The 124,468-nt window shown below is 31.9% G+C and overlaps 13 protein-coding genes and 1 pseudogene across 19 annotated transcripts in view; 7 read left to right on the top strand and 7 right to left on the bottom strand.

Moving 5' to 3' along the window:
- Nucleotides 1-9,651: 9,651 nt before the first annotated feature.
- On the bottom strand, nt 9,652-14,878 carry LOC25500721 (histone H3-like centromeric protein HTR12). Its single transcript, XM_013589207.3, has 5 exons — nt 14,707-14,878; nt 14,501-14,622; nt 12,592-12,666; nt 10,986-11,061; nt 9,652-10,030 (listed from the first exon to the last, which is right to left on the bottom strand). Exons 1-5 carry the CDS (start codon nt 14,768-14,770, stop codon nt 9,975-9,977), a joined length of 393 nt encoding a protein of 130 aa, XP_013444661.1. The 5' UTR covers nt 14,771-14,878; the 3' UTR covers nt 9,652-9,974.
- Nucleotides 14,879-15,733: 855 nt separating this feature from the next.
- LOC25500720 (rhodanese-like domain-containing protein 4, chloroplastic) lies at nt 15,734-20,543 on the bottom strand. Of its 3 annotated transcripts, none has more exons than XM_039828835.1 (9): nt 19,705-20,543; nt 18,711-18,813; nt 18,534-18,620; nt 18,206-18,277; nt 18,032-18,106; nt 17,180-17,260; nt 16,834-17,004; nt 16,660-16,785; nt 15,734-16,154 (listed from the first exon to the last, which is right to left on the bottom strand). In XM_039828835.1, the coding sequence occupies exons 1-9, from the start codon at nt 20,340-20,342 to the stop codon at nt 16,107-16,109; spliced, it is 1,401 nt and encodes a 466-aa protein (XP_039684769.1). In that variant the 5' UTR covers nt 20,343-20,543; the 3' UTR covers nt 15,734-16,106. The 3 variants fall into 3 exon arrangements, with proteins under 3 accessions (XP_039684769.1, XP_039684768.1, XP_013444660.1); XM_039828834.1 differs by having other exon boundaries at nt 16,660-16,833; nt 16,882-17,004; XM_013589206.3 differs by having other exon boundaries at nt 16,660-17,004; nt 19,705-20,542.
- Nucleotides 20,544-22,616: 2,073 nt separating this feature from the next.
- Nucleotides 22,617-23,274, bottom strand: LOC25500717 (uncharacterized). Its single transcript, XM_024773582.2, has one exon. The coding sequence runs from the start codon at nt 23,026-23,028 to the stop codon at nt 22,819-22,821; it is 210 nt and encodes a 69-aa protein (XP_024629350.1). The 5' UTR covers nt 23,029-23,274; the 3' UTR covers nt 22,617-22,818.
- A 2,618-nt stretch (nt 23,275-25,892) lies between these two features.
- Nucleotides 25,893-29,515, top strand: LOC25500716 (pentatricopeptide repeat-containing protein At4g01030, mitochondrial). The gene has a single exon (XM_024772559.2). It carries the CDS (start codon nt 26,110-26,112, stop codon nt 28,921-28,923), a length of 2,814 nt encoding a protein of 937 aa, XP_024628327.1. The 5' UTR covers nt 25,893-26,109; the 3' UTR covers nt 28,924-29,515.
- Nucleotides 29,516-30,467: 952 nt separating this feature from the next.
- LOC25500715 (abscisic acid receptor PYL9) lies at nt 30,468-32,674 on the bottom strand. The gene is made up of 3 exons (XM_013589201.3): nt 32,375-32,674; nt 31,676-31,891; nt 30,468-31,239 (listed from the first exon to the last, which is right to left on the bottom strand). Exons 1-3 carry the CDS (start codon nt 32,672-32,674, stop codon nt 31,018-31,020), a joined length of 738 nt encoding a protein of 245 aa, XP_013444655.2. The 3' UTR covers nt 30,468-31,017.
- A 15,382-nt stretch (nt 32,675-48,056) lies between these two features.
- On the top strand, nt 48,057-56,858 carry LOC25500713 (uncharacterized). Of its 5 annotated transcripts, XM_024772244.2 has the most exons (10): nt 48,060-49,125; nt 49,541-49,735; nt 51,213-51,305; nt 51,414-51,596; nt 51,677-51,779; nt 51,890-52,075; nt 53,144-54,733; nt 55,019-55,569; nt 55,687-56,279; nt 56,544-56,858. In XM_024772244.2, exons 1-10 carry the CDS (start codon nt 48,892-48,894, stop codon nt 56,566-56,568), a joined length of 3,753 nt encoding a protein of 1,250 aa, XP_024628012.1. In that variant the 5' UTR covers nt 48,060-48,891; the 3' UTR covers nt 56,569-56,858. The 5 variants fall into 5 exon arrangements, with proteins under 5 accessions (XP_039684762.1, XP_024628012.1, XP_024628011.1 ...); XM_024772243.2 differs by having other exon boundaries at nt 53,144-55,569; nt 55,690-56,279; XM_024772242.2 differs by having other exon boundaries at nt 48,061-49,125; nt 53,144-55,569.
- Nucleotides 56,859-60,221: 3,363 nt separating this feature from the next.
- Nucleotides 60,222-67,620, bottom strand: LOC25500712 (DEAD-box ATP-dependent RNA helicase 31). Its single transcript, XM_013589196.3, has 10 exons — nt 67,217-67,620; nt 65,308-65,414; nt 65,071-65,126; nt 64,064-64,288; nt 62,342-62,548; nt 62,152-62,238; nt 61,728-61,823; nt 61,300-61,515; nt 60,895-61,077; nt 60,222-60,724 (listed from the first exon to the last, which is right to left on the bottom strand). Exons 1-10 carry the CDS (start codon nt 67,531-67,533, stop codon nt 60,497-60,499), a joined length of 1,722 nt encoding a protein of 573 aa, XP_013444650.1. The 5' UTR covers nt 67,534-67,620; the 3' UTR covers nt 60,222-60,496.
- Nucleotides 65,488-66,481, top strand: LOC112417152 (thymocyte nuclear protein 1-like; annotated as a pseudogene).
- Nucleotides 67,621-68,716: 1,096 nt separating the features above from the next.
- Nucleotides 68,717-74,069, bottom strand: LOC25500711 (DEAD-box ATP-dependent RNA helicase 31). The gene is made up of 10 exons (XM_013589195.3): nt 73,690-74,069; nt 72,537-72,643; nt 72,305-72,360; nt 71,535-71,759; nt 70,952-71,158; nt 70,762-70,848; nt 70,197-70,292; nt 69,758-69,973; nt 69,353-69,535; nt 68,717-69,212 (listed from the first exon to the last, which is right to left on the bottom strand). The coding sequence occupies exons 1-10, from the start codon at nt 73,992-73,994 to the stop codon at nt 68,985-68,987; spliced, it is 1,710 nt and encodes a 569-aa protein (XP_013444649.1). The 5' UTR covers nt 73,995-74,069; the 3' UTR covers nt 68,717-68,984.
- A 1,749-nt stretch (nt 74,070-75,818) lies between these two features.
- LOC25500710 (DEAD-box ATP-dependent RNA helicase 31) lies at nt 75,819-81,833 on the top strand. Its single transcript, XM_013589194.3, has 10 exons — nt 75,819-76,535; nt 77,199-77,305; nt 77,510-77,565; nt 78,040-78,264; nt 79,419-79,625; nt 79,731-79,817; nt 79,961-80,056; nt 80,408-80,623; nt 81,033-81,215; nt 81,436-81,833. Exons 1-10 carry the CDS (start codon nt 75,934-75,936, stop codon nt 81,661-81,663), a joined length of 2,007 nt encoding a protein of 668 aa, XP_013444648.1. The 5' UTR covers nt 75,819-75,933; the 3' UTR covers nt 81,664-81,833.
- A 1,088-nt stretch (nt 81,834-82,921) lies between these two features.
- LOC25500709 (probable trehalose-phosphate phosphatase 2) lies at nt 82,922-90,239 on the bottom strand. Its single transcript, XM_024771668.2, has 10 exons — nt 90,104-90,239; nt 87,343-87,462; nt 86,955-87,095; nt 85,270-85,341; nt 85,025-85,150; nt 84,509-84,565; nt 84,289-84,393; nt 84,119-84,196; nt 83,740-83,880; nt 82,922-83,422 (listed from the first exon to the last, which is right to left on the bottom strand). The coding sequence occupies exons 2-10, from the start codon at nt 87,418-87,420 to the stop codon at nt 83,261-83,263; spliced, it is 960 nt and encodes a 319-aa protein (XP_024627436.1). The 5' UTR covers nt 87,421-87,462; nt 90,104-90,239; the 3' UTR covers nt 82,922-83,260.
- A 14,623-nt stretch (nt 90,240-104,862) lies between these two features.
- LOC25500708 (uncharacterized) lies at nt 104,863-112,661 on the top strand. The gene is made up of 9 exons (XM_013589191.3): nt 104,863-105,271; nt 106,131-106,266; nt 107,790-107,945; nt 108,086-108,191; nt 108,756-108,938; nt 109,894-110,053; nt 110,628-110,941; nt 111,620-111,709; nt 112,236-112,661. The coding sequence occupies exons 2-9, from the start codon at nt 106,252-106,254 to the stop codon at nt 112,301-112,303; spliced, it is 1,092 nt and encodes a 363-aa protein (XP_013444645.1). The 5' UTR covers nt 104,863-105,271; nt 106,131-106,251; the 3' UTR covers nt 112,304-112,661.
- A 5,217-nt stretch (nt 112,662-117,878) lies between these two features.
- LOC25500707 (putative cyclic nucleotide-gated ion channel 13) lies at nt 117,879-122,930 on the top strand. Its single transcript, XM_024771614.2, has 9 exons — nt 117,879-118,046; nt 118,434-118,512; nt 119,111-119,609; nt 119,916-120,128; nt 120,237-120,541; nt 120,954-121,065; nt 121,436-121,672; nt 121,756-122,153; nt 122,431-122,930. Exons 2-9 carry the CDS (start codon nt 118,484-118,486, stop codon nt 122,729-122,731), a joined length of 2,094 nt encoding a protein of 697 aa, XP_024627382.1. The 5' UTR covers nt 117,879-118,046; nt 118,434-118,483; the 3' UTR covers nt 122,732-122,930.
- Nucleotides 122,931-124,139: 1,209 nt separating this feature from the next.
- LOC25500706 (GDP-Man:Man(3)GlcNAc(2)-PP-Dol alpha-1,2-mannosyltransferase) overlaps nt 124,140-124,468 on the top strand; it is a 4,598-nt gene continuing 4,269 nt past the window's right edge. The window contains exon 1 of the mRNA XM_013589189.3: nt 124,140-124,468. This exon is cut by the window's right edge and continues 101 nt beyond it. Within this exon, the coding sequence (XP_013444643.1) occupies nt 124,270-124,468 (199 nt within the window). The 5' untranslated portion in view covers nt 124,140-124,269.

Below are 124,468 nucleotides of genomic sequence, written 5' to 3'. Positions count from 1 at the left end.
CAACAAAACTCTCATTTTTCCCAAAACCTGTGTATTTGAAATCAAAGAAAAATATCCATTAGAGAATACGAAATATTATAGAAATAGAAACACACACACACAAAGCTTGAAGAGAAAAGCAAAACTATCAAAAAAATGAAATGGAAGAGGAAATGAAAAGGATAACATAAGCAACACATAATAAGCTTGGAAAAAAATGAGGAGCTTTATAGTAAACTTGTGTGTGTAAGAGGATTGATTAAGAATATGAACAATTTTAAAACGTAACCCCTCAATATTAATAAAATGGATTATAATGCATTCATTGTGTAACTTGCAAGAAGTGAGGTAAATGAAATGTTTTTGCAACTGATAGGAAATGAAAGATAGATAGTAAGGAATGACTAGTAAAGAATCAAGAACAAAAGAGAGTCACTTGGCATAAGTAAGAGATATTAGTTAGAAAGGGGGGCATTGGTAAGGTGACACATAGGCGAAATGTAGCTTAGAATACATGTATATATAGATAGATAGATAGATAGATAGATATAGAAGATATAGATAGATAGATAGATAGATAGATAGATATAGATAGATTCATGTGTAATTAATTCTTAATATATCCCTTCCATTACTCTTTAATCTTATTAGGTTTGCAACAATTAAACCTAAAAAATTCCCTCCCAATGATCCGCATTAATTGCTAAGTGCTAACCCTAATTATATATTTCCTTCCGACACTTCTTCAATTTGAAATTCAAAATTTTTTGTTAGAAACCATGAATTGCTATACCCCTTGGAAAATACACAACTCTTCAACCAAGCACACATCTTCAAAATAATTAATACAATTCTATGATATATGCAGATATGATATTTAATTTAATTGGAAAAATATATTATTACTTTTAATAAATATCAAAGTGTAATTATTCTTTTTAGAGCTGTACGTGTAATGTAGAAATTCTATTAATTGAAGTGACTTTGTATTTCATGTAAGTGAAAATTTAAAACAATTATTACAAATCAATTTTTGATGTTTAACTATAAAAGTAATAAATAAAATTGACCCGTACAACAATATAATATTGTATTTTTTTTATCTTTTTTCTTTATAATTTTTAAAAAAAAAAATTAGAAGATAATGCCCCAATAATATATTGTGATAAAATAAAATAACAGTCTTTAATTGATTAGTTTTTCAAAACTAAAATGTAAAATTTAATAAGATTCAAGTGTCATTGAAGGACATAGTAAAACAAATTTGATTGTTATATTGTATCTCTAATAATCTAATTTGTGTTTATTGATCGACCCATAATCTTACGGGTTAAAGATTATTCATTGGTCTCTATTATAATCGACATGACCCGTGCGTCGCACGGGTCAAAAGTCCAGTACTATATAAATTTAATTGCACTTTTAGTCTTCATATTTTTACACACTCATCAAAAATAGTTCCCTCGTTATAAAATCGAAATTTTTGATCCTTTGACTATCACATATATTGCAATTTTGATCTTAATCTAGATTTTTTACTCTTGAAATGATGATTTTTGCTCCAAAAGCGGTACTATATCAATCGAATTATAAATTTGCAGAGGTAATACAACTTTAGAGGAAAAAAACACCATTTTTGGAGTAAAAAATATCAGTTGCAATCAAAATTGCAACAAATATGATAATTATGGGATCAAAATAATTCAACTTTAAAATTTGGAGACTATTTTTATGAATGTGATAAAATAGGAAGATCAAAAGTGTAATAAAACCTATACAATTATAGAATTCAATCAAAGTTTTTTTTTTTAATAATCTTAATGGGAAGTGTGGTATGTGATTCTCAGAGACAATTACGCGCAAAATTAGATGGTAGGACAATGCATTATTATATGTAGGGACTGAGGTTCGAACTCCGGACACTCCATTTATTCACCTTATAAGGTGAATTCTAGCCATTAGACTACCTGACTAAAAAAATAAAATAAATAAATAATACACTTTTCAGGCATATTAGACTAACAAGCATGCATTATAGATGTATTGTGAATACTTCCTCCGATCATATTTATAAGAAAAAATCGACTTTTTAGATTCATTGAATAATTGATGTATATGATCCAGAATATAGACCAAATACATCATTTATACAATGAATAAAAAAAGTCAAATATTAATTAATAAATAGGACTGGAGTAATCTATTTCTTTGCGAGGAAATTGGAAATAATCTCTTTGATGATTAATGTTTTCGGCAGTTAGTTATATATTTGTTGTGACTTGTCATTGTGGTTGTTAAGAAACACAATCTTCTTTTTTTAAGGGCGTGCGGCAACTTGTAATAAGTGATTGTCCAAAGTTAAAGTTAAAGTTTTGTTAGATTGGTGTTAAGATCCAGTGAAGTGCTTTTGTCCATGTAAATTACAACCGTTGATGTTACGAGTTGGAGTATCACATCAACTCCATTTAATTTAGTTTTGACTATTATTAAAATAAAATAAAAAACCGATGAGTTTTAATTAGATTATGAAAGGTGTTGATACCTTTATCTTATGAGAAATGATATTTGTATATCTATTTTGCAATAATTTTTTGATAATTTTCTCTCTCATACTCACATTATGTTTTTATTTTCTCTTCATTTTTCTCTCTCTATTATTTTTGACCAATAAAAATAGAGAAAATTGAAGTTGTCATGGAAGTTGTCACCAATGATTGTTCATATATCATTGATCTTATCTTATTGTATACGATTGATAGCAATCACGCACCAAATGCAAAAACAAATTGAGAGAAAAATAGTGTGGATCATCTCAAACAAACTTAATTTAATAGCTCTTAATTTTTGTATGTTTAGATCACAAAATAAAGTAACAGAAAAGAAAATGAAAGGAAAGAAAGTATAAGAAAAGAAAGAGAGTGACAAATGATTAATTTGTTAGTTAAGAGAACGTGAAAGGAAAGAAAGGTAATAAAAAATTATGTTCTCTAGTTTGATTAGATAGAAAACATGAGGAAACAAAGCTCAGAAATATATTAAATATATATTGTTTTTTTGGAGATTAAAATGGAATATATTACCAAAATAATATTCTTTCTAGCACAAAGTATACCAAGCAAGAACAAAAGAGTCATAACAATATTTACAAGTTAAAACCTAAAAATTGCAAAAAAAAAAAAAAAAAAGCAAAGAAAGAAAAAACTACTAGCCAATACCCAACATAGTAAATGGACTAAGCCACCATCCATTATAGTTTAAGGGAAAAGAGGCAAATTTCGCCTTTAACCACATGAAGGAAAGAGACTTAAACATATATTGTTTATTTGCAAAGAGTAGGGGTGTTCAAATTCAAACCGATCCAAAATAAAACTGCAAATCGACCCAACAAACCTAAAAACCGCAAAAAAATCAAATATTTTTGGATGTGTTTGGATGTTGTTTCCTAAAAACTGTTAAGATTGGATCGGATTTCGAATCGATTTTTCAAAATGAATCAAACCAAACCTAACCACAAAAGTAAATATTAATACTTATTTATTCTTTTCTTAGTATTATATATTGAATTATTCTGTATCTTGTTGGTTTTTAATCTTATATATATATATATATATATATATATATATATATATATATATATATATATTGCACTAATTTATTATATTTATTATTACTTTATATGTTTCAAAAATAATTGATAATCTTTCATACCGTAATTTATTTATTTTAATATATTTTGCATTAAACCTATTATTTTCTTTAAAAAAAAGTAAAAAATAAATAAAATATTTTGCATTTTGGATATCCAAAAACCGATCCAAATTAAACCGCATATATTTGAATCGGTTCGGTTCAAATTTTTTTAAAATAGTCATCCAAACCGAACCGAACCGCATGTGATTTTTATTTTGGATCGGATGACGTTTTGCCTTAAAACCGCATCGCGTACACCCTAACAAAGAGAATATGTAGCTCTAAAATATTATCATTTTAATTTTAATTTAAAATAGAATGCATTGACCTTGCTAATATTATATGTTTTCTAATTTATTTCTATAATAATTTTTAATATAAATACATGTGCTTCTTGATTGTCATACGATTTGATTGTTGTTATTATTTTACACCTTCTTCCACTCCAATCCAACCCCTCAATTTATAAGATGTAGTCGGTAAGGGTGGTGGTGCGACGAGTGACACCAGTCTTCTGCACCACCTCTAAATGCCAGATCTGTCAGCGTCGGCGTTAAGGTTGTTCTCCGATGGTCTCGTGTGTTTTGGTTGTTTTTGTTCCACTTCGAAACGACGGCGATTTTTCCATTTTAAATTGTTGTGTGTTCTATTTTCTGTTGGTGTGTTGTGGTGGAGTAGGTCACGGTTTTGGCGGTGATAGGAGGTGAAGGTGGTGATGACGTGGTGGTTTTGCAGTGGTGGCGACGATGCTTTTTGGTGGATCGGTGGAGAGAAGAGTCCGACTTGTGGTGGTGTGGTCGTGGATCTGGGATATGTGGTTGCGGATCTGCTCTATGGTGGTGGATTTGTGAGGTGGTGGTGATGAAGTTATTTTCATTCGTCTTCGTGGTAGGTTATGTGGTGGCTAGGGGTTTGTGGTGGTGGCTGATGGGAAGGCCAGTGGGGTTTATTGGTTTTCGTGGTGGCTGGTGCTGGTTTTTAGGGAGGATTAATGGTGGTTAATGGTAGTTTTGGTGGTGGTGGTGGTTGTGCTTGTGGTGGTTATGCTTTTTGTGGATTTTCTTCTATGAGTTTGTTGTTGATGGGGTTTTCAAATACACGGATGTTATATGGTGTGACTTGTTTAAGGTGCGGTTACATGGATTTTTGGTAGGTTTGATGGCTATTTTGGAGAGGTTTTTTAACGGTTTGGCACATGATTTGTTTATGCTATTTCCCAGTCGTTTGGTCTTTAATTTTTGGAGATGACTTCTTGGTTTGAAGTTTAGTTTTTATTGGTTTTGAGGGCCCTCGGTGGAGGGTGTTTTTGGTTTGCTTGTAGAAGTTTGTTTTTGATACATATGTGTTTGTTTTGGATGTTCCGCATATATACAGACACTTCTCCTTTGTATGTTGCTTTTAAGTCTCTTAGCTTAACATTTCTTATACTTGTTAGGATTCTTTGTGTTTTCAATAAATTTCATTTTAGCTTCTTAAAAAAATATATGAATGAAGATATAATAAGTAAAAATGATTGAATTCCAATGGGTCACCCCGTATTTTGCAAACGTTTCTACACTAGCATTATTAATTATTAACAAACAAAAAAACTAGCATTATTAATATTAAGAGCTTTGTCCTTTTTGAGCAAAAAAAACTGGTCTTATCTTCTTTCTTGTTTCCGTTCAATCCAATGCGGAAAAGAATTTTTGTGGGTTCTAGCTGAAATTTTCTTTCCTCTATTTTTTTTTTCTTCTTCTCTCTTTGAGTGGTACTAATCAATGGAAAGTTGATTTGTCTAGCATAGTGCTATAATGGCATCTCTTTAAAGACCAAAACCTTTTATCATGACTTATCAATATCATATACTCAAATGTTTGACATCAATACACACCAACATGGACATAACATTAATTTATCCTTTTGTAAATGTTTCCTTGGAAATTATTACTCCTTCCCGTTGACAGTACTTGTTACTTTTGAAGAATTTATACATATTAAATAATTAAATAAATTTTGTTATTTTTTATAAAATTACGTTTGTTTTTTTATAATACCGTTAACCATTTATTATTTCATTCTATCATTTCTCTCTTAAGTAAGGGTATTATTGACAAATTCATAACTAATGTTGCATTGAAACTTGAAAGTGACAAGTAATGTGAAACAAAATTGTTCTCCAAAAGTGATAAGTATTGTGACCCAGAGAGAGGGAGTATTAATAATAGTGATAACAATGATATTTTTATAATTGTTTTTGGGAGATTTTTTTATCAAATAGTTTAGTGACTAGACTTATAAGTGTGGAAAAATGGAAAGACGGAAGTTTGAACTTTCACCCCTCCATTTCAATGTCATAAAGCTACCAAGTGAGTAGTATTTACAAGACATTATTTCTTATCAAATTTAAACGATGTAAATTGAGATTATAAAGTCAAACTTTTACCACTAAGTTACTACATCCGTTTCTTTTTAATTGTCATATTTTGACATTTTACATAAATCAAGATAGTCAATGATTGTTACTACTTTTGATGCAATAAGTTGTACTTTTACTATAATGACCTTATTCATTTAATATCTCATTTCATATATTTCTTTCTCCGCAATAAATAACTAAAGATAATATTGGTAAAATAACGTTTAATGTTGCATTAAACTTTGAAAGTGACAATTAAATAGGAACAAAAAATTTCTTCAAAAGAGACACTTAAAAAGGAATGGAGGAAGTAACGTCTATCAACAAATAATACAAATATTATCTCTATAAATATAAACCTCGTTTATTTTTATTTTTTTAAACATAACTTTAATTAATACTGCTATTTTTTCTAAATTATAAAAAGTCAATATTAAAATGCATTATGTATGTAATTTATTAATTGTAATACACGAAACGAATATGCTTTATACTCCATCCGCCTCATAATAATTGTCTCTTCAACACTTTTTCTTAAAATAATTGTCACTTTAGAATACCAATGCAACATTTATTATTATTTTCTATTATTATACACTTATTAATTGAATTTCATTCAACTTAACTACTCCACTAACTACAATTAATAAGTGTATTTTAGTAAATTATACTAATTTTACCATTGAAATCAATACAACTACTCATTTTCTTAATAATCGTGCACAAACCTTAAACGACTATTTTTTAGAGACGGAGGGAGTACTAAATTAGAAAGAGCGATGAAAATAAAGTGTTTATAACACTTACACCATCTGATCATTATTACAAAAAAATATTTTTTAAATTCATTTCATAAATGATATACATAGTTTATAATATAGATCACATATATCTTTTATTGAATATAAACCTAAATGTGAATTTTTGTTTAAAATAATCAAAAAGTATATATTTCTTGATTTTTTTTTTGAGAGAGTATATATTTCTTGATATATATATATATGAAATATGACGAGTGTGAAACGAAAGGACCATATGTCAATTTAATTGACAATAGTACTGATTAATATCAAACAAGATCGGAAATATAGGACTGGGAATTTTCCAATGAAACTACCACGTTATAAGCTTTTTCAAGAAAGTGATAGAGATCAAATTATCTCTTTTTCGTTAATTTTATGATTCATGAATGAGATAAATCTTACATTATATATATATAAATTAATTCTTATCATTTGATCAAGACATTTTATCATTAAATTAAATGATATAAAATTTCATTTATAAATACATTGCTGAAAAATTCCCTCAAAAAAAGAAAATACATTGGTGAAAAATGAAACACGTATGTATAGTGAAAAATCATTTTACTTCTGCATGTTTGACAAAACCTTTCTTTTCCTCTTTAATGAAACCGCGTATCCTTCAGACATTTTGTCTGTGGTAGCTTTCATTCATTTTTCAGTCAATATAACCTTTTTTTTTCCTTCTTTTGTATAGATTTTGTTTCACTTATTTCTTATCTGGTTGTATAGTTTGTAGGGTAAAATCAGTGGGGAGGGAAAGCTATGGGAATTGAAATCTTTAGTAAAGAAAGGGTTAGGTATGTAGAGACCCACACAAGTAGCCACGCGTGGACATGTACATGTGACATTGGTCCCTCCCAATTACTTGGAAATTTCAAGAAGTGAATAAGGGACTTAGATTAATTTTCCCTCTTTTCTTTGCATTTTCTAAATATTGACAAACAAATAGTTAACAGCGGGAGCAGATTCCCTAATACTATATTCCTAATCCTCTCAATCACTAAATTCCATAGTGGCAATCTTTAAGTGTTATTACCAATAGGTAGAACCATATAGGTAAAAGGTAATTTATTATCTAATTTACAATTAAGCAATGTGGCTACACCTTCTAACCAACTAGCTCTTATGAAAATCTATCTTAAGGCTTGATACCAACTCAAACAATAATAGATTAGCCTTAATATCTCAAATATTACCTCATGAAAAGTTGTACCATTCAGATATCCACTTCCTCCATCTATCCTTTGTACTATGGCACAAAGGATGATAAAAAAGTTGCTTCAAATGAAAAGTGGGTTTTAGTAACTTCTTTTAAAAATTATTTTCTATAACCAAAAATTAAAAAAAATATATTGTAGGAAACAAACACAGCATCTTCTTTTCTTTTTGGTGGATAACTTCAGCTCTTTTTAATAATCTCTAAATTATTGAACTCGAAATAACTTTTTTAATAATTTGTAACAAATGAGCCATATTCATATTGAATTTTAAAGAAAATATACCATCACATATGGCTAAACATAAGTAAGTGGGTTTGTGTTGCCGGTGAGAGCGACAAGATGCGCCCCATTGTTCACTAACCTTTTCATTTAACAAAAAGGAAACTTCTAGATATTCTTTTCCCAAATGATGTTGACTACAATTTTAAACGTTTTAAGTTTTGGATATTTAGAGAACTTCTCAACTACGCGTTACCAAATTCTTACATTAGTACATTAAATTAGTGTAGTACTCGATGTAAAATAATTATAAACATAATGAACAAGTAACTTGACTAAATTCTTTTTTAAAAAAAATAAGTATTTTAACTAAAATAATGTTTTAAATTGAGTTTCCATCCAATCAGAACGGTAAGCATGCATGAGAATGGGATCTCTAGGGAGAGGATAAGAAACAAGAATTGCTTGGGACATGTTTCTAGCGTAGGACATAGGGTAAGTTTTGGAATGGAGTATGTTGATGTCTTAACGTGTGGAAAGTGATGCTGGTGATGTTGTAGTGAAGGGAATCTACACCAATGTTCGAGACAGGTTCATTATCAATCAAAAAAGTGAAGCATATAGCAAGATTCTAAGGCAAGTTATTATCAAGATTATGATGTAGCTCCACTCATAAAAATAAATAAATAAATGTTGCTAGCTACTTAGAAATTATAATCGAAGGGGGCATAGAATTGTTGCCAACCATTCACTGTAAAGAAGATTGTATAATGCTCGTCCTTAAATAGGAAGACGAAAACTTTTAATCCTTGTGTATTTGTGGTCACACCCTAAAAATATTTCATGAATTTCAATGTTTGCATTTTAGAATTAAATCCATGTGTAATTGGTATGCTCTTGTCAAAATAATTTTGGTTGAGGCCAACAAAGCTACAATGATAAGAACTCGTTCCAAAGATTTTACTTTCACAAGAGACCAAACCAGTTACCTAATCCTTATTATTACAATACATTTTGAAGAAAAAAAAACCAAAAATCCTTATTATTACACATAGATATGATCTAAATAGAGTTTATATAGACAATATTTACCTTTCAACATGAATTTATGTGATTTTGACCAAAAACCTAACATTCATGCTGGGCCACCGGTATATTGTTAACACAACCAAGAAAATTGCTCTTCTCCCTTTCAACGTGAGTTAACTCACGTTGAGCATTTTTCAACGCGAGTTAACTCCGTAGGCATGTGAATGAGCAAAAACAAAAGGAGAAGAGCAATTTCTCACAACCAATATCAAAGTTTTGCATGATTGAATTAGGAGTAAAATATCTTCTATTTAGATGCTTAAACAACATGAATTCTTTCTAACCACAACAAGTAAATACATGAATGACAATAATCTTGAAATATTTCCCTGCTACAATTTAAATAAGTTACTCATTCATTCTCACTCAGACTCAGTAGTAAATCCTTTTTCTACAATGATGGTTTATTCTACAACAGATTTTTCACCTACAAAAGATTGCTATTGACAATATGCGAGTTAGCCTAGTACCTAATTTTAATTTGAAATTGGGGTATACAAACAGCAATGGCATCATCGAAGAATGTCAAGTTTATATATAGCAACAACAATTTTCACTGCCCGTGTCGTGCTCTCACCGAGCGCATCCTATTCCTGTAAGCCTACGGGTCAACTCAAGATCCTTTTTCACTGAGACAGCCAAAATATCAAATAACAGATGTAAGGGAAAGTTATAATCAACTTATACAGCAGAAATAAAATTATATCTGGAAAATATCCGCTATACTAGCTAAAAAAAGTTCAGTTTTGGTATAAAACTCTGTTAACTCTTTAGCTCATAAAAAACAATATTTGTCAACATGAGTTCATTGATGACAATATGAAACTAGCTCCCACCAGAAAACAACACAAATATCTCTGCCTAAGAGTGACTTAACTTTTCCGGTTAATGTTAATGAAAATTGTTGATCTTAGTAATGTAGTCATCCAAGCACATCTTCTGCAACTCGTATGAATAGAGATAGCTAATAGGGGTCCGGCTCCTTGCAGTCTCTGGTGCCACACATACACACATTTGGGACATTGGTGTCCATTCAATCAAGACCAGACTTATTAAGATTCAATCTCGGTATTTTGAATTATAAAATTAAATTAAAATCTGCAATTTTTTGAACCATCCAGTCTTGATTGTACGGTCACCAATCTTCCGAATGAATGAATGGGAGATCCCCGTGACTGCAGGGAATCCGAATTCGCAAACTGCATTACCCTCTCTTTACACGGTAAAGGCAATAGTGGCATTTTTTTTTAAAATGTGATACCAAATTAAAAGGATGGGAGTTAATGGACATGACAAGTTAAAACTCCAAGTGCTTTGCTTAAAACAATGAGAGATGTTCCCAACAACTACGCTACTGCAGTTTTCCTCTTTAACTAGTATACAGATTATTGACTGTAGAATATTGTTTGAAGTCTAATTGATATTAGTAACGGAAGATTCTTATCCGTATGAATGTAACCAAGATAAAGGTTCATTCATCATCAAAATAAGAAGGAGTATATTTTATATATGATAAGTTTGAGAATAATATATGATCGATGAAAATAAAAACAGGGGAAAGACATAAAAATTAAATCAACTTACTAAGGGTAACACGCTTTGCATGAAGTGCACAGAGCATCCCACCTTCAAACATACGAACCAGATGCTCCTCAGCTGCCTACAAGATTTTCAACAAAAAAAAATTAACGAAAGAAGGATCATGTTCCATACGAAATGTAATATCAAAACAGGTGAAAAAATATTTTATCTGTTCCTTTTTAATAGCTATTTAAGATGATTGCACACAAGTTAAGAATTACAACTAATATAAAATCGTTGATTAAATTATTACTATGCCCTTCACTTATACACTTACTACAAACACTTGATTAAATTAAACTTGAATTCAAAACCAGTAAGATACACAATTTATAAGTCACAAACTTAAGCAAGATTCTTAACAAGAACATAACAACTGCGACTGTGCAAAATCGAAAACACAGTTTTGAACAAGCACCGAGACATAAACACTAAAATTTAGTTAAATCTGTTAAGACTTTATATTATGGCAGTTACATTTTAACTATTTACCCTTTATGTTATTTATTTGCAGTAATAAATAGAGAAAGGAAAAGGGAAAGGGGAACTGGTTATGGGATAGTTATTGAGTGGTTATGGAATGTGCGACCAAGCTGTCAAATTTCTTGGATAGGCATTGCCTTGTGACAATATTCTATCTCTTAGTTTATGTGTGAATTCTGAATTCTTTGTAATGTCTGTAATCAGGTTTTTGTTGCAAACATATTCTACCATCAATAAAAGTCAGTTTCTACAATTACTTGATCCTATTAAAGCACTTGTTAATCCCACCAATCTTAAAAGCAATATCGCTAATCCCACGATATCCTACCAGATTGGGATTCCTCCTATGATTAAGATCATCTGGATTGCCAAAGGTCGTAAGATCACAAATTTTACTATCTCGCCTGTCAGCCATATCGTTTCTCTAATCTTTGATATCTTCCCTGAAATATCATCTCAGCTACCGTTAACCTTGTCCAAATGAGCATGCACTAGAAAATATTCTCACTGCCACTATGAGCTATAAAATGTACTCCCACAAACAACCCCAAACAGGAGTATCCTCTAACAAGACACTCCAAGTCAAAAGACACCTTCATATATAGCAATGGCATACTATCTTAACTATCTCATGCAACTGGCATCTACAGTGAGACTGGTAACAAGATTCTCGTTTGTATACACATGGCTATATTTTTCCATAGGAAAGAGAAAATAAATCAATACCAACAGATATTGAAAATGATAAGAGTTGCGCAGCAAAGCTCGCGTGGAAGAAGCTTTCAGACAATGAGGAAAAGAAACAAAGGAAAATGTTTGAACAGATGGAGAATTCCTTCTTGGATAAAATTTGATTACAAATTTAAAAGTGTTGTATTACACTCTTACTCTCAGACTGTAAAGTGGCCTTTTCACATACAAGGTAAGTTAAGGGTGTAACGCATTTTACAATCATGAGACGGCCATGACTGAACATCGACTAACCAGAACTGTGTTGACCAATCTATTTTTTTTAATTAGTACTATGCCCCTCACTTATACACTTACTACAAACACCTTCATAATTTAAATCGTAATGTAATACATATTAAAAATATAATAGAACCATATGAAAAAAGTAACACACCTCCTGAAGTGCTAATAAGGCTTCAGCCGTCCAACGTGATACCTCCATAGATAGTTGGTTTGTAATCTGTTTGACCTACAGCCACAAGTTAAAGAAAAAAGCATTGCAGCAACAGTGAGAACAAACATCCAATAAGATCCAATTCAGCCAAATACTTGACTGGATGCCATTCCAACAAATCATAGGGCCAAGTTTAAATTATCTTCTAGATTATTGAAGCTTCTCAACAGGTATAAGGACCAGTTTCAATTATTTTCCAAGTAATAACTTATGGGAGCTTTTCAATCAAAAGTGCATGGTGCTTCGCTTTCAAAAATTACATTATAAGCTTGATATGTTTATAGAGAAGTTAAATAAGACATTCTAAAAAAAAATGCAAAAGCTAATTTCAACTTAACACAAAGAGGAATAGTTTAAAAAACTCAAAATCATCATAAGATTCTTTCAATATTTCATTTTTACATAAGTGATTATGGAGAAGTCCAAACTAACCTAAGTAACTAACATTAACATAAGAAAAGTTCTTCTAATTTCATGTGGTTATAGAGAAATTAGATGAGAAAAAACTCCAAATATAAAATTAAGATGAAGAAATTAATTTCAACTAACGTGCGAGTTTATAATGTTGTCAATCGCGAATTGTTCAAATTCTGTTATGTTAAAGTGTCATACCGCCGCTATAGCTGCTATTTGAAAACATTGGAATTTACTATTGATAGACTTGCAGTCATTGCAATATTATTTCGACTTATCTTTTCCAATAAGTGCTTGTTGAAAAATTTATTCAAATCATCTCTTAATTAATAACAAGCCATTAATTCCATATAGAGCATGCTCATTAAACAAACCACATAAAAAGTGATACAGGTCACACAAAAAAGTTCAATGAAAAATAAACAAAATAGCAACTAAACTTGATAATAAAAATGCAAACACTCCAAAAACAAGTTTTCCTTTTCCTCCTAAGTTCATACCAGCTACAAACTAATAACAAAAATCATCTGTATAAAAAAATGTCATTGTTTAGACTTAGTGGTTATGTACCACTCACACTTCAAATCGAAGAAATGTCTAGCGTCTCACAAATGTAACGAAGTCTGACATGTGTAGGTGTCTGACACAAACACATGTAGTGTATGTTTGGTTTCATTTTCAGATGAGCCAAAATTGATTCCAGAGATATAGAATCAATTTTTGACATGTTTGATTCCTCTCGAGTAAAACTAATTGTACACTCAAGTTTATCATTCAACTCACTTTTACATAAACACATCACTTCATTTTCAACATAGATCACTTCATTTTCAACTCACTTTCGGAAAAAATCAATTTTAAGTAATCAATCCATTCAATTTCTCCAAAAAAAAAAAAGTAATCAATCCATTCATAATCAATTTTTTTCACCATAAAACCAAACACACATGTAGTTGACACTAGCCCATATAGTTACACCCAATTACTTATATTCCTTAAATTATCACTAGTATCAATGTTGTGTCTCTGGTGTTCGTGTCAGTGTTTAAAAGCTCAGCAGTTGACATTGGCACATGTAGTTACATCCAATTATTTATATCTCTTAAAGAGTTTAATTAGTACGCTCTGTCGGTGTACAATTATTTTACACATGCATCAAATGATGCGTTGTCACGTCAATTAGTGAATATGACAACTCATATGTTTTCACATTCATTAATTGACGTAACAACACATTATCGGATGTATGTGTAAAGTAACCATACACTAAGAAAGTATACTAGTTTGACTACCTGTCAATCAATGTTGTGTCTGGTGTCTGTGTGAGAGTTTAATAGCTTCGTAGTACTACTAAAACCTAATTAACAGCACATTAAAAACACAAATCTAATTTCAATTTACTACTTATATAAGAGTTTGGAGTAAAAAAACTTACGCATCTAACAAACGGAGCACAAGGTATAAGCAAGTTAACAGCCTTTTGAAATTTACGAATCTCGCGAAGCGCAACTGTTCCTGGTCTATTCCTTCTTTTCTTCTTTTCCTCAGACTCATTTGCTGAAAAATAATTTTGAAATGAGTAAATACAGAAAAAAAAAATGTGAAATTGTGAAAACGAGGGTTTTAGAAATTGGAACTTACCATTACTACTACTACTGCGACGAGTGCGTTTACCAGGACGTGGAATGTGCTTGACTCTTGCCATGGAACCGCGAATTTCAGATTATGATTTTCGCTTTTTTGTGCTTTTAAGTGCTTTTACTATTAAGTGATTTTACGCATGAACAAAGAGAAAGGGTAGCGCGTTTAATTTAGAAGTAAAAAAGGACAGTATCATAACGGTCGTTTTGAAGGGGTGGTTTGGTCATTTTGTATTGAGGAAAAGGAGGCAAAAAGTGAAGAACAATGAAAATGTAAGGCCAAAACCAATAAGCGCCATTTATTCTTTAAAAACAAAATAATAAGCGCCATTATAGTATTTTACAAAAAATTTGAAGAAAATTATTAACTGAGATTCACATTTAATAATAAAATCACTTATCTCTCCTTAGTTCAGTTGATATGGACAATGCATAAAGGTCCGGGGTTCAAACCCCGACCACCATAAAAAAATAAAAAAATCACTTATCTATGAATTTCTTTAGGGTAAATACCGCTTTTCGTCCCTGTAATATTAGCGAATTCCGGTTTTAGTCCCTGTAAAAAAAACTATTTAGATTTTGTCCCTGTAATTTTAGATTCTTTCACTTTTGGTCCCTCATTCCATCATGTCAGCAGAATCTTGCTAAATGGGTTTTTCTATCTATCCAAAACCATTCTAAAAATTCAGTAGTATCTTGCTAAATGTATGTTTTACCTATTTTATAAATTGAAACACAATGTAAAGAATTTGGTGTTCATAAAAGAAAAAAAAATCAATTACAATGCTATTCATACTAAGCTGCTTTATCACTAAGCTCAAATAATGAGTTAAAAGAACACATTTGTAAAAGATCAATACTTGAATATCATTCATATTAAGTGTCTAATCAGAATTAGGGTTTTCAACTCAACAAAATGATCAGAACTAAACAAGCCTAACATAAGTTCTATACTAGACAATCACAAAGTCAAACCACACAAATACACAACCAGAAGTTCAATGCTTTACTAAATCCAAACTTTGATGAATCAACATAGACATAATTGCATACTTTGAAACCTTATTGCTTATTCAAAACTGAATGAATGTAATGTGACACTAAATCACAACATAACAACTAACAGTACAATGTTATTAAGACAGCTACCTCCACAACACAATGTTCACAATCACAAAAAAGGTTTAGTGAGTGGCACAAATGTATGGATGATAATAATAAAAAGACTAATAAATTATACAGCAAGTGACATGATTTTATCTTCAACCTAAGTTTCATGTATGTTGAAGATGTTCTGGCAGGATTATAGATTGTAGGATTATCAGCTAGCTCTTGATACATACTGAGTATTTTGGACAACTATTTTGCCTGCTATAGAATTCTCTTCATACAAGTGAAACTCTAGGGCTTTGAAGGTGATGGAGATGAAGGAGGTTTGAAATCTGGATACTGCAAGTCAAAAAAAAGAGGCAAAGTATGTGTTAGGAACATGAATATAAAACAAAATTGGCTTTCATACATTAACGCAACATTGAAACACTTTCACAGACACCGGACACGATATAGACATTGGCACGTCAACACCAATAATAATTTGAGAAAATAAATTAATTGAATGTAACTACATGGGTTGTGTTGGTGTCTGATACCGTCAGACACCGGACATTGTCTCCTATTTCATTCAGCATTTCATCCTTTTCTTGCAAAGATGGGCCTCAGAAATGAGAACTATGTGTAATTGCAAAATGCACGAAGACATGAGAGAATGACAATACAATTATTTGTCTTCTAGTTTAATATAGAGATTTTACTTCACATACTTAGGCACGGACGGATCCCCAAATGTATCAAATATGGCTGGAAAAGTTATATGCAATTTTTTTTGTTGCAAAAAGCATGTATAATCAGGCATCAAAATGAAAAATTCAAAAGAGCGATGAAATTATGACATTACATATGGGTATGGTGAAAGTGGTTTAGGTTGCACAGGAATTGACTCTGCCTCCGTTTCAGTTTTCGGCACGGAGTTTATTTCAGGAGCAGGTTCTGCTGATGCTTCTACTTTTGTCTCGGAGACAATTTCAGGAGTAGCTTCTGCTGCTGCTTCAACTTTCGTCTCGGGGACAATTTCAGGAGTAGCTTCTGCTGCTGCTTCTACTTTCGTCTCGGGGACAATTTCAGGAGTAGCTTCTGCTTTCAATACAGTTCCGCCAGCTGTAGCAAGCTCTGGAATATTTTCTGTTGGTGCAGGAAGAGCCTTATCGTTGGTGGAGGTTGGTAGAAGAGCCTTTCCGATGTCCTAATTTTCCCGGAAATTCCATTCACAGAGAACAATGTTAAAAAGGAAGGGAAAAACAAGAAGAGTCATAAATTTATATAATACACTGACAATTGTGATATATATACTCTACACTGTAACACATCATAATTGCAACTAATTTATAAGGATATTGACTAAGATAAATCTGAAGTACCTTTATTTCATCAACAAGCTCCTTAGGAGCAACCTTGGTGTTCAAAAACTCATTAACTTGTTTTAGTGTTTTCTTCCGGTCCTGCCATCAAATTAAAAATTTAATGAAAAAAGGAAAAACAAATTAATAATAGTTTACATTGTACTTAAGATAAATAAAAACAATGTTCTTCACTACCATTAAGAATATCATTGCATATGAGAGAGTAGAGGAAAACATTTTGCTTCAAAGTAAACATAAGCAAACACAGTTTATGAATCATGAAACTTATTGCTTTTCTAATGGCGCAAAGTCAAGGTCTCTCAATTTACTCATCAAATTCAACTAACTCTTCTTGTTTATGTAATTCTATTTATTATATATTATTTTGGTATTCGATTATCCTTTTCATTTATTATTATTGTTAAATACTCACAATTTCATATAAGATCGTATCTTTTTCAGGTTCAGATATGCTACCTCCCCTCCAACAACACTTCAACCGTTAGATTAATCCAATAATAGAGGTATTGTTGGTGAGGCAGATGGTGCTGTAGTGGATCCATTTTGAATTTCTTTTACCTATTTGGCACAAAATTAACTTTCCTGTTTACCTATTTGACTTAATCTTAGCCACCGACACAAACATAATAATTTATTAAAATTCAAACACAACCCCTTACAAAACTAACTCATATATTATAATTTACACTCTTGTGTTATGGTTATGTTAACATCTAGTAGTTATTCTAAAATTAATGCATAAACATACAGCAGAAAAACGTTGGCTTTCTGGATTCAACAGTGTCTTGTTCAACAGAATTGATGATAATAAACAACATAAATCCATCCTGCATAGAAAAACAAACTTACCTCAGCAAATAGAAGCTTCTTACTTGCAAACTGAACAATTGCAGCTGATCCTACAAGTTGGAGAATTGTTTCTACCTAAAAAAATAGAGTAACGTCACGAAAAATATGTCAGAAGAGTCGTACGATAATGTATTATTGCATGTTGAGAAAAAGGTAATAACTCATTGGATCAACCTCAGAAAAAGCTAATACACCCAATCCAGTAGCTGCAGCAATCCCAAGAGTAACAGCCAAGCCATCAGATTCCTACAATAAACCGACATAAATTATAAACACTCAAAAAGCTAAGATTTAACGATTTCCTATGTTCCCTTTCTTGCTCGCAAAAATCTTTAATTTGAGAAAGCTCAAATTTTGTTTTCTCCATCATTCCATCATATTCTTTAATTTAACAGAAGGGTTTTTCCAACTATTTTGCAGTCTGAAAACTTAATAGTTGTATCTTGCATGTGCTTCAACATTGTATATTACAATAACAAATAGAGAAATCCAAGATACATACTCCGATTGCATCATTGATAGTGTCTGTCAAACTGCCAAAATCCAAGCTCAATGCTTTCTTCGGTTCAACCCAAGGAAGACCACTATTCTGCAGAATTCCAGAATATGTTATGTGAGTGTATTGGCGAAGATAGAAAATTTTGGAATTAGAATTATAATAAATATGAAAAATCAATACCTGCCATCCTTGCGGTCCTTCCGCACCATCTTTAATTGCATAAGCGGACTTAAATCCGTTAAGGGTAACCAACTCTGCAACCAGTTCAGAGTTCCCATCAAATCTGGCTTCCATCACAAGTTCACTCAATCAGCTTCAAGTATATTCTTTTGCAAAGAGCAAGAAGAAACAATAAACTTACATGATTAATTTTCCAGATGTATCGGCTTTGACTAATTTTATTTTATTTTGGGTTAATTAAGTTTTTAGTCCCTATAAATATTTAGAATTTTGTTTTTAGTCCCTAAAAAATAAAATCACACTTTTTAGTCCTTATAAAATTTTCCATCAACATTTTTAGTCCTTATAAAATTTTTCATAAACTTTTTTAGTCCCTATAAAATTTTTCCATCAGCATTTTTAGTCCCTAAAAAGTGTGATTTTATTTTGTAGGGACTAAAAACAAAACTGTGAATATTTATAGGGACTAAAAACTTAATTAACCCTTTTATTTTTACCAATGTTCCTCAAAGAACATAGCCTATGTACCCTATGTGGTGACTGGTAAAACTAAACATTTTTCGCCAAACAGAAAATTGTGGTCATTGTTTGATCATTACTTCAGCTTTTGGTTGCATTCTCAGTACTAAAGTTTCCCCTACACTCATTTGGACTATGAATCACCGAGACAGACACTGGAAACAACACTGACATTGATACGTCGCCACTGGTAATAATTTAAGAAAATTTAATTGAATGTAATCACATATGTTGGTATCATGTCGGACACTAACACATGTCGGACATTAGAATTATTTACTAAAAATGCATTCTTCCTAACTTATCTTCCAATTTTTCTCTATCTCAGTTATTTACTACAGTCTATCATCTCTTTGTTAGTAATTCAGAAAATATTTTTAGAAAGTAAACAGATTCTAATTCTATGTCATAATTCATAAGCATGGATCAAAATATACAAAATGCTGCAAATAAAATTGATCTTTGTTATCCTTACTTGTCAAGAATGAACAATGTAGTATTCTCAGGCTCCTTAAACTTCAAAGAAAGCTTCTTCAAAAACACTGGCTTATCATCACCTTTATAAGTTACTGCCACTGCTTTCTTCTTCAAACCACCAACATTTGGTCCACCAACTTGTCTAATCTCAGCCAAACCTCTTATATCAAGCAACTGAGCATTCCCATCAGCACCTAATTTTGCATAAGCATTTTTAGCAGATTCAACACCCCAAGCCTTAGGTTTCTTCAAAATCTGAGACAAAACCAATGGCACTGCCAATATAGCTACACCACCAGCAAGAATTACAGGGTTCTCAGTTGCAAAGCCTATAACACTATCTACAAAACCATTAACATCAATGTCACCACCACCAGAAGCACTAGGAGATTGTCCTAATGCTTCTTCATATGTTAAAGCATTTGCAAATTCACCATTGTTAACATTCACAACTGAAGCTGCAAGAAAAAGACCCTTTTGAAAATTCTTTGATAAAAACTCTCTTAAGTTCTGTTTTTTGTTGATTGAAGTTGAAAAGTTTGAAGCTTTGCATGAAAATTTTGTGGGGTGTTTGTGTTTTGTTCTGTCAGATAGCACAGAAAGGGGGGTTAAAATAGTAGAATTGAGGGCCTCCATAGCATAATTTTGTACAACAGAAACTTTGTGAGGCTCTCAAAGTTTGGAACTTAAGGAACTATCATGAAATTTAGAATCTGAAAGGGTTGGTATATTGATATCTTGATGATGATGATGAGTTTGTTTCTTTGTGGAATGAGTGGCAAAATGGGAGAAGATAGAAAGAGAGGTGTAAAAGTAAAAGAATGTGTTGTTTTGGTGGGTTTGGTGTGTAATGCAGTGGGTGACACTGAGGACACTGAGGTGATGATGTGTCAAGGGATATATAAACAAGGCCAATGGTTGGTTGACATGTGGAAAATGAAGATGAGATGTAGCTGATGAGGATTGAGGTGAGGTTTCATGGTATGAGATTGTGTGGCTCAGAAAATGTCTTAGATTAGAGATAACTAGAACACTATGTGGAAGAAGAGAAGTAGTACTAGTACTACTACTACTCTAGAGAATGCAGTACAAGCATCTAGATGACAAAATGGATCTTGATTTCAATCATTTATGCATGGTAAACAAATTTGAATATGAATTAGTTTGGAGAATTGATTTTAGTTAAAAGTAATTTGATAGTTGATAGATTAGAGTTCGTGTATACCTTTTAAATATATTGAATAATAAATTTGAGTATAAAGTTATGTTTGAACTTTTCACATCGTTCACATTTATTAGAATTCAATCGTGAGGGGGTGCGTTGAAAATTTTAACTTCACTGCAGTCAACTCGTAGCCACTTAATTGTGGCATTAGGGTTGGCCTTCATTGCAAACCCCAACATCTTCTTTGTGTTATGTGTGAAACTCTCAACTTCATTGCCGTCAACTCGCAGTCTCCTAATTGTGGCATTAGGGTTGGCCTTCATTGCAACGCCAACATCTTCTTTGTATTGGTGTGAATGGGTGAATTTGCTCTCAAATTATACGAATATATGGTTTATGCAATGCTTATAAAGCTTGTCCTAAATCCATAAACTCTAATACAAATGTTAGGATTTTGGTCGGATCTAACTTAATCTTGCAAAATCAATTTTTAAGGTGAATATTGTTCAAATTTTATGTGTTACATAGGTCACACATCTAAACCATGTGAGACTAAATTCACCATTCAACTCACACGGTAAAGGTGTTAGAGATTGCAATGAAAATAACTCAAATACCGTAATTAAACTGCTAGGGACAGACAACAAGTAAGATGGAATTTCCAACAATAGTTATTGGTCATGTTTATGGTATCAGTCTAAAGCCAAGTTGGTAGCCTTTTTTACTTTTCTGGTTTGCATCAGGGTCATATATAAAGTCCACTATTAGATTGTATATTCTTCTATTTTTATGCAATAATGAAATCAGGTATTCTAATCCAAATTATCCAATATGGTATCAAAAATAATGATGATCATCCAGTACATCAAAACTGCATCAATATTGGGATTTTTTTTTCTTCACATGATCATAAGTATAAGGCATTCAACAATGAGATTCGGCCACCTGCCCATAAACAAGAAGATCATTAACAGCTTGCTGCATTTTTCTTTGTTCACCATTGATTTCTTGGAAATCCAAAAGGCAAAATAAAGTTTCACATTTGTCCTCTGAAGCCGAAGATAGAGTTCTCGCATTTACAAGGAGTGAGCTTCAATAATTAGCTTTGTTGTGCGATAGTAGTATGCTCGTCATATTGCATCAAATACAATGTTTCACGAGCATATACTACTATCAGACAACTTATGATTATTGAAGCTTTGTTCCACAAAAAGGTAATCTTACGTTTAATGCCAATCTTCCCTCAATTTATGACTCTCTTGAGTTTGGTACTTTGGTGGTTTCTCACTCTCTCTCTTTTTTTTTTTTTTTTTTTTGTTTATCATTCATTTTTTGCTTTCAGCATTTGTTTTCTATTTCACTTATATGCATGCACCTATGATAAAGTTACCATTTTTATGCAAATAAATCATCTTGCTTTCCTATATTCATGTGTGCCCATCATCATTCAAGAACAAAATTTGCATTTTGCTCTTCCTTATTTCACAAGAAATTGCAATCATTTATCAGCAAATAGCCAATATTTCATAAGTACTAATCAAGGAATCAAAAGTATGCCTCCAAAGGTGTAGTCGAGTGCAATAGGTTGGGATGTTGAACAAGTATTGAGAGAGAGGTTTAAGGTTCGATTCCTACTGCTTACAAATTCTTCGTTCACCAACAAACTAACCAGTAACATTTGTTTATAAAAGAATCAAAAATATTAGAAAGAGCTTTGAAATTGTTACTACATTGAATGCTATATATAATCTTTAATAAAAAACTTTCATTTCATGAATTAACCAGTACATTAAGAGTTGTGACCAAAGACTACTAGTTAATTACAATTACAAGACCTAACATAAACAAAAACAATCCCCACAATTCAAAGTTCATCAAACCATAAGATATAAAGCAATGCATAATCTTTGTATACATAATTAAATATGTATATAGTGAGATAATCATTTACCCCATGTACATGTGGATTCTAATAGCTAAAAAGAAAATACAAACTAGAGCAAAATACAAGATGGAATGAATGAGTATGGATAATCCACTAGTTTGAAAGTTGCCAAACTCAACCATCTTGCCTTTACCAGGTATTTGGACAAGCAAACCAGGAGTCAAGAGAATGAAGAGCACCACTGACACAAAAACTGGCCCCCAATCTGACATCTTCACTCACTCTTTGTGTGTGTGTGTGTCTTGATCTCTTTCAATGGCTCTATGGTTTGTGGTTTTTGCAAATATATAGATGCACATGGATAATGGAGCTAATTATAATAGGAAAAGGAGGTGTATAGAAAGGTAAGGTTGGTTACTTTGGAAAAAGGGACAAGAAATTGATGACTAGAAAGTGGTAAAGCTTAGATTACAGAATCAAGCAATTCTGATTCATTATTCATATTTTACAACTCATACCAACACATAGACCACCAATGGCCGGTGGTAACTTAGCAACTAATTAACGTCTGTACCTTTTTTTTACTAGTAATTAAAATTTATATATATAAAATCATTAAAAAAACCAATGTCCTTTTTATTTATTGTTTTTATGGTCAAGTTTTTCTTAGGTTCAAGTGTAAATGGCACCTATGAATGGTGGATGGTCCAAAAATATTTGTCAGTGGGGCGAAAAAGATCGTCTATAATATATTCATATTCATATATAAAAGAATATACAATTTTATAAACAAAACCATCCAAAATAATATATATAATATGTAGGACAATATTTTCTTTTGAAAAAATGGTATATTTTTTATTTCGGTGTGTGTTTAGCACCAATTTATTCTATTTTAACTCTTACATAGTTGAATCTAAATATGATTTATGATAAAAACACTACTTAGTGGTTGTTTGTTTCTGCGGTGGAAACTTACGATAGAATAGAAGCTAAGAATTGAAGCTTCTTAAAATCACGGTGAATTGTGCATTGGAAATCGTTTTCATCTTAAAAAAGCTAAATCAAACATAGTTTTAGTGTGATAAGACTTGGTTGTTGTTGTATTGTTGTCTCAGTTTGTTTTCTTAAAAACCTTTTTAATATGAGCAACAACTATTTTATTACGGGAACTAATAAAAAGTAGATCAAATGCATTTAGAGGTCCTTTAAGTTTTTCGTTTTTCCCAAAGTGGTCCTTTAAATTACAAAAGTCTCAAACAAGTCATTTTAGCTTAAAGAAATTTTAGATGCATTTGACCTAAAAAGTATAAGACATTTTTAAGCAATATGATAAAATATTGGATATATAATGTATCTCATATTGTTTTAAGATATTTTATGGGGAGGTTGCGTCTCCTTTAAATTTTCATCAGCTTCCCAAATCAATTCCACTTCAATTTTGCTCCCAGAGGGAGGAGTCGAACCAGGCGCGTATGGGTCATTGCCATTTTGTGTTGCCACTAAGCCAGTGTACATTTGATGTTAATTTTCGCATCCAATAATATATATATATATATATATATATATATATATATATATATATATATATATATATATATATATATATATATATATATATATATATATACCATTTTTAAAACCAAATTCACACACCATGAGGCATGAACCATCCAACTTTTTCATTTTTGTTTTTTTATTGGATAATTTAGGATCTCCGACGAAATATATTTTGATAAAATATCCAACGAATATATATATTCAAAATAAAATCTAGATTTTGTTCATATTCTAGTAATTTTTCAAACTAAAATCTAGAATCCAATTAAAATTATAAAATCTCCTATATTTATTTATTTTTTATTTTTTTTGTCAAGTAACCTAGTGGCTAGAGAAATTCACCTTAAAATGAATAAGTGAGGTGCCCGTGCCCGGGGTTCGAACCCCAACCCCTGCACATATTGTGCATTATCCCTTACCAGATGAGCTAAGCTCATGGGGACCCTATATTTAGTTTTATTATAAGACTTATATTAAAAAAACAAAAATGAATTTTTTTTTAGGGAACAAAAATGAAAAATTAGATGATTCATGCCTCATGGTGTGTGAATCTGGTTTTAAAATTGGTATATATATTATTGGATGCGAAAATTAACATCAAATGTACACTGACTTAGTGGCAAAACAGAATAGCAATGTCTCATAGGCGCCTGGTTTGACTCCTCTGGGAGCAAAATTAAAATTTTTTCTCAATTTTCTGAATACACTACAGGACAAAACAAAAAACGACCGGCCTTGACACGTGTCAAAATCTGCCATTCCCACCATTTCAATTCGACTCCCTCTGGGAGCAAAATTGAAATTTTTTTCTCAATTTTCTGAATACACTACATGACAAAACAAAAAACGACTGGCCTTGGCACGTGTCAAAATCTGCCATTCCCGCCATTTCAATTGGCGGTAATGGCCCACTACAGGACAAAAAAAAATTAAAAAATGTGAAAGTGGGTCATTTATGTCATTAATTCTCATATGGGGTCAAAAGTGGAATTGATTTGGGAAACAGGGTCAAAAAAGAAAAAAAATCGATTTTCTGGGTAGATTGGGGGCTTGGAGTGGCGAAAGTCTTTTTTGTTTGCTTGAGACTCCTTCGAAGATGTCGTCTTTTTCATTGGCAGATGATGTGGGAATGGTGTTTTTGCGCATTTATTTTTGCTTTTCCCGCTTGTTAACCCAAGGTCACATTATTTTATTTTACATTATTTGCATGAACTTTCTTCATCACATCATTGATCAAGTAAAAATGTTTAAGCGCCCACATATATATTTAAAAAATAAATAAAATAAAATAAAAAACAAATTTGTCTCCTCCCATATGTGTTTTTTAACACGCACGAGTCGGAGATCAAACAATCTTACAATCAATTATTTTAAGGTCTTGTTAACGAATATCATGGAAGAACTCTTTAAACATTTTTAAAGAAGAAATTATCTTTAAAAAAAAAGTGAAGAATTCAATTTCCAATATAATAAATATTCTACAAATTTTCATAATTTGTGCCGGAAACACTCATTAATAATATATCCATTGCGAGAGTTAGACCAATAGCACATTTGGTATATAGAGATTATTACAACTAAATTACGGTTAGATTGACCCAACCACTTTAACTTCTTTTGTTCCACTCACAAGGATAACCTTATCCCAAAATCTCAAATCCTTGCACCTCACAAGTCTAACACAATTTCTAACATCCCCATAATTTTAGTGATGATGAAATTAGGAAATTGATGATTGGATTAACTGTTAGTATAATTCTTCTTCCCATTTCATCACTAATCCATTCATTCCAATGACATTATGCGTCTTCTCTAAACACCAAATCTTCATGAATAACCTATCACCGTTTCATCATCTTAATCCTCATTCTCTTCACAACCCAAAAACCCAAATGCTACCTAGAAGCCTTTCACCAATTTCAATTTCATTTTCATCGCCCAAATTTTCTCCATTTTTCCACACTTTTCATGAGTTGAATGAGTTAAGAACTTTGAATTCTGTTATGGAATTGCATGCCCAGATTATTAAAACACCTAAAAATTATAACTTTGCTACAATTGATGGAACCATGATGAGAAATTATTTGGAATTTGGTGATTTTTTGTCAGCAATAAAGATATTCTTTGTGGGTTTTGCAAGAAATTATCTTTTGTGGAACTCTTTTCTTGAGGAATTTGAAAGTTTTGGAGGTGACCCATTTGAGATTTTGGTAGTTTTCAATGAAATGTATAGTAAAGGAGTTGAATTTGATAGCAAAGCTTTCACCTTTGTTCTGAAAATTTGCTTGGCTTTAAGGGAATTTTTGTTTGGTTTGGAAGTTCATGCTTGTTTGATCAAGAAAGGGTTTCATGTTGATGTACACTTGAGTTGTGCATTGATCAATTTCTATGGGAAGTGTTGGAGTATAGATAAAGCTAATCAAGTATTTCATGAGACTCCTTATAAAGAAGATTTTTTGTGGAATACTATAGTTATGGCAAATTTGAGGAGTGAGAGGTGGAAGAATGCATTAGAATTGTTCTGTGACATGCAGAGAGATTCTGCTAAAGCCACTGTTGGCACCACTGTCAAGATGTTGCAAGCATGTGGAAAATTAAAAGCTTTGAATGAAGGGAAACAGCTTCATGGGTATGCTTTAAGATTTGGACTAGTTTCAAATACTTTAGTTTGCAATTCCATTATTAGCATGTACTCTAGAAACAGTAGATTCAAACTTGCTAGAGCGGTTTTCGATTCGATGGAGGATCATAGTCGTAACTTATCATCTTGGAACTCGGTAATTTTTAGTTATGCTGTCGATGGCTGTTTAAATGATGCATTGGATACTATCCGCAATGGAATGGAGTGTTCCGGAATTAAACCGGACATTATAACTTGGAATTCAATTTTGTCGGGTTATCTTCTTCGGGGATCATTTGAAATGGTTCTCACTAGTTTTCGGAGTCTACATAGTTTAGGCTTCAAGCCGGATTCATGCTCAGTAACTAGTGCTCTACAAGCGGTTATTGAATTAGGTTTCTTTAAATTAGGGAAAGAAATTCATGGTTACATAATGAGAAGTAATCTTAACTATGATGTCTATGTTTGTACATCACTGGTGGATATGTATGTTAAGAATGATTGCTTAGAAAAAGCTCAGGCAGTGCTCCATCGTGCGAAAAACAAAAACGTTTGCGCTTGGAATTCGTTGATATCAGGCTACTCCTTCAAGGGACAGTTTGGTGAAGCCGTAAAACTATTGAACCAAATGGTGGAAGAAGGGATAACACCTGATTTAGTGACATGGAACGGTTTGGTTTCTGGTTATTCAATGCAAGGCCGTATCGATGAAGCTTTGACTATCATCAATCGGATCAAGAGTTCCGGAATCACTCCTAATGTGGTGTCTTGGACTGCTTTGATATCTGGGTGTTCTCAAAACGAGAAGTACATGGACGCCCTAAAGATTTTCAGTCAAATGCAAGCCGAGAATGTAAAACCTAACTCAACCACGATTTGCAGCTTACTTTGTGCATGTGCAGGTCCATCTCTGTTGAAGAAAGGTGAAGAGTTACATTGCTTTAGTATGAAACTAGGGTTTGTGGATGATATATACGTTGCAACAGCACTCATTGACATGTATAGTGAAGCAGGAAAACTAAAAGTAGCATACAATGTTTTCAACAAAATTCAAGAGAAAACACTTCCATGTTGGAATTGCATGATGATGGGATATGCCATTCATAGCCATGGAGAAGAAGTAATGATTCTTTATGACAAGATGCGTGAAAGACATATTAGACCTGACGCGATAACGTTCACGGCTCTTCTATCTGCCTGCAAGAATTCGGGTTTAGTTGATGAAGGATGGAAGTATTTTGACAGTATGCAAGAAGATTACAATATCGTCCCAACAATTGAGCACTACTGTTGCATGGTAGACCTTCTAGGAAAATCCGGTTTTCTCGACGAAGCTTCGCATTTCATCGAAACTATGCCAATTAAGCCAGATGCTAGTATTTGGGGTGCTCTTCTTGCATCATGCAAAATTCACAAAAATATTAAGCTAGCTGAGATTGCAGCAAGGAAGCTTTTCAAGATGGAACCAAATAATTCTGCTAACTATGTTTTGATGATGAATTTGTATTCGAGTTTAAACCGATGGGTTGCCGTTGAGCGTCTGAAACACTCGATGACTGTGTTGGCGATGAAAATTCCACCAGTTTGGAGCTGGACACAAGTTAATCAAAGTATTCATGTGTTCTCTACAGAAGGAAGACCACATCCAGAAGAAGGGGAAATATATTTCGAGTTATATCAATTAATCTCCGAAATTCGTAAGCTCGGTTATGCACCTGATCTCAATTGTGTATGTCAGAACATTGATGACAATGAGAAAGAGAAAATTCTTATGAGTCACACTGAGAAGTTGGCAATGGTATATGGAGTGATGAAAATGAAAGGTGGATCACCAATTAGGATCGTTAAGAACACCAGAATTTGTTTTGACTGTCATACAGTAGCGAAATACATTTCTTTGGTTCGAAAACGCGAGATTTTACTCCGAGATGGTGGCCGTTTTCACCATTTTAAAAATGGAAAGTGTGCTTGTAATGATCGTTGGTAATGAGAGATGCTGGGAAAAACTTGAAGCATTTCTTGCTTCTGTTGAGGGCGAATTCCGGTGCAACAGTAAGGTCGATACCTTGGGACGGAAGGTTAATGAGTTTCAATCTTGAAAGCGACCTCTTCGCTAGTGGAATGTAATGATGTGTGCCTTATTCTCCAGACTCCATCTGGTGCGAGCCGCACTGAGCCGCTCATTTTATTATTCTATGTTGTTACATGAATGGAGGGTGTGTTCGTGAAGAGAGCATAATATTATATCAAGTATTGACTATGTTAATTGTTAGGGAGTCACGATCTTCCATTTTAGTATATTGAAATACTCTTCTCCTTAAATTGCAATCTTCACCTTAAATAGTTTACTTTTTCTGCAAGTCACAAAATCAAAAACTTGGAACAGATACGTTACTTGGGGGTCAACATCATCACCATTTACATGGTTTAGCTCCCACTGTAAAGCTTTACACTCAATCTCCTGAAGAAGGATACCATGCAAGTTAAGTTACCAACATCTACCACTCTACAATTTGTGACTTGGATGTAGACATGTAGTCTTTTCCAACAGCTGATATAAAAGATTTGGTTCAGTAGAATATTAAATTCTTAGTATGCTATATGGTTGCCGCCGTGTCTGATCTTTGTAAATCATAAAAAAAAAAATTAAAATGATTTGGTTCGATAGAATATTAAATTCTTAGTATGCTATGTGGTTGCGCCTTATCTGATCTTTGTACGTCATAACAAAAAAAAAAAATGATAATGATGTAAACGTATTGTTTTAGAATACATTTTTCTTCTGATTATTAGATCATTTTTCCACATCTTCTTTCTCATTTTCATATTAAATTGATGTCAGATATACTATATTTTATTAGCATGCACATGTAAAATAAAATACAGGCTATGATACAAATTATTCAGACAGTATAAGCTGGTTGGCTAATGGTGCACATGGAAACTGAAAATTGAGTGGTCAGTTGAATCACCAAAACAAATTATTCACTGATTGTGCTAATTAATGTGCAGAACTGCATGAGTTTAACTTATGTTTGAAAACATGGCATGAAAGATTGGAAGTGGTATGAATAAGTAATTGTACCAAATCATATTTGCAAGATGGATTTATTTTCATTTCATACATTACCAACTACCAATGAGTTAATCACCTTCTGTCTGCAAAGGAATTTGATTATTATCTTTATGTGTCTGTGTATATTTAATTTCCTTTTCCTCACCTTAGTTACCCTCTAATGTTAGAACCTTCTAGGATACAAAGGATTCGCTATTAACATTTTTTTATTTTTTTTCTGAAATAACATATTAACATTTTTCTTATGAGATGCATATCTTTATCATAAAAGGGAAAAAAAGACAAGTTGAATTTGAAGGCACTTACAATACTTAAAAAAGAACTAGTAGCAAATTTTTTTATTTATTTTTTTGTTCTAAACAAAGTCCTAAACAAGGAAAAAGAGAAATAGATAACCTACACTACTTATAAGAAAAGTAACTAATTCTCCCTAGTTTGCTAGTAAACAAAAAACATAAAAAGACTCCATAAATAGTCTTTTTCCCAACAAAAGTATTTACAAATAACTGTAATAACACAACTTCATCCACAAGATCCAAGAAGAATTTAACAAGAGGAAAAAAAACAACTTTCCCACTCCCAGTCCAACAAGTGCTTATGAAGCCTAGATTCTCATTTTAAAAAAACTAGACGTGAGATCCTTTTTGGTGACGGAAAAATTCTAGTCAAAGAGAAAAACTCGGTAAATAAGATTATATTATTTTATTCACAAAGTCTTTTTCTCTCCTACTAGAATTTTTCAGTGCCATAGAGGAGGATCCCAGCCCAAAATCTTTAGAAGAGAAACTTCATTTTTCAAAAGGGGAATACACAACTAAATAAATTGGAGGACTTGGGGAATGTATCCATGATAAGAGGAAGAAAATAAACATCCAAAACTTTTGAGGAACACAGGAAGGAAAATTCATATTCCAACCATTCTCCACACTTGGACTTGGGATCAGAAATCAAAGGTTCATATAATTTGCATGATGAAACTCAACTTCTTTCTCCCTTTATACATTCTTATGGGTTGATATTGATAGGATCGGTTCGACCCTGCACGGCCATCCTCTCCGAGACATCAGCTAAAGAACTTAGATTGCACCTAATCAACGCCTCCACAAAGTAACAAGTTTCGTCCTTCGTGTTCCCTTCAGGCACGTCCACGACGAATGATTCAATCACCATTGTACCTGGTCTTCCATCAATAACCTCCGGATGGACTGTGATTATGGAGGAATAGTTCTGCAAATTAGAGAAAAACACGATTTAGTATCCGTTCAACTTACAACTGATGCTAGTAAATACACCTATGAACATAAACATAAGAACAAATGAACACGATTAGTAGAGTAGCCAAGATTATAAGATAATCTCTCCATTCACACATTCAGTGCATTGGTGACCATGGACAATTTACAAAATATGCAGATTTTGAATTATTTTTGGAAAATCCAAAATACCGAACTTGAAATTTGGACCGTCCGATCTTGATTTAATGGTTACCAATGTGCCGACCGCGTGAATTTGTAATCATAGTAATATTAATCTCTCATGATTAGAAATACCATATTATGCAATTTCTTTATTTGTATAGAAAGAAAATTATCAGTTAACAATACTTGATATAGAAAAATAATTTGAATTTGGAAAAACAAAGGATTATTAATAATAATCATACCCTCAGTCTATGATCACCACCAACAATTCTGATACCAAGAATATGTTCCTCATCATCAAGTTGTTCCAACCTCTCAGTACTTGTTGTAGCTGGAAGACCAGATTTAACATTCACTTCTCTTACACTTCCAATACTAAGGTCCCCTTGCATAATACACCTGCTAATAAATGGTTTATATTTCTGTGGCTGATCAAATCTTCTAACTAGAGACCAAACCTGAAAGAGACAAAATATATAAACTAATCAGACCAATCAACTTCTTTTAATTTTCTCTTTTGGCACAAAACTCACCAAATAGTTAAACATGTTCATTTTAATGAAACTAAACATTAATTAAATGTCTCACAAACAATAAAAGTGGAATATAGTATAGTAAAAATTCACAAATCCAAATCCAGCCTTAAAAATTTTCCAAAAATTGATTTCACAACCATGAACCAATCAAAACTAGCATCTTATGAGCTGAAAAATTCAATTTTTACCATACCCTCATAAAACACAAATCTAGAATAACCATACATCTCAAAGAAATGGACTAAGACAATCAAGATCTTGAAAGAATGAAAGAAAAAAAAGTTTATTTTTTTATTCCACCATATAAATCAGACACAAAAACTTGACAGAACACAATTTAGAACAAACAAAAAAACATTATATTATTAAAAGAAAGAATCTCAAAAAGAGAACAAAAGTACTAACTAGATGAACTGGTGCTTTGATGTGTTTGACAAGAGCAGAGGAACACTGATTGTCCCTTAAATCATGTTTGTGATGTCTTCTTATGTACTGTGTCTCAATAACACTGTACTGTTGTTGTTCACAACCGTTGTTCATCTTCTTCTTCTTTTTTCTTGTAACTGAAACTTTCTTAGTTGTGTTTTGGATATAACAAAAAAAGAGAAGAAAGAACAAGTGGTGGAGAGGGATAAGCTTGAGAGAGAAAAGAAAGTAGTTGGTGTAAAAAAGTGTCAACCTTACTTGGCTTAGCTTGCAGTTCATCAAAAATTCATGAATCCACCGACAATCATTTATTTTATTTGCTTCTTTTTTGTTTTTTAATATTTAGGTCAACATCAATATTTTTCTTCATTTTATAGGGTTGCATATTTTGAATAAAAAAAACTAATATATCTCTTCCTATATGGAATGGAAGTCATTGATGTTCCAAACACTAATACTTGTATTAGTTTTTATCTTGCGTGATCGAGATGAGTAGGTCAAGATGGAACAACTATTATTGAGATTGATGTAGGGGAGTGGTGCATGCGAGCTTGTAACGCTCAAGTCAATATGAGAGTAAAGAGTCTGAGATATATAATAAAGATAGAAATTGTGTGTCTTGCATTTGTTGTGACAAAAGTGTTTTATAGGCACTCATAAAGAGTGGTTGGGGATTGATGAAGCGTCAGCTATGGACGATGATCGTCAATGTTTAACTTTGACGATCATTACTAGCCATTGAGACATTACGGATAGTGAGAATCCAGATTGGTGGGTTTAGGCATGTTTTTGGCCTTACATAGTAAGAATTTCTAAATCTTAGGTCATTTTAGAACAAATTTTTATTTATTTGTTTGAGATTTGTTATTCAAAGTTAGATTAAGAATTTAGTTGCCTTAAGTTTGTGGGGGACTCTTGAAAATATAAAAGTTAGTTAGAGTTTGTTAGGAGATAGTTAGTTAAATTTGTTGACCGATAATTTGTTAATTTTCTATTAGCGCTCTCTATATATAAGGTTTTGGGAGGAACGTGAGAGTAACGTGCGATTCAAGTCATTGATCTCGTATGAGAGAGAGAGAGAGAGAGAGAAATAAAAATTTGAGAGAATTTGAAAGAAAAAAATATATATAAATGGATTTAACGGTGAAAATATCTCCAATTGAGAAAACATGATAAATAAGACTTATAATCTCCTCCCTTCATAGGGCATTCTTTGTGCTAATTGATTATTTTTTTATCAATCAATTTGAATTTCAAGAAATCTTCTTCTCTATCAAAACTATTGGCAAGTACTCTTTTTATGTGATAAATCTTTTCGTCAATGTTACTTCTCTTGATCGAAATTAGAACATTAATTTATCACAATAATCTGAGAGTCACGTTATTCTATTTGACCCAATCTTTGCACCAGACCCAACCTCTTGATTATAGATCAAAGTTCTAGTTATATATTTATGAAGAATTTTTTTTTTTTGAAGAGATATATTTATGAAGATTTGATTATATATTAAGTGTGCCACATGATATTGGTTAACATTCCCTCAAAAAAAAAAAGATATTGGTTAACACATACCCCATGTCAACATCAAAACGGAGCATATTATGGGTGGTAGCTTTATTTTATCTATTTCATGTTCGGCTTGCTCTTTCTCTTTATTAGAGCCCATTATTATTGGCTCGTTGAATATGGAAGAGACAAAAGGGATCATCACTCACCACAATATTGCGAAATTATTCGATTATAATATATGTTTAGGTATTAAAATTTTAACAAAGATAATGTGTTTTTTTTTGAGGTGGCCGGAGTTCGAACCTCAAACCTTGCATATTTTATACATTGTCTATACCAACTGAGCTAAGCTCACGAGGATATCGTTTAATTGAGTTTATAAGTTCTTTAAAAAGTTTATAAAGGATAATAGCTGAGAAAATCAATGGCCATTTTTCCCCTTTGTTTGGTTTAAAAATGGAAAAACACAAATGAAAGCACAAGTAAAGTGATTGAGGTTGCTTTGGGGTCACAGATGAATAAGTGATCTTTAGGATTGACTTAACCTTCAAACACTTCCAAAAAATTGACACAAAAAGTAGTTCTTTTTCTAGTAAAAGGTATTTTAAATAAGAATTTTGTTGAGATTAAAAAACCTTTGTATTAGTCGGTCCTAAATTATTCTAAAAAAATCATATATTAATTTCAATTTTTACAAATTCAATTAATTATTTGATATCTACGCCGAATATCCAAAGACATCGAGTAATTTTTTCTAAAAGAATTTATTGATATTTTCGATTTTAATGTCCAGCCTACCTCTTAAAAACACTATAAATGCTCAAGCCCAGAACTCCCTAAGTTCAAGGCATGCAATTAAGAATATCGCATACCAGATTTTGACGTATAACTAATTTTTGCGATTGGCGGTGTCCACTGTATATCCACTTTGTCTTTTTTGACAAAGCAATAAATGTAAGAATAATTAATTTTCTAATTAAAAACTATTAATTTTCAATCCAGATTTTACTTTTTTGAGAAAATGCTAGAACCAAAAAATAAATTTGTTCTAGTTTTTTTTTTGGTGAAGACAATAATAGTTGTCCTATTTTTCATGAAGCTCATAGAATTTATATTTTAAGTACTGGGTTTCTTCTCTAATGGTTTAGTTCAAGGCCATGTTTAATTTTAGATTTATTAGACTGTTTTTTTGTAATTTATCATTCTAAATATGTACTTTTTTGTCGATATTAAATAACATTGTATGTGATTTTTTAACAAAAAAAAAATATATTTTGAATATATGCTTATGAAAAAGATACAATTGTTCTGAGTGTGTTTCAAAGGCATATCCGCAGCATCTTTTATTCACGAAACATTTGTGGATGAGACGTGACCCCCATGCATTCAAGTCAGAATACTGGCCTTTCAATGTTCAACTAAAAAGACAAAGTTCTATTGATCAATCTTTATTTAGAAAACACACTTTAGGCTCTTTGATTGGTTACTTTTAAACAAATAAAGTGAAGTGGATTATAACATAATAGAATGAAGTGAAGTAGAGGGTAATTAAACAAAATTTTCATTTGGATGTTTCGATATTTTAAGATAAAATTGAACAAAGTTTTCATTCTATTATTGAAAAGAGTTGGGAAATTCCGACATAGAGAAAATAAAGAAACTTAATTACAACACAAAGAATATAATGTTGAATTCTAAAACGGAGAAAAAACCACGATTATTGTCTAATGACAACCATGTGAAAATTGTTATAACATATAAACTATCCACAATCACCACACGACCCCCCGGTACATTCACACTCTCCAAAGTAAATACTTACTCCCTCCGTTCCAAAATATAAGTAAATTTGACTTTTTAGGTTCATTCAATTATGAACCACATACATCATTAATTGAATGAACCTAAAAAGTCAAATTTACTTATATTTTGGAACGGAGGGAGTAACTACAACTCACAATATTCAAAGACAACAAGGAAGAAAAAAAAAAGTCAAATATAACTTTAAAGTGTTCTGACTGATGCATCTTAACGAATGATTTTTTTTTTATCAAAGCAATGAAAATAAATTGCAAACTAGGATTAAGGCTTGAACCTGTTTACAAAAAAGAAATAAAGGAAGCATAACATTACCCTTTAGCAGCAAATGAACAAAAAACAAAGAGGAGACTGCATGATAACCAAAGGGCTACAAACAAACCCTTAAATAATTCTAATCAGACATAGCCGCAGTTATGCAAAATCAGTTTAAGTGAAACTATTTCAAAATCAAACGGTCTTAATTCTCTAAATTTCCATAAGCAAAATCATGCAACATAAGTGGTAGAGCATATATATATATATATATATATATATATATTGCTCTTCTTGTCTTGCGCTTCAAGAAACAACTTGTGACCTACAAGACTTGTCAAGCAAGAAAACAAACAATTGAAGGAACCACCTTAATTAGACACACTTCAAAAACAATCTTATAGCCTTCAAGACTTGCCAAACAAAAAAGTAAACAAATGAATGAACCGTTTTGCTTGTCTTGCACTTCAAGATACAACATTGCTTGTCTTGCATTACCTTTTCCATTACAATTTTAAGTAATGTGAGACTTCTTCAACATGTATATTTTCAACCAACACCGACCATCTCCACTTTGATAGAAACTGATACATCTACTTCCATTGTCCTCATCAACGATCATAGTTTAAAAAACAATCATACTCCATCATAAAGAGTGTAATGACTTGAAGATAAACCACTTCAAGAATTTTCACATTGTTTTCATCAACGATCATAGTTCAAAAGAACTATCATACTCCATCACAAGAAGTATACTCTACTTGAACTAAACAACTCTAAGAATTTTCATGTGTCGAAAATCAGGTGAAAAACTTATGGTACAACTTTTATGTGGGCCGGAAGTTCTTCAACCACCGACATAATCTCATAACACAATTTGCATCATGATAATCAATATGTGTGTGCTAATCAACACCTTGTGTAATTCTGGTTGCATCAACACCTCATTGACATGAAAATTCTACAAGGCAAAATTGATTCGTTCATCAATTTTCTCTAGCCCATACTTCATGATGGGACTTGTGATTGCAACACTTTCATAATACCATCTTTCTTTTTGAAGAATAATACCATCTTTCTTTTTTGATGTGGAAGATCAAATAATTTTGCAAGCACAAAGCATAATAAGAACTCATATCCCTATATAGAGAAAATAAATCAAGACAATCACATCGCAAGAGTATAAAACAGAAACTCAAAATCTGATAAAGCCCACGATTGTTGTCTAATGACAACCAGATAGTAACATACGTGAAAATTGTTACCACACATAGACTAGCATCAACCACCCCACGACACCGAGTACATCCACACTCTCCAAAACAAATATCTAACTACATGTTACAACACCAAAAACTTAGAGCATAAGAGAGAAGGAAAAAATTCAAATATAAACTTAAAATGTTTTTGACCGCTGTATCTTGTGACGAAAAATAGATCATATATATAGGCATTGATTTTCTTGTCTTGCACTTCAAGAAACAAATTTATGAACTACAAGATTTATTGAACAAAAAAAGTAAAGAAGTGAAGAAACTACTTTAAAGTGCAACTTACTCTTACCTAAAAACATAAAAGGGTAAGTTTGTTAACTTACTCCCACTTATGACGAAAAAAACCATTTAAACTTTGTAAAGCCTACTTCTAATTAAAGGTTAATTTTCTAAATTTGTTTTTAACTTAATTTATTTTTTATATCATACTATGGATTTATCAAGCTAACAACTAATTCGGTACTCCTCTCAAAAAAAAAAAAAAAAACTAATTCGGTACTACTATATTTCACTTGTTCGACGACAACAACATAATGTGAGGGCTTCGGTGGGTTGAAGAACAAAATTTCACTTACATTTTTTTATGGGAAGAATATTGTTGTGAGGCTATTCAAGCCATAATGTAAGATTAAAAGAAAGAAAAAAAATACTCAAAATACAAGCCATAACGACAGCAACATTACATTGTGAAAAAACGTTGATCATGGAATCATTAGTGCATATAAAAATATAATTCTTCTTCATCTTGCTATTTGTTTAATTGCCCGTACCTTATTAGATGCTGACCAATTGTGCACCATGTGCATATCTTTAACTTATGTTCATAGAATCATTCTCATTGGTTAACAGTCACGTGGAGCTGCCTTAATATTCTTTTTTCTTTTTTGACACAAACCAAAATTCTTTGCAGTTAGGTTAGTGACTTAGGTCCAGGATTGTGTGGTCACTCACTAATTCTTAGGGTTTCAAAGCCAGATGAAACATTTTGGACCGTATCGTTTTTCATTCTATTGATTTCTTGTCTGCTCTACAAATTTGAAATTATAATTATTTTTTTAACAAAAATAAACAATATTCATTCATTCAAATTGATAGATTACATCGATACAATACAAATCCTAATTCGCTAAAAACAAAAATGATGAATCTGTGAACAAACTCACATCATCCATGTTAATAGCATAAAACGACAAAGTACTTATGCCTACAAATATGACTATATTTAAGTCTCCGAAATACTCATGTCTCCGGATCTGCAACGTTGACGACGCTAAAGTCATTGTCATTGATCGGATCTGCACTTGCTCAAAGCTAATTTTTCAACCTGAATCAAATAAACACCGTACTAAGATGAGAAATCAAACACACCGCACAAAGACGAGAAATCAAAACAAACAGAGTCGTTTAGAGACGACATAATCTCAAAAACAAACGAAAGGAAACAGAAAATATGTGAAATCACTTATTCAATTAGGATAGAAGAAAAAAACAACTCGGAGGGGTGATTATTGGGTCAAAATTGACCCTAAATCACCCCTCTAACATGAAGAAGAAGAAGAAAAAAAGGGTAACTGCTAGAGTTTGAGAATGAGAGAAAAGAGAGAGTTTTTTTTTTCAAATTATAAAATTTAAAAGTTATAAAATATCCTCCAAAACACGTTAAAAAAACTGTAAACATTTTGTATTTGTGTGAGTGGGTTAAGATATTTGAGCCATGCTCAATGTTCTAATCCTATTATGTATTTCCTACCTCAAAAAAAAAAAAGAGCATTTATTTGGGTTCCATAATGTTGAAAAGTTATAAAGTTTATAGCATTTGAGGCAGTATTTTAATATAATCTAGTCACTAAAGATAGGCATAAATGGTGGGTCCAAAACCTAATTTGAACAAGAAAAAGGACGGCTAAGAATTCGCATGCTGCTTCCATTTAGAGATTACAAAGAACTTATTTTTTGCAATAGCCAATCTATATTCAAAGGCAAATTATTGATTGTACGATATAAAAGATTAATGGATTGGATTAGTGGTGGATCTAAAATATCTTCTTAATGGAACAAAAAAAATAGTTATTGTTATGAAATTAATCAAAATTAGAGTAATGCAGAGTACATAGTCCTTGCAGCTACCGACTATACCTACGTGATAAATAATACTTAATTCTTAATGTGAACTAACACAAACTATTAGAGATAAAAGACAAGAAGGATTGCATGGAAAGACCAATAATTTGTTCAACGAAGTTAAATAGGGGACCAATGTAGGAAAAAAGTGTCCGTTAAGAAATCGAATCCTTATCCTAACTGCAAAAAATATTGTTGGACCATATGTATGTTGTGCAAATAGCTACATAAAGTTGATATTTTACAACACGTAACGATAAATAGTCATGTCAATATAAGTTCAAGGTGTTTGATTTTGATAGGTTCATTTTGCAAATTTGTTTTTACACATGATGGCCCTCTCATGATAGTGCACATGAAATTTGGGTCATCTTTTGAACTCTTTAGGATGCATATTAGCTATCAATGTTAAATCTTCTAGAGATTCGTGGAGTGTTGTGGATTTGTTCTTTTCTTTTATCGCCAAATGAAATTTACAATCACTAGAATAACTAACTTTTTTAAAGGGTGTCCTATACTTTCTACTTTCCTTTATTTAATCCCAAGCTAAAACATAAACATTGTTTGTAGAGGTGGCAAAAATGTCCAATCCACGAGTAAAATCCATCACGTGCACGTGACGGGTAGTTAAACGGGTATTTGATTATGCATTATTTTATAGATATGGACATGGATTTAATGATACATGTGCCTGCAGATACTCATACCTAATAATAAATTAAATAAATTATTAAAATATTCTTATATGTATATATAAGAGTTTGAGGTCTCATAAAACCCTAGTTTAATTATTGTACGTACGACAACTTTTCTCTTATGTCTAGTATTTCTGAGAAACAAATGAATGTGTAGTTCTATCACACATCATATGGATTATTATAGGATTCTAAGAATTATATATCTCAGATTCAGACAAAAAAAATAAAAGTCACTTGAAGGTTTTAAATGAGGTATATTTTAGATTAATTAGGTTTTAAACACTTTAAATTTAGATTTAAAATGTAACTTTTAATTAAGTCAATTTATTTGTTTCCTTCATTTTACATACGAGAGTTGGGGGTTGGGAACCTCCCGTAAAGTAAAAATCATTCATTTATTTTACTCGTAAATTTATGATTTGTTTGTCTTTCATAGGTCGTATGTAGAGCTGTCAAAACGGGCTATCCGGCCGGTTTAGCGCCGACTCTAATGGGCTTCGAGCTTTATTAGTCTAGGCTAAAAAAACCGGTTGAAAATGGGCTTGAAATATACTACCCGAGTCTCACCCTACACTGGCCGCGGGTTAAACGGGTCAGCCCGTATTAAAAATTCCATATTTAAAAAAAAAACTATAAAATACTCCTATACAATTTCTTATAAATAATATTTTTAATATGTATAAATAATGCCTAGCACGAAAAAAAAAATTGTGGATTTGTTCTTTTCTTTTATTGCCAAATGAAATTTTCAACCACCGGAATAACTAACTTCTTTAAAGGGTGTCCTATATTTACTACTTTCCTTTATTTAATCCCAAGCTAAAACATAAACATTGTTTGTAGAGGTGGCAAAAATGTCCAATCCACGAGTAAAATCCATCATGTGCACGTGACGGGTAGCTAAACGGGTATTTTATTATGCATTATTTTATAGATATGGACATGGATTTAATGATACATGTGCCCGCATATACTCATACCCAATAATAAATTAAATAAATTATTAAAATATCCTTGTATGTATATATAAGAGTTTGAGGTCTCATAAAACCCTAGTTTAATTATTGTACGTACGACAACTTTTCTCTTATGTCTAGTATTCTTGAGAAACAAATGAATGTGTAGTTCTATCACACATAATATGGATTATTATAGGATTCTAAGAATGAGGTATATTTTAGATTAATTAGGTTTTAAACACTTTAAATTTAGATTTAAAATTTAAATTTTGATTAAGTCAATTTATTTGTTTCCTTCATTTTACATACGAGAGTTGGGGGTTGGGAACCTCCCGTAAAGTAAAAATCATTCATTTATTTTACTCGTAAATTTATGATTTGTTTGTCTTTGATAGGTCGTATGCAGAGCTGTCAAAACGGGCTATCCGGCCGGTTTAGCGTCGACTCTAACGGGCTTCGAGCTTTATCAGTCTAGGCCAAAAAAAACGGTTGAAAATGGGCTTGAAATATACTACTCGAGTCTCACCCTACACTGGCCGCGGGCTAAACGGGTCAGCCCGTATTAAAAATTCCATATTTAAAAAAAAAAAAACTATAAAATGCTCCTATACAATTTCTTATAAATAATATTTTAATATGTATAAATAATGCCTAGCACGAAAAAAAAAATTGTGGATTTGTTCTTTTCTTTTATTGCCAAATGAAATTTTCAACCACTAAAATAACTAACTTCATTAAAGGGTGTCCTATTCTCACTGCTTTACTTTATTTAATCCCAAGCTAAAACATAAACATTGTTCGCCTTTCCAAGAAATATGATTCAACTACGGCTCCATTTCCGATGGGTGACCTAAATAAGTCCCCTACGGTAGGAGACATGATTTTTTTTTTTTTTTTTTAAAAACATAAATATGAACCATTGAATAAGGTTAACCAACCCTTATATCAAAATGCTTACTATAAGGTTAACCGGTTTGGGATTTTACAAAAAACATACAAAAAACACCATATCACAACACACTTATCAACACCAAAATACAACACTTTAGAACGACGAAGAATATGTACATTAATGTCATAATGATCGATTAGAGTGGATAAATTCAGACTTCTCGATTGATTAGAATATATAAATTTAGGATTCTTGATAAACGAGGCTAACACATTTTGTGATAGTTTTCCACACATAAAAGAACATTAACATGATTTTAGTTTTTAACCTCTTAAAATGGATGAATATTATTAGGTTTTAGTCATGGGTTCAATTCCTTTATTCATAATACGAAATCCTCCAATCTAGAGGAACCAAAAAAGTTGTATTAGAGTATAGTTTTGATATGATCACATGACATATTATATATATATATATATGGGTGGTCACGGTTCAGTTCATAAGAGAATATAATATAAATGATATTGAAATACAATCCTATTACTAGTCAGAAGGTTACATATATAATACAATTACGTGAATCTATAATTAATGAAAAGATATGTTTTGCTACTATACAACTAAGAGAGGGTTGACTACGAGTGAGTACCAATCAGTTACTTCTATACATTGATTGTCAAAATTCTCCTATTAATTCTTAAGTTGACTAACAGTCCAAGTCAGTATACATTGATTGAAATATTCTCCAATTAATTCTTAGGATAATTATTCCTTAATACGGTTAACCATAAAAACCGAATTGTTCGGAATAACCGAACTGTTTAAGATTTGGAATGAACTGAACCAAAATTATGGTTTGGTTAACCGTTTCTTATCGTACGAACTGAACCAAAATTTATATTTTGAATTTTTTTAATCCTTTTGCAAATTTAATTGTTTTTTTGTCCTTTTTAAATGTAATTGCAGGATACTTTCCTTTCAATAGAATGATTAATATGGTTCAAGTGCATGAAACGGTTCATCGTGATTGTTTGAAGCTATTAGAATGATAATATATAATAAATTTGGAGCTCCTTCATGTTTCAAGAGCTTGTTGTTGTGTTAAGAGTTCTTAGAGAGTTCATTGTTATAAACATGTTTATATCTTTGGAACCTTAAACAGCTAACTGTTTTGTTACCTCTATATTTCAATCTATTTCAATAATTTTTTAATGTTGTTAAAGTTCAATACATACATGAATAATTTAAAGCTTAGAAAATGCAATTGAGAGTACGAGTGTTCGCGGATTGGATAAGTAGAAAATAAAAGCATCATAAAGCAAATAAAATAATAGCCTTATACAAAACATACAAAGTAGTAGTCATTCAAGAAAAATTATCCAAATATTTATGTTTTATACAACCATACCATACACAAAATTCTGATCACTAACAATTAATCAAAAAGTTCAACTCTCTTAAGAAACAAAATCTGAAAATAAAGTCTTATAAAATGCACTCTACAAGTGAGTGCAAAACTAAGTTCCATCTTACTAAATTATTTTCCCAAAGTTGATTGTTTGATCCACATAGAAATGCACCTTAAATAAGAGACAAAAAACGATACTATTAGCCCAGCAAACAGAAAATTGAAATATAGCATGACATAAACATATTAACAACACTGCATAATGACAAGTTTAATTAAAATATAGTAGAACCACTATATCATATCACATAAACAACATAGAATTCATTCATTGAAGTTCCTCCCCAACTAGAAAGTGATAGCAGCACAACAAAGGATCAAATGAGCACAAACCAAAAACATATAAATTTCTATTACAATTAAATTAAGCTTATTCTTGCTATACTTTGTATTATTGATATCATACAATCTGCATTTTTTCATATTTTAACCATCTTTTGTTCAATCCATTTGATTGATTTGCTCATACTAAATCTCATTTTGAAGTACTCTATGACGAAGCAGAAACTCAATCACCCCACCTAAAAAAACAATAGTCAAACACAGTAATGCAACAAAAAATTAAAGCGTCATTTAAAAAATGTCGATAGACCTTACAAAATTAGTCATCTTACATAGTTTCCTAACATTATCTGCCAAATTTGATTACATAATATTTTTTTTATTGTGTTAATGTAGTTTTGCTTATATTAAGACCATCTTATATTGTAGATAACACAAAGCAAATAAGAGAAAAATCATTTATGAAAGCAACAAAAATATAAGAACATCATAAATGAAGATCATGACGACAAATATTAATCTCAATTGTTATCTTTATGATTTCAGATGATGATTGCCATTTTTCATCGTCTAAGATGACTGATTTTTGAGATGTTATATTTTAAAAAAAAAACGATATGTATGAACCAAAGCTGGATATATGAATCAAAATACACAAGTATACAATAGTAACAATATAGATACCAGTAAATTTACCTTTCTCCAATCTATGGATCTCATTATGGTCCTCTTCTGAAAACAAGTGGAGGGCGTTTGCTTTCAACCAGTCTTGTGTGCTAACAAGCACTTCCACCTTTTTGGGTGTTAGACAAGTACGATAATCACTAATAACCATTCCACCATTGCTAAATGCCGACTCTGAAGCTACTGTAGATGCAGGAATAGCTAATACCTCTCGAGCTATGCTTGTCAAAATACATGATTGCCCCACAAACTCATCATGTTATGAAGGTATCGAATCATAACTTCATTTGACTTGACATTGTCCACCGTTACCGTTAAGATTTTACCGTTCAACCCTCAATTCCTTAAATATGTGTCAACATATTTACCCAACATATCTTCGGTGTGACCCATGATTTGACAAAAGTTGATAATTTTCTCGTGCAGTTTCAACTCACCATTAACAAAATGAACAATCAGACTCATATAACTTAAATTTTTAGTTAGTTAACTGTTATCAAAATAATGGTTCGCTCGAGAATTTTTGAAATGCTTCAATTAATTTTGATATATATATATATATATATATATATATAATTTTCAAATTTAATCCATGTTGTTTATGATAAACATTCATATATCGTTATCTACAAACACACTCTTTAAAAAATATGTAATATTTATTTTTCTATTTTCTCCCCAAAGATGTTATTCACCCACCCCAAAAACTTGCAAACAAAATATAAGAAAAAACCAAAATCAAGCATCAAATATACAAAAAACCATCACATCACAAAACAATCATAACAACAAAATACAACACTTTAAGCAAACCGAACAACAAATAAAAGAGTGTCTTATTTTTTTTACATAACTACGACAAAAGAATAATTCATAAATCTTGGGGCAGAACAATTAAACAAACTCAACTCGAAACACAGACTAATTAAAACTGCGATAATTGTGTATTGAAATTGAATTATGGTTCCACACAGTTTTCTTACATGATTGGTATTTTTTTTCTTTTATCTGTTTTAAATAAAACATATATTAATTCCTATAAAATATCAAGAAAATTTTAATTAAATACATCGTAGAAACATTATTTTTGTGGTTACTAGTATTTTTTGCTAGGACCAGTGTCTCGAATATGTACATTGATGCTTCTTGAGCTTTTTATTTTTCAAAGGCACGAGTGATATTAGGTTGTTTCATGTATACCCCCACTCAATCCCGGAATCCCTACAAACATGTAAAATCTCTATTTAACCCTCAATAAATTTTATATAATTTAATTTATTCAATACTCGAGTTTTTTGGACAACTAAGTTATTATGTCAAAACATAAAATATGTTCGAGATAGCTAAATATTTGAGTTTCATTTAGCTAAATATGTTTGAAATAGCTTAATATTTGATTATTTCATGTTTTAATTTAAACTTAATATGCTAATAATTTTCTAGTTGCATCTTATTTAGGATCATTGGTTAAATAATAGGATATTGTCGTGGTTTGTGAGAGGGTAGTGTTAGTGCAGTGCATTCTTTTCTTTGTGTCATATTCTCCAAGACTAAAGGTCTTTTGCAGCCAAAATGAGGAATACAAATAGTAAAGTAATTTTTTTTTACTAAATAGGTAGAAAGTTAACATATTCACGATTCCTTAAAAATAACATATTTGAGGCATTGCAAGACGAGGAAAAAGATAAGAAATTTATATGTGATATAAGTTTTTGTTTAATCGTAATAATTGGAGACCGATGAGTTTAATTTTTTTTAACTAATTGTTAATATCACTTACGTGAGGCTACCACCAATTTTTTTTAATATACCGAAAAATATTACCTCCGATCTTATATATATATGAGACATTTGCGCATTTGTCGAACAAAAAGGAAACATTTTAGTAAGATAGTGCATTTGACGTTAAATTTAAACTAAATACATCAAATTTTATTGACTCAATTGTTTCTTATATAGCCATACTTGATAAAGATTATGAGCTCATACTTGTTTGAGCATTGGTTGATGTTGCTTTTGTTTTGTTTGTAATTTTGTAAAGTTTTTGTAGTCTCCTTAATACATCTTATGCTAGAGGGGCTCCTATTTAATTGTTAATATATCTCATTTTAGCTTGTTAAAAAAAAATTATGAGCTCATATGATAATTACTTTAACTTCCCCTTAAATAAATATTCTTAAGCAACAATTTTATGTTCTTTTTAATAATTATTCTAAAGCAAATATAATTTGTATGAATTAAGAAATTAGTGATTTGCTCTAATTCCACCGAGCATTGTGCATCTATTCATACTTTTTGTGCACATTCAGAATTCAGAATCACATGCTCAAGAGATTCATGTCTCTTCCACTCAAACTAACAAATAACATTTCTGGATATATAAATGCACTGCACATTTCCATTTTCAATGATATACATCAAAGGAAACAAAAAACATGATTCTTCTCAAATTCTGGATGAATTGGAGTAACTATTTTGACTTAAAAATTCCATATAATTTGATGCCTTCAACTATCAACTAAGTTCTCATGAAATCAGCTTACTCTTCTGAGGATATCTCACAAACATGAAGAAAAGAAAACATGATATTAAAGTGTTTATCTTAAAATTTTATACCATATATAGATCATTTATGTAATTTTACATAAATTAAAATGATTTGATATGTCATTGATATCTGAAACATCAAAATTAAAGTCTTTTAATATAAGTGTTAAAGACTTGAATATTGATGTTGCAACTAAATGATGAAGTATATAATTTTTTTTTTGAACAAGTCAAAATAGAATATATGATTTCATATTTACTTAAAATCGTGCCATTATATATATATATTTTTAAAATCTAAACTAGTATCTTTATCATTTGCAGCCGTTCCTACCTTAGCTTCTTCCAAATTTCTACATGATGCATAGCATTTTAAAGAGCCAGTGGAAAAAAAAAAAAGGAAAATGCATGTTACTACGAATATCCAATCCACGAAAAACACGACTTGTTATCTTCCGTTCATTTTCACAAATACACGGTCACGATCTTCACTAAATTCAGACTTAACAATTTTTCATTTTTTAAAACATCAACACGTTAAATTCTTAAATTTCGTAGAAAAATAGTAGTCTCAGGAAGAAAAAAAATACAATAAATTATTGTCACTAACACTAGCACCCATGATCATTGTTTTTTCTTCTTCTTTCTGATTGCCCAAAAAAGAATAATAATGGGCTATTCTAACGGGCCTTCTCTTACAACATCACTATTTGTTTCAGATCCATTAAGAGAAAAAGGGAAATTATGCAATAATTATATTTTTTATTTAATGAAATGAATTTTTTTTTGCAACTATGTTAGTGGTGCAAAATACTAGTATGTATGAATTGAATGCGAGTTTAGTATAATCACAATGATTAACTATAAAATAAAAGTTGCATTTAATTGCTTTAATACAATCATATTCACTGCAATTTTAAATTATCTATTTCTAATCGACCATTTTTATTGGTATCTCAAACCAATTTTTTTACAACCATAAAACTCAAATCAGAGTTATTACTTTAAAGATCCTAGTTCAATTTCAAATTTAATGTGAGTTATGCAACGAATTAATAAACTAATATAATTTCATTTCTTTTTCTTCTTATTTTATCAATGATGCTTCATATTTTCCCTATCTATCTATCTATCTATCTCACGAGATTCTACTATTATTATCACCACCCTCATCTAATCTACCCCTAAGTATACCAATAATTTATCTACATTATAAAATTATACAAATCCCAAATACAAAAACCCCCTTAAATGCAAACAACATTAACAAAAAACACTCTCTTCTCTCAAATAACGCCGAACCCCCATTTCTTCAATCCCTAATATTCATTTCTCATACCCTCGTTTTGCAGAACCCTTTTCTCTCAATTTCTACACCAAAATCCGATTTTGATCGCAACCCATTTTTCCTTATCCTTCATATTCATTGCCCATAATCACTTTTTCGCATTTTTCTATTCCTTCACTTCGTTATTGATTAGCCCCTTTCACTCTCCAACTCTGTTGGGATTAACCCTTTTTCGTTAGGGTTTTATTAATAATTTCAACTTTTTTCATTTTTTAACTAAACAACTTTATTTTTGATTTCTTTTATTGTTCTGATTTATTGGGTTGTTCTTCTTTTTGGGAAAAATCTGATTTTTATTTTTTTTGGGGATTTTTTGTTAGTTGCTTCATGCTTTGAAATTGTTGTTTTTTAGGTGTTTTTGTTGTTTTTTGATATACCCTAGATTTGATTAAGTTGAAATCTATAGTTTTGAAGTTCATAGGGAATAATTTTGTATCTTGGTTTTTTTGTTGTATGCACTGTTATTGTTTTTCCCTTCAAGAGTTTGAGGGGAAAATCTATTGTTGCAAGGTTTTTGTGTGAATTTTTAGTTGGTTTTAATTTCAACATTGGTTATTGGGGTTTATATTATCAAGAAGTTGTGTATTAGGTTGGGTTGGTAGGTTTAATTAGGAGGGTTGAAAAGTTAAGGCTTTTTTGCATGGGAGAACATGAAGAGTGGGCACAGCCACAAAGTGGGCTATTGCCAAATGGTTTATTACCAAATGAAGCTGATTCTGTGATACAGGTGCTTGACTCGGAGCGGTGGTTGAAGGCTGAACAAAGAACTGCAGAGCTGATTGCCTGCATTCAGCCTAATTCACCCTCTGAGCAGCGCCGAAATGCAGTTGCAGAATATGTCCAAAGGCTGATCACTAAGTGCTTCCCTTGTCAGGTGGGTTTTATGTGTTGATTGTGGATTATTTTTTGCTTGAGAATTTTGATTGGTTAGTTTAGTCATGCATTACTTTAGCTTGTAAGTTTTCTATGGTACTGTAATTTTTGAAGATTGTTAACTTGTATGATATATCACAGTATCATCGTTGAAGGATGTTAGCACACGATAACACTATTCTGCTGTTGTAAATCTTGAAATGGAGCTGTGCTAAGTCAGAAACCCTAATTTGTTGTTAGAAGCTGCATATATGATGTGTTTTTTGTTGTTGGTGAATGGTCTATTGTGGTTTTGGTAGTGAAATTATGTTTTCCCATTAGTGAATAATTTTGTATCATGCCATTTTGATTCAATGATTTATGTTGTTATTTTTCGTTCATAATTCCACATTATTGTGTGAATGATTGTTTTTCAGTTGCAGGTGGTCACCTTTGGGTCGGTTCCACTAAAAACTTATTTGCCTGATGGAGATATTGACTTAACAGCATTCTGTAAGAATCAAACTTTGAAGGATAATTGGGCACATCAGGTTCGTGACATGCTGGAGAACGAAGAGAAGAATGAGAATGCAGATTTTCATGTCAAGGAGGTTCAATACATCCAGGCGGAAGTATGTTTTCTAACAAGACACTATCTTTGTAATTGTTGAACTCTGTCTCTGTTCTTATAGTGTTGACTAATCACTGAAATAATTATGAGTAGTCGCTTTCTCATAGTGCTGTCACTGCTGTTCTTAAGTTTGGAATCTTCTCGAGTTTATGTGAGGCATTGACACATTCAGTGAGAATGAAAGTTTCATGTAGTGAAGGGGAGGATAGTGGAGAGGAGGTATTTTGATGTATGGAATGGGAGGGTAAATAACCCTCTCCTTGTTTGGTTTACAAGGGTGGAGAGGAGTGAAAACAAAACTAGTTCACTAGTTACTACTATTATTATACCCTTGTGATGGTAAACATTATATAACGAGTAACAAGACTTTTAACCATTTTTCTCTTCCCTCCAAATCGTCCAACGTTGGAGAGGAACCAAAACTGAGATGAGGATTCCCCCCTCTCCTCCTCCCTAGACACACACGCACAAAAAAACAATAGTATGCCAAGGAAGTATACTTGGTGGTTTATCTTTAGTTATTGACTCAAGGGTACATGACGAATTTACTGTTTTGCTTCCTTTCATTGCGTTGGCTTGTGCGTGCACAAACCCATGCTTCATTGGACATGTGATTTACTTAGTCCTAAAATAAATGAGTAAACTGCTTTAACATCAAACATAAATAAGTGGAATAATTTTTGTTATGTGGCTGTCGATGTAGAGTAATATCCGTAATCATTCCTTCTGCTTGCTTTCTCCTCATTATTGACCTATCTGATAGGTGGGTGGGTTTTATTAATGCACGTGTTAAATATATGTGTACCCTTGAAGATTCAACTGATATTTCTAGCAGTACATCCACATTTATCAAATGCACTAGTGATACATACTATCTCATCACTAGAACACTGCTTTTTTTGAGGATGAAAGGAATGCATTTAGGTGGTTGTTCAAGACTGTTGTTTGTCACAGAAGGTTAAAGTCATGGAACATTAGTATTTATTTATTTTTTTATATTAAAAAAATGATAATTATGGATATGAAGTGATATTGTGGTATCCATAAATTCAATGTTCAAATTATGTTTCTCTTATGAATGTTGTTTCTTTTGTTATGAGTGTGGGGGGGAGTGGGTGAAACTACATTAACAAGTCATATTACTTTTTAAGTTGTTATGCCAGATTGTTGTAGAAGCTTGATGATATAGTATTTCTGATTATAGTGAAGCAGCAACGCAATTTTAGGTTGCACCGCTGTGGCGAAAGACCTAATACTAGTAAAACAATTGCTAGCTTGAAAAACACATTTTCTGCAATTAATTGTTGATTTCATATTTTATTTTTGAAGCTGGTTGTTAAATTTGATTATGCATTTAAAATGCATAAAATTCTCCGTGTTGGTGACTTGATGCACAAGCTATTTGTTTCTACAGTTATAATTCTTGCTATTTAACCTGTATATTTATTATTTTATATTTCTTTCATTCATATTTGCAGGTAAAGCTTGTAAAATGTCTTGTTGAGAATATCGTAGTAGACATTTCATTTAACCAGTTAGGAGGGTTGTGCACCCTTTGTTTTCTTGAGGAGGTAATTTGGTGTATCTTTGAAGCCCCCCTATGTATCATTTCTTGGAAGTTTGACCATGATACTATCTTTTACTTGGATTTACAAGAATTTGAATTTGCTGTGCCGTAGGTTGATGGTCTGATTAACCATAATCATTTATTCAAGCGTAGCATTATATTGATAAAAGCTTGGTGTTACTATGAAAGCCGTATACTTGGTGCCCACCATGGACTTATCTCAACATATGCATTAGAAACCTTGGTTCTTTACATATTTCATGTTTTCAACAATTCCTTTGCTGGACCACTTGAGGTAGCAGACATGACAACCACTTGCTTTAATTTAGTGTTTTTTACTATAGATTTGACACGACACCGTCTCTGCTTATATAGGTTTTGTATCGATTCTTGGAGTTCTTTAGTAAGTTTGACTGGGATAATTTCTGTGTAAGTCTATGGGGTCCAGTACCAATTAGTTCACTCCCGGATGTGACAGGTAGTCAGTTACATTGTAATTGATTTTTCCCTTTCTATATGGATTTAAGTCCGTCATGTGTATTGATTGTTTTTCTTCTTGGCTGTCTTAACATTTTCCAATTTCTACAGCTGAACCTCCTCGAAAAGATGCAGGAGAATTGCTGCTTCACAAATCATTTCTTGATGCTTGCAGCACAGTTTATGCTGTTTTTCCGGGTGGTCCAGAAAACCAGGGGCAACCCTTTGTTTCCAAGCATTTCAATGTCATCGATCCTTTGCGTGTTAACAATAACCTTGGCCGCAGTGTCAGCAAAGGTGTGTTGATCTCAAAAAATAAAAATAAAAATTTAACTGGGCTTATTTTGTACATCGCTGTTTCACTATTTGTCGGATTGATAATTTTGAAAGAGTTCATTTCACATGTCCCTGTTGCTATTTTAATGTTACAATTAAAGCATTTGTTCAAACTTTTCTTGAAAAGACACATGGTTGTGTATGTTTATCATCTTTTATACACATGCGTATTTTTTTTCCTTTCTTGTTTTTTCCCCCTGTTGCAAGAAACCTATGCAATGGATGTATAGTGAATAGTAATACCACTCATCAACAGATATTGAACATTTTTCATCATTTACATGACAACCGGCATTGTATCCCTACATGACTATGGTAATGTACTTCAAACATATGTTTTTAGTCTCCGATATTGGACAATATGGAAGATTGGTGCTTGTGTGTTTGTAGTCTCTGATAGTTTTGGTGTTTGTTTGGGATTTGAAAATTGAAAAGAAAAAAAAAAATCATCGTTCAAAATACTTATACAATTAAGGCTTAAATGCTCTTTTGGTCCTTTAAGTATTTATTTAGTATCGCTTTGGTCCCATAAGTAATAAAAGGTCCGTTTTGGTCCCTTAACTTTATTGAAAGTATCGGTTTGGTCCTTTCTGTTAATTTAATTCAAAAAAATGTTAAATTTTGATCCCTTATCTTATTTAATTAGTATTAGTTTGGTCCCTTAACTTATTTAATTAGTATTAGTTTGGTCCCTAAACTTAACGTTTTTTTGAATTAAATTAACATAAAGGATCAAACCGATACTTTAAATAAAGTTAAGGGACCTAAACGGACCTTTTATTACTTATGGGACCAAAGCGATACCAAATAAATACTTAAGGGACAAAAAGAGCATTTAAGCCTACAATTAAACAATTTCTGTCAAAAAATTATATAATCAAACAAATGTTTGAGTATGGCAAACTTTATGCACCCTGCTACAGCTAATCTTGTATGATTTTAGTGGACAATTTAGTTTTCCTTTAATTATTTTTCATTGATATATCCTGTGATTAGGCTAATTTTGCATTTATGATACATGTGAACCAGGTAATTTCTTCAGGATTCGCAGTGCCTTTGCATTTGGGGCTAAAAAGTTGGCTAGATTACTTGACTGTCCAAAGGATGAATTGTTTCTTGAAGTCAATCAGTTCTTTTTGAACACTTGGGACAGACATGGAAGTGGGCAACGGCCTGATGCTCCAAGCAATGACCTATGGCGTTTGAGGTTATCTAGTCACGACGAATCACAGAGTTCTAAGAATCTCCAGAACAATAATCATAAAATTGATAATACCTCGAATCACGAGTTTCATGCTGAAAGGGAACAATTTTCACATAGTGGTGTATCTCAGCTTAGTAATGTACCATCTGAAAACTCGTCTAAAAATAGTGATGTTTCTACATTTTCCCGTACTCAGGGTCAAAAGAGTTATGTAAACCAAAATAATTCAAGGAACTTGGATCAAGCTCGAAGGGAAACTACTTCTACTCAAGGTGCTTATGTTGATAAAAGTCAGAGAAATGTGAAAACTAATATCCCAGTCAGTGATCTTCGTGGAAGGTTTTTTGCCAGGACACGTTCTAGCCCGGAGCTGACTGACTCGTATGGCGAAGTTTCTTCCCAAGGAAGGCGTACAAGAACAACAGAAAACGTTAAAGGCCAAAATTCCTTTGTAAAGTTGGAGAATGGTCGCAGGAAGAATTTTGAGCCAGATGTAGCTGCAAGAGTCGATGACTCATCTGGTAGGCACTCATCTCATCATGCTGTTGGCAGTGCTGCTGAATCGATTAGTAATCATGAAGAACCAAGCTCTGGTGTCATGGGTGAAGAGTTAGCATCTGTTGCCGGAGCAGGTGGAATGCAGATGATGAATCAGGAAGAGCAAGATCTTTTGAACATGATGGCATCTCCCCCCGCTCAAGGTTTCGGTGGTCAGGCTCAATATCCAATGAATCTACCTCCTGGTCATCTACCATTTCCATTTCCGCCTTCTATTCTGGCATCAATGGGATATGGTCAAAGAAATATGGCTAATATTCCTTTTATTGAGGCTCCTTGGGGTACAAATATGCAATTTCCTCAAGGTTTAGTCCCTTCACCATTGCATCCATATTTTCCTGGATTTGGGTTGCACCCAAATCCACAAGATTTGGCCGAAACCGGCAACGAGAATTTCAATTCTGTTGAAATGAATGCGGCGGAAGCTGATAATGATTTCTGGCATGAGCACGAGAGAAGTTCTGCTAGTGGTGTTGAAGCCGATAATGGAAATTTTGAAATGCTTCCAGATGATAAACAACAGTCAACTTCAGGTAGTTATAACTTCGCTCCATCTTCTCGTCCAGGCAGCTCTAGTAGTTCCGCTAGAAATCACCAGAAGTTTACTAGAGAAAATCGAGGGCCAACAAGAGAAGAGCATATTGATAATTTTCACTATCAAGATGGCCGGAGAAATGAGGTTTATCTTGATGATAGAATAGCAAATTCTGAGTTACCGAGTGCTCCACCTTCAAGCTCCTTTAGAAGTAAGAGCCCTTCAGAAAGTTCATGGGATGGATCGTCAGCAAAATCCTCAAAATCAACAAGGGAAAGAAGGGGGAAGAAAAGTACTCCCTTAGTGGCTGCAACTGTTCACGGTAAGGGTAAAAATGTCTCAGAAACTACATCTAATCGAGCAGACGACGAAAACAGAGAGTGGACTCCTTTGTTGACTATGCAATCTGATATGTTAGAAAGAAGCACCGAGCCTGCAACTGGTTCGTCTTTGCAAGTTCAAAGGCATCAACTATCTGGTTTTGAAGCTGCTCAGACAAGTGGATCAGATTCCCAATCACCCATAGCTCCTGTGATTTTAGGTCCTGGTTCTCGCCATAGAGCTGTTGATAATTCTGGAGTTGTTCCATTTGCTTTTTATCCTACAGGTCCTCCTGTGCCCTTTGTTACAATGCTTCCCTTTCCCTTATATAATTTTCCAACTGAGCCTTCTGAGACATCAACAAGCAACTTCACTGGGGAAGAAGGGGCCGAGAACAGTGATTCTGGTCTAAATTTCGATTCATCCGAGGGATATAACCACTCTGAGGTGTCAAGCCCTTCAAATTCAATGAGAAGGGCGGGTATAGAGTCCTCTGACCACAAGCCTGATATTCTTCATAGTGACTTCGCTAGCCACTGGTCAAATTTGCAATTCGGCCGATTATGTCAAGGTCCAAGTCAACCTCCTTCAATGATGCATCCTTCGCCTGCAATGGTGCCTCCTGTTTACTTGCAGGGTCGATATCCTTGGGATGGTCCTGGAAGACCTCCTTCAGCTAACATGAATCTTGCCACTCAGCTCATGAACTATGGACCACGCCTTGTTCCCGTTCCTCCTCTCCAATCGGTTTCAAATAGACCTACACATATTTACCAACATTTTGTAGAAGATATGCCCCGGTATCGAAGTGGTACAGGAACCTACCTGCCAAATCCGGTATGATAAATTTATGAGACTTTCGTACTTGTGCAGTTTTCTTTCTCCTTCCTACTCGTGTGTATCAGAAGTGTTCTCTTTTCTAGAATCTATGTTCATTTTTTAAATTTCTTTCAGAAGGTTTCTGTTCGAGACCGCCATTCGACGAATACCAGAAGGGGAAATTACAACTATGATAGAAGCGATCATCATGGTGACAGAGAAGGAAACTGGAATATGAATTCAAAGTTGCGATCAACCGGGCGTGGCCATAATCGTAACCAAGGGGAGAAGCCAATCTCAAAATCGGAGCGGTTGGCAACTAGTGAGAACCGTTCTGAGAGGCCATGGAGTTCACACAGACACGACTCATTCATTCCTCACCAGAACAGTCCAGTCCGTGGAAATTCCTCGCAGAACAGTCACGCAAATGTAGCATATGGAATGTATTCTATACCTGGCATGAACCCTAGTGGTGTATCATCAAATGGACCAACAATGCCATCTCTTGTTATGTTGTATCCTTATGATCATAATACTGGCTATAGTTCACCAGCGGAGCAGCTAGAGTTCGGGTCTATGGGACCAATGGGTTTCTCGAGCACCACTGAACTATCGCAGCCAAATGAGGGAAGTCGATCTGGTAATGGCACACTTGAAGAGCAAAGGTTTCATGGTGGCCCTGCTCAACGATCTTCACCAGATCAACCCTCTTCGCCCCATGTCTCAAGGTAGTTTTTCTCCGTTTAATTATCTTGGTTATTTAAATTTAAGAGTCCTGTTGATGAGAGTTCTTACATTGAAATTATATATTGGAAAGCATAGCGTTCAATACATTGATAAATGAGATGCTATTTTTTCTGTGAATGATCATTAGTTTTGAAGTTTTAATCAATGTCCACTGGTTAGCTTTTGCATAAATTTAATTATTATTATTATTATGGCTGTTCATTTGGACTGTTTTTTTAATGCCTTGATTTTGTGGTTTTTAACAGGGGGCCTGATTCTAACGTCAGATAAGTGGCAAGGAGGATTATCAACTAAAAGAGATGATGAGGATGTGTACCTCCTTTTGTTGTATCAAAATAGACACTGGCTTAGGTTCAGAATTTAGAAATTTTACCATGTTGCATATTTGTCAGGTTCGGTTTTACAGTACTAGGTACTTGTTTTAGAACACGCAGAATATCTTTGATGATAAACTTTTTGACATTGTTACACAGCTTATTAACGAAATTGTCATAAAATAATGTTAGATGTCATTTGCAATTGCATTTGTCTTGACATTTCCATGACAATCTTCCCTGAAATTCCACACCAAATGATCTGTCATAGTTTTGAAATTGGCCGGCTCACATTAAACCTTTATTAGATTTGAGATCGAACGATCAAAATTAAATATTGTGTCGCAATTAAAGCATGTAATCTGAATCCAAAGATTATAGTACCACTTAATATGACTGTTGAATTCTTCTACTCAAGGTGACAGGAATTTAGAGGTTAAATGCAATGAGCCTGTTTGGGAGGGGTTGGTGTGAAGTAATGAGTGCATATAATCTTGCAGTCATTGCATATTTGTTCTCAATTGGACGGTCAGAAATTTTGCCAACTACATGTAGTTTTGACCGTTGTGTAGGTGCACACTAATGAGTTGATGCATTCAAAGTTGTGACTTCGGCGAGGAAAGTAAGGTTATTCTCCTCCCTACTTATCATTTTCTCTTCCACCGGGTCAAATTTGATCAAATTCAATGCACAAAAATATTGATTGTCTTTTGTTTTGATCGAGTGTTCAATCTATATTTTTAACACTAAAATTGAACTAAATAAATATAGTCATGAATGAGTCGGTTTGTATTAGTTGGTTATACAAAATCAACCTAGACATTGTTGTGTTGGTTTGAATTTGTTGGTTATACAATAAAATAGAGCCATGCTATCTCGCAAGAGATTTCCCGCGAAATTTTCACGATTGCAACCATTTTGCTATATATTTAAATTTTTGTCAAAATGAAGAAAGAGGCTTGGATAAAAAGTAACCGATGATGTGAACTGTTCAACGCTTGATCCTTGTCATTTTGTGATATTAAGTTGCCAAAGTAAAGTGTTGGAAAATGAGATTACCAGATATTTATAGTGAAATACTTTGATAAATGTTTAGTGAAGAAGAGGAAATGGATGGTGAGGTTGAAGAGAGATGAAAATTGAAAAATTAAATAAGAAAATGGAACAGAGAAGTTTTGAACAAGAGAGAGCGCATATGCAGATAGAAAAGTGCCACGTCGTGATGCTTAGGGATAAAAATCTCGCTATATTTAACATTTTTCAATAAAATAACTAAAATTTATAAAAAAAAAAAAAAAAAGAAAAAAGTTCAATGAGAATACAAGTGGTACTTCAACATAAAAAAAAAGTACAGAACTTCAATAGTTAAATTGAATAAAACACTTCACTCAATGCTTATCATTCTCTCAAAGACCAATACAATCATTTAATGAGGCACTAACCGTGGCATGTCTATTGTTGGCTGAAAATTATTTAATGTTACAAATTTGATAATAAGATTAACCAACAATGAATGAATAAATTCAAGTGATAGGAGACTTGGACATCCCTTAAACAAGTGGATGCTTAGGAAAAATATATGAAACAAAGCGTTAAAAACTAATAATAAAATGTTTAAAGATTTCTATCGAGAAAGATATGATAAAATGTAAGGGACTTATTATAAAAGGGTTTTTCTATCATGTGCAAATTTGCACATGTTAAGAAGTTTAAAGTAGTAATTTTAACTTGGAACTTGTGTTTTTTATATTAAATATGTAGCTTTTAATCAATAATTGTTGGTTTTCAATGAAAAATTACTAATTTTAGTTACCTTAACATGTGCAATATTGCACATGTTAGACAAACCCATTATAAAATACTGAAGACTAGTTACTTTTATTTATTTGAAGAACAAAAGAGAAGGAGTAAGTAAAGACGGATTTTGAGGTTTATATTTCTAAATAAACAATGATGAATGAAAGATTAAACTATAATTTTATTATTGATGCAAAGAAACTAATTGAGTGAGATCACGTGTGAATGTACAACTATGAGTGGTTGATTAAAGTATTTGAAAGATCTTTGGAAGGTTTTGAACAATTGAAGATATGTTGTTAGTGTTTAAATATTGTCGTTCGGATAATTTTGATCAAGTAGTGTTATTTAAGCATTCATTTATTTGACAATCAAATGAACAATCATATTTTTATATAAAAAAAATGCATTGATACGAAAACTAAAGTAATAGAAGGAGAAAATAAAAATATAATGTGAGAAAGAAAGTTGTTACAAAAATTATTATAAAATTATTGTTCAAATATCAATTCTAATGAGACATTTCACAATGTCACTTTTTCTAAGATACATCAAAATCCCTAATGTTGGAGCCAATCTTATTTCATTATATTGCATAAAAAAAAGAATAATTTATCTGTATGAATAAGGACAGATTCTCATATTACTCTTTTGAACATTCTCTCAATTATGGGTCTAAGTCACTTTTTTTTTTTTTTAAAAAAAAAAAGGACTTTTAAAAAAAAAAAGGACAAAGTTATCAAGTCTCCTCCTAACTTAAGGAATGTAAAAATAGAATTTTTGTATTAAGAATGACAAATTTAGGGGGTGTATTGGATTGAGAATTTAAAAGATTATTTTGATTAAAAAAGTCTTCAAGATTTTAAATGATTTTGTAGGATTGTAAAGACTCTATGAGATTTTAAAAGACTTTTTTCAAAAGACTTTTAAAAATACATAATTATTGTTTTATCGTAGAACTTTTTTTGCCGTGAACACAAAAACAAAAACAATAAAAAAATACATCAAAGTTGTAAAATTAACAATGACTAAGAATAATGAAATTTTTATAAAACAATGTACAATTAGAAACATAAATCACGTAGGAAAAAAATAAAAACAAAAACACGTTGAATGAATATGCATAAAAAGAAAATGTGTAATAAAATACCAATATCGCTTTTGTCAAAACAAAAAAAAAAAATTAATGTCAGTCTATTTTCTAAAGATAATGTCAGGTTGAAATTGACTATAAACAAAATAAAAAATTGGAAAGAAATAGAGATGAACGGAGACAATTGGTGGCAACGACAGAAAACAATCCTTAAAATTGTGAGGAAGTCTCAAACTTTTGTATGAGATTGTTGAGTGAATGTATTTTAACTAAAAAAATCTCTCAAAATCCATTACACTAAAGAATCCTTTTAAATCTCTTGTATTTTTCAATACCAATAGACATTTTATAAGTCCTAACAAATCTTGATTGAATACGAATAAATTTTATTGTTCTTAAAAAAAAGTTTTGATTGTCTTGATTGAATACCAAAAGATTTTGTTATATTTCATAAAAGTCAAGATTGAATAGCACAAGATTTTATTATATCAAAAAGTCTTTTAAAATCTCTTAAAATCTCAATCTAATACACCTCCTTAATTTTTTTTAAGAGTTGAATGCACAATTTTCAACACACATTTTTAATATTTGGATTGTTAACTTGGGCACATGATAACATTCACCTTAAAAAATCTTAAATATGTTAAGAGGCTAATCGGTTATGTTGGTTTTGAAACAACTATCCATTAATTGAAAAGAAAAATGTATGCCATTTGCAGTTGAATGTCATACTATATCATAGATTTCCTTTTTTCAAAGCTGGGACAGTTGCAACAGTGTGATTCATATTACAAATTCATCTGACAGTGACGTTTTGCATTTCGTTGTTAAATGATAATTCATCTAGAACTACAAAAGACACTAAATTGGCAATACAATAAGTGAAATTTAGAAGTTTTAAGTCTTAAAATCAAATCATAAGGGACCATTTTTAACTAAATATTTTTCTCCCACAAAACCGAGTTGTCAAAATTGAATGGAATGGACAAATAACCTATTTGGAACATAAACCAGGGACATTTTCAAGACCCCACTTGCTAAGCAAAAGCCTAGAAACAGCTGGAGGAGTATCAAGTCCCATGCATCGACTCAACTCGTTTGCAAGCTCCCCAAATTTCTTCTTAAATTTCTCACATTTCTCGTGAGTACTGTAGTAACCAAGCAATGACTTATATGCAGGTTTTTTAAACCGCATCTTCACATTGGATAGAGTCATTTCCACCTGTTAACAACAATTCAAAATGTTGGTGCAAGTTTGGAATCAATGAGTTTGACGAAACTACGATGACAATGGCACAATATGATACTGCCAAACTCACTGCTAATCTAGTACTGCTCCACAATCGTTAGAAGAAATCAAGATTTGACTCCCTTATATATCCAAGTAAATACCTTTTTCTCAGTGTCGGGATCAACTGAAGGTACTGGAGCTTTCTCAATAGGTAAATCTTTTGTGGAAGCTAAAAAGAACTCTTCCCACGGAGCTAGTAGCAGTATGCCCTTCCCTTCTTTTCCTATTCGCCCCGTTCTACCTAGTCGATGTATATACAGTTCTTTATCAGCCGGAATGCCAAGCTGTTCATTGGACAAATGGAGGAAACATGAAAATTAAAAGCATTAAATAATTTAAATTCTATCAAATCATAACCAAAAGGCTTGCACTTTTAGCAAATGGATGTATTGAGTTCCTTTCGAACATGCAATGAACAGGATATAAGTCTGTGTAATCCATTATGTGATGGGCACGGGCATGCTGATAATATAATAGAAGTGAAAATGGAGCTCCACATATTTTACCTGTACAACAAGAGAAACATCTGGATAATCAACTCCACGTGCAGATACATCTGAAGTAACCAGTATGAGCCTCTTTGACTTCCGGAATTCGTCAGAAACTCTATTTCTAAAACCCTGTTTCTTTCTTGAATAGATTTCTCTCACATTCAAATCCAACTTCCCAAGGAGACTAGCAACAAGGCTTGTGACCATAGCAGTTGTGCAGAAAACAAGAACCTGACAAACCAATAGCTACATTAGATATACTCCAAAAACAAGTGAAACAGGATTGTAAAAATTAAATTGTTGCCAAATCACAGTTTATAATAGCAAGCAAAATATTGATCCAAAATATGCTATTTTTTTAAGTCCGTTACCATGTTATGTGTCTCATAGCGAAGAACATAGAAAAACCTAAAATACAGTTGTTTGCAGATTAGAAAGCAAACCTTATAGTCAACTTCATCAGCAATGTGCTCCTTCAGAATAACAGAGAGTAAAGAGAAATGTTTGTCTAGTGGGGCAATTAAATGCATCTGGCGGACCTGAAATAATCCAAAGCCACATAAATAAAGATCATTAAAAGATTTTATATGCTGGCTAGTGCATATGTGCATACATTACCTCAAACATGTATATACACGTGTTAATTAAGATACGTATATGAATTGAATTTGAATTATTTTCTGATGTGTGTAAATAACTCTGTAGATTAGGTTTGTTGATTCTTATCCCAATACTTAAGGGATTTAATTATAATAACTTGGTTACAGATAACAGGGCTGAGAGTAATTTCTCTCAAGAAATTCAAAGCATGTGAATGTGTCTCCTCTGTATCTAATTAGTTATTAGCATGGAATTATTAACGGTTACCTGTGAATGTGTCTCCTCTGTACCCTCCTGAACTGTATTAATAAATTCATAATCCTTTTTCAAAGCAACATTACAGACTTGATGCACCTTCACAACAATGATCATCCAAGAATAAGTCCAATACACATTTTTATAAAGCATGAAGCACCAAAACTAAAAAGGAAAAGGACAAAAAGAAACAAAGACAAACCGCTTTCGGAATGGTTGCAGAAAACATAAGTGTTTGTCGTTGTTTAGGGACTGAAGTGATTATTTCCTCAATATCTTTGCGAAATCCCATGTCTAGTAACCGATCAGCTTCATCAATCACAAAGGTCTTCAACCCCATAAGGTTAGATGCAAAACCAGCAGTTTTAGCAATATGATCTTTAAGCCTTCCAGGGGTAGCAACAAGGATCTGTACAAAAAGCAAACAAATAAAGTTCAATCTGGAAAACTTGTCTGGTCTGTGCGAGAAGCACTAATAAGCTTGTGTGGGAAAAAAAACAAACAAGGGGAAATCGGTTGCCTAACAAAACACCGGCTCGAACAAAAACCCCTTAAAAAACCACCCCTAAACAAAAGAACCAACCCAAAGAGTAATGACGCGGGAATATACATATGACATACCACATGCATACCCCTGCGCCAACACCAAAAACAGCCACCCTCACAACCACGAAAAACCTTGAAAAGCCAACCAAACTGCTGCTGCAGGAGACCTCCCCACCGCCAAACAGCACCACAGACAAAAACCCAGCAACACGCGCACAGCAGGCCTGAACCGAACAGCAGCAGGAAAGAAAACCAAACCAACAAAAGCGAACAGCAATTTCAGCACCAAGCACAGGCACCAAGCACAGGCACCGAACCAACAGGCCTAGAGCAACTCCCAGAGATCAAAAAACCTGCAGTGAATCATCTCATCATACAATCGAAAGGGCTCCACTCCCACTCGTATAACATACAAGCCGGTCCTTTGAACCTTCCCAACAACCACCTCCAAGACAAAACCTTAATCTCTTCCACCACTTCGTCCCACCTAATGATACCGGCATTGAAAATACAATCGTTCCTCGCTTTCCACATAGCCCAAATAACCGCTTGCCAAATCATTCTCAAGCCCTTCCGAATCTTTTTATGCATCACACCGCCACTCCAACACTCCCAATGAATAACCAAGTTTGGAGGCATTATAAAATTCAAATTCAACCATTCCATTAGATTCAGCCAAATTTTCCTAGCCGTATCACAATGAAGGAAAATATGAGAAGTAGTTTCTGGCACCAGACCACACTAAACACAATTTAAGCCAATATCCGGAGGCAAACAATGTCTAATTTCCAAGTTAACTCTAGTTGGAATTCGGTCTAAGAGTGCCTTCCAAACCAAAGCGGACACTTTGGAAGGAACTCCGGTCTTCCAAATATTGCAAAAAACACGCGTCTGGTCTAAAATGATGATTTGCTAAAGGTGGGCATGAATCCAGATTAAGATAACATGATTATGACTTAAACCATGAAAATAAAAGGTGATCTTCATAAAGTCATGTTTTAAAATATTTGCTTCTCTTCCTTCTTGATGTATGCAAAATTAATTAAAAAACGTGAGTTCAGACCTATTTTGCATGGACACGATACAAATATCGGATACGACACGTAACTCCTATGCGATACTGCGATATGTCATTTCTTAAAAATCTAGGATATGACATGTTAAAAATGCATGTATAAAAAAATATAAAAAACATTAATAATAAATATATATAAAGTGAAAAAAATACAAGAATTAAAAAATGCACACCATTTTGAATCAAATATTCTAAAAGTTTCATATAAATTTTATAAAAGTTTTTTTTAGGGTATATATGGCAAAGCACAATGCTTAGGCCTACAAAAAATAAAAAAATTTGTGGCGAAGAAAAAGAAGTCACCTGGCAAGGATTTTTTTGGATGCGTTTCTGTTCTGAAACAATCTTTGTTCCTCCAATCACAACTTGAGCACCAATAGTAGGATGATACTTGAGAAGTTTAGTGGCTTCTGCAGCAGCTTGGCGTGCAAGCTCTCGAGTTGGGCATACAACAAGAACAAGAATTGGTGTTTGACTTTGGCCAGGATCACTTGGTGGAGACTTCACAACAACTTCAATTGATGGAAGCTGAATAATAAAAATACTTCAAAAATAAGTTCAAACTACTAATCTTCAATCTCACAACATGAGCAATACAAACAGTCAATTAGCTTCTGCATCAAAGATTTGTGCTGTTACAAATTATAATGAAACTAAAATAGTCTTCTTTTTTGTTCTTTTGTAAGTCATGCCTGATTATTAATATTCTAAACAGCTTTGAGACAATTTTTGATCAACATGGAACATCATTTAGTATTATCACTGCAAATGAGTAAAAGAAAAAGGGGTCCTAATGGCTTATAGAAGCTTCCATATGTGTAAAACATGTTGAATGACAGAGAAAAGAGAGACATATGCTGAAATAACCGTGTGACTGAATAGCACTACGGAATGTCTATTATATAGAGTTAAGTAGCTTGGAGACTAAGCTATGATATATTTACAGAATAAATATTCTACATAATATTCTATCCTAATTTACTTAGTGAATAAGGAAAATATATTTACAATGTAAATATAATATTTACTATTTATTTAATCAATAAATATCAACAAAACAAAAAACAATAAAAAAAGAGAGAAACAGAAATTCCACATTGCATAATAACATATCAAACAAAGAAGACCAATGAGTTAAGTAAAGAGATCCAATTAAGTAGATTGTTTGTTCCAAAGGTAGCTTTGGTATTTACTCTACCTTACTTTAATTGACGCTCGCAAAAGAAATATTATGAAGAAAAGTGCTATAAATTGACAGATAAACCATTAACTAATAATGCACCCAAACAAAAACAAATAAAGAGACGTACCAAAAAGGCTACTGTTTTTCCCGTGCCTGTTTTAGCTTTGGCCAGGACATCCTTACCTAGAAATTTTAATTGGAGTAAGTTCAATGCAACATCATAAATAAACTCAAGATATATGAGATGACATCTCTTAATCTCTAACAAAGTTGAAGAACACAACTTCAAAAAAATGATACTTCTACTATGATTTGTTTTCTTAAGATTATTCCACGTCCTCAATGGCCAAGGAAAAGCACAAACCTTCTAGAATTACTGGAAGTGTTGCCTCCTGCACAATAGTCATTTTCTCATATCCCGCATCCTTGACTCCTTTTAATGACAGTGGGGAGACTGAACACTCGTCGAATCTGTGGCATCATCTCTCAAATCAGACACACAGAATGCAAGAGCAATATATATAATGCAGTAAACTAGGATAAGATGGGTCAAAAGCATGTATAAGCATAAGGCTCACATTTCCCTCTATTAGTTGTATGGCTATGCTAAAAGTCGCATAAAACCCCACACCAATTTCCAAATTCAAGCCAGTAAGAAAGCCTATATCATCCTAACCATACAAGACCTTAATTATATGGGCAGCGCTTCAGTGCCTTAAAGGCGCCAAAGGCACATGCCTTTGACCCAATCAGGCCATGCCACGTGTCACTGTATTATTTAAAAAATAAAAAATGAAAACTTGATTCTTAGAACAGAGAAGCATAACAACACCAAGACAGAGAGAGAGAGAGAGAGATGGGAAAGGAAGTGAAGCGGTTTCTGCTGAAAACAGAACCGTCTGAGTGGTCATGGGAGGATCAAGAAGCAAATGGAGGGATAAGTAAATGGGATGGCGTTAAAAACAAACAAGCTCATAGATATCTCAAATCCATGTCACTCAATGTTCTCTGCTTCTTCTACCACTCCGGTCCTAAGTCCCGACGCATCGTCGGCGTTGTTCCTGTCGTCAAGGAATGGTACACCGACGACAAAGACGACAACGGTGCGGTGGATGTGTAAGCTGTTGGAGAAATGAGGAGGCCGGTTGATTTGAAGGAGATGAAACATTTGAAGGATTTTGTTCTGTTGAAGCAACGTAGGCTTTCTGTCGTTCCTGTTCCTGATGTCATTTGGGATACTATTTGTCATCTGGGAGGTGGGTATCATGGTGATGGGAATGATGAATCAAACCCTGTTGATTGAATTCATCTATTGTAATGTAAATTAATTAACATCTTTTAGTTTTTGATTTTAATGATTGGAATTTGAGATTTAAATTCTTGTTGAAGTGAGGTGAATTGTTGGCTGAAGTGAGGTTGCAAAGATTGGGTCTGGGTTTATACTTCTAATTTGCTTTCTGCAAAATGTCTTCTCTCTTCTCTGTTGTAAAAAACCAAGTTTTAATTTCTTTTTATTTTTTAAATAATGCAGTGACACATGGCAGGGTCTGATTGGGTCAAAGCCTCAAATGCATGTGTCTTTGGCGCCTTAAAGGCACTGAAGCGCTGCCCTAATTATATATGCAAAGAATATAATGCTTCTTTACAAATTCTTCCCCTGAAAAAAGTTAAAGTCTAAGAGTCTGCTTGAATTTGCTTATTTGAGTATTTTTTATTTTTTTACCAATGCTTATTTGAGATTCTACTTGCATAAGTTTTGCGACTGTTTGAGAGAACTTATGAAAACAGCTTATGACATTTATCATATGCTGTTTTCAGCTTATTTTCATAAGTTCTCCAATATAGTTAATGTAAACAGCTTATAGGTTATACCAAAACAATTTAACTATTTAATCTTTTGCTATATAGAATAGCTTATAGATAAGCACTTATCATGAGAAACGCTTATGCTATAAGCTGCAAATAAGCTGTTCGTCAAAACATGACCTACTTACTAAGAATAAGCCACTTATACCATGTCTGTGCGAGAAAAAAAACAAGTATTCCACTCCACAAGCTCATATTCTCAATATTGCTCATATCAAAGACACAGTTCCAGAATCATTTGAACAATATAACCACACATAAAGCAACAAACTTTAAAGAAAATAAAATAAACCCACAAATAAATTAGACACCTTAATCATTCATGAAAACAAACAAGATACAATCACACATAAATCAACAAGCTTTAAAGGGGAAAAAAACCTAAATTTATGAAAACAAACACATACCTTGAATCACTTAAAAAAGAAGCAGTTACAGCAACCTTTCCAGAACCAACATCACCACCACCAGCAACCGTCAAATTTTCTCCTGCTGCTGCTATCACTTCATTATCATTACTCAACTGAACCTTTCCTTTTGATTTCTTATTAGGTTTTTCCATTCTCAAATCATCATCATCACCTTTTCTTTTCTTCCCCGAAGAAGGAGAAGAAGAAGTGTTAACATTATTCATCTTCTTCTTCTTCCGGGACCTACCGTGCTTCTCGGCAGCCGCACTCTGGACAGCAGCAGGGTTCATGGTCTCGGCTGCGGCGGACTGCATTGTAGATACCGGCTGCGGCGGACTAGTAAACAGAGGACTCAATTTCGTTGTAAAGTAGCTTATCGATATTAATCGTTTTTTACTAAACAAAATTATCCTTCAAGAAGTTTTGGTTTAGTTTGTTTTTTAAGGGAAGTTTTAGTTTTGTTGTTAAAGTAAACATATATTAGTGGATTTTTTTACAATCATGTTTAGAATATTATAAAAAAATTTCGTAAAAAAACTACAATTTTTGCAACATAAAATGCATTGAATACAAATATTTTAAACGCAAATATTTTAAACATTTTTTTTAAGATATCGGTTTGCATAATTCATAAAAAATATAACTAATAAAAGAAAGTCGGAAAAAATGGTAAGCATACCATGACAAACAATTTAAAAATAAATAAATTAAAGTATATGTCACGTCTATGGCTCAGTTTAAGGTACATTGGTTTAAAATGTCAAACCTAATATTCAAACGAAATACCTTCGGATTAAAATGGATTGGTTCGACTTAGATTAGAACTTAATTATAATGGGTTGAAATGCAAATTGAATTAATTTGGATATACGAGTCAACTCGTACCCATAAATACCTCTATCCAAAATCATAACATAACATCTCAACTGAAAAATCTATATAAGAGAAGACTCTCAATTTTGTCCCTTAACCCACTTTGTATACTTTTTCTACTACATTGTTCCTCAAAAAATTAGCCTCTCCTGTTTTGTTCCTCAAATAATTAAACATAATTAGTCTCATGTTTTATAAGTAGTCTTTAATATAGTAGTACTTAATCAGATCCTATTTATAAGAAGAAGAAAAATCACAAAGACCAATACAATCATTTAAAGAGGCACTAACTGAAACACGTTTATTACTGGTTAAATCATTTGTACAATCATTCAAATATGAGTGGGTGATTATAGTACTTGAAATATCTTCGGACGGTTTTGAACAATTGAAGATACCTTGGTACTTAAATTATTGTTCGGGCAATTTTGATCAGAATTTGCACAATGTCACCTTTTCTTAAGATACATCAACATCTTATCCCGTCTACTCCTAACCCTTAGGGCACATGATATCATTCTCCTTAAAAAAATCTTAAATATGTTTAACTGGCTAATCCGTTGTGTTGGTTTTGAAACAACTATCCTTTAATTGAAAAAAAAAATCATACAAAGTAGGCTAAAGTCATATAAACTATACCATAGATTTCCTTTTTTCAAAGCTGGGACAGTTGCAACATAGTGTGATTCATATTACAAATTCATCTGACACTGACGTTTTGCATTTCTTTGTCAAATGATAATTCATCTAGAACTACAAGATTGGCAATACAATAAGTGAAATTTAGAAGTTTCAAGTCTTAAAATCAAATCATAAGGGACCATTTTTAACTCAATAGTATTTTTCTCACACAAAACTGAGTTGTCAAAATTGAATGGAATGGACAAATAACCTATTTGGAACGTAAACCAGCGACATTTTGAAGACCCATCTTGCGAAGGACAAGCCCAGAAACAGCTGGAGGAGTATCAAGTCCCATGCATCGACTGAACTCATTTGCAAGCTCCACTAATTTCTTCTTATCTTTCCCAATTTTCTTGTTAGAATTGTAGTAACCAAGCCATGCCTGATATGCTTTTGCTTTACTCTCTATCTCCACATTGGATAGAGCCCTTTCCACCTGTTAACAATTCAAAATGTTAGAGCAAGTTTGGAATCAATGAGTTTGACGAAACCAAGGCGGCAATGCCACAATATAATTCTGCCAAATCATTAGAAGAAATCAAGGATTGACTCCCTTGTATATATCCAAGTAAATACCTTTTTCTTAGTGTCGGGATCAACCGATGGTACTGGAGCTTTCTCAATAGGTAAATCTTTTGTGGAATCTAAAAAGAACTCTTCCCACGGAGCTAGTAGCAGTATGCCCTTCCCTTCTTTTCCTTTTCGCCCTGTTCTACCTAGTCGATGTATATACTGTTGTTTATCAGCCGGAAGGCCAACCTGTTCATTGGACAAATGGAGGAAACATGAAAATTAAAAGCATTAAATAATTTAAATTCTATCAAATCATAACCAAAAGGCTTGCACTTTTAGCAAATGGATGTATTGAGTTCCTTTCGAAAATGCAATGAACAGGACATAAGTCTGTGTAATCCATTATGTGATGGGCACGGGCATGGTGATAATATAGTAGAAGTGAAACAAGGAATCCACATATTTTACCTGTACAACAAGAGAAACATCGGGATAATCAACTCCACGTGCAGATACATCCGAAGTAACCAGGATGAGCCTCTTTGACTTCCGGAATTCGTCAGAAACTCTAGTTCTATAACTCTGATTCTTTCTTGAATGGATTTCTCTCACATTCAAATTCAACTTCCCAAGGAGATTAGCAACAAGGCTTGTGACCATAGCAGTTGTGCAGAAAACAAGAACCTAACAAACCAATAGCTACATTAGACATACTCAAAAAACAAGTGAAACAGGATTGAAAAAATAAAACTGTTGAAAAATCAGTGTGTATATATATATATATATATATATATATATATATATATATATATATATATATTTTAAATTTCGTTACCATGTTATGTGCCTCATAGTGAAGGACAAAGAAAAAACTAACATACAGTTGTTTGCAGATTAGAAAGCAAACCTTATAGTCAACATCATCGGCAATGTGCTCCTTCAGAATAACAGAGAGTAAAGAGAAATGTTTGTCTAGTGGGGCTATTAAATGCATCTGGCGGACCTGAAATAATCCAAAGCCTCATATAAATAAAGATCATAAAAAGATTTTATATGCTGGCTTAGTGTATATGTTCATACATTTCCTCAAACATGTATATGCACTGTTAATTAAGATACATATACGATTTGAATTTGAACTATTTTCTGCTATGTACACCATCCGGTCACTATTATAAGCAAAAATTTACATTTTAGATTCATTCAATTAATGATGTATATGATATTTATTATAGACCACATACATCATTTAATGAATGAATATATTTTTGTTTATAATAATGACTGGAGGGTGTTATATCTTTATAGATTAGGTTTGTTGATTCTTATCCCAATACTTAAGGGATTTAATGTCAATTACTTGGTTATAAATAACAGGGCTGACAATAATTTCTCTCAAGCAATTCAAATCAATTCATTCAAGTACAATTAAGTTTCTAATTAGTTGTTAGCATGAAATTATTAACGATTACCTGTGAATGTGTCTCCTCAGTACCCTCCTGAACTGTATTAATAAATTCAAAATCCTTTTTCAAAGCAACATTACAGACTTGATGCACCTTCACAACAGTAATCATACAAGAATAAGTCCAATATGCATTTTTATAAAGCATGAATCACCAAAACTAAAAAGGAAAAGGAAAAAAAGAAACAAAGACAAACCGCGTCCGGAATGGTTGCAGAAAACATAAGTGTTTGTCGTTGTTTAGGGACTGAAGCGATTATTTTCTCAATATCTTTGCGGAATCCCATGTCTAGTAACTGATCAGCTTCATCAAGCACCAAGGCCTTCACCCCCATAAGCTTAGATGCAAAACCAGCAGTATTAGCAATATGATCTTTAAGCCTTCCAGGAGTAGCAATAAGGATCTGTACAAAAAGCATACAAATAAAGTTAAATCTGGAAAACTTGTTTGGTCGAAGATGATGATTTGCTAAAGGTTGGCATGAAACCAGATTAATGCAGCATGATTATGGTTTAAGCCATGAAAATAAAAGGCGATCTTCATAGAGTTGTATTTTAAAACAGTATTAAACCCTTGAATATAATAATTCGCTTCTCTTCCTCTTTTTTTTTTTTTTTGACACGTGCTTCTCTTCCTTGATGTATACATAATTAATTTAAAAATGTTAGTTCTGATCTATAATGCACCGATACAATACGAGCATCGGATACGTATATATGGCAAAGCACAAGGCTTAGGCCTACAAAAATAAATTTTTGTGGCAAAGAAAAAGAACTCACCTGGCAAGGATTTTTTTGAATGCGTTTCTGTTCTGAACTAAGACTTGTTCCTCCAATCACAACTTGAGCACCAATGGTGGGATGATACTTAAGCAGTTTAGTGGCTTCTGCAGCAGCTTGACATGCAAGCTCTCGAGTTGGGCATACAACAAGAACAAGAATTGGTGTTTGATTCTGACCACGATTATTTGGTGGAGACTTCACAACAACTTCTATTGATGGAAGCTGAATAATAAAAATACTTCAAAAATAAGTACAAACTACTAATCTTCACTCTTACTACATGAGCAATAGAACAATCAATTAGTTTATACATCAAACATTTGTGCTGTTACATTGAAACTAAAATAGTCTTCTTTTCTGTTTTTTTTGTAAGTCGCGCCTGATTATTAATATTCTAAACAGTTTTGAGATGATTTGTGATCAACATGGAACTTCCTTTAATACTTTCACCGCGAACAAGTAAAATTAAAAGGGGTCCTAATGGCTCATAGCAGCCTCCATGTGTTTAAAACAAAAAATAATAAAAAATAGAGAAACAGAAATTATGTATGTCATAATAAAGTATCAAACAAAGAAGACCAATGAGTTAAGTAAAGAGATCCAATTAAGTAGACTGTTTATTCCAAAGGTAGCTTTGGTGTTTGCTTTACCTTAATTTCATTGACGCTCGCAAAAGAAATATTATGAAGAAAAGTGCTATAATGATGATTGACAGATAAACCATAAACTACTAATGCGCTGAAACAAAAACAAATAAAAAGACGTACCAAAAAGGCCACTGTTTTTCCCGTGCCGGTTTTAGCCTTGGCCAGGACATCCTTACCTAGAAATGTTAATTGGAGTAAGTGTGCCATCATAAATAAACTCAACATATATGATATGACATCTCTTAATTTCTAACAAAGTTGAAGAATACAACCACAAAAAAATGACACCACAACTATGATTTATTTTCTTAAGATTATTCCACGTCCTCAATGGCCAAGAAAAAGAACAAACCTTTTAGAATTACTGGAAGTGTTGCTTCCTGCACAATAGTCATTTTCTCATATCCCGCATCCTTGACTCCTTTTAATGACAGTGGGGAGACTGAACACTTGTCAAATCTGTGGCATCATCTCTCAAATCAGACACACGTAACACAAGAGCAGTATAGATAATGCAGTTAACTAGGATAAGAAGGGTCGTAGGCATGTATAAGCATAAGGCTCACATTTCCTACTATATTAGTTGTATGACTATCCTCAAAGGTTGCACAAATCCCCACACCAATTTCCAAAGCATGTATTATCCTAACCATACAGGACCTTAATCAATTCTTCCCCCGAAAAAAGTTAAAGTCTATGGGTCTGTTTGGATTGGCTTATTTGAGCTTCTTTTTTTTTTAACCAAGGCTTATTTGAGATTCTACTTGCATAAGTTTTGCGACTGTTTGAGAGAGAACTTATGAAAACAACTTATAACATTTATCATATGCTGTTTTCAGCTTATTTTCATATGTTCTCCAATATAGCTAATGAAAACAGCTTATAGCTTATACCAAAACAATTCAACTTATTTTATCTTTTGCTATAGAAATAGCTTATACATAAGCACTTATCATCATAACCACTTATGCTATAAGCTGTTCATCAAAACATGGCCTAATTAGTAATTACCTAAGAATAAGTCACTTATATCATGTTTGTGTGAAAAAAACAAGTATTTCACTCCACAAGCTCATATTCTCAATATTGCTCATATCAAAGACACAGTTCCAAAATCATTTGAACAAAGGACACATTAGCCTAAAACATACAATATCAAAAAAACCAAACACAATCACACATAAAGCAACAAACTTTAAGGAAAATAAAATAAACCCACAAATAAATTAGACACCTTAATCATTTATGAAATCAAACAAGACACAAACACATACATACATACAATATAAAAATAAAAAAATAAAAAAACACAATCACATATAAAGCTACAAATTAAGGAAAATAAACGAAATTCATTAATAACTAATAAGACAGAAACCTTAACCATTTACGAAAACAAACAAGACACAATCACACATAAAGCAACAAACTTTGAGGAAAATAAACCAAACCCAATAATAAAAAAACCTAAATTTATGAAAAGAAACACAAAAACAGACACATACCTTGAATCACTTAAATAAGAAGCAGTTACTCCAACAATTCCAGAACTAACATCACCACCATTAACAACCTTCAAATTTCCTACTTCTGCTGCTATCACTTCGTTATCATCATTATCATTACTCAGCTGAACCTTTCTTTTTGAGTTCTTCTTATTAGGTTTTTCCATTCTCAAATCATCACCATCGTCACTTTTTCTTTTCTTCCCCAATGAAGAAGAAGAACCGTTAACGTTATTTTTCTTCTTCCGTGATCGGGACCTACCGTGTTTGTCGGCAGCCGCACTCTGGACAGCAGCAGGGCTCATGGTCTCGGCTGCGGCGGACTGCACTTGTAGATACCGGCTGGCGGTATAGTAAGCAGAAGACTCAATTTCCTTTCTTATAGTTATACCTAACTAACTTTTTTTACACATCCCCATACAAGTATCAATTTGGTTTTTGGCCCCATAAAAATGACACATTTTTAGGTTTGTTTCACCAAACATTTTTTAGCTTATAGCTTATTTGCTCGTATACACGTGAAAGATTCATTTTGTAAAATGACATACTTTAGGGTCTGTTTGACAAAATATTTTAGGGTATGGTACAGAAAGCTTTGATTAATAACCTTCATTTTTTCATGAGATTATAAAAGCTTATTTTCATTAGCTAATTTTGTTTTTTTTGTCAATTTAATCTAAACAGCTTATGACTTATATTTCTTTCTCTCAATTTTACTCTTGTAATATCAATAAAAAATTAAATATTAATGAAATATAATATTTTCATGTTATAAACTAGTTCAACCACTAATTTTATCAAATACTATAGAATCAATCAACTAACTTATTTGCTATCAACTATAAACTATCTTATTAGTCTTTTTTGAAGAAACCAAAAACAAAATATATTATATAGACTCGATCAAGCACAAGATGTGCCTAATAGAGATCAAAACCAATATCAACATACGAAAACAAAAAACGATCCAAAGTCAAACAATTAACAAGAAAAAAAGAAGCTAGTTTGTAAGTCTTAAGCAATCACCAAATATGTAGTTTGGTACCATCAAGTAGTTGCTCGTGTGAAATTAACTTGTTGCAAAAAATCCGAGTATTGAGCTCTTTCCAAATGATATGTATCCTAACTTATTATCTGTCAACCATAAACTCATTCAGTGTAAAGTAACTTATTTATTATTAATTATTATTTTTACCAAACAAAGCATCCGTTTTTCAAACTTATCCTTCATCAAATTTTAGTTTTGTTGTTTAGTAAACATATATTATTGGAATTTGTTGCAATCATGTTTAGAATATCATAGAAAGTTCTTGTAAAAAACTTATTATTTTCGCAACATAAAATGCATTAAATATAAAAAATTTAAATTAAAGTAACGAAAATTTAGAATTAGAGAAACTTTTAAAAACAACATGACTTCTCTATTGGCAGATTAAAATTTAGAAATGCTTGAAGATTATTATTATTAAAATCACAGTTGTAAGTGTAAAATTCATTAAAAACATTTGATTTTAATCACAACTACTTATAAAACCAATTATGGTCGTCAACATCTTTCTGATATTCATCGACACAAGGTGAATGTTGATAGATCCATGAATACTACAAGCAACAGTATTTCATGTGATGGATTGATCATAAACAGGGGCGGTTCTAAGGCCCGGCGAGCCTGGACAGTTGCCCGGGCTCTGGCTCAATTTTTTTGCAATTTTTTATGTAAATTCCTCTTAATTTCTTATATAAACTCTTATAAATTGGACAATTTCTTTTAATTTTTTGATTATTTATTTGCAATTTCTTATGTAAACCCCTATAAATATGTTGCAATTTTATTATGCGTAGGCTTTATAATAATCCTGGCTACTTATCATAAATCATCTTTAGACGGTAAAAGCTTCTTATTCAAGATACTTGTGCTAATTTCAGTTGAAAAATCGATCTTCTGGTGTGCGATTTTCACACAAGAGGAGTAAAGTACAATCATTCAAAAAAACAAAAAAATCTTTTCCACAAGTTTTTTTTTTTTTTTTTCTTACTTAGAATGGAATCAACCAAGTTAACCAACCAAACAGACCCCAGAAACCGACAAATGAAAATATCTGATATTTGTGTGTGTTGTATGAAATGAAACAAGTATCTTAAACCCTAATCACTTCTCCAAAAACCTCTTTCTTGAGGTGAAGTGAAACACTTTCATTTCTCTTATCTTTTACACAGTCACAGTAACTTAACTTCTATGCTCTAATGACAAAACTATTCTTATCACAACTCCGTCTTCTTCAATTCCATCCAATGAAACTCCACTCTCTCTCCCTCTTCAAACTCTCTCACATCCCACTCCGCAACGCTGCGTTTCATCCTCGCCCTTTTTCTGTCCGTCCAGATAGAATCAGGGCTTCCAAAAGCCTCGTCGACGACGAGGCTGACCTTAGTAATTGGGTTGATGATTTGCGTACTGGCCGCGCCGAGACATTGAAACCTGCCCAGAGAGTAGGTTCCAGAGAACCCGCTGTCAGAGACGGCGGGTTCCGGAAGAGAAGAGGTGGTGGTGATTTTAAGAAGGGGAAACCTAATTTGGATGCAAAAACAAGGTTTGGATTGAGTAGTGATAGTGATAATGATGAAGTTGTTGAAAGAGGGAAGTTTAAGGATGCTGGCGGTTCTGGAAGTATTGGTGAGTTTCTTAGTGAAGATGATGTTGATGAAGAAGAGAGTGATATTGATGATGAGGATGAGGAGATAGTTAACAAGAGTAGAAGTGTTTTGTTTGGTAAACAAAATGGGGTTTCAAATACTACTAGACCTGCTTCATCTGGTGGAAGTGATTCTTATTTAAGCGATTCTAGGTGTGTATGTGTGTTTGTTTTCATAAATTGAGTTTTTTTATTTATGGGTCTAGCTTATTTGCCTTAAAGTTTGTTGCTTTATTGTGATTGTATATATTGGTATTAAATTATGTTATTGGGTAGAACAAACAGAAATTAAGGAATGTGATGGTGCTCTTTGTTTAGGACTTAACAATGATTCTGGAACCGTGTTTTAGATAAGATTAATATTAGGTAATTAGGCTTCAATGTTGTCGATGGTGGATGACGGACCATGGTCGCGATGGTGGATGACGGACCATGGTCGATTTGACAAAACTGTTAGGCTTGAACTCTTTTTGGGGGGAGGAATAGATTAGGAGAAGAATTTTAAAGGAGTACTTTATTCTTTGCATATATAACTGATTAAGATGTTCGATGGTTAGGACACCGCATGCTTTCTTAATGGCTTGAATTTGGAAATTGGTGTGGGGTTTTGTGCGATATTCAGGGTGTCATGTAATCGCAGAAGATGATAGGCATATAACTAATGTAGAGAGAAAGGTGATCGTTGTGCTTATACATGTTTGCTGTTTAGTATCCCTTTCATTAATCTGACACGTGCTTGACCCTTCTTATCGTAGTTTGGTGCATTATATTGCTCTTGTATTCTGTATGTCTGATTATCGAGATATGATGCCGCAGATTTGATCAGTGTTCAGTTTCTCCACTGTCATTAAAAGGAATCAAGGATGCTGGATATGAGAAAATGACTGTTGTGCAGGAGGCAACACTTCCAGTAATTCTAAAAGGTTTGTTCTTTATCTGTCTTGTAGTTTTTGTTGCTATCATATATAACTATGTAATTAATCCGTTTTCAAAACAACAGAACAGGCTATTATAATTGATAATATTAAGCAAGAAAGTATTATTTTCCTGATTTGATTGATATTATTCTTGTATATATTGAGTTTTTTTCTTTATGATGGTGCACTTATTCCATTTAACATTTCTAGGTAAGGATGTCCTGGCCAAGGCTAAAACAGGCACGGGAAAAACAGTAGCCTTTTTGGTACGTCATTTTATTTGTATTTGTTTGAGTGCATTAGTAGTTAATGGCCTCTGTCAATTACCATTAGCACTTCCGTTCACATTTTTTCTTTTGTGATAAAAAATTAAATATGTAGTAAACGGGTAGACACCTAAGCTACCTCTGGAATAAGCAATCTACTTAATTGGATATCTTTACTTAATTCCTTGGCCTCCATTGTTTGATATTTTATTATGATATATTCAGAATTTCCGTTTCTCATTTTTTTTTGTTTTTCAGGCATGGGGTCTGCTATAAGCCATTGGCAGTACCCCCTTCATCTTAAAACATTTTAAAATATAATTGGGCATGCTTTACAAAAGAACAAAACAGAAGTTCATTTGTGTTTCAATGTAACAGCACAAATCTTTGATGTGGAGACTATTGTTCTATTGCTTATGTACCTAGTGATGATTAATAGTAGTTTGCACTAACTTTTGAAGTATTTTTATTCAGCTTCCATCAATTGAAGTTGTTGTGAAGTCTCCACCAAGTGATCGTGATCAAAGGCGTCCGCCAATTTTTGTTCTTGTCATATGCCCAACTCGAGAGCTTGCATGTCAAGCTGCTGCAGAAGCCACTAAACTGCTCAAGTATCATCCTACCATTGGTGTTCAAGTTGTGATTGGAGGAACAAGACTTGCTTTAGAACAGAAACGAATGCAAGCAAATCCTTGCCAGGTGTGTTCTTTTCCTTTGCCAGCAACATTTTATTTTCTGTAGGCTGAAGTCTTTTGCACTTCCAGATGTGTCCCAAAAAAATCCTTCTGCATTTAGATAAGACAAACAATCAAATAAATGAGAAGATTCCGAATTATTCCTACACTACTAAACTTCCTGAAATAAATACGCGGAATATAATGATTGTTGTTATTGGTGTTATATATTGCAGTCATCACAGTTGGTTGGATACAACAACTACAACCAAGCATTACCACCATAATGTTCTATCATATAACATATCTCTATCAAACTCGTTAATCTCTAGATCTTTCTTATTAGTTTCTCTTATGGTTTTTCTAGGTCTTTCTCTGCCACTAGTGGGTTTTGACTACCCTCCATCTGATCTGTGTCTAGTGGTTGGATATATTTTTTCTTAATCAATAAAATATCTACAATTTATTTTCATAACCAGTCATAACTCATGCTTATTAACTAATTTGCATACTTGATGAATGAAGAGAAGCACATTTATATATTCAATGCTTAAATACTGTTTTAAAAAAGGGTTAATACCTCTTTTCGTCCCTGTAATATTAGCAAATTCCGGTTTTAGTCCCTGTAAAAAAAAAGATTTAGATTTTGTCCCTGTAATTTCATATTCTTCCACTTTTGGTCCCTTATTCCACCACGTCAGCAGAATCTGCATACATGGCACGTAAAATGAGGGACCAAAAGTGGAGGAATTTGAAATTACAGGGACCAAAAGTGGGACGAATCTGAAATTACAAGGACGTAATTTATGCAGATTCTGCTGACGTGATGAAAGGAGGGACCAAAAGTGGAAGAATATGAAATTACAGGGACAAAATCTAAATCTTTTTTTTTACAGGGACTAAAACCGGAATTCGCTAATATTACAGGGACGAAAAGAGGTATTTACCCTTTAAAAAATGATTCAATGAAGATCACCATTCTAAAGCTGGAAGCCTAGAAGTTAGACCTATATTGTTTTGATATATTGATTCCATTTAAAGCTTCTGCCCATTTATTTTATTGGCTTAAACCATAATCATGCTATATTTATCTGGTTTCATGCCTGCCTTTTTCGAATCATCATCTTATGGGAAACTAGTTTTCCAGACTTTAACTTTATTTGTTTACTTTTTGTACAGATCCTTGTTGCTACACCTGGAAGGCTTAGAGATCATATTGAAAATACTGCTGGTTTTGCATCTAGGCTTATGGGGGTGAAGTCCTTGGTGCTCGATGAAGCTGATCATTTACTAGACATGGGATTTCGCAAAGATATTGAGAAAATAATTGCAGCAATCCCTAAACAACGACAAACACTTATGTTTTCTGCAACAATTCCGGACGAGGTTTGTCTTTTTTCTTTTTGTGTTTTTCCTTTTTAATTTTGGTGATTCATGCTTTATAAAAGATATGCGCATTGGGCTTATTCTTGTATGATTATTGTTGTGAAGGTGCGTCAAGTCTGCCATGTTGCTCTGAAAAGGGACTTTGAATATATTAATACAGTTCAGGAGGGCTCGGAGGATACTCATTCACAGGTAATTGTTATAATTTCATGCCAATAACTCATTAGATGCTTACATGTGTATATGCATGTGAGTGGTAATGCATGCAAATGCTGCACTAGCCATCATATAATATTTTTTTAATCTTTATTTATGGCAGTTTTGGATCATTTCAGGTCCGCCAAATGCATTTAGTTGCACCATTAGACAAGCATTTCCCTTTACTCTATGCTATTCTGAAGGAGCACATTGCAGATGATGTTGACTATAAGGTTTGCTTTCTAATCTGCAACCAACTGTATTAGGTCTTTCTTTGTCCTTTTGCTATGAGACACATAACATGGTAACAAACTAAAAAAACCGGCCTCAAATATAAGCAAATATTCTTTTTTCAGTTTCATTGAATAACTGATGTATCTGGTCTATATTACCATATACATTAATTATTCAATGAATCTGAAAAAGGAATCTTTGTTTATATTTGAGACCAGAGGAAGTAACATATTTTGGATTAATATTTTGCTTGTTTAGATTATAAACTGTGATTTGACAACACAGTTTTACTTTTACCATCATGTTTACATGGTTTTGGAGGATATGTAATGTAGCTATTGCTTTATCAGGTTCTTGTTTTCTGCACAACTGCTATGGTCACAAGACTTGTTGCTGATCTCCTTGGGGAGTTGAACTTGAATGTGAGAGAAATCCATTCAAGAAAGCCACAGAGTTATAGAACCAGAGTTTCTGATGAATTCCGGAAGTCAAAGGGTCTCATCCTGGTTACTTCTGATGTATCCGCACGTGGAGTTGATTATCCAGATGTTACTCTTGTTGTACAGGTAATATATTTGGAACTCCTTCCTTGTTTCACTTTTGCTAGGGATCTGATGACATGGTCATAGTCATCACTGCGACTATATTATCAGCCTGCTTTCCCCCCATCCCTGAATGGATTACATGGATTTACGTCCTGTTCAATGCATGTTCAAGTGGACACTCGATATATACATTTGCTAAACATGCAAGCCTTTTGGTTATGGTTGATCAAATGTTAATTATTTAATGCTTTTGTTAATTTTGAAACGTCATCTTAACACCGACTCTTCCGATCCCACGCGTGTCCGGTGTTCAATTTATTCATTTCCTCAAATTATTACTTGTTTCAATATGTCAAAGTCATTGTGATGTCTGCTGTCCTAGTTTGTGTTTCATTGATTGTTATATTTCCTTCAATTGTCCAATGAACAGGTTGGCCTTCCGGCTGATAAACAACAGTATATACATCGACTAGGTAGAACTGGGCGAAAAGGAAAAGAAGGGCAGGGCATACTGCTACTAGCTCCTTGGGAAGAGTTCTTTTTAGCTACAGCAAAAGATTTGCCTATTGTGAAAGCTCCAGTACCGTTAGTTGATCCTGACACGAAGAAAAAGGTATTTACTTAGATATATAAGGGAGACTATTTTTGATATAATGAAAAATGTCCGTGTGCGGTGTGCCACCATAAAGTCAAAATAGCGGTGAATTTAGCAGTGTCCACCGTAATTTTGGCAAAAACTATGCTTTTGAGCTTCAACAAAATTAAAGTGTCATTGTGATTTCGTCAAACTCATTGTGATTCCAAACGTTCTTAACACTTTGAATCGTTAACAGGTGGAAAGGGCTCTATCGAATGTGGAGATGAAGAATAAAGAAGCAGCATATCAGGCATGGCTTGGTTACTACAATTCTAACAAGAAAGTTGGGAAAGATAAGTATAGGTTAGTGGAGCTTGCAAATGAGTTTAGTCGATGCATGGGGCTTGATAACCCTCCAGCTATTCCTAAACTTGTCCTTGGCAAGATGGGTCTTAAAAATGTCCCTGGATTACGTTCCAAATAGGTTATGTATTCATTTCATTCAATTTCCGACAAGTCGGTCTTGTGTAAGAGAGAAATATTCTTGAGTTGAAATGCCCCATTATAATTTGATCTTAAGACTTGGAACTCCTAAATTTTAATTACTATGTCGTATCTTTTGTAGTTCTAGATGAATTATCATTTAACAACATATACTACAGCAAGGAAACGTCTGTGCGAGATGAATTTGTTGTGTGAATCTTTATTGCAACGGTCAACAACATGCATTCGATCAAATAGTTTATGAATTAATCATGCCTTGTATGGAACGCGGGTTGTCTCTTGTGATTAGAGGGTCCAGTGGAATCTCAACCACTGATTTGGCTTAATCTAGTCACGTTAAAATCATAAAATTAAACAATTGAATGGTGGAGATTTTAAATGGACATCTCCGGTGAAAAAACTCAGGAAAGAAAATATGGCATTAGTGACCTCTACATATTGATAAAAGGACCTTCCATTGTTTGTTTTGTTTCTGGAAAAATGACAAGGATATGCTATGTTAAGTTTCGTGCTTTGGTCATTCGAATGTTATGTTTTTTAAAGGTTAACCGTATAAGAAAATATAAATAAAATAAATTACAAATATAATTTTACAATTCATTTATTTAAGATTAACTTATATCATTTCTGATTATCAAACAATGGATTGAGATAAAATATGATAGTATGTTTTATCCTGGCCCCCAAATTGGCTTTTAGGGGTTCCCTTTGACCAATCTTTGGAACCCGATATCATCTTCTCTTATTGTCTGAGATAGAACTTAGTGGAAGGGCATAACCTATAAGACAAATACAACAATCAATTCCCAAAGAACATTCATCCATTGCTATTCTTTGAACTTCATCTGAAACCAAAAGGTGTTCTTCTTTCTCCAAATTCAATTTGTTTCAGTTCTTTGAAGTTGAACTTTTTAGCTAGATGATGGAAATGATATAGTTCCCCTCTAAATGGAACTTTTTAGCTATGACAATACCAATAATATTTTAAAATACAAGATAGTTAGGTTCTTTGTTGTCAACCTAATTGGGATGAGATAATCTCGCTTGATGATTGGCAAATCAATTTTACTTCAAAAAAAAGTTTAGAAGGATTTCCAAAATGGATTTTGCCAATAATGTATAGTCATAGTTTAACATATATAGAGAAAAATATAAGTATTTGAAAAAAAAAAATAACTACTAATTAATTCCAATTTACAAAAAATAAATTGCTGAAAGACAACTTATTTTATGTCCGAAATTATTTAATTTATTTCAATGGAAATAGTTTGAACAATAGAAGAAAGAATACAATCCAAATAATGACAACTAGGTAGGTACAAATGATCAACCATATTGCCTTGTTGCCTCATAAATCTTACCTTACCTTAAACCATGATTTAGATTGATGAGTCTACATCTACTAATGATGTGACCTAAAATTGAAGTACGACATGTATTTACAAAACCATTTTCTATTCAATTGGTATTGACATAATCAATATTCTCTATAGAAAATAAATCAAGGCTAATTTGGTAACTTTAAAAGGGACAAAATCAGCCTTAAATTAGTTTATCCACCCATCATCACTTTATCTTCAACGTTGTTTAGTTTTATGAATCAAGTTCTTCTTCCATTTTGCTAAATGTGTCAAGAATGTCTTAACATCAGCAGGGTCACGCAGAGAATATGAAGCATTTGTCTCTTTAGCAATTGAAGAAACAACAATTGGAAAACCTCCTCCAATTTGTTTTAGAATCTGCATGCATTACAATTTACATCCTCATCAACTTCAACTTAACCTTCATATATTGAACAATTTTTCTTTTGATTGTATAAATGTTTAACATGGATTAAAAACAATACTCCATCCATTCTAAAATAATTGTAAAAAAAAATCTTTTCAAAACAAAATTTATGTTTTATGTTTTTTTTTTCTTGAACAAGTGTCGCAGTCGGTAGCATGATCTTATTTTAGAATAGATGGAGTAGTTAATAAATAAATATCGTAAGGAAATATTATTCTTTGAAATCAACATCTCTTCAAAATGAGTTTTCTATTTTAACCAAACATACCTTAAAAGCATCTTCATCTGTTCTATCATCTCCAATGTATATTGGTAGAACATCATCAAAGGTGTTATATCCAAGAGTGTCAAGAAAATACATTAGAGCATCGCCTTTATTCCAGTTCACATTTGGGCGTATCTCCATAATCTAATATAAAACATTCAACTTATGTTAAGTTTAAGAATCCATATACTAATTTTCACTACTAAAAGAAGTTAAATTAACAAGACAAATTTAGAGAAGGAAACCATAAAATTGGTCACTAATTTAAAGACTGATAAATAAGAAAGAGATTTCATTTTCTCCGTCATTAATTATTTTTCTTTCAAGTAGTGGTTTTTAAAAAAAGAATCTATAACAATAGCAACCATTAGAATTATTGTACCTCTTTCCCTCCTGATATGAGAAAATCAGGGTAATCTTTCATAATAGACTCAACAATTTCTTTGAGAACTTCAACATCCTATAATATAGAGAAGCAACAACATATATAAGTGTATATAATTTCTTTTACATAAGATGTGTTAATTAATCTAGAATGAATCTAATTCATACCTCTCTATTTTTCACACGGCGGTAGTGTACCGTGAAACAAAACGTATTATCCTCAATGGTCGAACCATTTATCACTCTTATATTATCTTTCAAAATCTTAATTATCTATAAATAACAAATTAATAAAACATTGATGAGTAGAAGAAAATGATATATGAAGAACCAAAGGGTACATAAAGAAGTTTGTTCATTTTAAGAACAAATTAATGAATAATATTACCTCTTGGATTGTTGGTAAAAATTCTTCTGCTGGATGATAAAGTACAACTTCATTACCCTAAAATACATTATGAGACGTTAATGACAAATTCAAGTTATTTTTTTGAAGGACAAATTCTAAGTTATTAAAATCATATTATTAATTCAATTTCTAACTAAATTATGCGAGTTTTGATGAACCCTAGATACAACTCATGAAACCCTATCGGGTTGACCTAGCTAATTAGGTAATCAAGTGAAGATTATGATGTACGAAGAGAGTTTTTTTTCCCTCCTTTGTTTCTAAAATATCACAATTATGTCTTAAAATATTTTTTCGGAAGTATAATTCCGAGCGACATAAAAACCACATCACTTTGTTGAAGTATACTTCCTCTAAGAGAAATGTTATTCTTATTGTTATGTATGTCTCAAACAAGATTGTTATGATAATAAGAGAAATGTGAATTTCATAAAAAAAAATATAAAAATATTGTACACACAAATTAGAAAAGAAAAAAGGAAAATGCTTGTAAACCTTTTCATCAACACCCTTTGTTTGATGATTCTTATCATGATACTTGGAAGACCCCAGTGAAGTTGATATGTCCATTCCATGGCTTCCAGCATAGTAAATATTTTTCAATTTCACAAAATCATAAACCTACATGTCAAAAGAGAAATGAATGTCATGTAAATACTAGACTAAAAAGGAACAATGCAAAGAGCCTAAGAAAAAAAGGATATCTATATGATTCAGTATTAATTAAGTGAATGTTTTACCTTATTTCTACTTCTTCCACTAATAATGGCAGTAGGAAAATAACTAGCAACTTCACGCACAGCTGCACGCATCTGTATTTGAAATTCACAATTAAGCTTTAGAGCAAATAAATTCAACATGAGTACTCACGGTGACTCTGAGGGTGTGGCTGCACAAAACACCATTAATTGGTGGCACCAATTTATTTATTTTCTTGCTAAAATTTGACAAGGATAAAAGCATTTCACAAGCTTTTGTGTAATTCATATTTTTATACTAATATTGTTAAACTTTCACTCCAGGTTGTATTAAAACATAGAATGGATAGCTTTTTGCACATCTTTTATGTAGGCTATATCTGCATATCATAATATATAAATATTTTGTTGAAATTTGACTCAAAGTTTGATGTTTGTGTTTCTGTCAAAATCGTATCGCGGTTAGATGCTTCTGGTTGCTTGGTTTGATTCGTCCAAAATTATGTTGGGATTGGGTGAAATCGTATCTCGATTTTGCCTGCTGGTAGTAGGATTGTGTACGCAACTGAAAATTGTGGTGCGATCTAGAAAAATTGTGACGCAATTTGCTAGGAATCAAAACACTATATAAGCAGTCTTTGACCCATTTGTTGCATGATCTTGAGAATCTCATGTACAATAGATGAAACTTTTAGGAAACTTAGAGGTTAAGAGTTGAGGTCTTTGAGTGAGATTCAATGGGTCAAAATGTGAACCTTGGAGAACCAAAAGAGGAGGCTCTTGGGAAAGGGTTGCTGCATTTTGGGAAGAGATTCATGACTTGGGGAAGATAGGAAACACATGAGAAGATGAGTCTTTGTGAGCAACTTGGATGAATCTTAGGAGATCAAAAGAGGAGATCCTTATTAAATCAAAGTCTAAGGGTTGGTACGTTTTGGGGTTAGATTCTAGTGTTAGGAAATAATTTGTAAACACCTTGGTTAGGGAAATCATTGAGCATCTTGATCACGAAAAGAGATTCGAGAAAAAGAGTAGATATTAGGTGTGCCCTTTGAGCGCTTGTTGAAACTAATTTCTTGTAACTCTTTGTAAGAAACTGCTTGATAGTGAAGTGGAGAGATCTATCTCCTCCAGACGAAGGTCATTGTTGGGTCAAAATAGGTGAATAAATTTTTGATGTGTTGTTCTCTATTCTATTACTCTCTTTATCTTGTTCTTTGGTTCGATTGTGATTTTATATTATGTATACTTGGTAGCTAACTTAGATCTAGACTTGTTGTTGTTGTTTGTGATTGTTTTGCTTATTGATTGAGTTCCGAATTCACATCATATGTGTATATATGACACGCGTGTAAGTGGGTGTGTGGGCACGCTCGTGCGTGCGTGTCTTATAACAATAAATAAGGCACCAAGTTAATATTTTGGACATGACACTCAAAATGACAATCTTATAACCATGAACTTGTTAACATTTTCTCATTAAAAAAAAAAAACTTTACCTAACATGCATAAACAAAATGGTCTTGCATCATGCGCAAGTATCTTTTTCACAATTGAATCAATAAGTTATATTATATCTCATTTGATTGAATAGTAAAGTTTATTGATCCATAATAAAAACTAACTTATGCATAATGCAAGATTTTTCTCAGTTGTTTACCATATAATTGGCCTAAAAAATACTTAGATATCACAAAATCACTAATATTTATTTGCAAAGTACTTACAGCATCAGTCATGTAAGCTTTATCAGGATCATCGACAATTTGAGAGAGTGTTCCATCATAATCTAAGAACACAACAATCTTTTTCTCTCTTGCAATGTTCATCACTTTTTCAAAATTTTCCAATGCAGAAGGATGGTTTTCCTTTAAGCAAAAGAGTTAATACATCAGTGGATTTTAGATTATAAAAAAAACAAATATTGTAAAAGCAATATGAAGAATGAACAATAGTAGATGTTTACATACGATAATGGATCATTACTCATGAATGCATTATTATGATCACAAAATATGTTCCCTCAAAAAAAAAAAATGATCACAAAATATGTATAGAAGGTTAAGTACATGTCATAAAGTACATTTAAATTGGGTATGTAATTGTTGAACTTACTAGCCAAGAATTGTATGAAGACAAGATTGATTCTTCATTGTTATCACCATTCAGACTTGCAGGTAAAAGAGATTTCATGTTTGAGTATGTTGATTGCACAAACTGAAGTTCTTCTATTGCCTGCATTCATGTGTTTGTGAGAGAATTAATGATGGACAAAAAGTCATATATATTAATTGTATTATTTCATATCCAAGCAATAGATTTATTATTAAATTTGATTACCATATAAAAAAAAATTGTGTATAAAAATCCGAATAGTCAAAAAATGTTTTTTTTCAATTATAAAAAATAATCTTTGGTCATATTTCTTCGATCAATTCAACTCAAATATAAACAAAAAGAAAGTCAAACGTAAAAGATGTATTGATTCAAATTTTTGACTAGATACATTTGTAAAAAAAAAATACATAAACTTTGTTTGACATATTTTTTTTATATTAAGACCAAAGTAATATTAATTAAGTTTAAAACTTGACACAGTTTATTGTTCACCAAGTGCAAAGAAACTGAAATTAAAACCACGTGTCACCTTATTTTTTTCCTTATTTGGAATTCAAAAGTAACCTTATTTTGAATTAATTAGTTTCCATCCTCATGAGCTGAGATTCATTGTACGTCCAAGTTGAGATGAGATATTGGATAAAGGTGGTGAATTATAAGGTGTTACACGAGATATATCGAAAAAGAAGAAAATTCAATAGTTATATTGGGATATACTCTATAAACTTAATTTAAGTGGATAATGTTAGTGTGTAAATAACTTAAAAGCCTTTCAAAGGAAAAAAAAAAAAACTAAATGTGGGTGGGATATGTCTCAATTCATAGTCATGTTGATTGTATTCTACTTTTTTTAACATTTGAATGAAACTTTGTAAAAATAAAACATTTAAATGAAACTTATTTTATTATAAAAAAACTTTGTTTGACTTTTATGGTATTATTATAAAATAAAGAAAATTAATTAATATGATTTTATCATATGAATTAAAATAAAAATTTAATGATTTAACATTCTCTAACATTTCTTTACCTAAGAGCACTTGGATAAAATTGGAAGAGATCTCTTTCGGGTTAACTAGAGATTCTGAATTCGAATTCAGTCACAAAAATACAACAATTTTAAATATCTTGAAAGATTAGTTTTGCAGTTGCGAAAAGATGATACTCAATATGTGAAAAGAAAAAAAAACCTTTCTTTCATTCAAAAATAAAAACATTCAAATATATTTGCAATTGTCAACTAATTTTGGATAAGCATTTAATAATTAAATATTTTCTTTATAATTCATTACATTTATTTTTCGATACAATATTATTATATCTTTTTTTGACTAAAAATTATTACATATATTATTATAATATTATATCTTGGAAAATAGATCCTCCCATAAAATCCCAGAAAATAAGACTCATTTCCCTTTTATAATAAATTCAAACGGTACCAGTATTTATATTGGTTGTTTTTTTCCTTGTGTGTAGAAGAATATTGCTGTTTTTTTTTTTTAATAAAATGTTACATGTATAAAATTCTACCGTTTTTTTAGTGGTGACTAATATATTTCAAAAAAAATTATTTGACACTCAATGAGTTCTCCATATCAAACTGAATTTTCTTCTTATGGAGGAGAATTCTTATCACTTATTTAAGATGTTCAAAATCCATCCATTCCGTAACATTGCTTGTGTTTTACTATTTGATATACTAATTACTTAAAAATGTTAAACACTCAATGCCAAACAATAATAAAAACTAATGTTGCTTTCATATCACTTTCAAAGATCCATGAATGGATTCACATTTTTTACACAAACATTTGTTCATGTCTACTTGAAATATGTTTTTGTTTCACATTTTGTAATCTTTTGTTAGCTCGTGGCTTTCGTTTGTTAGAGATGTTTGAGGAGTTCTCAGATATTGTTCGTCATATATTGTGAAAAGCTAATCCCTTCTATTAATAGACACAAACGTTTGTAATCCAAAAAACTTATTACTCCCTCCGTTTCACAATAACTGTCTTTTTATCCATTTTTCTTTTTCTCAAAATAATTGTTACTTTAGAATACCAATACATCATTTATTATTTTTTTTCCATTATAATATCTTTATTTATTGAACTTCATCCAACTTAACTACTCCACTAACTACAATTAATAAGGGTGTTATAGTAAATGATATTAATTTTACCATCAAAATCAATACAATTAATCATTTTCTTAATAACCATGCATCAACCTTAAACGACTATTATTTAGATACGGAGGGAGTAATAGACACAAACCTAGTTTTTCCCACATTAATTAACTAATATTCAAACACATTTTGATGTATTATAAATTATTTTTTAGGTCTGGGTGGGGCACAAGATGTCTTTAGATATATTATATGTTATCATATGTAAGACCTTTTTTCTTCTTATTATTTGAACATTTCATGGTGCTTTTATAATTGATTTCCTACATGAAAGTGAAAGTTTCACACACATATAAAGCTCATACTATAATATAATATCTCTCGTGGTGATGAAGCTATTTTTTCATTAACAATAAAAACTTGAGAGGGGATTATACAAAAAGCTATATCATAAGCAAGTATAAAGTTAGGAAACTTAATCAAATGGGGGATGAACATAGTCGATGGTGATTTTAACAAAAGGGTTGTGTACTTGTGTTTGTGTGTAACATTATTTCACACAAAAAAAGGGGGTGTAATGGCATCATAAGTAAACGGTAAATTAGATAAAGAAATAAATTAACTTACAAGTAAGGATAGGTGTGAAATATTTTGTGCTTGAAGGACTTAAAACGGCTATGACAGTGGTGCTAGAGATATCTTGAGCAGTAAACTTTGTAACAAATATTTTAGATACTAGTAATAGGGAAGAGACAAGAGAGAGAGAGGGAGCTAGAGAAAAAGAAGGGGTTATTGATGTATATATAGGCTACCTAATGGAGGAACATAAGACCTGATTTTCATTTCGTTTTTGTTTGTTTTCTTAACCGGATATCATCTACGCGTAACTGTAGAGATTAATTTTTTGAATTAAGAAGGATCACAATTAATGACAAAGTTCTCTTAATGAAAAATATCTTTTACCATATCATTCAAGTGCTCTTAGATTGTTTTCGTTTTTTGCATAATACTAATAATTTTTAACAACTTTTAAATTATGTTGAACTTTATTAATGGCGATGGCTTAAAGTTCGAAAGTTCTACTTATTTTTGGACTTTAACATGTGGTGGTCTTACCCTTCTATTTGTATTGCATGTGAAGTTTCTTTTGTTTTGTTTTTCTTGAACACTTGTAATCTTCTGTCCTCCTATTAAGGCATACTTTGTGCTTCATAAGAGTGTTTTAATCTTTTTTTGGCCTCTTAAAAAAAACATAATAATAATAATAAATGAACTTAATGGTCCTCCAAAGTCTCAACACTCAACTCCCTCTTGCAAAACACTTTTTTTTTTTTTTTTGGGTAGATAGACGAAATGGCAAAGCCATTATAAACTCACACACATAAGTGGAGGTATCGGGGTTCGAACCCCGGTCATGGCATCCGGCCTAACAATTTCGACATTTTGCCAGTTGAGCTAGGACTTCTAGATCTCTTGTAAAACACTTTAATCATCGATAAATACACATTGAAGGGTGTTTTGATTCTTCAATGAAATAACACGCCTATAAAAAAAAAGAGATATGAAGGGAAGGAGTTTTTCTTTTTTTTGAGGAATGAAGGGAAGGAGTTAAAAACCGTGGCACAAATTAAATATAATTAATTAATGAAACACGCCTAACATTTGTTTATTTACAAAAAATAAAATAAAATTAACTACACCTCTAAAAAAATATTAAGAGTATGTTACACTCCCCTTCTTTGAACTACACCTCTAAGAAATAAGAGTTTATCACCCATGACGTTTAGTGACTTGAGTATCGGACTGTGTGCATGTATACCACCTCCATCATTAGAAGAAGATTGCTACATACAAATGTCCTACACTTAAAGATCACTCTACACCATCATTCAAAGATCTTTAGGTCGATCAAAATTAAATGAAACTTACAAAATTACCCTTCAATTTAACATTTGTTTGAATAGTGACAAATGAACTTTTTGGTAAAAAAAACAAGTGGGTGTAACTTGCAAATTTACTTCTTAATTATTTTAATTTGGTGTAAATTAGCAGCAATATATTATATGAGGTTTACTAACTTAGACCAACAAAAAACACGAATGCACCTTTTCATTTGGACAAAAATATTTAAATGGGTTTTGCTAACTTAGACCTTATAACAAATATTTTTGGGTTGGTCTAAGTTAGCAAACCTATGGGATATATATATTACTGTTGTGTTGAAGAGTTTTAAAAAATATAAAAAATTATTGAAACCCACCAGATATAAATTCCATAACTTATAGTATGTGTCAATGTAAAACTCGATCATGCATAATTATAATCCAATCAAAGTACACTATAGCTGGGCCAAGTAGTGCCCATGCATGAGTGGACATGCATAAAGTGTTTACAATTTTTAATTCCAAAAGTTCATTATTTATTATTCGACCTTCCTGGATTCATAGCTAAACTATATATAGTATGTTCTCTTTAGTTTTTTGTTTGATTTGCTACGATGATTTGTCACCTCCTTTTATTATATGAGATTGTCTTTATCACGAACTAATTCATTAGAGTGTGTTGTCTTCTTCTACCTTTCTTTTACTATCTCATAATCTAATTTTTATCTGGAATTTGACTAGACATCTTCAATAAAATATTTTCTCTCAAGTAAATTTTTCTATATATGTTTAATAATTTAAATTCAATATTTCTGCTTGAATTGATAAATACAAGGAATTATTTGGGTCAAACAGTTAAGTGTCTAGAAATTCACCATTTTTTAAGATGGACAAATGGGGTGTTTGAAGTTCGAACCTCAGCCTTGCATATTTTATGCAATGTCTTTATTGACCGAGCTAAGCTCACAAAAAAAGTTGTCTTTCTACAAAATAATCTAAATTATCCTTTAAAAATAATTAAATTAAATAATCGGTTACTTCGAGTACAATTAAATTTAGACTTGACTATCGTTTTTTTTATCTCTCTAAATTTGTAATTTTGGTCTTTCACTCTGTCATTTTGCACAACACTAAAATTGGAGCAAAATCTGATCTCAAACATTTCAAATAATTTCAACACCAATCAGATTATCTGAATCTGGCTAGGATTTCTCAATGCCCTATAAGTATACCACCTCAAGAGGTAACTTTTTAATTTGTAATATTCGAGAGAATAATCAAATTATTCCTAACATTATGCATTTCATTTCAAGGCTGAAAGAGTAACTATGGTAGTGCTAGCTATAAAAGCTAACTATAAATTAAGTACATTACCCTTTCACTCTCAACATTCACTAATATTTCCTGTTGGGTGTCAAAGTGGACATTAGGATATTTGCCAAACTTCACTTCCTTACAAAGGGATGTGATAATTTATCTAATCATATTTAGAACACTTACAATAATCTCAAGGGTCATTTTTCTGCCTCAAAATCTTGAATATATTATAGACTATATTCGTCAAACAAAATTATTATTATAGACTATAATAAGCACTTTTTAAGATCACTAAGAAATATACTAAAAAGGCTCTAGATCACACATATGGTGCCAGCTGGTGGTGCTACTCTTCTCTTGCATGAATTTGACACAAAGTTTCTATAGGCAAGGGGCACCTGATGGGTATTTAGTGGACAATTCACTCATTTAAAATTTGTTATCCTTTTAAGCTTTATATGTGTTATTTTATTTTTCGATAAAAAGGGTAGCTTTATGATAGTTGTATGGATTCAATAATAATAAGCACAAATGTAATTGTATTATTAATTGTTTGAGTTCAAATGTGAGAGGTTAGACTTATATCGCTTATATATGATATAAACATTATATATTTAAGAAAGCTGACTCACTTATATAAAATTTTAAAGTTTTAAGTGGAGATGTGGCGTCTCACTATTTGACGTTTCTTCGGATTTTTCATATTTTTCATTTTACATTTAAGATGATGAAAATCAACCAATAGTTAATAAGGTTAATTTTGTAAATTAGTTATTATAATAATTTTTGTGGGACGAAAAGAGTGTTTTTTAGTTGTGTTTTTTTCTTCACATCCTAAAAAAATCAATAAATTTTGTTATTTTATAAGTTATTTCCCTCTTTGTAATAAATATTTAAGAATATTATTGAAAAATAGTAGTTAATTTTGCATTAAACTTTGCAAACAATAAATAAAGAAGAACAAAAAAATTCGACGGAAACGACAATTAAAAACAAAGGGAAGCGATACCGACACCGCTTAATCTTTAAATCATGATTCTTGATGTGACTTAATATCGGCAAAAACTCATTCAATTTTTTTTTTAATAAAACACATGAATTGGTTTTTTTAATAAATCACATGAATAGGCTTTAAAGCATGAATAAAAAATAGTGATGCAAAACTTTTGGGTGATCGAGATCGAAATCAAAAGTAGCAGGAAATTTTTTGGGAAACTAAAATGAAAAATTGATATTTTTTTAGTGGCAATATATATATATATATATATATATATATATATATATATATATAGGAATAAGATCAAATGATATCATGGTGTCAAACTAAATTTGACATCAAATCTTAATCATCTATTTTAATTAAATCTAAGGCCATAAATTACTTAGAGTATATGCTCTTTCTTTCCTTTTTTAGAGAAGCAACATTTTTCTTTCTTCTTTCTTTTGAACATATTATTTTTATTGGTTTACGATGGTTAGAAATTAATCAATTTTTAACAATTTAAGGATTTCCATCCTCTCAATTCATTTAGAAAAGGCTTCGATTAAAAAACTCATAAATTTTGTGGGTCAAGTAAATCACATTTAATTTGAAATTTCATTATTAGCAATTTAATTTTATACTAGTCATGTTTCAACTCCTTAAAGTGCTTACAATTCAAAAGACTTTGTCTTTTAGAGAAGAGTTTTAGACATTTAACAACCATCGAATATCTAGTTTTTATTCTTCATCGTCGTTGAGACATTGATTCAGAGACAAAATTGAGAGGAATTGGAAAAGAAATAGCAATGTAAATATGTGATCTGCTAATTAATGAAAAAGATTTATTTTGCTTCTCTAAAAAAGAAAATAATGAGCATATACTCCAAATTATTTATGGCCTTAGATTGAATTAAAATAGATGGTTAAGATTTGATGTCAAATTTAGTTTGACACCATGGCGTCATTTGATCATATCCCTATATATATATATATATAGAGAGAGAGAGAGAGAGAGCGACTAGAAAACATAAGGTCATTCCGGAACGTCCAAATAACAGCATGTCAAACAAGGATCAACCTTGACCTATAATATATCAAAAGACATATTTATCCCTATAATGTAAAGTTTGAACTAAACTCTTGTAGTTTAGCGTGGCTAAATTATCATTGGTTTATAATATTATATATATATATATTAATGATGCAAACCTATAACATATTAAGCACTACGGTGAAGTATTTAGGTGGGTACTCACCACCTAGTGGCGGAGCTAGAAAAAAATGTTAGGGTGAGCCACTAAAATTAACTATTGAAAAATTGTTTAAAGTCTCGCAAATTAGACCTATAATTGAATTATTTAAATTTTTCGGATGGGCCACTATACCAATTTGCGGGAATTTGGATCTACCAAAACCTAAAATCGACATAAAATTGTATAAAATCTCGCAAAATAGATCTATAATTGAATTATTTAAATTTTCGGGTGGGCCACTACACCATTTTGCAGGAATTTGGATCAACTAAAACAAAAAACCAACACAAAATTGCATAAAATCTCGCAAAATAGACCTATAATCGTTGTATTTTTAATTTTTTCGGGTGAGTGGCCCACCCCAGCCCATGAAGGGCTCCGTCACTGCCACCACCCTTATGTTTATGGTGCAGGTTCGATCCCTCAATCCAATTTTTATGATTAAACTTTTTAAATTAATAATCTCAACAAGAAATAAAAACGTAGAATGAGATATGAAATTTGAATCCAGGACACGTACATGAGCAACGAACTGCCAATAGACAATAGAAAGGAATACAAAATATTTGCGACATATATAATAAATATTTTGATCCCTTTTAAAAAAAAGGGGGTAATAATCATGTGTGACTATAGCCACCCCTACCGATGTCTTTGAATATCTCGCCGCAGAGGTAGTTTTTGTTCATTTTCTTATTCATGTCCAACTCATTTTCCTACCATTCATATCTTTTGATTACAATTAATCGTGTAATTCAGAAAATCAAAGTTTGGGTCAAACCACTACCACATGTGAAATTGTTGTTTTCAGCCTAAGAACTCAAAATCTATCTCACCATATTGGCTTCCTATCGAAGATAAATGTGCAAATTTCAAGCATAAAGCATTAACACTTCATTTGCAGTGACTATGCGTTATTATTGCACGGATAGATGTCTAGTTTAATTTCCATTCAAAAAAATAGTATTACTGCAATATTATAAAATCTCAAAAAATTTCCTATACATTAATTGCAAGTTGGGGATTGCTCTCTAGGCACTCAACAATTTCTCACAAAAACCTATTGAATGGCAATTAACTACCGTTCGCTATAAACGGAAGTTACCGTTAACTACCGTTTGACACTTTAAATCAGCTAAATTACTTTTTAATTCAGTTTAAAAATCTCTCCTAACAAGAGTTAATCATCGTTGGAGGTATTTTGGATAATTTGAGGTGCATGATAGCAATTGGTAGGTGCTTAAAGAGCAACTTCCTTACAAGTTTATGGTGCATGGCCCATTTCAGTTACATGTTAGTTCTACAGGACTCACTTTCTACATGCCTGATTTTGATTGTTGTTTTTCCCACTCTACTGGTTTCTCTTGTGCCCTACAAATTTCAGACTATATACCAAAAAGCATAAAATACGTTCTAAAACCTTCCAAAACAATTCAAAAACCCTCCATTGTTTTGGATTTTATAATTCAAATATAGTGCGTGAGAAGATTAAAGAGTGAGAAAAGAAACAATCTTATTTTTTTCTTCCACTACATACATCCAGTCTAGATGTTTTAAAAGTTTATAAGTATGTGTCAAGAACAATTATTTGAAAATAAATCTCTCAATCCTCTAAAAAAAACCTTTTAAAAGTAAACTTTCAAATGACTAAGGTGTAGTGAAAAAGGGAGGTGCGGAAAATCTTTTCTTAGTCTAAACAGTGACAAATTCATCATTTTGATTATGGGTCCGTATGGAATTCAAATGGTCCAAATTCTTTCCAAGTACTTATCCTAAGTTGTAAGCGTTAGGATATGTGAGAGATCGAGGATTCGAACTCGCACCTCAACATATGAAACATCTTAGTAATTTATAATTTATGTAGTTCAAAAAATTTATGTAGTTCAATTACACACTTTTAGAAAATATGGAACGTTTTTCATTGAGAAATGAGATTATCACATCGAAGTTTTGATGTCAAATATTGTAGCATTCTTTAGTTTTTGTGCATATTTTATAGAAGATAAAATATAAGAGATAATGTAGTGTTCTTATTTTGATGTTTAAATAACAACCTTTTTTAATAGTGATGAAAAAAACCACCAACATAACACAACATGGAAAAAATATATTCCCTTTAGTCACTATTATTAACAAATATTCATTCTTTCGATTCATTAAATAATTATTGTATTTGATTTATAATATACTGTAATTCATATACACCGTCTCCGTGAGTATAACTTAGTTGATAGGAACATTACATTTTAGGACCGGGTTTTGAATCCCGAAACCCACTTATTTACCTTAAAATGTGAATTCTAGCGGCTAAACTACTTGATAAAAAATAATAATTCATATACATTGGTTATTTGATTAAAAAATAAATATTTGTTTGGAATAATGATTAGAAGGAGTAAGTAATAGAAGTTGATATAATGTGGTCCTTACCAATAATTTCCCTAATAAGTTAAACTAGGTTTGATTCCCCCTTAGTAATGAAAACACAATCGGGTACACTACCTACTCATATTGGCACCACTCGAAGTTGTAGTTGTGTTAATGCATTGTTGTCTCAACCATGTACACCAAAAGTTTCTTGTGTCTTTTATCACCACCTATCAAATGGGTCGTTCTCCTAGCCATGTCTATATTGTTGCCGGTGGCTATATATCACCGGTTCCAAACTGTCTTCTGTCTTGAAAATCACACAAATTTCTCTTGAATAAGACTAATTGATAGTACATCTTCTAGATTTTGGCACCAAGTGCTTTTTTCTAATACAATAGAGCCTAAGCCCGAGAAAAGAAGGAAACTATGAAAGTAATCTAAGGAGAGAGAAAATCTATAAAATAAAATAAAATGAAAATCACATAAAATTGAATATTATTGATGTGTTTGAACGTTCTTATGTGAAAACCGTCCGAATCAATGTCCTATCCCTAAAATCATCGTCGGACACATACACTATCTAAAAGAATGGTTTCCTTCAAAAAAACAAAAAAAAACTATCTAAAAGAATAGTAGTTAAAGGTCAAAATCTTCATGCTAAGAACACAACTCACATTTGCAGGACCATCTACATATTTTGAATTCATTTGCTCCACCAAACGTGTAGCGCAACAAATCCACTTCCCATTGTTCCCTCTCTACAAACCTCAGAAACCTGCTAAACCTTCACCCCTTTCCAATGCTCTATATTTGGTAAGACACGTCCATCCACTCTTTATAATCCAACGTTTAAGAGTTGTTTTATAAGCCCAACATATTCAACACATAGTACCACGACTAGAAAGGGCTCATAGAGTTGTGAAGTCTCTTGATACATGCAAAGTTGTTTAATCTAATTGGCCGCAATGAGGGAGAAAGAAACTCCGCAAATTTTCCTTAGATATTCTAGAATTGGCGAGCAACATGGCATTAGTATTGGACATAATAGTACACCATAAAACAATACAAGAAAATAATTGTATGGAGAGAGAGAATATTTTTTATGTTGGAAAATAAAAAAGGGTAGATGATTTATATTTTGAACAAAAAGTTGTCTCATGATTTAGTTAAAGACAAGAATGTTTTTGTTGGTTAAAAAAAAATAGCTAGGTGTCAAAAATTATAGGTTTCTAATTTTTGTGTGGTTAACATGATGTGATGATCCAAAGTTAGGCTCCTTCAAAAGTTTCAACCGTGGTATCGGAGTTGGGTTCAAGTTTGTGGGGAGCAAGAGTGGTGATTTTTTGGTGTTGGATCAAGTAAGCATAAAGTCTCATTTGAGTGAGAGATTGTTGTGATGTTTTAAGTATGAATTAAAATCTCACATTAGATAGAAGATGACTCGTATATCTTAATTTCTTAAATTTTTTAAAATTTATTTATGTCAAAACATGTGAATTTTGGTTTTTGCATTCTATAAAACCTCATTTGAATTTTATCCCTCCAAATATATATATATATAGGGTAATGTTAATGCACACCCACTTGATTTTTAGAAGATGTGCATTAGCATCATATTCCTTTTTATTTTGGACTTAAATACACTTGACATCAACTAAGGAATTTGGATACTGATGTCAAGTGTATGTGGAAGCGAAACATATCCAACTTAATGGAGAGCTCACACTTAAGTTCCACATTGATTGGATAAAAAAAAGTGGATGTCAAACTTGTAAGTCAGTAGATTCATATACCTATATCAATGTAAGCTTTTAAAGTTTGAGTGAAAATTTAGTGTTCAATTCTTCTTGTCGGTTAATCTGAGTTCAACGTAATAATTCTTTAGTCTCGACTCACTTCTTGTATGGTTGATCTGAGTTCAATGTAATGATTCATTGGTCTCAGCTCAACAAATACTAGATATATTGACAGTATATAACACGACTATTATTTTGAATGTCAGTTTTTCATTGAAGATTTATCTCAAGAGCTAACCATATATAAACAAAATAACAAGAGCTAATTCCATCAACAATAAACATCTAAGAGTTAAGGATAGCTACAATGACTAGTTGGAAGTGATAAAGCAAATTTTGTGCTTATCCCCTAGCAGCAATGAAGCCCAAGAATTGTATGATTTCATTTTCAAGGATTGTTTTTTTCCTCTCTTTCCGTGATATTTTTTTTAAGGAATTGTTGACCCCATTTGTAATTTTAGTGGTTCAAATTCGGTTGGTGATAGAGGTTATTTCTTGCCGGTGCCACGGTTTTACGAATGTAACGTTTGCTTGATAGAGATATTATGGGAAAGTAGTGCACATAAAATTTAGTCAAGACATTGACAAAATACACAAAAGAACACATTCATTCATAGTCGTAGATATATACACAATTTCAAGCCACACGACATTGACAAAAATATGAACATTGTGCATATATAAGTAAGTAAGCAAAAACAATAAATTATTATGCTTTAAAAAAAATCATATTGCTTTGTTGGGTTAATTTTTCATATTGCTTTGTCACTTATTATAACTAGTGGTGTAAATTTTCATATCTAAGATTAAAAAAAAAAAACAATTGTGAATATTTTTACATCTTAAATTTGCAAGTATATCAATCTTCAATTTCAGTCGCAGAAAAATTATTTCTTGATTAAAAACAAACTTTTAAGTACTATAAAAGAGAAAATTAGTGTACATAGAATATGTTTGGCCCAATTTTTTTATGCTTAAAGCTACTATAAAATTAAAGTAACACATAAACCCTTTAAAGATAAAGTTGAAGTTGTTTGATGATTATATATTTTTCTACTAACTTGAAAACTATCTTTAAACAAAATATTGTTTGCTATTTTTTTTATAATGTCTGTTATAAAAAATATAATAAGTGAATGGAATATTTTATAGATAGAAGAAAAATTCTTGAAAACTATATTAAAAAAAGACTAATTTTGAGAATTATTTTTAATGAATTTTATAACATGTTTGAAAGATTCAATGATTGTTTAGAAATAATCATTTTCTTAAATAAACAGAAACTATTATGAGTTTTTTTTTTATAAGTGGTAAATAAAACTTCATAAACAATTATATCATCCAAATGAAAATATTTTACTAGAGAAATTATTTTAAAATAACTCAATAATATATAAATTGTAATTCATATATTATATTTTAATAATATCAAGAGTAATAATTATATCATAAACAAATAAATATTGATTCAATTGTTAAGGAGTTCACTCACTTATAAGATTGTGAGTTCAACTCACTGTCGATGTGAGGATCTCTTTAATGAATAATATATAAGTACCTCTATAAACTCTCTCTTTGGATTGTGATGACATAGAGTTGGGTGACATTGGTGACATTGACCAATCACAATGTCACAATGTTTGTGAAAGAGAGAGAAACACAAACATTATGACATTGTGATTGACCAATGTCACTAATGTCACCCAATTCTATGTCACCCAAGTATTTTCTTGTTTTCGAGGGAGAATCCGAATTCGAGCACGGTCAATAGAGATTGTAACAAATAATGTAAGAGCGTTGGGTGTTGTCGTTGATTGGGTAGTTGGGGTGTAGAGCTAATTGCATGGTTGTTCAGTTCACTTTTTCTCTAGTGTTTGTAACAACAAAATTTACTATTTTCTCGAAGTGTATTCTCTGTGTACTATAGAGGAAAAACAAAGGTTTTGGGATGAATTATGTCATATGAAAAATAATATGCAGAAGGGAGAGTGGTGTATAGCTATAGACTTTAATGAGACTATGAACATGGGAGAGAGAAATTGTGAGAGTAATTTTTAATTTACTACTCCCTCGATTCCTTTTTTAAGTGTCATTTTTTGAGAAATTTTGTTCTTGTTTAACTGTCACTTTTAAAGTTTAGTGCAACAATAAATGTTGTTTTACCGACATCATCCTTAATTATTTATTGCAGAGAGAGAAATATATGAAATAATATATTAAATAACTAAGACTATTATAATAAAGTATAAATTATTGTATAAGAAAAAGTAGCATTTATTGAATGTCTTAATTTATGTAAAATATAAAAAAGTGACAATTTAAAAGGAAGGATGACACTTAAGTAAATTTAGAATGTCACAATTGTTAAATAAAGAACTTTAAGTGAAAAAGATTGTAATGGATGACACTTAAAGTAATGTAATCATTGCGTCTGTTCTTAAATAAAAACTTTTAAAAAGTTTTTTTTTTTTTTTTTTTACATCAAGTCTCTCTCTATAAAATTAATTTGGAGGAATAAAAACAACACAATTTTGTGAGTCAAAATTCTACCATAAATAATATTATATCATTGTATTTTCTCTAGTGCAAGAGAGTAAACAAGAGAACTTTATTCTATAAACTATCATTGATGATATTTTTTTTTATATAAATATGCAATTTACATCTAGGATTCCAAAGTAGTTGAAGAGGATTCGATAAAATACTCATTTTGCATCCGATTCGTAAACTACTGGAGGCGAATCAAACATAAAGTTTAATGTATCCACACACACTTTGAAATTTATTTGTGCACTCTTTATCATGTTCATCATCTTTATCTTTTTGTTCAAGTTATTAAAGTTGTTCCGCTGACATTTGATGTGAATATGCAATTTACATCAAGGATTCTAAAGTAGTTGAAGAGGATCGCTAAAATACTCATTTTGCATCTAATTCATAAACTAGTGGAGGCGAATCAAACATAAAGTTTAATGTATCCACACACACTTTAAAATTTATTTATGCAATCTTTATCATGTTCATCATCTTCATCTTTTTGTTCAAATTATTAAAGCAGTCTCACAACATAACAATCTTTAGATTCGATTCAAGATTATTTAATTACCGTGAATTGCAATTTAAGAGTGAGTCTTATAATAAAGAATATAGAGAGTATATATTTGAAGTATAAGATTCATAGAATGATAAAATGCAATATGGTGGAAGAATAAGTTATGTCATGAGTGTGCAGGTTATCACAGGGTTGGACCACGGGGAACAAGTGTATGGGCACTAAATATTGGGAATGGGAAGAAATATGATGGTGGCATAGTGTCACTCGTAAGTAGGTGGGATATATATGAATATGACTATAAAAAACAACAATCAACAACTTGGGACTGCATTTACCACTTTTGTCATATTCTTTATGTAGATCCCATAATTAGGCCAATCAATGTTACACTTGCTTTTGCATTTCCTTTCTTCATTTTTACCCTACAATACATAAAGCTTGAAAAGTTTGAGCGTAAGACTCACCAAGCACCATTACTTTTCTAAGGAATAATATAATAAGGTCTTGCAAATACACAATTGGTAAACCAAAAGCTCCTAATTTTGCCACAATATGAGACCGAAAGTGAAACTTAATTAATCAAATACTAGTTATACAAAATCAATGGAGTTATTAAAAATTATACTATTTCTTTTAGATCCTCTAACCAAAGCTTCCTTGCATGGGCGGATGGAGAAGAGGGACATGCAAGTTCCATGGTCCTCCAAGTTTTATAAATTCATTTCAGTGTTACATATTTGCTTTATGCCCTCATTTTAGTTAATTACTAAACAAAGTTTGCATGAAAATGTAGGTGTGATGTGATGTGTGGTAGAAAGTGTTGGCTACTCCTAGATTTAAGAGAGATGGGTCATTTGGAATTTTTACAGAAGTAGAGGTAGGATGAAAATTGATATGAATGATGAGAAGGTTGGTCGGACCGGAACAACGTACCATCAAGTTTGAATGTTGGGGTGGTATCTACAAACACTCTAACGCTCAAGTCAGTATGAGAACGAAAAAATTATAGGTTTTTAGATGGAAATAAATTGTACCTCGCATCGTTGTTAAAGAAGACATTTATATAACGTTGGGATGGAGCCGTTTTCGAGTAAAGGTGGGATGATCACATACGGCTCCCATCAGTGTCCAAGTCATGTAGTCGTTGGGTGGTTACCAACCCACTTAAGTATTACAAATTGAAGGAAATATGATTTCAGATGGGTAATGTGAAATCGGTCTATTGGACCGTGAGATGATGAATGACGACCGGGCTTTTGGGCAGTCTAAAACAAAATTTCAATTTTTTTTGTTTTGCTAGTGAACAAAGAAAAAAACCTAAAAATCATCAAATTACAATGTCAAACCATTGTTTCATCCTCTACCGTCCAAAAAATATATTTTATAAATATATTGGAGTTCTTGCTTCAAACTATATAGTAACTTTTTTCATCTATATACCTTGTGTTTGTATCTTTTTATTTCAAAACCTAGTTGTTGCTCTAATGAGATAAACTTACTATGCATATAATTTTTTGTATAACTACTGATAAGTAACAGGCAATCACAACTTAAATTTCTTCGTCCTTTTAGAATTTTGTTTTGTTGGGATAAAATCACACCGCTATTCATTTGACAGTACTGGTGACTTATTTTGCTATTTTGGCGGGTTCTCACATCTAGTTGAGTCTGGTGCAGGACAGAGGAAGGTATTTGCCATAGGAAACTATGTCAATCAGAGGCTTCTCTAACCAGCTCCAAAATGAGGCAATTTTCCTTCTCTACAACCACATCCTGAAGTTAGAAGATCCACAAGAGACAATCCTTTCTTTGACCTACCTTGACTTTAGCGGGTCTACGAATCTGCTCAGTATGAAGAATGCTAAAAACACTTTCTTTTCAAGCTCACTCTAACACTCGCTTTCATATTGAGTAAAATTAATGTCAATTTTTCCATTTTATGTGAGATCCAAATTGATTTCATCCAATAAAAGAATGCATGTTAAATAGTCTTTGAAATCCCCTCTGATGTATTACATGCAATTTTAAAGAATCTGCGCGCATAACTTCGAAAATTTGTCTATCAAGACTTTCATAATTTGATATCTTTCAACATATATATATATATATATATATATATATATATATATATATTGTCAATTAGTCTAGTGGCTAGAGCTCACACATATAAATATGGAGAAGTGGGGTGTCCGGGGTTCGAACCTCGACCCCTGCATATAATATGCAATATCCCTACCAACTGAGTTAAGCTCACGGAGATCAAGATATATTTTCTTATATGCACACAAACTAAAGATCAAATCATAAACTAAATATTCGTTTCTTGTAACAAAAAAAAAAAAACTCAAACCCACATGCACAATAGTTTAGTTACATTATACTCCCCTAAGATCTCAATTGTAAATAATATTTTACTTTTTAAATTTATTCAATATTTAATATATTTATTTTATATTACATATCAAATACATTAATTATTCAATTTATTTAAAATTTATTTATTTTTTCTTTTAATTGAAACCGAAGGAAGTACACAAATTTACCTTTCACTTATCACCTTTCTCAGTAAATTCAACTTGACACACACTTCAATTTTACACCTAAATTTTCTAAAATAAAAAATAAAAAAAAAACTACAAACCACACAAGAGTCAAGAGAAGTCACTTTCCTATTTTGTTAGATTTTTCAACAAAATTGCCTCTTTTTTTTGTTTCGTTATTCACTCACCCCCATTTCTTTCATTTGAAGATCCCTCTCTCTCTCTCTCTCTCTCTGTAATTCTCTTCTCTCCCACACACACTTGTGTTCTCTCTGTCTCTATTGTAAATATCATTTTCCACCCTTTTCAAAAATATCTCTCCCATTCTCTCTCTCTCTCTCTCTCTCTCTCTCTCTCCTTAAACCTCATTGCTACTATTCTCATTATTCACTTCAACTTCAAACTTCAAAACCCATTTCTTACTTTTCTCTATTTCACCCAAAGTTTCAATCTTTTTCAAGATGCATAATTTTCAACCTACTTTACCTTGAACTTCTTCGTGGGTTTTTTTCTTTCTCAATTTGTCGAAATAAAAAATAGTTTTTTTTTTTTTGGTTTTTTCTTTGAGGTGTTGCAGATTCAGGAACTGGGTGTGTGAGGTAATAATTTTATCTTTTTTTTTTTTAGATCTTAAAGTTCCATTTTTGGTTCATGAGTTGTTTATTTTTGTGTTTGATGCATTTGGGTTGTTCTATGTTGTCTTGTAGCTTAAAAAGTTTGTTCCTTTGAAGGAAATTTTTGTTTGGTCAATCATGTTTTAGTTCTCAACTCTTCATTCACAATTTAGATCTGGTTTACTTCAATTTTTGTTTTATCTACTTTTTTTCATTTTATTTTATTTGTATTAAAATTTTCTGTTTTTTACTTGAGATTCAAAAGGGTTGTTTTGTTTATCTGATTTCAGTGGAGATACTAAGAATTCAATTTTTATTTGTTGTTTGAGGGGTTCTGAAAAAACTGAGATATTAATTATTGTCTAGTATTATGGAGAATTAGATGCAACTTTCATCTGTTCTATTTGTGAAGAAATTCAAAGTTCATGTTAAAAATTGTGGTGGAATGGAATATCTTAATCCTTCTAAAAGAATTGTTAAGTTGAATAAAAAAAAAAAACTATTGGAATGTGGTGTTTTGTTGCATCTCAGACTTACATCAACATAATTTGCTCATATTTACTTTAGTATGGTAATAAATGTATTAGTAAACCTTTATAATAAGCTTTCAAATGTACAATTTATTATATACTAAAAATAATATTTTGGTGTAGTATAGCCATTTCAAAACAAATATTTAAGTGTACTATTGGTGTAAAGCTTTTTACATGATTAACTGCATAGGAAATTTCATTTTCTTTATCATATGAGTATTTGTTTGATGTTGAGCATACTCTTTCGATAATTTTTAACGATTATTGAAGCGGCTTGGTTTACAATTCTCTCATTGGTCTTCTTGTTACAGATGAAATTTATTCATATACGGCGGTGTATTGGACATATAAGTGAACAATCTTGAGTTCAGTGGAAGTTAGTGATTACTGCCATTTCTCAAAAGACATGCACTCAGCCTTCTTTCAACTGAAATGAAGAACTTGCAGGTTTTCCCATCATACACCTCAATACTAAAATAGAAATGCATGATACTGTTCCTTTAAATATCTAGGTTGAACCTCAACTTCTTGTATGCTTGTTATGCATTTTTCTGTCGAAATGATGCATTCATCGTAAGGAAATTGCTTAAAAGTTTTATTAATAAACATTTTGAAAACCAATTTGTTATTAAAAGTTTGCTCTGCAATTAAATAGAGTACACATTCTTATTTTGTATTGTATGTGACCCATTGTGGATAGTGTTTTTCTATGAATTTTCTTATGTGTTTCCTTATATTAATTTTTACTTCAACAAATAAACATAAAAGCATATAGGTCCAATATTTCCATTGCCATTTTCTTTAACAAGTTTTAAAAACAGATATAACATTTTTTGATATTTTGAAAATGGCAAAACAATGTTATCATTGTTTCTAGAAATGCACTATTTCTAGCTTGTCTTCCATCTCTCTTTCACAACTGTTTACTTCATGAGTTTTCCATCTCCTTGCTAGCAATTTAAAATGAGCATAAATTTTAGAAAATAAAAACTCAGAAAGTTTTTTAGAAAGTAAACAGACTATATTTTTGTAGCTGTTGGTGACTGGAGATTGATGAATTGTTGCATGTATGAAGTTGTTAATTTGGTTGTTTGGGGAAGAACTGTAATTATAATACTTTGTTAGCATAATGAATTTTCTGGCAATACTTGGAGACGATGGTCTCTATATTGGAGAAATGGAAGTTTGCGTGGTGGTTTTTTAATCTTCTGTTGGTTTAGCTAGCAATAACAGCCATAGCTATTTCAATTTGTCTAATTTACAGTAATGCTTTGTTAAGCTACCTAATTTGTACATATTTAATGTTTTGAAAAATTAGCGAGCTTTGGGCCAGGAATGTTTTATGTGATACGAAAGTATCACTCAAGTTGAATTGAAATTTTTATTGGACAGTCGTAAGACCGGTAATGTTGTATGGGAGAGTGTTGGGTTGTCAAGAACCGGCACGAAAATAAATTAACTGTGTCATAGATGATGATGTTGCGTTGGGTGTTTGGTAAGACTAGACGAGATAAGATTAGAAATGACAACATTAGAGAGAGAGTTGAGGTAGCATCTAAGTAGAAAAGATGGTGGAAACTAGGCCTGATGGTTTGGGCATGTAGAGAGAAGACCTGAGGATTTTGTAGTAAGGAGAGTAGATCAAATGAAGGGGAGTCAAATCACTAGAGGTAGAGGAAGACCTAGAGAAACTATAAGAAAAACTGTTAAGAAAGATCTAGAGATTAATGAGTTGGATAGAAATATGATATTTGATAGAACATGACGTCGTTTGTTCGATGTAGCTGACCCACCCAGTGAGATAAGACTTGGCTGTTGAGTTGGCAATGTTTTCAATATTGGAGAATGTTGCCTTGCTTCCTACTCTTATGGTGATGCAAACTCTGCATGATTATCTAGATTTGTTTCATAACACTTTGCTGCTTGCAATATTACAATTAAACTAAATATACCCTTTTATGGAATTGTAGAACTCAGAAGAATTACAGTCATCAACTCAAGCTTCACACGAGCCCAAGAGTGAACATCCGAACAATCACACAACTGATGCTCCTGTTGCAGACTCAGGCTCAGCATCTGCTTCAAGCAATGATAGCAAAAAGGTTTCACGGCAGGATATTGAGCTTGTAAGCATATCATAGTTCTTTGATAAACACTTTGACTAGTTTTCTATAGTTCTCTACTTTTCATTTTCTTCCTTTGTCTTGTGGATTGAATAACTTAATCCGTTTCTTTTCCCTTTGATTTATTCCAAAAACTTTTGTAGGTCCAGAATTTAATAGAAAGGTGCCTGCAATTATATATGAATAAAGATGAAGTGGTTAAAACTCTACTGAATCGGGCAAAGATAGATCCCGGATTTACAGCTCTTGGTAGGCATCTTTAGGCCTCAGTCATGCCATTTATGTTTTGTATTCGAATTAAAAATTAGTTATCTATTGCAATGTTATTCACTGAAAAACTTTTATACATTTAGGCCCTGTTTTGATAAACAGTTTAATCAAGTGCTTATATTATAAATGCTTTTCATATACATGCTTATTTATAGGCTATTTCTATGATAAAAGATAAAATGAAGTCAAACTGTTTTCGTATAAGCTGTTTTCATGAGCTATTCTGGAAAGTTTATGGAAAGAAGCTTAAAACAACTTATGGACGTGTATTAAGTTGTTTCCATAGGCTCTTCTAAACAATTTTAAAAGTAATCATGCCATTAGATAAACTTGAACATCAGAGCAGGCCCTCAAATGATTTTCCGTCTTATCTAAATAACACAGGTTTATCCATAAATTGGTAACATGAAAATCAACATAACTTGATAGTTTACATTGATTTTAATACAATGCGTACCATGCATTCTCGTAATATAATTTCCTTCAAAAATGTATACAAACTTGTGTGACCTTGCTTTGGAATTGATGCTTTTATTAATTCAGTGTGGCAGAAGTTAGAAGAGGAGAATGCTGATTTCTTCAGAGCCTACTATGTTAGACTAAAATTGAAAAAGCAGATACTTTTATTCAATCATTTACTTGAGCATCAGTATCATCTAATGAAGTGTCCCATGCCTCCAAAGGTTCCATTGGCTCCAATACAGAATGGAATCCACCCTATGCCTGGTAAATTCTTACCCCTCTCTTCATATTTAATGAATATGAAGAGTTCATAACATGTAATATCATTGATATATATATATATATATATATATATATATATATATATATATATATATATATATATATATATATAGGGTTTTGCTAGAAGCCACCCAAGAAGGTGTCTTTTAGCAACCCACACCTCAAGGTGTGATTTCCACTTTTTAGTTACTTTGCTAAAAGACACCTTCATAAAAATTAGTTGGTGTCTTTTAGCAAATGCTCATAGAATAACTTGCTAAAAGACACCTTCATAAAAGGTGTCTTCTAGCAAAACCCATATATATATATATGAGCTGCTCAAGTACATATCTAGGTCGATGCATGATATTCATACAATACTAATCACCTATGGAATCACCCTCCCTTTTAATAGGGTCGAAGCATGAGAACAAGGTTTCTAAACCTAATGATTATATTATGTTATAACTACCATCAATGCACTTTTGGAACCTCTAACAATTGATGTCATTGTTGATTCCTGATTGAAAGCGTTATCCAATAACACATGATATTGCAATTGTGGAAACTCCTTGATTATATTAAAGTGAACTAATAAGCAACCTAAATTCTAAAAACTATCATGAGCATTATTCCTAACTTCATTCCAAATATAATATATAGATTTTTCCAAATCTTTGGACAGTTAAGAAGTTTGGATACTCGAGAAATGTTAAATATTAGTACCATTACAAGATTGTTCTTATTATGATAGTGGAAACTTTCCTTTCTTGTCCTTGATGGCCTGAGAATATTTGAGCCTTATGCAGTCTTTTTTTTTATTTTTAATTTTAAAAAAAAATACCTTTCGGTGTTAAATGACGGATTAGGAATTTATGCATAACTAAGTTCCTTTCTATGCTTTATCTTTTCTTCATGTTCCTCCATTATTCTTTAACACCATTTGTTTGCAGTGCAGTTAACAATCTACCTATGGGATATCCAGTACTACAGCAGCATCCTATGCCAGCCGCAGGTCAGCCTCATATGGACTCCATGGGCATGTCAAGTTGTCATGTGGTTAATGGAGTCCCTGCACCGAGCAATTTCCACCCCATTCGGATGAATTCTGGGAATGAGTGAGTACTTGCATCCAATCAAATCATACCATGATATCATTTTATGTATCTCCACAAATATCTATATGACAATGTGAATGGATGCATGTGTAAAAAAAATATGCATACAAATTAAATTCTGGACAATATTACAGTTGAGATTGTTTGTAGATGATCTTGCATAGATAGCTTTTGTATTTCTCATTTTATGCCTTGATCATTGTGGCCGTCATGCACTTAGGTTTCACTCCCTCAGTTCCTTTTTAGTTGTCATTTTAGGACTTCTTATACTTACCAAGACAACCAATAAATCTTATTACTTTTGATAGAACTATTCATTTTTTTCTTACAATATTCTCAATCATTTATCATCTCATTTCATCTATTTCTCTCTGGAATAAATAAGGGTAGTATTGACAAGTAATAATTAATGTTACATTGAACTTTGAAGACGATAAGTAAATAGGAACAATATTTTTTCTACGACGATGACAATTAAAAATGAATAGAGGGAGTAGGTTAATTGGTTGAATGCGGAGGATCTTTTTTTATTTTCTTTTATAAGTAATTTGCTCTGCATTTGTGGTTATTGAAGCATGGTGATGGACCACAGTGCTCCTGATATGGCTCCTATGATTCCACAAAACGGTACAATGTCATCTGTCTCAGAAATGCCAGTGAGTCCAACATCAGTGGCATCGAGTGGTCATTTCCCTTTCACTGCATCGGAAATATCAGGAATGGGCACAGATGCATCAGTTCTTGATTCAGCATTTAATTCTGATGTGGTAAGTTCGGTAGGACTGCAGCTTGCACCGGATGGCGGGAACGGGATTTCTAGATCGCTGGATCAAATTCAGTGGAATTTTAGCCTATCAGACTTAACCGCAGATTTACCAAACTTGGGAGGTCATTTATTATCTATGATCTTCTTTTTAGATATATAGATCCTGCTTGGTTAACCAGACTAATTAAGTGCTTATTATATACTCCCTCTGGTCTCAAATATAAGGAAAAATTGGTCAGAGAAAGTTGATGTATATGGTCCAAAATTTGAACCAAATTCATCAAACTTTCTTTGACCAGTTACTTATTTGAGACCCGGAGTAGTAAGTGCTTATGTATAATCTATTTCTATAATAAAAAAATATAAAAGTCAAATTGTTTTCATATAAATTATAAGCTGTTTGCATAATTTTTTCTAGAATGTAGGAAAATTTGTCCTCTGAAAAGAAGAATGATGCACTTATTGTTTGTTAATAATTTAATATTTGATTTTGAGTTGTGTCTGTGTTTCCTTATCTGTGGAGAACTGTTAGCATGCAAACATTTTCTGTTGTTATCAAAAGATACAAAATATATTGGCAGCACCATTAACAATTTCTAAGTTTGCTATCGATGACTTAAGTGCTATCAATTTCAAGTAAATGATGGAAAATCTCACACCTTGGATTCAATTCAGTCAAGGATTCTACTTAAGATTTTGTATGTTCACCAATCTGTCGACACCAAGCAAGCCCTAAGACTTCAAAATAGTAGTCCTATCATGATGTATTTTCGCAATGAAATATGTTGAACTCTTTGCAGATCTTGGAGCTCTAGGAAACTATCCGGGTTCGCCATTTTTGCCATCTGATTCAGACATGTTGCTTGAATCTCCAGATCAACAGGATATAGGTAATTTTAAATGCACATTTTGATTCTTTTTACATGTCCTAAATTTTAATAACTTTGATGAATATAGCAGTCCTACAAGATTTAGTTGACAATCAAATAAGATCTTAAGTTTTGAACCACAACATAGTTAAGCGTTTATATCATAAGAGCTATCATATAAGTTCGTATGTATAAGCTATTTGTATAATAAAAACATAATTAAAGTCAAACTATTTTTATATAAGTTATAAGCTATTTTCATAAGCTATCCTAGAGAGCTTATGAAAATAAGCTAAAAGCAGCTTGTCAACATGTCAAACAATTTCCATAAGCTCTCTTAAACAGTCTCGCAAGTATTTATGCCAGTAGATAAACTCAAATAAGTTAATCGAAACAGGCCAATGTGCCAGGTTGTATTAGGTTCGGGATGTAGGTCTTATAGAGTTAATATGTTCTTCATATTCTGTTATTGCTTTTAATTTTATTTGTAAGTTAGAATTTGATAAACCAAAGATGCTTACATCTTACCTTATGGTTTTAATTACAGTGGATGACTTTTTTGTTAATTCTGAGCCTCCATGCTCTCAATCAGATGAGGAGAAACCTTCAACTTAAGTGGAGGAAAGTTGCTTGTTGCACATTAATTCTTAGGTTAGGGAGAAAATTTAGGATTAATAAATGTCACCTAAGCTTACTTGGCATACAGGCTATACTGTAACCGAAGTGTAGGCAGCCTTATCTTATTATATAATATATTTCATTAATACTGTGGAAATTTGAATGTCAATTGTTACATTTAGTTGTAATCTTTTGAATTCTTTTGAGATATATCTATTATTAGGGAGAGGTGAGGACAGTGCTTAGGATGTGATTCATTTGATGCATTTGGATATATATAAATTTATATATTGTTGCTTGGATCCTTGTCACTCTGCAAAATTTAATGTAATTTCTAGTTAGTAGTTTCGCATTATATTATTATAGTGCTAAGTTTATTTCCTTGACATCCCAACTGTAACAATTGACATGTTAGAAGTTCATCCGATAGTACCAACAAGTAGTTAAAATGTCCTATACTTTTTATTTTCATTTTTAAAAATAGATTAAAAAATCATTATTTATTAATGTTACACTAATTATCATTATTTAGGATTTCAACTTGACTCTTGTGAGATTACAAGACCAAACACTAAAAGTCTAAAACTAAACTGAAACCTCGTAAACACAAACATGTCCTTCTATACTTCAATTAATGTGTGGCACGAATCAGGTTGGATATGATGACAATCATTTGCAAAATTATGTGGGGATTCATTTATTAAGGTAAAGATCTTATTCATTATGGATAATTCTTATGGGGTATCTATTAGCTTTGGGTCTTATGGCTAATCCTAGTTTGTTGCGAAAGTACATGAACATATTCAGAGTTTTCTAATAATAATGTAGATACTCAGCAGTACAACCTAGTAAGGTCTGTGTCGGGATGTTATGTCGGACACAATTGCAAATTCGGAGAAACATTGTTGACGTGCCAATTATTTTAGGACAGATTAGTTGCTCCCACTACAGATAAATAGTCATGTCATTTCTAGCATAGTCTTTAACGTTAAAATCTTTTTTCGATGCTCATGTTAACTCTTTTCATATAGAGACTGATATAAATATTTATAAAAACTAATACGACAATAAGTCAGTAGTATATTAAAGGATTAATATGATAAATTAACAGAGCATTTCAACGTAACAGATTATTTTGACTAACATAATGCACGATAAAAAAATATTTAATTTTTTTAATAAATTGAAGACTACAGTGATTACTCGTTACATTTTTAGTGATCAAAATGACAAGTTAATCACTAAGCTATAGTTCTTTTGTTATATATCAATTGACAGCTATTAATATTATTAGTTTTATATTTTGTATTTCTTTAAATTGTCTTATATTTCGTAAAGTATATCGACATGGTCCTCTCTACAACATATTTTAATAGGAATGAACCATAATGATATACCTTTGTGAAATAAAAGACTCTTTTAAAAATAAAAAATAAAAATGAACACCTATTACCATATTAAAATTCTTAGAATCACGAAGAAAATTGAAATTGAAAGCTGGGAGTTTGGAAATGAGAGAAATTTTAAAAAGGAATCATGTTAAAAAAATGACAAATTGATACAATAAGTTCTCTCTTTAAGAAAAACTTGAATTACAGTCCTCTCATTTTTTATAAAAATATACACTCTTTTATCTTGAGAGGTAAAACCCAAGAGTAAGTGATGCTCTCCTCACTTAAGAGATGCTTGAATTACACTTTATTCCCTTTAGAATTAAATATGTACTAACTTTGAGCCACTATTTAAGAAAAACTAACTTATTTTTTTTTTAAAAGTTTTAATATCAATGATAATTAAAATTGAATATTTATTATTGATTTAATAATTTAGAATATAAAATTCATTTTTAAATAGTGACATTTTACCGGCTTTAGTAGTTTTTTTCCTTCAAAATTTTACTTTTATTTTGTATTGCTTTATATTTTATAATAGTATTTTAAGTTTTATGTTAATAATATTTTGTCCTTCAAAAAAAAATATATTTTGAATCAATTTAAAAAAAATAGTGTGAATAAAAAATAGAGAAAACATGAATTAGAATTTTGATTATATTAAAATAGACATGTAATTCCTTCAAAAGAAAAATTTAAAATAGACATGTAATACCCATTTTTTCCGCATATTGTTTGTTAGATTTTGTCACTAAATTATTAAAAATAAAAAAGTTTCTATGGGAGAAAAATATAGATTTAAAATAAGAGAGAATGAGAATGTAATGCAAGCATAAGGATGGAGATAATAATTTTCTCTAAAGTGTTTTGCATAAGGAATGAGAGGAAGGAATAATTTGACATAAAAGGAATGAGCAGTTGTAATTTAATTATCTCTGAAGAAAGATAAATGTAATTTATTCTAAAATTTATATATTGTATACAAACAATGCTTGCATGGCCACAACCACAATTGTAAATGGTTTAGGACTTTAGACACACCCACAAATGAAAAAAAGTAGAAAGAGGAAAAAAAATCATTTTATTATTGAAAATATTGGTTATGTGTATTTTCGTGTGCATGCATAATTGATTTGAATTTGTATTTGTGACCGTGAAAGAAATTATCTTGTAACACATAATATGAACTTTCATTTAAAATAAAAATAAAAAACAGGTGGTGGTCGCAATTACGGGAAGTAAAATCATCTCAAAAATAACTTATCTATTACTTAAATCCAAGAAAGAAAGAAAAAAAGTTCTAAAAACCAGGCATGGCTAGTTGAACCGGTCTATCATTCGAATCTCAATATGTAAAATGTTTATGAATTCTTTTACTATATGAATTGTATTTAATTTAAATTTATGTTATAATATAATATAAAATTGTATTAAAAGGTTAGAAATATGAGTTTAATTATCATATATCGATACTTATCAATTTTTCTTCTTCTTCTTCTTGATATATTGTTAGTGTTGGCAAATTTATACTTACATCACATACAACTTAGAGAAATACTTATATAGTCACAAACATAAATAAAACGTGGTTAGACGCACACACATATCTTAAAAAACTTAAAGAGAAAAAATAATTGAATGATTGGACTAAATTCTTTATCATTTACTCTACAACCATATGTTAGGATAAAAGTCAAATATTTTAAATAACATGACACTAATGATTGATTGACAAAATAAAAACTCTTACATTGACGGTATATATAAATTAAATGATAAAAGTATTATTTAATTGTCACTAGTTTGATTATGTTTGAGTTCTACTTGAACCTTTGAATCTTGGAACCAATTCTATGATTGGTCCAAATTTTTTAACATTGATTTTAACCATGCTACATGATGATATTTTTTTGTTAAGAGATAAAATTTAAATTAGAATTAAACACGTCTACACACAAAAGAATAAGTTTCCTTCATTTTTTTTTTGAGGGAACAACTTTTCTTCATATATGTGAGAAAATGCGACGGTAGCTTGTCAGTCGGCTTCTTCAAAGCAAAAGTAGATGGGTCATTTATCCCGGCCAATGGCAACACCTTGGGGGTAATTATTCGCGATGATTCTGGAAAAATGGCTAATCACTTCTATTCAAAGATTAATTCTATCGACGCCTTAACAACTGAGCCACTAACTCTCCTCCCTCCGTTCCATTCTTGACGATATTATGCAACTTCTTCGATTTTCTAATTGGCACCCTTTAGTGCAACTTATATCGCTCATGATGTTAACAAGTTTGCTGATTTCTTAGCTTCCTTGGAACACAAGTCTCTTTGTCTTTGAATATTTTAGAGAGGTTGTGCCCTTTTATTAGGTTCTATGCATTTTGCTCATTGTGTCACTCTGTTTTTTTTGTTTTGAAAGATTGTGTCACTCTTATAGTCCCCTCGTTTATTATTAATTTCATTCCTTTCCATCAACAACAAAAAACATTGAGTAGTTTTAGTTTTTTTTTAGAAACTTTACCTTTTTAATTATAAATTTTAGCTGTTATATGATCTCGAAGGATCGTTAATTTCCTTCTTTAAAGCAGAAAAAGATATCACACGTATCACGTGGGATCGCATAATTGTAAACTTTGCTGTTTTTTCTTTCTTTCTTTCTTTCTTTCTTTCTTTCTTCATTTGTGTCCCTCTTTTTCCTTCCTTCTTTAATTTCCTTTTATTTCTTTTCAACTTTTTAATGTCCCTTAGTGTATAGTAATGTATCAAACAAGTCATAAAGTGGTGAAAATGTTGGCAGCAGAGACAAAATATGATGTGGAAGCCAGAATATTCCTTTTAAATTCATATCATTGATGGAAATGATATTTGATAATACATGAAAATTACTTTGTTATTATCCATTAAGATTGTACAAAATATTACTTCGGATGAGATTTTATGTAAAAGAAATAAAATAAAATATTTATTTTTTAAATTAAGCAAATTAGTTGTATAGTTTTCATTTATTAAAGTAGATATTAAAACTTGAATTTTACAAAATCATTTCTTTTATTGGATACTCAAAAAGAAAAATGAAATGAAAAAATTATATTCGAACTCCGACGTTTGCATATTAACATTTTTATAGTTATTAACTAAGTTGTGTTTACCAAACATTTGAAATTATTATATATCTTAAAATATAGAAATATTATCTCTTTTTCCATGCAATTGATATTTTCTCCTTCCTTATTATTTCTCTACAACAACCATAAGCAAAGGCAAGAGAGGTTTGAGTGCAAGGAAATAACAGCTTCTCCACTTTCTTATGGGCCATATATCACACGACACATTTGGTCAAGGATCATGACTGAAAGATATAAAGTTATATTAATCATTCATTTTGGTGGATGCTAGCTACTTTTGTTGTACTACTCCCTTATTCAGTTCCATCAAGCTTGATCATGTTCATCTTGAGATTTTTGGTTGATTTGGAAGGGATATATTTAATCATGGAAATTATTTTTTATTTATTTTATAGATTAAAAATCCTTGGACTCATTCTAAATATGCATGGTTTGATTGTTGGAAATGACCAAGGAAAATACCATGGAGCGACGGTGGAAACAACAAATCAATATGTTAGCAGATGACCCACAAATTTTGGATAACCTTTGACCTAACTAACCTTACAAAACCAACCGGGGAGGTGAAGATCACACTCACTCATAAACCAATGTTGAGAATTAAATATAAATATTTTAGGGTTAAATAAGCAAATAGTTCCCCTAAATATACCAATATTTTATTTTAATCCTCCTAAAATATTTTTTAGGTTTTTGGTCCCTCTAAAATTTTTCATCTATGAAATTAGTCCCTGCTCTAGTGTAATACTCAATGTAGAGCATAGACTAATTAATTGAATTCATAGATGAAAAATTTTAGAAGGACCAAAATCCTAAAGAATATTTTAGAGGGGTTAAAATTAAATGTTGGTACATTTAGTGGGAACATTTACTTATGTAACCCAATCAATGCTTTCTAAGTTTATATGAACATCAAATATATATACCAATTGATGCTTTCTAAATTTATATAATAACATCAAAAGTAAATAAATGGAGAGAGCATTTTATTTTGCATGTAAATGAGCAAACAATGATTTATTTGTCGTGTACCCTCACTGACATAAGACTATCATCACACTGTCTACGTCATTTACGCTCTTTCCCTTTCTCTTCTTCTTCTTCTAATACTCACATCAACAAGTAACCATAGAAACTCTTTCTTAACAATGTTGCATGCAACATATTCTTTACTTTTATGAGTTTTAAACTCTTCGTCTCTCTGCTTTGGTTCCTATTGTTAAGGTAACAGAAAAAGAAACTTCATTTTCTCACTTATCTATCAAAACCAACCTTGGTGGTGTTTACTGTTTTTCCTTTTCCTTCTACTATTTTACACTGATCTCTACTACTTTATGGTTCATGTGAAGCCAACCCTTCTCTCAGTTTGATATGGAGATTGACTTACATGTTTTCAATAAATATTTAAGTCTTCTTTGTATTCTTCTCATGCTTAGTGTGTTATATTTATTTTATTAATTAACTTATATTACAAACATAAACAACCTAAATAATGAAATTGGATAATCATTTTATAGCCATGCACCACTTATAGTCATACATAAAATAGCTTACCTTTTTTTCTAGTTATGTGTGAACTCAAAAATTCTAATTTCAAGATGGATTTTTCAGGGATGCAGTGAATTTTCTGTTGTTCAAGTAAAGTGTATTTCCTATAAAGCATGACTACAAATGAAAAGAAATTTGTGAGGTTTGCAGTGTTATTTTAGCATCACATGTTCTGTTGTTTCAGTTGCTATACTTTTCTTTTGTATTAGAAAAAAAAGTGATTCATTTATTTTGTTTAGAAAAAAAAAAAAAAAAAAAAAGGTATCGTTTTAATTATTTTACAAAAAGAACGAAAGTTATAATTGCCTACACGAATTCGGATTTCCTATAGTCACTGATTGCACTCAATCACGTAGTCAACACATCGGTGGTCATTTGATTGATATCGAAACGGTCCATATTTTAATGCAGATTTTGATTCCTTTTAAAATCTAAAATGTTGAGCTTGAAATCAGAACCATCTGATCTCTATCCAAAGGTCACCGATGTGCTGCTGACTGTGTTAATGCTACTAACAATCCGTGACCGCAAGGAATCCGAATTCACAAGTTAGTAGTTCAAAATATGACCATAATACTATGAGTGACTAAAATATATGATATATCATATAGTATATAAACTAAGCATAAATCTATGGTTTTCCTAGTTGATTATTTTTCAATTTTAAGTCATGAGCTTTTTCTATGACATGTGACAAAAAATATGATATGTTCCTTAACTTAGTTTATATTTATGTCCAGATTTGAAGATTGGAAGTCAGAATCATCATCTTTTAATTTTTCACAATATGATTCTTCAATTGATGGATTTGAAAAAAGAAAATCTAAACCAAGTGTTACTCCAGAAAAAAATAATGAATCATTGGAAAAACCAGCTTCTAGGTGTAGTGTTCTTGATCCACAAGGTCCACTACTTCAGAAATGGAACAAGATCTTTGTTATAACATGTGTGATGGCAGTATCTATGGATCCATTATTCTTTTACATCCCTGTGATTGATGACCAGAGAAAATGCCTTAATTTGAATGGAACATTGAAGATTACTGCTAGTGTTCTTCGGACGTTTTTCGATCTTTTCTACATTATTCGCATCGTCTTTCAGTTTCGAACCGGGTTTATTGCACCTTCTTCGCGCATTTTTGGAAGGGGAGAGCCGGTTGATGATCCTTTTGCTATAGCAATGAGATACTTAAGTTCTCACTTCATCATTGACATTCTATCAATTCTTCCACTTCCTCAGGTATCAGAACTCAAAGTGATTTTTTTATTTAAGCATATTCTAAGGAGTTCCTTAAGGACCAATCAAAAGTTAAAAGTACTTATTCAGAAGTTTAGTTTCTTAAGTTATCAATGTAATAGAATGTGAATTTTTCAATAAATACAAATCATTTCTAGATTACCTAACTAGTGCTCTTAAGCATAGCTATCGTTATCTTACGATACATGCGAAGTCAACTGTAATAATAATTTTGATTTCAGTTTAATTTATAATGAGAAATACATAATACTATGATGTTGTTTTAACATTTTAATGCTGTGTTATTAGATGGTGATTTTAGCTATGATTCCAATTCCACAAGGCTCAGTTCCATATATAACAAAGGATTGGTTGAAGTATACGATAATAACACAATACGCGCCAAGACTTATGCGAATCTATACGTTGTTCAATGAAGTAACAAGCACTTCTGGTATATTAACTGAGACAGCATGGGCTGGAGCTGCTTATAATCTCTTTCTTTATATGCTAGCAAGTCATGTAAGCTTGTAATTTTGTTACTTCTGTCACAAGCATTAGTTTATGTATGTTCCTTGTTACTATAAGCTAAGTTTTATGATAAAAAATCCAAATTATTTGTGATATTAGGTTGTTGGAGCATTTTGGTATTTGTTTTCAATAGAATCAGAGTTGCGGTGTTGGCGCAGACGGTTGAAGAATACTCCGTTCTTTGATGATTCCTATCTGAGCTGTGGACGAGTCAATTCGACACTTTTTTCAATTCTCAACAATTCTGCTACTTGTCCTTACAAAGATCCTGATGATATCATTGACCCAACAGTTTTCAATTTTGGAATATTTATGGATGCTCTAACGTCTCGTGTGGTGGAGTTGAATACAAACTTTCATCATAAATTCTTCTACTGCTTTTGGTGGGGTTTGCGCAATTTGAGGTTGGTTGTTGATCTTCTCTGCTTAGGAACTTCTATATCCTTGTGTTCTTATAGAGTAAACAACTTAATTATGCATTTAGTTAATAAGTGCTTATCAATATTAATAGAGTTTATGTATAATATATTTCTACAATAAAGAATGAATAGTTGACGCATTGCATATGTTGATTTTGTAAGCTTCTTAAAAGCTTATGAAGATAAGCTTAAAACAACCTTAGGACAAATTAGAAGCTATTTTCGTAAGTTCCTCCAATCATTTGTATAAGTTTTAAGTCATAAGCTCTTCCAAATGCAGCCTTAACTTTATTCGCAATGTTTCGATGGACTAACCACTATTTAATATTTTGTGACATCTTATCAAGGAAAACTTAGTTCAATCTATTTAAAAGTCAAATTTTGTTGTTATTTGCAGTTCTGTTGGGCAGAACCTGAAGACAAGCACTTATATTGGGGAGATAATCTTTGCCATATTCATCGCTGTCTTTGGATTGGTTCTATTTGCATTACTTATAGGAAACATGCAGGTAATCCTTAGTAAGGAAGGACTCTGAGATAAGTGTAAAAATAAGTCAGACTGACTTACAAGGGCCTACGACCTAGTCTATAACAGACACATGTCAAGTCAGACTTTTTTCAGAATAGACCAAGCCAAGACTTTTTTCAAAGTTTATTTAACTAAAAAGGTTAAATTATAGGCTATCAAAAACCATTTTAGGCCTATCAAGCCACCTTACTTAAGTAGACAAGATATCGATCATGCACATATTAGAATCATTAATTACAACTCCTAGTCACATATATAGTGTACTACGTCATGAATCTTTTATCTGTTGGAAAATTTATAGTTTTTTCTGATGAAGTAAAGATTATAGGTTGTGTTTATACTTGTCACAGAAATATCTACAATCTACAACTGTTAGAGTTGAAGAGATGAGAATCAAGAGGAGGGATGCAGAACAATGGATGTGCCACCGTATGCTACCAGATCACATGAAGCAAAGAATTCGACGGTATGAACAATACAAATGGCAAGAAAATCGAGGCGTTGAAGAAGAGAAACTAATTTGCAACCTCCCTAAAGATCTGAGAAGAGACATAAGGAGACATCTTTGCTTAGATTTACTTAAAAAAGTGTGTATCATACAGAGTAATCTCATCTTTCACTTGATTTTTTCTTTAACTACTTAACTATACTTGTTTACATGTGATGATAGGTGCCAATTTTCAGCAACATGGATAAACAGTTGTTGGATGCAATGTGTGATAAACTGAAGCCGGTCCTTTATACCGAGAAAAGTTTCGTTGTTCGTGAAGGTGATCCAGTGGACGAAATGCTCTTCATCATGCGCGGAAAACTTAAGACTGCCACGACAAATGGTGGAAGAACTGGTTTCTTTAACTCGACCGAACTCAAGGCTGGTGATTTTTGTGGAGAGGAGCTTCTAACATGGGCCTTGGATCCTACAACCTCTTCAAACTTACCTATTTCAACTAGTACAGTTGAAACTATTACGGAAGTTGAAGCTTTTGCTCTAATGCATGATGACTTGAAGATTGTTGCTTCCCAATTTCGACGTCTTATTAACAGAAAACAACTCCAACACACTTTCAGGCAAGGCTTGATATGTTTTTTCACCTTTGATAATGCATCATTTCATTTTTGTGGAAAAAATTTATATTATAAGAAACAAGGTCCATTGCAGAAGTCATCTAAAAATTTCACCTTTGGATTGGAGGCTTAACTAATTAAAAATTCAATTCTAAAAAAGTTTACTAAGTATTTTGATTGCTATATGAGGAAATGTGAGACCCTAGTAAAGAGACATTAGAATGAAAAAAGAAGAAAGACAATATGGTTCACAACCTCATTGATGACAATGTTTGAGCAGGTTTTATTCCTTGCAATGGAGGACATGGGGAGCGCGGTTCATACAAGTAGTATGGCGTCGATACAGGGAAAAAAGGGCTCAGAAATTGTTACGTGAATCGGAAAAAAGACAGGAAAATGCTTCTGAAAATGAGGAAGAGTCTTCTTCACCAAGCATTGGTTCCACTATATATGTACAAAGGTTTGCATCAAATGCATTAAAGCACTTAAGAAGTGGCAAAAGAGTGACACAGACAAAGAAATTTCTACCACTTTTGCCTAGGAAACCAGCTGAACCAGATTTCATCACTGGAAAAAACTAAAAAGTGTGTTGTAGAAGTAGTTTTCTTTTCAAGTTTTTTTTTTTTTTTAAACCAAACTCAAGAAGTGTGCATATATATTTCAAATATTTAACTATAGTAGTTGTGTAGGCCCAAATAACTAGCTAGCGGTGTTTGTCTGTTTGAGAATTTCTAAAAATGTGTGTGCATATATGTAAATGCAGAAAGTGTGTAATGTCTAGTGATTGTGGTTTGCTTTACATTACTACTAGAAGGCCAATTTTTTGTGCACTCATTGATGATTTTGAAATCTTATGTGCACAAAATATATCTACATTTTTTACTAATCAGCAAATATATCTTTGAAATTATTATAAAGCATCATTCAAAATGCTTCATCCGCTTTGTTGACTAAAAATATGGCCTAAATATTAATCTCACATTAATATCACCTCATCATAAATTGTCAATGAAATCGTAGGAAATCTCAATTTTTAGTTTGCAGATAGACGAAAATAGCAATAGCAATTGAAAACTCACACCCACATAAAGAGGAGTCGGGTATGAACCTGATCACGGCGTTCGTGCTAACAATTTCGCTTTATTTTTTGTCCTAGGACTTGTGGGTTAAGATATCCCAATCTAATTATGTAATTATTGACACATTTATTCATAAGATAATCCAAATTTTATAGGCAAGTCACTTAAGGTTAGCTTATTCGTTCTACTCCTCTTACTAGTGTGAGAACAATCTTTGATGTCTAATAAATGCATTTGTTAGCGTTCGTTGAGTCTTGAGATCTGCTCTGACCTTTATAAGTTATCCAACTGATCTAGACCTTTTGTAATAAAAAAATTGTAAGCAAATTATGACATGTCCACTTAATTTGTCACATCATAATATCTAATGAAAAAGTTAATGGAAGAGCATTTTAAATTACCTTTTATAATTTCAAGAAAGTATTCATCAATTTGCAAAAATAAAATAAAATTGAAGGAATCAATTTGCCAAAATGAAGATATATTTTAATCAATTCTTACAATTTTAATTTCCACTCAATTACTCTCTCCATATCAGATTAGATGTTTCTTTTGAGTTTGACACAATTAATAAGAAAATGGTTTTAAGTATTAATTCTAATGGTAAAATATGTTTCATTTATCAAAACCCTTATTAATTATAGTTAATAGAGTGATTAGATAATTAAAATGTAATAAATAATAATATGTTAGTTAAAATGTTATATTAGTATCATAAAATACACAAATAATTTGAGAAAAATATACAAAGAGGATGATCTATTTTTATTTATTTTTTGTTTACAAAAGAAGAGGATGATTAATGATTGAGGAATAAAAAAAAAAAAGTATAATTACACACTTTGGTAGAAAAATATGGAAATTCAAAATTGAGTGAAAATAAAGCCTTGTTTGGTTAGCATCAAGAAAATTTTCAAAGTCCCACCCAAACAATATTTCCTTTCCTCCCCTTTTCTCCAAAACGTATTTTCCAAATAATCTGCTTATCAGAACTTCTTCCATTTCCATTTCCATTTCCATCTTCAACTACAACACAAACAATGACACTCATACGCTTCATCATCTTCACAGCTACACTCATCACCGCCACAATCTTCAAACTCTTATTTTCCGCAATCAACGGTAGACGAAACAGGAAAACCGCAGTGGGATTCTTTCATCCATACACCAACGACGGCGGCGGTGGAGAAAGAGTGCTATGGTGCGCTGTTAAAGCTATTCAAGAAGAGAATCCTGATC

Source organism: Medicago truncatula, chromosome 8, assembly GCF_003473485.1.
Source record: "Medicago truncatula cultivar Jemalong A17 chromosome 8, MtrunA17r5.0-ANR, whole genome shotgun sequence".
NCBI lineage: Eukaryota > Viridiplantae > Streptophyta > Magnoliopsida > Fabales > Fabaceae > Medicago > Medicago truncatula.
The sequence above is the reverse complement of the archived record's forward strand: the minus strand, read 5'-3'. Positions and strand labels throughout refer to the sequence as shown.

Excerpts from the sequence above, each read along its gene's own strand:
- LOC25500721 (XM_013589207.3), bottom strand. The coding sequence starts at position 14,770 with ATGGCAAGAGTCAAGCACATTCCACGTCCTGGTAAACGCACTCGTCGC. Across the intron at positions 12,667-14,500 it reads GTGCTCCGTTTGTTAGATGC|GTCAAACAGATTACAAACCA; the intron begins GTAAGTTTTTTT and ends TTGTGGCTGTAG. Across the intron at positions 11,062-12,591 it reads CCTTATTAGCACTTCAGGAG|GCAGCTGAGGAGCATCTGGT; the intron begins GTGTGTTACTTT and ends AAAATCTTGTAG.
- LOC25500720 (XM_013589206.3), bottom strand. The coding sequence starts at position 20,342 with ATGGAGGCCCTCAATTCTACTATTTTAACCCCCCTTTCTGTGCTATCT. Across the intron at positions 18,814-19,704 it reads ACATTGTTCATTCTTGACAA|ATTTGATGGGAACTCTGAAC; the intron begins GTAAGGATAACA and ends GATGGAAGCCAG. Across the intron at positions 18,107-18,205 it reads GTGTATTAGCTTTTTCTGAG|GTAGAAACAATTCTCCAACT; the intron begins GTTGATCCAATG and ends CTATTTTTTTAG.
- LOC25500717 (XM_024773582.2), bottom strand. The coding sequence starts at position 23,028 with ATGTCAGATTGGGGGCCAGTTTTTGTGTCAGTGGTGCTCTTCATTCTC.
- LOC25500716 (XM_024772559.2), top strand. The coding sequence starts at position 26,110 with ATGACATTATGCGTCTTCTCTAAACACCAAATCTTCATGAATAACCTA.
- LOC25500715 (XM_013589201.3), bottom strand. The coding sequence starts at position 32,674 with ATGAACTGCAAGCTAAGCCAAGTAAGGTTGACACTTTTTTACACCAAC. Across the intron at positions 31,892-32,374 it reads TCAAAGCACCAGTTCATCTA|GTTTGGTCTCTAGTTAGAAG; the intron begins GTTAGTACTTTT and ends TGTCTCTTTCAG. Across the intron at positions 31,240-31,675 it reads GTGGTGATCATAGACTGAGG|AACTATTCCTCCATAATCAC; the intron begins GTATGATTATTA and ends TCTAATTTGCAG.
- LOC25500713 (XM_024772242.2), top strand. The coding sequence starts at position 48,892 with ATGGGAGAACATGAAGAGTGGGCACAGCCACAAAGTGGGCTATTGCCA. Across the intron at positions 51,306-51,413 it reads CCCTTTGTTTTCTTGAGGAG|GTTGATGGTCTGATTAACCA; the intron begins GTAATTTGGTGT and ends GCTGTGCCGTAG. Across the intron at positions 56,280-56,543 it reads TCTTCGCCCCATGTCTCAAG|GGGGCCTGATTCTAACGTCA; the intron begins GTAGTTTTTCTC and ends GGTTTTTAACAG.
- LOC25500712 (XM_013589196.3), bottom strand. The coding sequence starts at position 67,533 with ATGCAGTCCGCCGCAGCCGAGACCATGAACCCTGCTGCTGTCCAGAGT. Across the intron at positions 62,239-62,341 it reads CTGCAACCATTCCGAAAGCG|GTGCATCAAGTCTGTAATGT; the intron begins GTTTGTCTTTGT and ends ATTGTTGTGAAG. Across the intron at positions 61,824-62,151 it reads CAGAGGAGACACATTCACAG|GTCCGCCAGATGCATTTAAT; the intron begins GTAACCGTTAAT and ends GGATTATTTCAG.
- LOC25500711 (XM_013589195.3), bottom strand. The coding sequence starts at position 73,994 with ATGAGCCCTGCTGCTGTCCAGAGTGCGGCTGCCGACAAACACGGTAGG. Across the intron at positions 71,760-72,304 it reads GAAAAACAGTGGCCTTTTTG|CTTCCATCAATAGAAGTTGT; the intron begins GTACGTCTTTTT and ends TTTATTATTCAG. Across the intron at positions 70,293-70,761 it reads CTGAGGAGACACATTCACAG|GTCCGCCAGATGCATTTAAT; the intron begins GTAATCGTTAAT and ends GGATTATTTCAG.
- LOC25500710 (XM_013589194.3), top strand. The coding sequence starts at position 75,934 with ATGACAAAACTATTCTTATCACAACTCCGTCTTCTTCAATTCCATCCA. Across the intron at positions 80,057-80,407 it reads CAGATGATGTTGACTATAAG|GTTCTTGTTTTCTGCACAAC; the intron begins GTTTGCTTTCTA and ends TTGCTTTATCAG. Across the intron at positions 80,624-81,032 it reads ATGTTACTCTTGTTGTACAG|GTTGGCCTTCCGGCTGATAA; the intron begins GTAATATATTTG and ends TCCAATGAACAG.
- LOC25500709 (XM_024771668.2), bottom strand. The coding sequence starts at position 87,420 with ATGAAATCTCTTTTACCTGCAAGTCTGAATGGTGATAACAATGAAGAA. Across the intron at positions 87,096-87,342 it reads CTTCATACAATTCTTGGCTA|GAAAACCATCCTTCTGCATT; the intron begins GTAAGTTCAACA and ends TTTTGCTTAAAG. Across the intron at positions 84,197-84,288 it reads GCCGTGTGAAAAATAGAGAG|GATGTTGAAGTTCTCAAAGA; the intron begins GTATGAATTAGA and ends TCTATATTATAG.
- LOC25500708 (XM_013589191.3), top strand. Across the intron at positions 107,946-108,085 it reads CACGGCAGGATATTGAGCTT|GTCCAGAATTTAATAGAAAG; the intron begins GTAAGCATATCA and ends AAACTTTTGTAG. Across the intron at positions 108,939-109,893 it reads TGGAATCCACCCTATGCCTG|TTAACAATCTACCTATGGGA; the intron begins GTAAATTCTTAC and ends TTTGCAGTGCAG.
- LOC25500707 (XM_024771614.2), top strand. The coding sequence starts at position 118,484 with ATGACTACAAATGAAAAGAAATTTGTGAG. Across the intron at positions 120,129-120,236 it reads TTTATATGCTAGCAAGTCAT|GTTGTTGGAGCATTTTGGTA; the intron begins GTAAGCTTGTAA and ends TTGTGATATTAG. Across the intron at positions 122,154-122,430 it reads CAACTCCAACACACTTTCAG|GTTTTATTCCTTGCAATGGA; the intron begins GCAAGGCTTGAT and ends ATGTTTGAGCAG.